The sequence below is a fragment of the Anabas testudineus genome, chromosome 24, assembly GCF_900324465.2.
Source record: "Anabas testudineus chromosome 24, fAnaTes1.2, whole genome shotgun sequence".
In the NCBI taxonomy this organism is placed as follows: domain Eukaryota; kingdom Metazoa; phylum Chordata; class Actinopteri; order Anabantiformes; family Anabantidae; genus Anabas; species Anabas testudineus.
The window spans coordinates 17,995,602-18,116,624 of NC_046632.1; the positions used below are offsets into that span (position 1 = coordinate 17,995,602).

Consider the following 121,023-nt stretch of genomic DNA (forward strand, 5'->3'; position numbering starts at 1 on the left):
ACCAACAGATTGTCTTCTACAACCAGAACTAAATAACATGTTAAAAAAACATTAAACACATCTTAAGAAATGAAAAATCATAAAAACAAAAAATGAATAATAATAATAATAAAAAACAAAAAACAAGCAGAACCAAACTGCATTGAGAAATCGGTACATTTAAGATGTTCAGGTTTAAAGCCGTCGTTTGTTTTGAGGATTAACTGAAGTGTTTACACAGCAGCTGATGAGAACTTCATTATTTATTTAGTCTTTTTCGTGTGTGTGTGTGTGTGTGTGTGTGTGTGTGTGATCCTCATAATCTGCGTACCACCATAATTCTTAATGTAGTTTATTTAACAGCAAACCAAACAGAACAACCTCAGGCCTTTTTTATTTAAGTTGATAATAGTTATATTTACATGATCACTGTCTTCTCATGTTCACAGAATCCAGATTCTGTTTCAGCTGCTAATTTATTCTGCTGTTTTAGTTTTCATGTAAAAATGATTTTAATATGCAGCCAGGTATTAAAAGTGAGTCTAATATTTAAAATACATGAAAACTGGAAACTATCTATAAAAATGTTGTTCTGACACAGTTCATCCAACATTTCTGACCAAAGCCTTAAATTAAAGCAGAGACTGTTTCTACTTCAGCGACATGTTGATTGTTTTCTGTCATGTTTGATGTTGCACAGAGTCAGAATGATGGAAACGGTGTCGCTCTCTGTGTGTGAGTCTTCATCCCTGAAGTTCACTGATGAACAGAAGCAGAAAACAACTATTTGTGCCTTTAGGTAGAGTTCATTTTAACACCCAGCAGCGTGTTCCATCTGCTTCTCTGCAGGTTGCAGGACACGTTCATCTGCAGCCCGGCGCATTAAACGGGGCCTGTTTCACTTTTTACTGGTGGTTTTAGTTTGTGGAACAACAACAGCGAACGTAACAAACCTCAAAGTGAAGAAAAGACTCCACGAAGCTGCACCAAATATTCCAGATGACCCCTCCGTAAACCTGCGAGCCCTTAAAAAACTGATGAGTGGAAACCAGTGCTGGACAGAACAGTACATAAAATACTACAACAGCAGTAAAATGGTGCCGTGCAGAGTATTAACCTGCAAACATCATGTACAACAGTACAACACTGACAGGGACAGCAGTACTTTTACTGTTGGTACTGGGCATTAATACCATTTTTCCTCTAATAAAGTATTCAGAGTATTTTTACTTCATAGTTTTGGCACTTTTACTTGTGCTGTGGGATCAAAAAATGACGTCTAATGATCAGTAAAGTACAAGAATGTCCCCATAAAACAGACTGAGGATTAAAACAAGTCCAGAAAAACACAGACAAAAAGTTTAGAAATAATTTATTCAAAGAAACAAAAACCTTAAAACAACAGAAACACGTTTTATTTTTAAATGAAGAACTTCCAAACCAGACTCCACTAGAATTTTTCTAGTTTTTCAGTAAGGATCCGTGTGTGTGTGTGTGTGTGTGTGTGTGTGTGTGTGTGTGTGTGTGTTGGATCGTGCTGGGTGGTCGAACTCTGCAAACAAACACACGACGAGGCGGTGGCCACAAAGACGGCACAGCCTCCACATTTATCCCATTTATTCCCCCTGAACACTTCCTAATGGGCTGAGTGACACACACACACACTGCTGGGAAATATATCTGAGGCCGCTGGGAGTTGTCATGGTGTTCAATGGACTGGTTTCTATATTCATGACCACACACACACACACACACACACACACACACACACACACACACAGATGTTTAACCCCTTTCCACTGGTCGACACAAATTAAACAGAATAAGAAATGATTAAAAAACTAAAAGAAAACTTATATTAAACACAGCAATTAATTCAAATACAATAAAATAACACGATAAAGGAAATAATAACGTCTTAATACGTGTACAAAAATTAAATATACGAATGGAATTAGTTACATTTATAAAATAATTAAAACTAAAATGAGACAAAATAAATAAAAATGTTGATTTTAAAGAAAATTAATTAGAATAAAATAACAAATAAATAAAATCTAAAGTCAGTAGAAGTATACATTTCAAGTAATTGTACTTTATAATTCACTATATTTATCTGAAGGTTTTAGGTTCTTTACTTTTTAAGATGTTTAATTTATATATAAAATATGAAACTTTCCTATAAATTAAACTACTAATAGTTAAAACACCTGAACTGAATGAAGATGAATCAGAACATTCACTGAATATGAACAATAAACGTTTCCTGGTTTTCAGAAACCAGATTCTGAGGATTTGCTGCTTTTCTTTTTAATAATTTCTTCTTTTTTTATAGATTAAACAAATTAAACACTGTACAAGCGTCATCGTGGACTCTCCACTGACTTTAATCAAATTAAAAATTAAATTAATTAAATTAAAAATAAAAAGTAAAAAAGAGAAACTGATCTTTTCTATTCTTCTGTTCTTCAGTGTTGTTCAACATAACTTTTTATGCATAAGAGTAATCAGAAACAGTAGAACTGTACAATGTCTGCATTAAATACTTGATTTTCCTAGTTATACTGATTTACTTTTACTTTTATGATGCAGTGATACTAGTACTTCTACTTCTACTTCTACTGAAGTAAAGACTTTACTTCATCAGCTGCTAATATGAAGTCACCAAATCCCTGAAATGAGTCCAGATCTTAGTGACACTTCTCTCATTTCATTTGGATTTATTTCTTTTTACTGACACCTCAGCAGCTCAAGGTGAAGTGTGAACACACCTGAGCCTCAGCTCAAACCTGGGCTCACACTGCCCCCTGCTGCCAGGACGTGGAACTGCAGCTTCAGCTCTCGTCTCAACATAAAGTAGGAAATGTACAGAGTGGTTAACCCAAAGCCAGATACACCTGAAGGGAAGGTAAAGGACACACCTGAGCCAAAGCAAAGGCTCTGAATACTTTCTGAACATTTTTATAACGTTTACATTGATAAAATTTTATTCTATCAAGTTTCTACTTTACTCAAAAAAATAAATTAAGGAAGATAAACTGATGGAACAAACACATTATTCTTTATTTATCTCATTTTATTACTGAATGAGCTGCAGCCTAAAACACTGGATGAGACTTTTTAATGAAGTAAAGTTAATTAGTGAATGTTTTCCACAATAGAACTGTGTTTAATTTGGTTTTAATTTTCTATAATCAATCATTTTAAGTTTCAAGAAAACATTTAATTATTATAGCAAAGGTCATTTCCAGTTAGAATGAACTGTGTTGCTGCTTTTAGATCCCTGGGTCTTGGTTGTGTTAGTTTAGTTGTTAATTCTGTTTCCAATAATTAAGAATTTACACATAAAATAAAATAAATAACACTCTGAGCCATTATTGATCATCTGCAGAAGAAAGAACAGTGATGCAGGGAATCGTCCAGAAGGAGGCACCACTGCATAAAAAATAACCTGACATGTCTGAGAAGTGGTGTTTCAGTGCAACGTGCTGCCGTTGTGAGGTGAACTGTCCCTTTAAAGCTTCTTCACCTCGATTTGTCTCCACAGGACTGAAGTGTGAACGTGCTGCTGCAGGAACGAGACACGTCATGATGAAGTGGTTCTGATGCTGGGTCGTTTCCAACCTGACACAGAAGAACCAGTTGGCATGGAACCAAGGTGGTGCTGTGAAGAGAGAAACTGAACCCAAACTGAAGACAAGGAGACGTAAAACAACAACAACAACAACAACAACCACAACAACAACCACAACAACAGCAGCAGCAACAACAACAGCAGCAGTAACAACAACCACAACAACAACAACAACAACAACAACAACAACAACAACAACAACAACAACAACAACAACAACAACAACAACAACAACAACCACAACAACAACAACCACAACAACAACAACAACAACAACAACAACAACCACAACAACCACAACAACCACAACAACCACAACAACAACAACAACAACAAGAACAACAACAACAACAACAACAACAACAACAACAACAACAACAACAACCACAACAGCGACAACAACAACAAAATGATCCAAACTGAAGACAAGGAGACGTAAAACAACAACAACAACAACAACAACCAAAACAACAACAACAACAACAACAAAATGATCCAAACTGATGCAGAACCACAGAGACCGAACGTCAGTCCAGGACTCGGTGAGTGTGTTTTCATAACTGAACCAGTCTCAGCTCAGAAATCTTCTCATCAACACTCTGTATTGTTTCTATTCTGTTTCTATTGTTTCTATTCTGTTTCTATTGGAACTCTTCAAACTGCTCTTCTGTAACTTTAGCTACAAACATTCAAGAGACGTTCAGGAACCGTCGTTCTTCTGGGCGCTGACGCCACATGATCCTCCTGCTCTGCAGACAGGAAGTGCTGATGGGACCCGGAGGAGGTGGAGGAGGTTGGTCGGAGCTTCAGGCTGCAGTCGGTGTTGGATGGTGGAGCGGAGAGACGTGCTGGACGTGCTGGACGGCAGCTGATGGCTCAGACGACAGCAAACAGACTTTTACAGCAAACAGCCGAACGTGACACAGTGAGAGTGAATTCATGTCAGGTTAGAAAGAGTTCATCTTCATGTTTTCATACGTGTGTTTTGGTTTTAACACTGATTCTTTAACACTGAACCCTCGTGAACCTGGACGTACTCGTTAGGAAACACGTTGATTAGATGTTAATTTAGAGCATCTGGAAAAACCTCCTCAAGAAAAAGTACATTTCAAATAAATAATGGAATAAAAAGAAAAATGTCCGTGCAGCTGTATCTGAAGTGTTTTTATGTAATAACACAAAATGATTTAAAAATAACTCTAATGATGCTAATTAAAAAATCCGCTGTTCATTTATTATTATTTACTTCACTACAGTAGATCATAAGAACATGAAATGGTTACTGGATCATAAAATAACAAATAATAAAATGGACTTTTCAGATACTTAAAATACTTTTAGATAAAAATCAAACACTAACAATAAAAATGTAAATACATACACACAAATGTCAAACTAATGATTTCACTTTATCAACAGAGTAAAAACTGTTTTATAGTATTTAATGTTTAAATGTTCTAGTTGTTAAAACTGTTGCAGCCAGTTTTTAAAAAACTGAAAATCTGATTTATTCTGTTGAAGTTTTTATAAAAGTTTAAAATAAAAAAATGAAAAACATATAGATACAAATCAGTAGGCTGATAAATAAACCTGTGACTAATGAAATGAATTAAACTGATTCTAATTAGAGTTAAACCATAAACATATACAACATAATATTTTAATATGTAATAAATGTTGAAAAAAATTAAATTCGTTTTTTAAAAAGAAAATAGTAAAAATCAAACACTTATTAAAATATTATTATTATTATTATTATTATTATTATTATTATTATTATTATTATTATTATTATTATTCACAGCTCGATTCTTCTAAAACCTGAATCTCACTGTTGTGACCTGAGTTCTGTTGAACTCGAATCCAGAGACTCGGGACTCGAACTGCAGCTGTTTCCACATCTGTTCAGATCCGGGTCTCGTCTCTTTCTGCTCCTAAATATTTAAAAACCATGAAACCCGTTCCCAGTCACGGGGTTTAGTTCTTTAGAGGGTCTCTGTTCTGGTCCTGATCACTGGTATTAAGTACCCGGACTGGTTCCGGTTTCTCGCCCTGTGTGCAGAGCAGAGCTACGGGGAGGTGAACCAGCTCGGCGGGGTGTTCGTTAACGGACGCCCGCTGCCCAACTCGGTGCGGCTCCGGATCGTGGAGCTGGCCCAGCTCGGGATGCGGCCCTGCGACATCAGCCGCCAGCTGCGGGTCTCCCACGGCTGCGTGTCCAAGATCCTGGCCCGCTACAACGAGACCGGGTCCATCCTGCCCGGGGCCATCGGCGGCAGCAAGCCCCGGGTCACGACCCCCTCTGTGGTCCAGAGCATTCGGGACTACAAGCAAGAGGACCCGGGAATATTCGCCTGGGAGATCCGGGACCGGCTGCTCTCGGACGGGGTTTGTGACAAGTACAACGTCCCGTCTGTGAGCTCCATCAGCCGGATCCTCAGGAACAAGATAGCCCCTCTTTCACAGCCGAGTCCGCCTGAGAGCCACAGACCGACTCCGGGGCAGATCCAGTACGGACACGTCTACCCCTATTCCCCCTACACCGGGCCCGCAGAGACCCCTACCGGGACCAGGACCGGCAGCGGCCCCGCCAGCCACTCCGGCCTTCAGCGGAACTGGAACCACATCCTGGGAATCCGAGGTTTCATGGAGCCGACAGGTAAAGAAGAACCATCCTGAACATATCAGAACCAGTAGTACTACTTAAAAAACTGACTGTATGCAGTAATATCTGGAAAATACTTCTTATACTTTAATAAACTTCTTATTATGAAAAGATTAAAATATTTTTACATTTTACAGTTTAATTAAATTAAATTACATCAACAAGTTTTTCGATTTTAATTCAATTTAATGAAGCAAAAAATGATGAAATTCATCTTTAACGGAAAAAACTACAGAGTAGAAATACTACAGAGTAGAAATACTACAGAGTAAAAATACTACAGAGTAGAAATACTACAGAGTAGAAATACTACAGTAGAAATACTACAGAGTAAAAATACTACAGTAGAAATACTACAGTAGAAATACTACAGAGTAAAAATACTACAGTAGAAATACTACAGAGTAAAAATACTACAGAGTAAAAATACTACAGTAGAAATACTACAGAGTAAAAATACTACAGAGTAGAAATACTACAGAGTAGAAATACTACAGAGTAAAAATACTACAGTAGAAATACTACAGAGTAAAAATACTACAGAGTAGAAATACTACAGAGTAGAAATACTACAGTAGAAGTACTACAGAGTAAAAATACTACAGAGTAGAAATAGTACAGTAGAAATACTACAGAGTAGAAATAGTACAGAGTAGAAATACTACAGTACAAATACTACAGTAGAAATACTACAGAGTAAAAATACTACAGTAGAAATACTGTAAAGTAAAAGTAAAAGTTCAGATTTATCAGAATCATTTATTTACACTTTGAATTCAAGGATTTGAATTGAAGTGCAGCTGATGATGAAATAAAAATTATAGAACTGAATGTTAAATATTTGTTAATTGTTAAGAAGCTGAAAATAAAAATCAAAACTGTTTTTAATCCTTTGATTAACTCGTTGGATCTTTAATAGTTATTTAACTGGTTTGTATTAAATATGAACTGAGACGATCGTCTTCACGTATTCATAGACTAAACTTTAACTTTACAAACATCTGTTCAAACTCAGAAACAAGTCACTGTTCTTATTTCAGCTTTCACTGCTTTCGACGGACACTCGGCCAAAGTGGACGACTGGACCAGTGTGACCAGTACGACCAGTACGAGCAGCAGGTCGTTTCCCTGTGGAATAAACCGAGCTGAGAAACCGAACAGCGAGTCAGAACTCAAACACCATCAACAGGTAACGGACGCCTGGTTTAATTTATTTCTATTCAGAGTTTTAACTGAAACAGGAAGTGACGACTTCGTCCAGAAGAACGTGACTTTAACAAACTCCGGATTCATCTTCTGTTTTCTGTGAGCTCGAGTTTCTCCGAGCTCGGAGTCACACGTGGATCTTCTTCCAGCTCCTGACCCTGAGAGGAGGTTTAGCAGGTCCCCCTTTAACATAGAGACACGAGACGTGATCACAGACCAAAAGAATCAAAAGGAAAAGATACTAAAAGAAGCAGAACAACGAGCAACAGGTTCATCAGCAGAGGTTCATCTTCAACAAACATCTGGTTCCATCCAAAGTAAAACAACTAAAAACCAACGACCCGAGAGAAGAAAAGACAAAACCTGAAGACGACAACAACAGAGACACAGTTTTATAAAGTGTTCTTCAAATTAAACAAAGAAGACGGATGGTGAAAAGTAAAAGGACGTGTGGAGACGAGGACGTGTCTGAACTGGACTCTCTGTCACTCACTGGTACTTTATTTAATATTAGAGACTAAATGTGGACAAAGAGACGTTTGTGGAATCATCAAGAATCATTTTGGAAAATGAGGACGTGAAAAAGCAACACGTGGAGCTTCTGGGATTTAAGTTTGGAAACTTTTTGTTTGTTTGTTTTTTGGTGAAGAAGGGACGTTTTTTAAAATGGGGACATTTTTATTTGTGGGGACGTCCACCCAGAGATCTTATTCTTATTCTTATTCTTATTCTTATTCTTATTCTTATTTTTTCTTATTCTTATTCTTATTCTTATTTTTTCTTATTCTTATTCTTATTTATTCTTATTCTTATTTTTTCTTATTCTTATTTTTATTTTTATTTTTATTCTTATTCTTATTCTTATTTTTATTCTTATTCTTATTTTTATTCTTATTCTTATTTTTATTCTTATTCTTATTCTTATTCTTATTCTTATTCTTATTCTTTTCTTTCTCGTCCTCAGGCCTCTTCCAGTTTTGCTAGTTATGTCCCAGCTTGTTCGTATCCTGCACCAAACCAGTACGGGATGTACAGCGGTCCAGCAGTCAGCTACATGAGCCCTGGACACCACTGGCAGCCTCGGCCCTCTGGTCTAACTCCCAGTTTGAGTCCCGGCGTCGCTCATCCCGGCTCTGCAGCACTGGCAGCTGCAGACTTTCACACTATGACACCTTTCAAACTTGCAGCAGCAGAAGGTGAGACGGACTCAGACACTGTTTGAAACCTGTTCTCTACATATATACGTTTCACCCCGACGCCCCTCGTCTGTCTTCCAGCCCACTGGTTGTATTTTTGTCTTCTGGGTTTGACGCTGAAGGGGAAGTTCACGTTTTATGACCTGGCTGAAACTCCTTCTGTGTTTGAAGCCATAAAAACACATGTGAGCAGCTTTATTTCTGCTAAATGCAGCATTTCTCTGCTCAGCAACCACGAAAGTGTGTGTTTCAAAGACAGTGTTGACATTAAAATGCTCCAAATGACACCGCTGGTTGTGAGAGAGGGAAAAAATAAAATTCAGTGTTTAGTTAGTGCTTCCACAAGTAGAACAGATGATGTGTTGTATTAAATCTGCAGCGTGTGGTCAGTAAATGATGATTAAAGACGAACAAAGTGGCTTCATCACATGGACAGAGGAAAGAAATAATATAATATAATATATAAATAAACTACATGTGATGCACAGAGGCCAGTTTTTATTACTGCAGAGTGTGGTTCAGTTTTCTGTTGCTGAAATAAACAAGAAAAAGATCAATGACATCAACTGACTCGTTGCAAATTTACGTCATTAGTTGAAAGCCACTGAAGAGTTCAGAATAAATCCAACTTCCAACCAGCAGCTTCAAGCCTCATTGAAACACAGCAGACAGAGAAAGTTAAGAGCCTTAAATAAGAACCTGAGTGCTGCATGTTCACATTTAAATGGTGAAAAAATCTCTTAGTGAAACACTGAATTAAACAAGTGATTATTATTATTATTGATTATTCAATTAGCAGCGAGGGGGGGGAGGGGGGGGGGGCAGTTTGTCGAAGTTTAAAAAATATATGTTAACTCTGATATGAACACTGATACTGAGATGATTTTTCATGTCTTCTTCTTTTTTCCTCTGCAGAAGACAGAAAACCTCAGAGTCCCCTGAACAAACATCAAACCGCTCACAGATTATCTTCAGCCTCGTGACAACTCAACATACGATGAGACTCTGAAAGATTTTAGGTGAATCATCTCCAACAAATCCAAACTGAGAGGTGCAGACATGTTCTTCACTGATCTGTCCGTCCTCCAGTCTACACAGTTGAACTCCATCAACAGATGATTGTATCATCTTGTAAAATAAATCTGCCACAGATGTAATTTTTCTATATAATGTGCTTAATAAAGATGTGAGAGGAAAGTACAGCGGATGATACGTATTTGTATAGACAGGTAGTTCACACTGTAGCAACAACCAGAGTTAAATGGACTTTCTGGACAAAAAGTGGCACTTGAACGCACCACAGAGTCGACAGCCAACAGCTGGCTAATCCGTACAGATAATAATACAGATGTTGACGTCACAGTACAATAGATAGTTTACAGAGGGCGAGCTCTCTGGGAGCTGCCGGCTCTCGTCTGCGTCTTTATTCCAGTTAAAAACAACCAAACCCGTAAAACGAAGTCATTAGCTGAAGAAACTTCCTGCAGGTTTAAAAAAGGTGTAAGATGATCCATCAGCAAACAGAAGCCGTCCATTAGAACGTGAACAACCTGAGAGCTGCTGAGACCCAGACTGACAGAGCAAACATCAGGTCATTGTTTAAAGGAGTCTCTTTAGAAAGCTATCCACGCATCCATTAGCTTAAAGTGTAGAGGGACTCTCGGCACTGGGAGGTGGGGCTGCAGCAGTCGAGTGATTTAGGAAGTGAGTGAAGTCCTATTCTCTCTTCTATTATCTGCTTTGTGTTGCTCAGTGATTCAGCAGCTTTTCTCCACCTGGAGTCACTTCAAACGCTCGGAGACGAGCATTAAAGGATCATTCACAGTCTAATGTTTCGTCTTTTCCATCAATCATTCATTTCAAAATAAAATTCCCTGCGGGACACAGTGGCCTTCTGTCCTCTACACTCTCATACGACCCACAGGAGCCTCAACAAACCTTCATTATCATTAACACACAGAAACAATCACAGTTTGATTACACAGAACATATCATGCTTTGGGTTAAATAAGTAGTTTACAGGATACACTCAGCAGTCTAATACTTTAAACATATTTTAAACTAGACATGAAATAAAGCGACACAACAGCCACAGTCAGTCAGTGATTTACTCTTTTACAGCAGACACTGATGTGTCGGCTGAGTTCTGTAAGATCTGTGAACAAACAGACAAATACTCAGAGCAGCTAAAACCTTTAGAAGATCCACTCGTATCAAACGTGGATTATTACACTGTTAACTCCACAAATCATCGTGTTTAAAACCGTTAAGATGAAGCTCTACGGTGGGACCTGGTGTTACTCCCACAGACCTACAAGGCTGAACGTCTGTTTCCCAACATCAACAAGACCAAGGTGGCGCCACAGACACTGACGGAGCGAGAAACCACAGCGAGCGGGCAAAAGGGCACCTAAGAAGGATTTAAAATGTATTTACAGTCTCTGTTCTCCATGAACACAATTACAAACTGTCAAACCAAGAAGACGTTTGATTCTCAAAGAAGATTTCCTGCACAACAACCAACCTGGAATATCAGGTATAAATTATCGCAGCTTGTCAGAAAGAAAAGTTTATTTGAATCTGTCCGTCCTGGAGGAGGGATGTAAGGGGAAAAAAGAAATGATGAAATTTCTCTGGCTTTTGATAAAAACTTATTTCAGAACTTTATAGTGTTCCAAGATAAAGTAAGTTTCAGTTTCCTGAACTTCACCAAAGTCAAACAAAGGTCAACAGACTAGATTTCTACACTGATGAAACACAAACAGCTCTCATGTCCTTATTCAACCCACTCAATAAACAAACAGAGTGATGGTAAAAGTAAGTGAACCAGTGTTTTAATAAGTGGATGAACCACCTATGGCAGCATAACTTCACAGAAGCGTCCAAGGTTACAGTAACTTAACTTACAGTAAAATAAAGATTCACCAGTGTTTGAACACAGAATTAAATTATAACCAGCACAATATATTCAGACGGTGCGCTGCCCTTTTTGTCTGCAACACCAGCTGCAGGTTTATTCTTTCTATTCAGTTGTTTGAGCAGTTTACTTATGTTTCCTTATTTTTACACACAGATAATGTCAAGTGATTGAAGTAGCAGCATGTCGGTCAGTTGTGCAGCTGAGGTGCTTTGGACCTCACTGAGGTTCATACACTGTTGTGAGTTCACTCTAAGTTTAGTATCTTTGATTGTAGGTGTTTTTTAAATGAACAGTGAACATCTTTGTTGTGGCTGCTGAACAAGAACAGAAACTATTATGACTTTAATTGTATTCTTGTCCATGTGAAGCCACAGAATACAAAGCATTCCAGCAGATCTGTGAAAACACTCTGTACCAGTAACAGTCTGCTAACAGTAACACGGTCACACCTTGCTTCCATTACAGATAGTTCACTAAAGATCTCACCTCGGTATCTTCCACCTAAAAAAACTGATAGCATCTCTAACAGAATGCTGTTTACACTGCCGGGTGCTGACGGACAGACGTACCAAGGCTGTCATCGAGGAGCAAACAGGTTCATCAGGAATGAGCTGCCACACAGCCCGCCGCTGTACCATCCGTACCCTCAAACACCGTCCACCACACAACTTTCCTCCGTCAGCTCGTCTTTGTGTTGCTGCTGATGGCGGCTGGTGATAACGCTGCAATGGTGCAGATGGTGAATCAGGCTTTTTGTTTTTAAATGTAAACTAGAAACTACAATTTATTTCTCAGTGATTTACAATAAATTTGTGAATCGCTGCTGTGCTGCCATCAAAAAGCTGCAGGATGATACAGAACATGTTTAACAGACACGTCAATCAGGTGTAAACAGGACTGATATCAGAGAAATCAGGTGTGTTGAGTGCTTAAATAGCAATCTGGTATATATTATATAATCTGTATATATATTATATAATCTGTATATATATTATATAATCTGTATATATATTATATGATCTGTATATATAATATATAATCTGTATATATATTATATAATCTGTATATATATTATATGATATGTATATATATTATATAATCTGTATATATATTGCATGATCTGTATATATATTACATAATCTGTATATATATTACATAATCTGTATATATATTATATAATCTGTATATATAATATATATACAGATTATATATTATATAATCTGTATATATATTATATCATCTGTACTAAATAGCCAACACTGTTCGGTCAGAGCTGCGACTCTGTTGAACAGAATGTCTAAAATGAAAAATGTAGGAAACAGGACGAGATACAAATTAGACTTTGTTCAGTTTGTCCTGGTTTGTATGGTCAGTCTATGGTCAGTCTATGGTCAGTCTATGGTCAGTCTATGGAGCAGTCTATGGAGCAGTCTATGGAGCAGTCTATGGTCAGTCTATGGAGCAGTCTATGGAGCAGTCTATGGAGCAGTCTATGGTCAGTCTATGGTCAGTCTATGGTCAGTTTATGATCAGTCTATGGTCAGTTTATGGTCAGTCTATGGTCAGTCTATGGAGCAGTCTATGGATCAGTCTATGGAGCAGTCTATGGTCAGTCTATGGAGCAGTCTATGGAGCAGTCTATGGAGCAGTCTATGGAGCAGTCTATGGAGCAGTCTATGGAGCAGTCTATGGAGCAGTCTATGGAGCAGTCTATGGAGCAGTCTATGGTCAGTCTATGGTCAGTCTATGATCAGTCTATGGTCAGTTTATGGTCAGTCTATGGAGCAGTCTATGGAGCAGTCTATGGATCAGTCTATGGTCAGTCTATGGTCAGTCTATGGTCAGTCTATGGTCAGTCTATGGAGCAGTCTATGGTCAGTCTATGGAGCAGTCTATGGATCAGTCTATGGTCAGTCTATGGTCAGTCTATGGAGCAGTCTATGATCAGTCTATGGTCAGTCTATGGTCAGTCTATGGTCAGTCTATGGTCAGTCTATGGTCAGTCTATGGAGCAGTCTATGGATCAGTCTATGGTCAGTCTATGGAGCAGTCTATGGAGCAGTCTATGGAGCAGTCTATGGTCAGTCTATGGTCAGTCTATGGAGCAGTCTATGGATCAGTCTATGGTCAGTCTATGGTCAGTCTATGGAGCAGTCTATGGTCAGTCTATGGAGCAGTCGGTCAGCACAGAGGCTCACACAGCATCACGTGAGGCCGATTGTTTCCATACTTCACAGTTTGAACACAGTTTCTCTAGATTTTAAAGTAAAATGAGCCACGAAGAGCACAAACTGTGTAAGTAGAGCAGGTAATGATAAGATGATAATAAGAAGAACAAAAATAACAAATTCTGTGAACCAGACACAAACAAACATATTTATATATAAACAATAGCAATCCCACCAATGAGAGACGTTCATAGACGTTGGCAAAATATGTTCATGACCAATGTGACGTGTATGAGGAACCTTCACTGTGTGAAATCTGCATGAGAACAGAACTCGATGATTTGTAAATCTCATGAACCCGTATTTTATTCACAATGGAACAAAGAAAACATCAAATGTTTAAAGTGAGGACATTTTGAAAGTGATGGCAGCAACAAGCCTCAAAAAAGGCTGGAAAAGTAGGTAAGGAGCCAACAAGGAGGAGCTGAACCAACGTCCAGCAGCTAACGAGGTTAATTGGCAACAGGTCGGTAACATGAGTGGAAATAAAAAGAGCAAGTTAGAGAGTCGAAAGTCTCAATGTTAAATTACAAACTACGACTAAATCACCGTCCATAATAATAATTATATTAAAAGGTTCAGAGAGTCTGCAGGGACAAGGCTGCATTATAATACTGGATGTTGGTAATCTTAGATAAGAAAAGGGAGGGGCAGCTATGTTTTCTATGTCCTGTTGTGAATAAAATAGAGTTTTATGACGTTTGCAAATCACTGCGTTCTGTTTTTATGTAGATTTTACTCGTTTTTTAATTGGATTTGTAACTGGTTTATGTTCCACTGACTTTTAAATGTTTATCACCTCATATTTTGTGCTAAAATCCCCTTTGACTACATATTCAACTCCAGCAACAGCTGTGAAAAGCTGTAAAAATTAAATAATGACTGATCACGTGTCCGTCAGTGGATCTTTAACCTGAGCTGAGCTGTTAATCTAATCCTGTTCTCAGATCTAACAGGAAGATCTGGGCTTAGACATATCAGCAGAAACTCACAATATTTGACCTGAGGATTAACATCGAGAGGCTTTTAAAATAGCTGAGCACAAGTTTTTCCAGCTAAAACAACCTTCTCATCTTTCACAGTGGCAACGAACCTTTTTCCTGTGGTACCTGAAGGCACCATGCGCTGACATGTTCCAAACTGTGGTCTATGAGCTTTGGACGTGTTTCCAGTGTGGTCTGACTTATCACTGATGTGTGGATACTGAAAGACAGTGTGTTGTTTTGTCTCCAATCTCAGATTTGACTGTTTCAACATGATAAAACTTCTTCGACTGCACAGGTTTTCTCTTTAAAGGCCAGTGAAGCGTGCTCAGCCGCCGTTGTGCTCTACTTCTCACCAGGCATGCTGCAGCTGCTCAGCACACATGAACAGTTAAAGTAAATTATTACATATAGTATACAGTGCACTTCTTTCTGTAACTCAGCTGCTGCGTGTGTTTGTGTCTTGATTAAAATTGTTTATTTCTTTCTCACCTCAGTTCATCACCACATGGCTGCGACCTGTCACTGTGAGCAGCGGGAAAACAGTTGTTTTACTGAGTGGGTTTGTGAGAGGTGAACCTGCAGCTGAATAAAGAAAAGCACAAGGACAAAGAAACAAAAGGTAAAAAGAAAAACAGTGAACTGAGGACGTGATAGATTGATTCAGGTGACTGCACCTGAGCTGGAATGTACGTACAAACCAGCTTTTACACAATTATCACACATACAATAAAAACCCAGTGTCCTTCTGTTCATGTGAGTCACACACAAACCAAAAAATTCCCAAATCTCTTCCTGTAAAACTTCTGTGAACTGTTTTAGTGTCAGATGATGATGACACAGCTGGATCAGAGCTGCATCAGTGGCCTGTCTGCAGGTTAACAGCTTTGTTTGAGGGACTTTGTATTTGCACGGATAACGAGACCTGAGCTCCAAACATCTGATGTTTCATCATCTGCACCTTTGTTAAAGGTTCATTCACTCATTCAGGTATAATGTTAAATGTGATTTATTTTATTTCTGTTTCCTACACTGCTCCAAACGAGGCTAGAAAATCAGGAACACAGAGAAAGTATCAGTTTAAACCTGAAAGATGATCTGCTACCACAACTAGATAGAAATATATAGATATATTTTATTGATTTGTTAAACCACCATCAGCCTAAAACCTTCTGAAACCTGGCCTTCACATTAACTTACACAATCCTCGCAGCTCTCAGGCAGCTTCTCTGACCTTTGCTGGTGCCCGTGACCCTGCCATGACTTCCCAGGGGTCACCGGGGGAAGGAAGCTGACTGTCTTTATGTGTTTCTTCGTGTTCCAGGTCCCTCAGCTCCTCTTAAACATCAGCTGTTTGTTTTCAGAAGCTGTTGAGTCCAGACGTTGGGTGAGAACGTAACATCAGCACGGTGCTGTCGGCGTGAGAACTCGTGTGTTTGTGTTAAAATATTAATCTTATATAAAAGTGTTTTATTTCTTTATGCGTCAGTTTGTTATGGATGAAGTTCAGTTTGCATTAGTTGATGCACTGGTTTGATTGTTTTGGAAAAACTAGCTGCTATTTTGTTGTCTGGCTCTTCGACACACACCTGGTGCCTCAACAACTGCTTCAGTGGATTTAAGAGGAACAAACAGTCTATGTGGTCGTTCAGGTCTGAGGACGTGTTGGTTAAAGTCCCCGCTCTAAAAAACGGGTAGTACGTATCTTTAATCCAACAGCTGCTGAGGTAAATTCCAGTTTAACCAGTCAGAGTAAACGGCTCCTTTCTTTCTTTGGCCTTTAACATGTCACTAACCTGATCTAAAGTCTGGAAAAATAATAAAAATTCCTCACCTGCAGTGAAGCAGCCCAGCGACAGTCATTAGCAGCAATCAAACAGATTCACTGTGCGTTGAACTCTCTGAAAGTCTTTCTTCTTCACTGCAGTAACATCATGTCATGGGGTGTTTTTCTTAAATTACACATGAATATATTCCATAAAAGTGATTTTATACAAAGAACTTCAATTAGTTAATTGTACATTTCAGTCATTTTTCTTAATGAGACTTTGTCTCTATGTGACCATTTGTTCTTTTTACAGTCAGCATCCAGCTGAACTTGACTCCTCCAGCAGTAAAAACCAGCAGCCTGACATTAAAAGAAGTGACTGATCAACAGCAGCCGAGGTCGTGACGCTCTGATCTGACGCATCATGTCATTACTTTTAAAAAGGTGAGTGAAGTCCACTAATACGACGCCGCTGGTCTTATAAATCAGCAGGAAAGTAACTGAACACGGGAACTGATGTCTAATGTGCTGAAGGCTGCTGTCAAAGCAACCTGTGCTTTAATAACACCACCACTGATACTGGTACAGACATTTAGGTGACAGTCATGTGTTGAAGGTTGATGGACGAGGTGAAGAGCGTTTCCTGTTGTTAAGTCTGTAAGTCTGTTGTGTAAGTTTGGTTTAGAGACAGTTTGTTGAAGCTCAGAGTCTGTGTTTGGATCAGAACAGTGTTTTGTCCTTCAGTGAATTCTTCTTGTAGAACAACAAACCTCGTAGTTCACTGGTCGTCAGCCTCCTGAGACGGATTCATCTGCAGAAGTGTTCATTTGCCAAACACGTTGCAGTTGTTGCAAAGAGACGTGTAATGGAGACATGTGGAGGGACCACCCGTCCTGCCGGTGCTGAAACAGGCTCCACGGGGAGCCGTTCATTTCCACAGCTCGTGAAACTTGTTAAATTCAACCTGGAAGAGGAACGAGAGGAACTGGAGCAACTCAACAAGAACAGCTTGTGGCAAAGAAGATAAAAATAAAAGCATGAATCAAGCTGCACGATGTTTGAAATGACTGATGTTACAGCAGGAAGTCGTAAACGTCCTCTGACGTGACAGCAGCTCGAGGACGCTCGGGTATTTAGGACGTTTACTAATCAGCATGAACACGTGAAAGATCATCTGTCAACAACATGATATGAAATGACTTCAGATTTAGGACAAATGTTCACTTGGACTCAGGGTTGAACTGATTTTGAAGGTTAAAGGTCAAAGTTCACTGTACACAGGGTGGATGGTCACCTGGCTGCACGTCAAACACTGAACATGCTTCACATCACTCAGTAAAATCTGATGTTTCTGCTCTTCACTGTTTTTGCAGCAGAGAAGTAAAAACATTACTCATTGTTCCTCGGTGATGTCATCAGGTCGGTTCTGTTCCTTTCTCATTATTTGTGTCTCTTGTGTGTAGAGACGCTGACCAGTCAACGTCGGCCATGTTTGATGTCAATTGCACAACACACCACAGCCCCAGAGACATTTAACCGCACCCCTGCCCTCCGACGTCAAACCCTGCGTCCAGACCTCTGTGAGAGGTCACGGAGAACATCGCAGACAAAACAGACAGGAGACAAATGCCGGTCCCTCGTCCAGCTCTGACTCTGCAACAAACACAAAGAAAAGTCTGGCCACCATGTTGTGTTCTCAGCCTCCTCATCTACTGCTACATCAGCTGTTAACGTCAGAGCAGCGTGTTGACAACACAACAGTGATGCTTCATGTACAGGAGCAGGTTTACAGCATCAAAATCAAAGTGTCTGCTGGGTTAGAGGAGGTCAGTGTGTCTCATCAGAGCAGCAGTTAGAGTGTTACAGGACACAGAAGATGAATGTTAACTGCTTTTCATGGGAGCTGCGCAGTTTAATTACACAAAACCTGAGGTTGATGTATTTGGTGAGTTTGGTTGATGCACATGAATCAGCTGATTGAGTTCAATGTCTTGTTTCACAGATACTCAGTATTTAAAGTGTAAAGACTGAGGCTACCTGAGTCTGTGCAGCACAGTGACGTGCAGAGCGTGGTGGCGACAGCCTGCAGAGCGTGGTGGCGACAGCCTGCAGAGCGTGGTGGCGACAGCCTGCAGAGCGTGGTGGCGACAGCCTGCAGAGCGTGGTGGCGACAGCCTGCAGAGTGCTGCCATCTAGAGTCAAAACCCCTAACAGGGAGGGATCTGACAGTGAAGAGCAGGAGGAAGAGGAAACTCTAACTTCCACTTTTCAGTGACTGTTTAAGTCTCATATTAAAGGTTTAAAACAAGCTCTGATAGGAGACATTCAACTCTGGTTTATGACCCTCACACTTTAACCAAATGTTGAAAATCACCTGCAGGAGAAGCCAACACACGTCACGAGAGAGCGTTGACGTTTCTTCACATTGAGCCAAAACGATCCAGTTGGGGACTCGAATGGAGGCTGTGAAAATACACACACACAAAAAAGCTTCTCCTGCGGCGGGATGTGCTCCTCAGGACCAGATCAACCACAGCTGAAAACACCGACTGTGTTTACGTTGAGTGGGAAAGTTTCACATCCATCATGTGTTGGAGACACTTGTCAGTGGACTGATGGAGCAGAGACAGACAGAGAGTCACCGAGGAAGCTTCTGATTTTATTTCACAACACAGACGTTGAACACGCACGGTCGCACAGTTCAGTGGTAAAACTTGAGCAGCATAAGAATTCACTTCTCTGAGTTAAAGTATTTTAAACATGAATGATGTGTTCCACATGTGTCTCATTAATCAGGGTTCAGTTTGATTCATAAACAAGGGAACATGTGTAACATGGCACTAAAACACTGCATCATCACTTTTGTTGCAATAAAATAAGAATTTGAGATAAAACCCAAAATATATTTTCATGCAACATAAACAGGAGATAAATTCTCTTTAATATTTCTTTGTGATGCTTCAGTTTCTCCGTTGTCATAAACACATGTTAACGTGACCTGGAAGAAAAATCCTGGACTTCTGTTCTTTCTGTTCTCGTCCAGAACCCGACGGCTCAGTCCGCTCATCTACACAAACATCCTCGCCTCAGACCCACGAGTCAGCGCCACCCACTGTATGTTTTCCTTGGCTGTTTCACCTACCGAGGGTGTAATACTGTCCACGTTCCCCGTGGTACTGTTTAGTGCATTGGCTCCAAAGCTCACAAACGCAGTCACCACAGGGAACAGACCAGACTGAATCTGGGCAGTCGGACAGACCCGTAGATCATCTCTGTGCTGACACTGACCTCAGCAGACCTCAGGGGGTTTCAGTTCCTGAACACTGTCTCTGTCCAGTTTGTGGTTTGTCAGCTGAGCGCTGAAGCAGAAATACGTTAAAAACAAAGACAAAAAGGAAACAGACAGGATTATTATTATTGATTTGTATTAAACAAACACTCGTCAGGATTATTAAGATAAGTTTCTATTATTCTCCAGTTGTATTTATTTGAATCTTCTTTTATTTCTGCTCTTGCTGTTTGTTTCTTCACTGTCTCAGACAACTTCAGGAAGCCCAGCGACCACCTCGTAGAAGCAAAAGGCCCGATCCCACTTCCTGTTTCCCCTCTGACGGATCCGTAGCTGCACCACAGACACTGCAGTGGAGGATGGGTACACGCTACTAAACATGTTGGAAACTGTGGACAGTAGCAACAACGAGAACAAGAGCTCCCCTGTTGTATTTAAATAAATAAAAGAGAATAATCATTTCATGAGAACTGTGTCAAGAATGTAGAAATCCACAGTTTCCAGCACATGTGCAGTTAGTGTCAGTTCATGCAGAAACAGATTGTTGGACCACACACAGGAGTCCAGGAGTCATGAACTGTAGAGGACACGGAGGATTCAAAACATGGTGCTGCACATATTTCTGATCATTTAGTTTCAGTATATATTAAATATACTGATGTAGATACATATGTAGTTACAAACTGTTTCTCTAATGTTAATCAGTAATCAACAGGATTTATTGAACTATTAATTAGACTGACACTCCAGGCACAGATTGGACCTCCTCTACCTGCGCTCGGGTCCTTCAGCCAAACCAGGAAGTGCTACAAGGTCAGAAGGTAGATGACAAACTGCAAAAACTGAGCTTCCTACAGCTTAAATGTTCAGATTCTCACCTGGCAGCAGGCCTCAGTCTTCTGATCGGCTTCATGCTGTTTTAATTTACCAAAGAACAAAGAACTGGGAACAGCTGTGTGTGGTGGTGTAGGTATCACCTGTGTGTTTGTGTCCAGACACAGTACAGGTGAAACCTTTGCTGACTCTTTCATGACTTTATTGAGAACAACCATCAAACCTACAGAGTGGTGGTGAAGTACAGTAAGTGAAACAGTGATTTAACTAGTGGTTGAACCTTCAGCAGCAGACATTTTTATTTCAGTCCACAGAGACAAACGAGACATCACAGCTGATGATCGTGCCCGTGCTGCTGATGCTGCTGCTGCTGATGCTGCTGCTGCCTCCGTTAAGCTGAGTTTGTGCTCTGCACATATGGTCACGGTGCTGCTTTACAGCAGCTTTACTCTCTCTGGCAGAAAACGACTCTCCAGCTTTTGAACATTAAGACTCAATTTGGAAGTCTGACACAGCAGCTGGTCGTCGTACGGAGCCGTCTCACCCACGATCACTCCTCAGAGTTACAGACTTAGGAGGATTTCTCTCCCAGATTCCCACTTGGAAGACAGACAGAGGCGTCACGCTGCTGAATGCAGAATGAGACAAGAGGACATCAGATGATTCCTCGTAACCTTCCCTACTCTGTGCTTCGTTTCCTCGTTACCTTTCCTCAACAGCTTTTAGACCTCCTCAGCTTCTCACCTGTGGTTCTGCAGGTAACAGGTTAGAAAATAACCAGAGCAGCATTTTACTGAAAAAACCTGGGACCATGTTCAACCAAAGACAAAAACCTCCACTGATATTTTAGGTTCAGTCAGTTGTGAAATAATAGAAATATTGATAATAACTGTCCTGAAATAAAGGAGTTTATTCTGTGATGTCATGAACCTGTGTTTCTGTATCATGTCCTGCAGGTGGAGCCACTCGTCTGCTCCTCAGCTATGGAAAAAGTACTCGGTGTACTACATACTAAAAAAGTAAGTACAAGTACCCCAGATCTGTACTTCACTACTGAGTAAATGTACTTCTTTCCACTGCTGGGAAAGTTCATCGTGTTTCTGTTAAAAGATAATTTCCCTCCATTGTTTGGTTTCTTTGTCGTATTTATTGTCTTTTTCCTGGTGGTTTTGTCTTTATAGCAGTTTTTTACGTCTCTGAGTTTTGTGTCTTTCTGTATCTTTGGTGGTTTTGTTTTTTTTTCTTTGTGCAGTTTTGGCGTCTTACTGTACAAAGCAGTAATGGAGGTAATCTGATAGACCTTAAGTCTAAACCTCAAAATTATTAAATAAAAGCAAAAAAAAAACAGCAAATCCTGACATGAAACTGGAAAAAAAATTAAAAATAAATGAAATGGAAAAAAACAAACTGCCATTAATTTACTATTATTTAACAAATTGATTAATCAGCTAATCATTGTGTCGGCGCTTTAATCTGTAACAAATCAAAGTGTGTGTGTGTGTGTGTGTGTTCTGTCTGTATTAGCAGATAAACTATTTGTAGATCAGTGACCCGACGTTCATCTGGCTCACTAGTATCTATACAATGTAATGATGATACTTTTACTTCAATCAAAGTTAATCATATTCAATCATCTTGAGTGTTTTGAATACCAGGAGTCAAAATTACAACCAGACTCCATTTAAAATATAGTTATTTTTCGTTTCTGTCAGTGAAAGCAGTACATTTATACGTAATAGGTTAACATTTACAGCCCTACTCTAAGAAACTATTTATCTGCTACAAATCCTATAGTATCTATAGTACCTGTAGTATAAATATTGGGTTTTAGTTTCCTGCTGTGATTAAATATCTGAAATACAATATATGTCAGCTGTCTTGTAAATGTGGGATTTGGTAGAAAGTTAATTGTAACGATGGATTTCTTTAATATTTACCTGTGAGATTCTTTGTTGGGGACTTTTGATCGCCTGCTCAGTGTTTGCAGGCTCGTTAACAAAGAGCCTCTAATCTGCTGATAGCGTACCGCACAGATGGGTTTATCACTGCACTGTGTGCTTTACGTTGAATGATCCTGCTTGTGGATGTTAAGTGGAGGTCACAAACATGGCAGACATGGGCCTTTTACTTTGAGGTAGTTCTAATGACAAGGCCTTTGTGTGCAGAACAAACTCTTTATCATCACTTTGTCGAGGTGATGGATGAGTAGAGATGAAAAATGTAGTGCAGTCTGTGCAGGAACCGACAGCACCGACATTTTATTACCCAGTGGTTCAGCATCAAGTCTGGAAGTCAGATGCTCTTAATTCTGTGTCTCTAACATATTGGTGGTAAAAGTGTTTCATAATTTGATGAGGAGAAAAAATTCATATTGTCCAGACTTCTGTCTAATTTGAGCCTTTTTACTGACAAATTATTTAATACTTCTAACACGTTGACCAATCAGACCACTAAAGATATTGTTGGTCCACTGGTTCAAATGAAACTGTCTTTGTTGTCATTTGCAGGAACCACGTGGTTCTAGTTAGAAACTGATAACTAAGAAACTGCATCAACTACGATAACAACTAACAGAGGATTCACTGATTTTGATCTTTGTTTATTTGGTTTTGTTGGTCACAATATTCCAGCCTAGAATCTGTTCTTTGTTCTGGAACCAGATTTCCTGCCCAGGAGCCAGTTGTTCAGCTGCTTGAATGCAGAGAACTGGTTGGAAATAAAGATACAGGCTTGATGGAGAGAGGGGATCTGTGAGGTTTGTTTGTTCTCTTCATCATAATTCATTTATGTGAACGTCACAAATCTGTCGTTGTTCATAAGGAAATTCCCATTTGATCAGTAGAATCAGTGCTTTTAAAATGTCCATACAGGAGTCTTGTTCTGCTGCATTTGTGAGAAAGTTGAAGTATTACATTTTCTTGCTGTTAGTTATGAGTTGTAGTAAGTGGACTCTAACATGTTGAGACAACTTCCCGTTCCTGTGGAAACACATAACTAATATGATCTTTTAGATATAATCTGTAAAAACTGTTCATGAAAAACGAGCTAAACATCCTCCCAAATGGTCTTTGACGTGATTCCAAACCGTAAATAAAGGCTGAAAACCGAGTTGGACGCGTTCTGTCGCCCAGTATTTGTACACCTTGTGTAGCGGGAAAGCTTTAATAATCTCCAATAAAACATTTCGGGGAGCGTTTGGTGATGGGTGGCCCGCCCCTTTGGCTTAAAGCAATTAATTCAGCTTTCTGACATCAAACTGTCGGCTCAGCTCGACAGCTTGGAGCTCAAATAAAAAATAATAAAAGGCAAGTTCTCCTGGGAACAGAGTAAAGATGGCAGGCTCCTTTCTCCACTGTTTGCTCAGTGGCTCTGAGAGCAATCTTCTCCCCCCAGCCTCAATGAAATGCGAGGGCACAAACAATGTGCTGGAGGAGAGAAAGGGCCGGCGGGGAATTAACAGTTTGGAGTATTTGCTCAGTGGAGGAGCTGCCACAAAGGCAGAAGTGTTCCCATGAATCCAGGCGCCGTCTCAGGCGCCTTTTTGTTGTGGTGGGTCTGCGTCACCAGCTATTAGACAGACAGCACTACATATAACTGGTTTCATGCCATTTAAAGCCTTTTCTCTGTCAAACTGTACCATCAGGTGACCTGCTCCGACTTGTTTTATTTGGCTGCTTGGCTGAGTTCAGTGCTGCACGTGGCTCTGAAACAGCTCAATATTCAGCCTGATATTCATCGCTCAGTGAGTCTTTCCACACGCCAAATGTGGGAGAGTGAAGAAGACGTTTAGGCCAATAATTCTGCCATTTAGGCGGAGTTGACTGTTGCCCCGCCAATTTTTATCCCCCAGACCCAGATCTCTCTGGGTGGCCGGGACGGAGGTCTGAAAGGCACCCAGATTGACGCTTAAGCTCTTTTGGCCTTAAGAAAGCATCATTGTACATCTCCATGAATGGCAAAGTGCTGTTTATCTAAGATGGACTCATTTTTTAAGAAGTATTACTGGTTCAAAGACACCCCACCGCCGTGAGACCTCAGATTCACGGTTTGTTCTCACAGCTCCAACGTTAGAGCAGAAAACTATTCTTACCCTGATGAGAAATGCTGCTTTAAAGTTTTAATATTTATCTGAACGTGTGGCTACAGAAGATCTGAGATTAGTGTGTCCAACAAAAAGTGAAAGATATTTTTAATCACACTAGTAGTAAAACACTTGACCATCAGACACAGAAGGAATAAACTCTGTCACGTAAATGTCTGTTTGTCTGATGAGGGTTTGACCCTGTTCCTCTAATATTACTGAACCAACTCTCTTCTAAAAACGTATCTATGCAGCTAAACTACAAACATCGTTATGTTTTTGTAGCAGCCATGATCACATTTTGATAATGTAAAAAAAGTGTTTGTTAGTATTTTGACTGGTTTATTTCTTCACAGCAGCTTCTGTTTTATTTCTACATCTAACTGCTCTAACATCATCGCCTGTAGGTGGAATATTCTCATCTTCATCCATCTCCTCACAAACTGTTCTGTTCAGGGTTCACTTTGCTTTGGAGACATTTTTTATTTTGTGTCCAAAAGAGAAATTCCACACGAGATTACAACGATGTTCTCGTATGAGGTTTGTTGTCTTTACATGTGCGTTTTGCTGTCCTCGTTAGAAGTTCCGTTTTTTCCATTACCAACACAGTTCAAAGCAACTGAGGGCCAGATATCAAGGAAGGTGAGCATGTTATTCTGTTTCTGTTTCTGATGACTCAGTTGTTTTACTTTTATCTCTTTGTGCTTAAATTAAACTAATAAAAACAGTTCTAAGTTCTGTTTTTCCCTTTTCTGCTAAATTTGTTCTGGAAACCATTCGAGGGTCCGATAAAGCCGAACGCAAATATAAAGAAGATATGGAGATTTACTCAGTGTACACACGGTCTGTCAGCAGCATGAGAGGAGAGGCCAGAGATCTGAGGAGGAACATGGAGGCGACGAGACAAACGAATGAACACAGTCCTGAAAAATGACAAATACATGTAAAGTTAAATTTCCAGGTTTTGTTTTGCACCAATACTGTGTCTCAAAGCCTTAAATGTCCTCCCAGCTCCCAGTTAATCAAACCTTTAGCAGTTACAGATTGATGCCCAGCTCCTGCTTGGCTCTGATGCAGGTTCAGCAGTTTCTAAAACCTTCTCCACCTCTGGTTCCACCACCTATGGACTGAAACATTTAGCACGTAAGCTTGTTAGCATGCTAATGGCTGCATGTTCAGCAGGAGTCGTGTTGTACAGCAGAACTGGAGCTTGTTAACATGAACAAAGATTACAGAGCATTCTGACATTTAACACAGAGCGTTGTGATGTTTGGATGGATTATGAGACACGGAAGATAAAAAGCTTTCATCAGTGTCTTTCTGGTCGTGATACTGTTAATGTGACATATTTCTTGATTATTTATCTAATTTATTAGCTATTATGGATCCCTTTTAGGTTGATATGAGCCTTTTATCTCAGCTTTGTGGCTTCATTTAAGTAGCTACTGGCATATTAGTAAGATTTGGCAGCACAATGCATGAATTTTTTGGAGGATTGTAATAATGGTGCTTACATGTGTACTCTTACCCTGCCTTTGCCTTGTACCTCGTACATCATGTGTAAGTCCCTTTGATAAAAGCGTCTGTCAAATGACTAAATGTAAATGCTTCTTGTCCAAACACAGCGTCGTCGGCTGAGCTCTGACCTTGAGCTGCTCGACATGCAGCCTTCCCATTAATCTTTGTCAGAAAAAGGTCATTATTATTCACACTGTGCTGATTGCTTTTCTTAAGCAAACTGAGACACACACAGCATGAATTCCTCAGAAGCCACTGCTCACACCTCAGCCCTGTTTTATGGTAAATTACCAGCTTCAAGACTGAAATGAAAAGACTCCACCAATCAGATGCTGAGATGCAGACTCTGAGGAGATGAGGAGAAAGATTCAGTGGTCTGATGACACAACTGAACACCAGGCACTGCTCATCACCTTCTGACACTCGCTCTGCCCTCGTGGTGGTGGCAGCGTAATGCTATGGGGCCTTCTCTACAGCAGGGACATAGAGAGTTCATGAGACCTGAGAGCTGAAATAACGGGTTCACCTTGGAGTACGACAGTAACCTGAAGCAAACAGCAAAGATGAGGCTGGAGTGGCTTCAGGACAAGTCTGACTGTCGCTAATCGGTCTGAACAAAGTCCAGAGTTAAACTCCAGAGAACATCTGAGGAAAGACCAGCGAGATGGAGGCTGAGAGGATCTGTCAAGAAGACTGCGATAAACTGCTCGAATCCAAAAAACTAGTTCAGATCTAATCTAGAATAAATGTAGAAACAAGGTTTCACCATTTTACAATGTGCAAAAACTGACGTGGTCTGAGCTGCGTTAAACATGTTCTGAGCATGTGAGCGTGCCGATGTTAGCATTTAGCTCGAAGCATCACTGACGGTATCTCCACAGAACTAAATACGAGTCCACAAAGTCTAAAAGTCTTTGCGAAACGTTTTGAAACCAAATCTTCTCGTTGTTTTACTTCTTGACAGTGACTGACTGACCTGTGAAGACTGACCTGCTGCTGAACTTCACTTCTGCCAGATGTTAGTGTGATTTCATCTTCTCCTTGTCTGTTGTTCCTGTTGCCTGCCGACACTTTTATTTGCTTCCTTCAGCAGCTGATAATGAAACTACTGATGTTATTTTACAGAAACATTACAAACTAATGGGTTTTTACTTATCACCACTGCCCCATCAGTGCTTCTGTAGTTGCACCGTGGCATCCAGTGCTTTACTTACTAACACACATTACTAATATCACCTCACTTTGAAAATACTCTTTCAAAAGTAAAAGTCCTGCAGTTTAATCGACACCAACCAAGGCGCCCAAATGGCGGCTCCTGTCTCATACAATAGCACCAAAATGGCAGCTCATCTAACGCTTATCTTTGCCCTAAACAGCCAAACACGTTGGAAACAACTGTGCAAACAAGTGATTTGTTTGGGATTAGGAACTAAATAAACATGGTTAGGTTTAGAAAAAATGCAGAATTTTTTACTTTTGTATGTTGATTGTTACAATCTAGATTATAAAGTCATATTTTACAGGAAGATGGTGTCGATTTAGAGTCAATAGAAGCCTCTCAGACAAAATATGATGCATTATTCTCCTGCTAATTTTACTCCACGGTGCTAATAGAACTAGTTAAACAGTGGCTAACAGGGAGTAACCGTTTTTGTACATATGGCTCTGCAGACAGAAATGTTAGGGCTGCATTAAGACGCTCGTGGACTGGGCAGGTGAAGATTCAGTGAGTTACAGCTACAACGTGGTACATACAGGTGTCAGCTTTTAAAAAATATTCATTATTAAAAGGAAAAGCAGCAAATTCACAAATTTGAGGGCAAATAAATATTTGGTGCCACTTGAACAGTGATCGTTGCCATTTATTGTTTTGTACAGATGATTTTACTAATTATTTCAGCTCTTTATACGATTTACAGGCAAAAATGTTCATTTGTAAATGAAACAAACGTTCTCAGAACAACAGTGGAGAGAAAAGTACAACTGCAATCAGCTGTAGTGTAGAGGTAGTAAGAATATTTGAGGAAAGTACAGTACTTGAAAATACTCAGTTACAATCTACCAGTGTTTTTTTTTATGTTCTTTTCTTGTATTTATTTAACACTATTTAATTAGTTAAGATGAAATAAAACAAATAAAAAAGTCAGTTTCCATTAAATGATTTGTATCTGTTGCACAAACAAATGTGGACAAAACACTTTTCAGGACTTTTACTGTCAGACAGACAGATCTCTTCATGTCGAGTTCATGATGGGTCTGCTGTACATGCCGTGGTAGTAGCTGCTGTCGGTGTGATGAGCGGGATCCAGGCCGGTTTTGGCCGCCACCACCGGGCAGCCGTAGCCGCCGTACGGCACCATCGGCTCCAGTTTGTGGTGCTGCGGCTCGGACATGAGGTTGTTGATGGAGAACGGGTGGCTGAAGGACGGGTGGGGGTGGTAGGGGTCTGCTTTCAGGTGCGCGGCCTCCTGCAGCAGCAGCGGGTGATGAGGATGATGGGGAAACAGGTGTTGGGTGTGCGCGAGCGGGGAGGGCGCGCGCACAGGGATCGGGGGCAAAAGTTCCGCCCGGTGCGCTTTGAGGTCCACTCCGGTTCCCTTTGAGGACTGCGGGGACGAGGAGCAGGACTGTGGGGAGTCGGAACCCGAACCGGCCTCTGAGCCGGACTTACCCACCGCCTCCTTCTCTCCGGTACCGGGCTTCCTCCCGCTCTTGAAGCGCTTCTGCCGCCGCAGGTAGCAGCCGTTCTCAAACATGTTCCCCGAGTCTGGGTGCAGGGCCCAGAAGGAGCCTTTCCCCGGTTTGTCCGGTGAGCGGGGCACCTTAACGAAGCAGTCGTTAAAGGAGAGCGAGTGTCGGATGGAGTTCTGCCACCGCTGCTGGTTCTGCCGGTAAAACGGGAACAGGTCCGTGATCCACTGGTAGATCTCGTTCAGCGTCAGCATCTTGCTGCGCGACTGCTGGATGGCCATGGTGATCAGGGAGATGTACGAGTACGGCGGCTTGGCGTGCGTGTAGCTCCGCCGGTACGGTTTGGGCTCCCTGGATCTGATGCTGCAGGCCTGCCCGTACACCGGGCTCATCACCGGCACGCTCCCGTACGGCGGCGGGCTGATGGGGCTCATGTTCGGCGGGAGCGCAGCGCCCAGGCCCGGTGCCATCCCGGCCCCCGAGTGCGCCACGGCCCCGGGGCTCTGAGGAATTCCTACTGGCACCGACGAGTGGCTGACCCCCACCGGGTTCATGTAATGCGCGTTCATGTGGCCGGTGCCGGACATGCCAGGCGCGCTCATGTAGCTGCTCATGGTGTAGCACTGAAACACAGAGAAGTGGTTTTTACTGAAAAGAAAATCAGAATATTCAGGTGAAGTTGGACATTTGGGCCTAAATATGAAGTGTTTAATGTTAAATTATAATAGAATTAATAACAATCAATCACATGATCATTAATTTGTATCGAATTTATTATACAGGCTACGTAAAGTCAGGAAAAAGCTTCTTGTATATTATATAAATTATTTATTATTATTTATATATTATTATTTATATGTGCATGGGACAAAGAAGATATTAATTATTTCTCAAAACCCAAGTTAATGTTTACAGGTTGTGTCTGACCAGAACTCAGATTAATTTTCTATTCATGTTCTAAGATTTAGTGAATTATAGAACAGTTCAATTATATAATAAAGAAAAGTAAAGAATCACAGCAGTGTTCATATTTCAATATTTCAGAGTTGTTAATAATGTAAATATGATATAAAAATATAAAAAGCAGCAACTCATCACATTGTTTAGTTTCGTTTGTCATCATGAATCCATTCATTCATAGAAGTTAACAAATCTATTTCATATATGTTTTTTATTTTCTGTTTCTATTTAAAAACTTGTGGGTCAAAATTAATTTACAATAAACATATTTATAGTCTAAATCGAAATAAACAGGTACAGTTGCAGGATTTAGACTAAGCCCAAAACAATAATTTTCATTTTGTTTTGTAGTTCAGTTGTTGCACATTTAATTTCTTAATAAAACAATTAAACATTAATTAAATTCAAATGTCAGAAACTAGATTTCACTGACCAGGAAATTTTATTTAACCATTTAATTTGTAAAAAAAAAAAAACGATTATTATTATTATTATTATTATTATTATTATTATTATTATTATTATTAATTCTGATAACAAAATAAAACATGGTTGTGGTAGATGTCTCTAATATTTAATAATGTTTTACATATCACAGTTTTACATATTATTTTCAATGAATAGTTTACATTTAATTGAAAACAGAATAATTTTTCTTATGTTAATTTATTGTCTGACTTGCTGCTACACTGAAGATTTGCTTTTTTATTCTGCAAATTTAAATGAACGTTTTCATGGATGAACATAGGTTTGGTATTTAAATTGATAAAAGGATTTCACTTAATTAATGCATCTAACACTTTATAAACTATATAAGAATTAACAGTAAATCTGATTTAATGCTAGAACAATATTAGTCACTGCATCGACAAGATGCAAAGATTACATCAAGTACACAAGATGCTTATAAATCTGATGTACTTGAACGAACAGTAGGCCTCATGCAGTACAGCAGGTACTTTAACTACTTTATTCACTTGGATTTAAAATCGAAATTAAAAGTCTTGTGTAAATTAATAAGATTTAAATTAATAACTAATTAGTCATGAAGACTGAAATACTTAAAACATTTCCTGTTCTGCAATAAGAATGAGATCATTCTACTTTAGTTCTGGTACTTTATGAAGTACTAGGACCTCGTGTACTTTACCCTAAAATAAAGTTTTTAGAAAAACAGAAATTAAACTGTCTCAAGTTTAAGTTAAAAGTTCACTTGTGTTGTTTCTCTGGTTCTCCAGGTTCCTAATCAGCGGACTAAAGCTCTGATCTATCCCGCTGTTAGGTGCACGGACCTCGGCCTCTCCGTAGTAGCTGCCTCCGCTCCACTCCGGATGTTCGTGTCCCTCCATTTTAACGGCGCTCAGCATCCTCAACGCTCCAGCTCCGGTTCATCCGAACCGCTGCTCACCCCGCCGGTCTCCGCTGGCAGCCGGTTCCGGTACCGCTGGATCGTGGCCTGGCTCATCCCGGAGCAGCGCTCGTGACCAGAGGACCGCTTCTTCCCACTGACGGAGTCCGCACCTGCGCTCGCGCTGCTGAGGAGCAAGCGTCCAATCAGCTGTGTCCTCGAGCTCCCAGCGTGCTCCACACCTCCACAGGAGTCCCGCCCCCGCGGGCACAATAACACCACTATAAGTATAAGTACACCACTACAAGTACAAGTACAACACTACAAGTATAAGTACACCACTACAAGTACAAGTACAACACTACAAGTATAAGTACACCACTACAAGTACAAGTACACCACTATAAGTACAAGTACACCACTACAAGTACAAGTACAACACTACAAGTACAAGTACAACACTACAAGTATAAGTACACCACTACAAGTACAAGTACAACACTACAAGTATAAGTACACCACTACAAGTACAAGTACACCACTATAAGTACAAGTACACCACTACAAGTACAAGTACACCACTATAAGTACAAGTACACCACTACAAGTACAAGTACAACACTACAAGTATAAGTACACCACTACAAGTACAAGTACAACACTACAAGTATAAGTACACCACTACAAGTACAAGTACACCACTATAAGTACAAGTACACCACTACAAGTACAAGTACAACACTACAAGTACAAGTACAACACTACAAGTACAAGTACACCACTACAAGTACAAGTACACCACTATAAGTATAAGTACACCACTACAAGTACAAGTACACCACTATAAGTACAAGTACACCACTACAAGTACAAGTACAACACTACAAGTATAAGTACACCACTACAAGTACAAGTACACCACTATAAGTACAAGTACACCACTACAAGTACAAGTACAACACTACAAGTATAAGTACACCACTACAAGTACAAGTACAACACTACAAGTATAAGTACACCACTACAAGTACAAGTACACCACTATAAGTACAAGTACACCACTACAAGTACAAGTACAACACTACAAGTACAAGTACAACACTACAAGTACAAGTACACCACTACAAGTACAAGTACACCACTATAAGTACAAGTACACCACTACAAGTACAAGTACACCACTACAAGTACAAGTACACCACTACAAGTACAAGTACACCACTATAAGTACAAGTACAACACTATAAGTACAAGTACACCACTACAAGTACAATAACACCACTACACGTACAAGTACACCACTACAAGTACAAGTACACCACTACAAGTACAAGTACACCACTATAAGTACAAGTACACCACTACAAGTACAATAACACCACTACAAGTACAAGTACACCACTACAAGTACAAGTACACCACTACAAGTACAAGTACACCACTACAAGTACAAGTACACCACTACAAGTACAAGTACACCACTATAAGTACAAGTACAACACTACAAGTACAAGTAGACCACTACATGTACAAGTACACCACTACAAGTACAAGTACAACACTACAAGTATAAGTACACCACTACATGTACAAGTACACCACTATAAGTACAAGTACAACACTACAAGTATAAGTACATCACTACAAGTACAAGTACACCACTATAAGTACAAGTACACCACTACAAGTACAAGTACACCACTACAAGTACAAGTACACCACTACAAGTACAAGTACACCACTATAAGTACAAGTACACCACTACAAGTACAAGTACACCACTATAAGTACAAGTACACCACTACAAGTACAAGTACACCACTACATGTACAAGTACACCACTACATGTACAAGTACACCACTACAAGTACAAGTACACCACTACATGTACAAGTACACCACTACATGTACAAGTACACCACTACAAGTACAAGTACACCACTATAAGTACAAGTACACCACTACAAGTACAAGTACACCACTACAAGTACAAGTACACCACTACAAGTACAAGTACACCACTACAAGTACAAGTACACCACTACATGTACAAGTACACCACTACATGTACAAGTACACCACTACATGTACAAGTACACCACTACAAGTACAAGTACACCACTATAAGTACAAGTACACCACTATAAGTACAAGTACACCACTATAAGTACAAGTACACCACTATAAGTACAAGTACAACACTACAAGTACAAGTACACCACTATAAGTACAAGTACACCACTACAACTACAAGTACCTCCTCAAAAGACTCAGGATGAAGACTGGACCTACTTCCAACGAGCAGCTGTGGACTCTGGTCCTTCAACACCTCCCTCATGAACTGGACCTGCAGCAGGTGAAGGTGAAGCTGCTGCATCTAAAACACCTCCACAGAACTAAAGCTCCAACTTTTACTTTGTTATTGTCACAAACTGAAGGTTCGAGAAATGAAATCAGGTGTTTGAACTAGTTTTAACAACGTTTCAGAGACGTTGGTGTTTTACTCACTCAGCTGATGCACAGAGACTCACTTCTGGTACTTTAGTTAGACTGGGGTACTTTTTCTAACAGGTACTTTGAGTACTGAGTTATAGGATGTACCTACAGGACTGGTCAGAAGTACACGTTGTAGTTTTTATATGACACATTTCAAAGTTGTGCATGATGATAGAGAGACAGGTTAAAGTAAACACCTGTAAACACAGGACAGCAGCCTGTACTGTTAAAGACTAATGAAGGAGAAGATTTGTCCTACGTGTCCTGGAAACAGGAAACAGTCTCAACTCCACATGGTCCATGTAGTAGCTGAAACTGAGTTTCTGATTAATAAATAAATGATATGTAATATATATAATACAAACACAGTCCCCTTCTGTTTTAGATGAGGTGTTAAACTCTTTCTGGTGAAGCTCCTCTCACTCCACCTGTCATTTCTGCAGTTAGACGTCACATCATGATATAAAACCCAGAATGTTTTACTGCATCAATGCATTTTAGTTTATTTCATGTGTCTAATTAAACTTAAAGTGAGAAATTGCCAGTGTGGGTGATTTTACTATTGTGATGCTGTAAATCTTTGCAGTAACTCTTCCTCCTTCTCCTCCTCCTCCTGTCGGCTGCAGGGTTTACTGTTTGTGCTTTGACAGTGTGTATTTACCTGGTGGTGAATGTGAAAGGACGACAGGTCACACGGTACAAACAGCTAAAGTGAGGGAACAAGAGGCTGGACCACCATGCTCTCTGCACACACACGCTCCATCCTCCTTTTGTTGGCGTCAAACTAAATATTTTTCCTTTTTGTGAAACCACTGTAGCTCTGTGGGTTTCTGAGGCTACAAAGACTCGCGCAGGAGAAAGAGGGACGTAACATTTATTAAACCTACTGCACAGGAGTCGTGCGAGGGGACAGTCGGGGGAATCGGTGTAAACGTGAAGGCTGATAAATGCTGAGTGCTGCACACTGAACCTGAGCAAGTTGGAAAAAGGTAAAAGTTAAATTTTACAGAAACAAACATGTTCTAGTGAAGTATTTTATCTATGTGGTTATGTTACTACCTTCAAACCAAGACACCTTTAAACAAAAATAAAGACTAATAAGTTATTTTTAATTGAACTGTAAAAATATTATTCTGGATGGTACAAAACACACATTAAACTGCATTACTGTAACACAGCGGCGAGGACTAATGCTAAAACAGAGTTTCATGTCAAACATGTTTTAAATAAGACAGTGGTGGTGAAAATGTAATTGTAATTTGTTAGTAGAAGCTGGAGACTGTAAAACTGTACATTATTAATACTAAGAGATGCTAGATATGAAACTTCAACCTGAATTTAATTTAATAGGTTCTCATGATTTCTTTATTATTTTTAATGATAATGTTTTATTTCAGGCTCTACCATCAGTTCTAATGATGATTGTTCCACATTTATTTTTAATCATAAGGAAAGGTTTCTACCTATGAGTGTTTCTGCAGGGGGCTGTTCCACCTCGTCTCTTCTCTTGTGCCACGTGAGTGTTGTTGAATTCACTTCTCTTTGAATCAGATGACTGCTTCTTCCTCCATCCTTCACCCAGCAGCTGTAAACTGATGTGTTTGACTCAGGTGAACAAATATTGTCTCTCAGCTTAGGCGTGCACAGCTGCCGCTCTGCAGAGACCCACAGCTGCACACGGAGAGTCAAACCTGCAGCAGGTGCTCACTCACCTGGGAGATGCACGTGGGTCAACAGGGAGGATTTTCTGCCTAGATTACATTTCCAAAAACGTTCAAATTAAAAAGGGAGCGAGGCGTCTGTGCAGACAAATAAACCTGTAATCTTTTTTTAATGTCTTTAGATCTTTTATTAATTAATTGTATGATTTGACTTGACTTTTTTATTATAACTAAAGAGCATTTTCTCACAGACGATCCTGTGTTATTCTATTATTATTATTATTAAACAATAATAATATAAATAAATAGGTTATTAATTAAAGTTTTTTTATCTTTTTGATCTGATATTAATGATCTTATCTGGAGCCTTACACACGTGTTTTCTCACCTTGTAACTACAACAGGTGAGAAGTGAAAACCACCTTAAATTTGAGATCTGATCATTTGTTCAGACTGAATCTGCTAATTTTTTATAAAATGAGGAACCAAATAACAGTTGTGGGAAAGGCACTGTTTTTGCATATTCTAGCTGGTATTAGTATTAGTAGTAGTACCAGTATTAGTAGTATTAGTATTAGTAGTAGTATTAGTAGTAGAACATGTGTGTCCTGTATTTAACGCATGTGACATGAAAAAGTCGATTCGTTCCTGGACCGTTTGTACCAACCGAGCCTCCGTAATAAGGAAGTAGCAGTAAATCAGTTAGCTAGCTAGCTGTTAGCTGCGTTCGCTTTGATTGTACAACACAAGGACACTTGTTAGCAGGCGTCTGTTTTTAATGTTTAAAGTGACTTTTTAAGAGCTGTTTGGTTATTAACTCTACCTCGAACCTAAAGGTAAGTTTATTTGACATTAAAGGAAGAAGCCAAACGGTAAGGTGTTGTTAGAATGATAGTGTTGGTTGTTGGTTTGTTCACCAAAGCTAAAGGTGTCTGCTAACTAGTCTTAAATGATTTAATCCAGTCTGGAATAAACTATCAAACTCTGTTTTTGGTACATATCAACCTTCACTGTCCACTCCACCTGAACATGTGTACAAAGTTGGAGGGTTTTTAAGAGCTTCTCCTGGTTTAGAGACTCGAGACAGAAACAGAAGCGTTTACATTTATATGCTAAATAAAATAAATGTTAAAGTTATAACATGGTGAGAAAGTCCACAGGTTAAATCTGAACACCTTCACTACAGTTATTATAGAAAGGAAACACAAATGATTAATAAGTGTAAGTGCCTAAATTAGTTTCTTCTTTTTTAAACTGTGTGAACTGACTCTTGAAGCTAAAACATCCAAAAACTGGTAGTTTTACACTTTTTTCAGCAGGAATAGAAACTTGCATGAGACATTATCCATCCATGTATAATATAAATAAATGGTGTGTAATATGTGGCCTGTTGGTCACTAAATATAATATTTACTGCACATTCAGGGTGCTTCTCCTTATTTTTAATGTCTGTGTTTTATAATAAGTGTCAGTTTTAGAAATATTATTTGTAGCTTCTCTATTATCTAGTAAAATACGACTGGTTTATCTTTACAGATATTACAGATATGTTTAAAAGAGATAAGACAGACTTTTATTAATCCAACAGTGGGAAAATTACTGTGTTTACAGCAGCAGAGGAACAGAAACACAAACATGAATGAAAACAAAACCCAGACTTAAATGTAAGCTGTATCATATCTGTTATGTTTTATTCACTGTGTACTGACATTATTTGTCATCTCTGTTAGTTAGTAAAGTTGTGTTTGTGCTGATCTCTCTCCAGATGCCTCCCAAACCTCTGGAGCCTCTGGCCAAGAAACTCATGAAGGGGGTGATTGCTCTTGAGCTGCTCGGCGTCGTAGGGGCGTACAGTCTCTTTCACATGATGAACAACAGTCAAGGTATCACTTTAATAACTCTGAAGGAATCATCACAGGGTATCTGCAGATCTCCAAAGTAGTTTACATTTTTAATTAGAAGGAGATGAGACAGTACTAAATGATTGTGAGGAAAGTGAGATGAGTACGACGGTGATACCCAAGGTCAAAACTCAAAAGTGAAAGTACAACAAACACTTTCAGCAAATTTAAGCATCACTTGCTACAAAATTTACTTTAGGTTGAAATATACCAGTACTCCACTAAAAATAACAAGAACCGTAACATTTAAAAATGTAAATAATTCACATAATATATTTTAAATAACCCAGAGATCTAGAGAACTGGTTAATAATGAATACTTTATGGATCCTCCAAGGGGATTAATAAAGCCATGAAAGAGAAAAACACAGAAGACGCAGTTTGTAATTGTTTTACAATGACATTAATTAATATTACAATTACAATTGATATTAATATTTATTGATATCTAGTCACAAAGTGTTTTAAAATATCTGTCAGGCCTGCTACTGCCTATTTGGACCCAATTCAATTAGTATGTAATTAATTACCCTACCTTCTTGCCTTAAGACAGCAGCATCCCCATGACTCTAGTATAACTGTATTTCCTGTGACTGTAACCTGTTGCTATAAAAAGTGTTAAAATCTTAAAATTCGCGTGTGTGTGTGTGTGTGTGTGTGTATATGTGTGTAAACTAAACTTCCTGTTGTTTCTGCAGATTTCAGGAACACCATGAACAGAAGATTTCCATCGATCCTAGAAGGTGAGCAGATGATTTGTCCTTTATTTTCTAATTGTGAGGTCACAACTAGCTACAAATAAAATTTTCATGAGCACTGAAAACAAACGGGTGATTTCACGTCAGCGTTTTAATTTATTTACCAACTGGTTTACAGAGTTTCAACAAGAATAGTTTGTCATTTTGGAAAAAAAACGTTTTGCTTTTTGCTTTTTTATTAGATGGGAAGATTCCATTCACATGTATTTTTATCATATTTGTGCTAAATGAGTTTCTCAACTGTCATACACACAGTTGCCAGTTTATTAGGAACACCTACTGTAGCTAATTGCGTATAGACAAAAATCCGGTGATACCTTAAGTATCACGATACAGTGTTTACGATTTATTATGAAGTGATGTGCTGCCATCTAGTGTTTTGGTGTTTGAACATACAAAATGAACCAGTATCTGCCTCAAATCTTGGAAAAAAAAAAATATATATATTCTCAAGGGTAATATTTTTCACACCTAATGTATAAAACATTGGACATTATCATCTTCATAAAAGGAGGATTTATCGCAGAGTTTGAACTTGGTGTTCCTAGTAAACTGGTATCAGAGTTTATGTAAACTCATCTGCAGTTAGTTATTATAACAGCTGTATAATCTATGGAAATGTTACTTTTGTCTTAAACAGTAAGAAATTAGGAAATATATACTAGAACAGGGAAAAAAATTAAAATGCACTTGTTTTTGCTCATTTACTGTAACAATTATATAAATTACATTTTTATTTTTAAAGTGTGTCCAAGAGACTGTATTTAACCTGCCAGCTGATTCTTTCAGATACTTTCAGATGTAAAAAATAGTTGTTTTTTTTTTATGCACATTAAAACTGTAAATAACCTTTAGCATTTTAGAAAGGAAATATTTTTCAGTGTGAATTATTAGATACAAGAAATCTGTTGGATTTTTATTAAAAGCAGACAGATACATAGCGATGAACGTATGAACAGTTCAGCAGCTTTCATCAGCTGACAGACTGGATCTGAACTTCAGTTTCTGCTTTTCTGTCTGTTTCCTCCCAGTTTACTACAAGTCCAACGAGTGGGCGGGGGTCTATGGCATCCGGGAGAGAGACCATGAAGCCTGGTCGACCAGACGAGACTGAAGATGTCAGACGGTTTTTAAAAAGTCCAGCACAGCGGCAAATGCCTACTTCCTCTTCTTCTTGTTCCCGAACGTCCCGCTTCCCATCTTGGCTCGGCCGAACATCTTCTTCTTGTTAAACGTGGTCTTCTTCCGGCGCAGCGTCTTGGCGTCGCGGCCGTGGATCCAGTCGTCTCGCTGAGCCTCCCACTTCAGCTGCTTCAGACCTGCAGGGGTCATATTAATGTTGCATTTTATATCATTAAGTAACTCAGAGTGCACATGGACAGATCAAAGCGCCTGTAGAATATTTTGGGAAGTGCTTTGTTTAGAGTTAGATGACAAGATTGAACCCTGCCGTCATGTCTGTAGCTTAGCATCAAGACTGGAAACAGCCTGGATCTGCCCACCAGCATCTCCAGACTACTAATCAACACATTACAGCTTGTTTTCTATAATTTGCATATAAACGTTTTGTCAGACAGCTCACAACCCTCAAAACCACACTCTTAAATCACAAGTAGTTTTCCCTGTTTCAGTGTGTGTGCTAAGCTAACCAGTATCTGACTGCAGCTTCTTATTTATCCCACCTCACTCATCCTTTAAGACTGGTGAGTCAAATCAGGCTGTGGGTTCAGAGATGTAACAGTGGTTTGAGTCTCTCTACACAGAAACTAATAAATCAGGATCATTTTTATTTATTTATGTGACGACTGGATCTGAGGATTTTCTCTCTGTGGAGAAGTGATTAAACTGTGCTGGTATCCAGCCAAGTCAATAAAAAACTTTACTTCTGGCCTCGTTTCGTCTTTTTATTCAAACACGATTCTTATCCTGACCAGCAGAGGACCCTACAGTGTTTAAATCCAGCTAGTTTCAACATTTAAAACCTCATCACTCAGGTGTCTCACCTGCTTTGTCGGTGTTGGCCATGGCGTTCAGACCGATGTTATCAAACTTGGAGCCGGTGTTCTCGTCCAGCAGGGAGCCAAACTGAAGAGGAAAAAAAAGTTAACTCCAGCGTAGCAAAGAAACATTCATCCAACATCAATACTGAGCTTTTTCACAGTTTTTAATATAAATAAAATAACTATATACATATAATCCCGACTGTGGCCGACTAAACTAGACTAACATCAAAACAACTGGTAGCTCAGCCGAAGTACAAGTGCTGTAACATTGTACCTCACACTGGATTGATGGTGGTGCTAAATTAATGTGTTTCCATCAAGACAGTAGGTTATTATTAGTCTTATAAAACAGCTGTTTGCTTTACAGTATGTATTTACCAATGTGAAAGAACGACAGGTCACATAACAGGTTAAACATTTTACTTCTGTTGTTAACTCACCTCGTCAGCTGAAGCAAACAAGGCTCCGTCTTTCTTCCCTTTCTTCTTCTTCTTTCCAAGTTTTGAACCTGTAAGAAATGATCAATGCAGTTTTAGAATAACAGACTAACACACATCTCTAAGATCACTGACAGGAAGTGTTAATTTCAGTATGAACCTAAAGATCCAGAGAAGTCGAGCTCCTCTGAGGATTTCCTCTTCCCCTTCTTGGTGCGAGCAGCGACTTCTGGACTCTGTGTCTCATCGTCTGAATCTGCAGAGAGCAACAGATTTCATTTTATTACACGATGGAGAAATAAAATCTAACTACAGTTTCAAGATAAATCATGATGGCGTTGTTTGCACAGGTAAACTTACCCTCGAACGCAGCATCGTCGTCGTCCAGCTCTGGGACTGAAAAAAAGACAAAACAAGCAAAGACATAAAGCAGGTTGGAGATTTAACTTAGAATCCAGGTCAGAGAACAGATAGAGTTCATGTCCAGAAACAACCTCAATCACCTGAGACGACACACTGAAGCTGTTCCTTTTCTTACCTTCATCGTCGTCATCTCCGTCCCCGTCAAGATCCATGAACGCCCCTCCTTCCTCCTCCAGCTCATCTCCGAAGTCTTCCTCGTCCATACTGCCCAGAGACACCTCCTCGTCATCCAGGTCGTCCACGTCCGAGTCGTCCATGTCTGAGTCGGAGTCCTCTGCAGTTTTCTTTCCTTTTTTACTTTTCACATTACTGATGAGCATCGAGTGAAGGAAGAGAAGAGGATTTAATCAACACGTTGTTGAATTTATTTTATACAGTTAAAGACTCACAGCTGCTGAAACAAAAAGGGTTTATTCTACCGATTTAAAAACCTTTAAACCATGATATCACCAGATATGTTCATTATGCTCTGTGATGTTCGTGAACTCTTTCTGTGCTGCAGCTGGTTGGATTTTAAACTGTCGTGTCGTGACTTGTTTTCCATCACTCTCTGCAGAGATCGCGTTTGTTTACAACAATGCTACTGACTTATCACTGGTGAGTTTGTATCATCAGTCTTCTCTTCTTTGATGATGTCTGCTGAAGAGGTTTACTCACCCTGCAAAGTCTAGATCATCCTCTGCCAGCTCCGTGAAGTACGAGTCTCCTTCACAGGAATCTAGTTCAAAACAAACGTCACAGTGTTTAAATGCAGTCAGGTTACCAGGTTACTCATGTCACCAAGGACCAGGTTGACCTGCACTGTAACTACCTGGTTAATGTAACCTACATGTAGATCACAGACCTGAAGTGTGACTGACTTTATTCTTTTCACAGCTTTTGCACATTAACCATCATCAGCCTGTTGATAGTCAGTTCCTTTTTGTCGTCTGAGGTGAGGTATTAATTATTAATTTCTTTCCATTAACTATGAACTGTCGCGACTCACCGAGTAATTTCTCAAACTCGTCATCGTCCACGTCCTCCACGCTCTCTTCGTCACCGTCTCGTCGTGGGCGACGAACCTGCTTCTCCTGCTGCCGCTTTTTGAAGAAGCTGCCGACAGTTGAGTGAATAAAGAGACAGAGTTAAAAAAAACATCACAAACTGAGTCAACATCACTTCAGTCCTGAGAAACTCCAGGCGGCGTTTCTGACTCACCGGTAGAAGAAGATTTCATCCACAGGAATCTGGCTCTCGTCTTTGGCCAGAAACTCCTCACAGTTCACTAGTAAAACACAGAAAGTTCACTTCACTGATACAAAAACTGAATCCACAACATAAAAAAATAAAATACAATAAACTGCAAACAGCAGAAATCCTTCAAACCTGGTAAAGACTTGACTGGCAGCTTGTGTTTGGGCTTCAGTGCAGCAGCATCTGTGTTTTCTGAGAAATAAAAACTGTCAGAACATCTGGAATCCACCACAAATACTTTACTACTAATCAACAATGAAATAAAGTGGTTATTACGTTTCCCCTTCAGCTGTTTGGGGTTTCTGAAGACAAACCGATCCAAGAACCGCATGAGGGTGAAGTCCTGCAGAGGGTCACCGGAGTACTGGATGAATCCTCCCTATGGAAACAATAAAACACCAAAAGGTTCGATGCACATTTCTTCAGGAAAAAACAACGATACAGCACGAAGAGAGAACGGCTCAGTGTCAGAGGGGGAAATTTTACCTGCAGGATTGTTTTTGCGAACAGCGACACGGAGGGATGGAAGTGCACAGCAAGCTGCAGAGAAACACACGATACAATTCATCAATGATTCGAAAGTTTCCCCAAATAAACTACTTGATATTTCAGAAAAACTAGTTTTAATTCTACTTCCATTTAGCGAACGTACAAAGTCCTGTTAATATCGACTTATTCAGATGTGTACCGGCCACTAGTTTCAGTTTCACTGTGCAGATTTTGTTCTTGTTCATCTCTTCTAAATTTCTAAAATACCACGATCACTTTGAATGTATTCCACGGGTCCAGATCCCAGCTACATAAAGATTTCTTTGATGAATCAACACCTTTGTGTTTGTTATTTCTCACCTTCTGCAGTTCCCATAAAGTCGTGTGATCAGCGCCGCAGAATAACGGGTTTCTGTGCAGCGGGTCGTAGCTGTGCATGCTCTTCCCTCCTGGAGGTAAACAGGAAGGAAAAGGAAAAGACTGAATTAAACCAGAAAGACGCCAACGTGGAACAAACACTGGGCATATTTTATTTTTTTTTCTTTGATATGACCATGTGGTATGAAAAGTTGGATGTTAAGAACAGACTGAAATTCAGGAAACATAATGAACAAAGCTTCTCACATTATAGGGCTCCTTTCTTTACATTCACAGTTGAAACTCTTTATATCATTATCAGTATAATTCTTATTATGAAAGCAGTCTCACAGAGTGGAGCGTCTTCCCTCATACACAATCTTTGGCTGAGTACGGACACTGGCTACAGAGACACTTCAACCAACAAGTTCCTTGTTCATTAGTGAAGCTGAAGAAGTGTTTGGACTTGAGATGCAGGTGAGCTCTGGTTACGTAAGAGAAGATGCTGCTGACTGTTCTGTACACTGCTGTTTTCTGCTTTCACAGACCTTCCAGGTTCTGGTGATGTACCCACGATGCCGTGGGTTTGTCCTCCTTTGCCTCGACACTCGCTCCTTCCTCCAGCTTGTCAGCATCCACAAAGTGCTCTTCCTCATCATCTTCATCTTCATTCTCTTCTGCTAGATCTTTGAACTCCTCCTCCTCTCCGTCCTGAGTAGAGATTTAAAAATCAATTAACAACTAAATATTTATAATAATATTTTATAAGTAATAAAAATATTGGGATTTGAATTTCATTAGAAATTACAAAAAGAAAACTGCAGTATCGTTTTTTCTCTTCTAGGAAAAACATGCTCATATGTGTGACCATCTTACCCCCTCCTCCTGCAGCAGTATCTTGAGGCCCGGTTTGGCCTTCATGACCTCCGACACCAGAAACAACGCTCCGCAGGCAAAGGTGGGATTCTGCTCAGCGCTGACCTGCAGCAGTCGCTTCACAAAGGCTTTGACCCGGCGCAGCACGATGTCGGCCTTCAGAGACTTGTACAGGAGGTTGAGGAACATGCTCTGTCTGGAAGACGACGACAAACCGGGGTCCAGCAACTTCCTGCAGAGAAGAACATGAGTCAACGTGAAACCCAGTTTTCATTTCATTTAAACTGGTTTAACAGCTCATTCCTTCTGTTTCCTCGAAGCTAAATTTAATTAGATTAGGTTAAGGTTAAGGTAACTTAAGTGCATGTTAATATACATTCAAAATAAAACATTGTTCAATGTTTTAATTTATTTATTTTTCTTTTTTACATATTTTCATAAATATTTTATTTATTTTTGTTGAAATCTCCTGATCTCATTTTAAATTTATATCACATCCTGGTTTGTGCTTTTCTCCGTTTTGAAATATTTCTGCAGTGATATATAAATTAAACTTTAATGGCAGTCTGTTTTTAGCCTGTTCAGATAATTCTGTTCTTCATAACTTCCACTAGAAACAGGACTTGATTTTTCTTTTTGCGTAAAATAAAAATCAATAAAATAAATAAATAAAAACTGTAATAATATTTTATTAAGTTCTTTAATCCCACAATAAAGTTCTGAAAGGACTGACTGAAAGAGTCCAGATATTAAACCATTTTCTACAAAACTTTTCCAGTTCGTAACATAATATTCCAGGAATTTTCTTACTTACTAAACCTTGACATGAATTTAGTGAAATAGAGATAACACCGACAGGTGAGGGAGGTCTTACCTGTACAGAGCGACGAAGTATCGGTCAGAGATGCTCTGCTGGGAGTCCATCACCTGGAACAGAAGCATGAGCGCCTGCACGGCTGTGTTGAACTTCACCAGGTGAACCACTTTGAACAGAGTGTCCAGCTGCTCCTTCACCTTCTCGTCTCCGGAGCTGGCGTAGGGATATGCCCTGTTCACACCTGACAGCAGTGCGCTCAGCATCTTTGACTCGATGTCCTTCTTCTTGATGCAGGCGCGAAAGAACGAGAAGTAGATGGTAATGAGTTTGGAGGCGAGCTCGGCCTCGTCGTGGCTCAACATCACCTGGCTGAGGAAGCAGACGGCATAGTACTGGGCCTTCGGGCTGATGTTGGGCCGGAACATAAGCCGCTCCACCTCGCAGCACACCACCACCTTCATGTTGGGGTGTTTGTGCAGCAGTGTCTCCAGCAGGTACGAAGCTTTAGCTGCAGTTTTGTACTCCGGGTCTCCCAGCTTGTTGACCACCTGGATGAGCAGCGCCCTCTCCTGCTCCGGACGGTTGCACAGCAACTCGTGGGCGGTTGCCAGCGCCTTTGCTTTAGTGGCCGCCACCGTGTCATGAGCCACCAAGTCCAGAGCCACAACGAATTCTGCCACATGGTGCTTCAGCAGGTGCTCGAAGTACCAGAGGATGAGACGGCGGTCGCGGGAGTCACGGTTGCCGCTCGCCTTCTCCTCCAGCTCATCGAACGGATGCTGAGGGAAGGAGCGGAGCTTCCTGTGCTCCGGCAGCAGGTTGGACAGCAGCAGCTCTCGCAGCGTGTCCAGAGCCATCAGACCCATCCGCCTGCTGCCCTTCTTCTTCACCATGCTCACCAGGTTCTCTATGTGCTCCAGTGTGTGCACCGGAGCATCCTGGATCAGAACGGTCATGGCCGCCATCCTGTCAGCCAGCACGCCGGTAGAGACGACACTCTTCATCCAGGTGGAGTTAGCACCTTTCTGCAGATTCTTCTTACTCTTGTAGAGTTCCACCTCAGCCTCAAACAGACGCTGGGCGAGCGTCTTGTACTGAGAGACCAGCTGGGGATCTTGCTGTGACTCTGAGCCCTCGGCTGTGTATTCCAGGTCGAACCATTTCCCTCCAGGTTTAATCAGCAGAACCTGCCTCTGCTGAAACTCAAACACATTCACGTTCTGTTTTGCCTTTTTCCCAGTTCCCTGAATGTCTTTTGTCTTCTTCACCTTCGGTTTATCCTCCACTCCCTGGTCTTTCTGAACTTTCTTCTGAGCACTGGATACTTGTTCCTCTGGCAAATCTTTCTTGGTTTTGGCCTTTTTACTTTCCTTCTTGCCAGACTCTCCACTGTCGTCACCTTCAGGCTCGTCTGTGATTATTTGCTGCTCAGAAAACGCCCGAATTCCCAGTTTGTTGATGAATTTTTCCAGCTCACCCTCCTCCAGATCATCTATGGCTCCTTTCTTCCCTCCATCAACAAGCTCATTGGAGTCATCCAGGCCGGCGAGGAGGACATAGTCGGCCTGCACACAGAGGAGAGAAGCAGAAGAAGAGATTAGATGGGTTTAGTTGACATTTCTCCTATTTAACTGCATTAATGCAACGCATGTTGTTAATATTTTGGACTGCTGACTGCTGGTTGGACAAAAACGTGAAGACATCTTCTTCATGTCAGAGATTGATCACAGATTACTGAAATTTAAAATTAATAGCAATGTGCAAATTATATTCCATTAGAAACAGTTAGTTAACTGTGGGAATTTGGGTTATACTTCATAATAACACATCTCGTGTTTAGAATTACGTCAGGAACATCAGCCTTAAAAACACTAATTAACTACAGCTAAGTAATTAAAATAAGTATAAGTGGTTGAACGTGTGTAAAGTTAATTAAACCTTGTGTAGTTCTGAATAGAGTGAGTTTCTGTATCACCTGTGTCCCTCCGAGCCGTAAAACCTCCTCCAGACTGAACTCATCTTCATCTTCTTTCGCTCTGTATTCACCCTGATCAGGTGCTGAATCTTCATCCTCCTCTCCGCTGCCGTTTTCAGCCTCCATGTCGTTTTCTTCTGCCTGTAAATTCAACGTTTTCGGTGCTTTTAGCTTTTTGCGATGCTTGTTTTTCGCAGCCATGCTTGCTACAACATGAGGAGCGTGACCCGGAAGAGGAAACGTCCGCGTTTCCGAAATCTTTTAGCCACATTTTTTTACATATTGATTTTTTATATAATAGTGGACAAAAAGTTCCATAGATCATTATCTACATTTTGTTTATTTTTTAAAAATGAATTAAAAAATAAAAAATAAAAAAAGCCTTTGCTAGCCAATCAAATTTCATCCTTAAATACGTCACTGAAGCTCATCCAATCAGAGAGTTTGTTGCCACTGCACATTGCATACAGGAAACATGGGTATTGTGGGTTTCAAAATAATAAAGACAAAAACCATAACATTATTTATTTGTAACGGCTTTATTTACGTAATTTTTATTTCCCCATTATATAATTTTGTCGTATATCAAATCTAATGAACACAAGACAACACAACTGGAGGAGGTGTATCTTTGAAACAACATTTAGACGGCAATGTGGAAAATAACATACATGAGACACCGTCACTGTAAAAAAATAAATAAAACAATTTTATTGTGAAAGGTTTGCCGGATGTTTCTTTCATTGCGGCTAATTAACATGTTAGCTTTAGCGTTTGACTTTATCACAAGGACTTTGTAGCTTTTATCTACCACAGACAAACACAAATTAACACATTAATAGTTTTATCTATAACAGCAGAAGCTCTGACTTTTTTCCAGTCTGTGTTTGTCTTTGACTGATAACGTGTTTGTCGCTAATCAGCTAGCAGCTAACGTTAGCAGGCAGCAGAGGAGAGAGTCCATGTGGTTGAAGTTAAAGTTAACATGTGTTTATAGCAGCCTCGTCAAATGAGGCCACTAAAGCCAAATACTGTAAGAATTTCTTAGTTGTTTTAAGAAAACACAGAACGCAATGAGAGTTTTTCTCGGTGTGAAAACACAGAAGTTGATCAGCAGAGTCTTCGTTCACCCAGTGAATCAATCAGCAGCAGGTGAGCATCATTAAAATGTAACGTAATGAGTTCAATCATAGATATATAATATATATATTTTAAATAATAAATGTATTCAGAATAACATGACACCCTGTCAAAGGTAACAGTTTAGTAAAACCACAGCAGCATGTGTCATTGTTGTTCTTCACCTGTCTGCTGACAGTGCGATGGGGACCTCCTCAGACCAGACTGTCCTGCAGCTCCTCACCTGACCTGGAGAAGCCTCCACACTCAATGCTGCGACACCTGACCTCCAAAATAAAATCCACAGGTCCGATTTCAGTGGCAGAGTACATGAGAGAGGTTCTCACTAATCCTGTGACAGTAAGTGATGATCACTCACCATGTTAGTCAGTGATATGTATATATATAAATATGTTTTGGAGAATCTGTCATCTTCAGACTTGTCTCTTGACTCTTTGAGGGTTATTATGTGAGGAACAACATGCTGGGACCAGATGGAGATTTCATCACTTCACCAGAAATTAGTCAGATTTTTGGAGAGGTGAGGCTGTTAAATCTAACCTTAAAGTCAGACTCTAAGTCTCGTTCTCCACCTTTGTCTGCTTTTATTGAAAATGTGTTAGTGCCCTTTCAAAAGACCCTGTTTTACATTGTTTTTAGTTGTGTACAGTATAAATTGATAAAATAATTAGTTTTGTTCGATTCATTCTTCGTTTTGTACAAACGTCACACTCCAGGTTAATTTCCTGCCGATCGTGTAATTGCATCTTATTTGTCCTCCAGCTGCTCGGTGTGTGGATCATCAGCGAGTGGATGGGAGCAGGTCGACCCAAACAGCTGCAGCTGGTCGAGCTGGGACCTGGAAAGGGATCGCTGGCCAGCGACATCCTGAGAGTATGAAACTTGATCCATCTTATTTGTTATAGCAGCAGGACGTCACACTGATGAAGGAACATGGTTAAACATGTTGGTTAATACAGGGGGAAATTTTACTCTTAGGTTCATTTATCACATTAGAAACTTGAACAGTGTCCTTGTATTTTGTCATCTATAGAAATACCCCCAGCCTAGCAGAGTTTACAAAGCGTATCACATAACAGCACATATTATTTTAAATGCTACAGCCACAAATTATGCAGCAACACATAGTATTGATGAGAAACTTAAAAAATATTATCTAAAAGAGGGAAGTATAAACCCTCCATATTTTTTTTCTGAGCTTTTGGGACAAATTAAAGTGACTTCGATTTTTCAGATGTAGTACTTTCAATGCAGGGTAAGCGCAAGGAGGTCGTGCCTAAGGACCCATAATGGAGGTAGCTGGAATTTGAACCTCCGCACAGAGGGCGTCTATTTTACCACTACACTATCCAGTCGCCCACTATCCACCAAAATACAACTGAAACCAACATTTAAATATAACGACAGAGACCAACTACAAGTCTTAAACATCTTGTTGGTTACCCCCTGAATAGTGTTTTTTTCTTTCTCCAGGTGTTCAGTCAGTTGCAGTCGGTGCTGGGTGAAGCCTCTGTGTCGCTCCACCTGGTCGAGGTGAGTCCGACTCTCAGTCAGCTTCAGGCCCAGAATCTGACGGGGAACACCAGCCAGGAGGCAGACTCAGAGGATGAGCCGGTTTACCGTCGGGGGAAAACCACAGCTGGCCTGCCGGTGTGCTGGTACCGCCGCTTAGACGACGTCCCAACAGGTAAACAACACCTAGATACAGGTCTAGATTAAAACAGCTGGAAATTTGTATTTTGAGGCAACAACGTTAACGATTGGCGTCAGATTATAAACATTTAATGAGGTATTTCAGGGGGTAGAACAGAGTTAATAATCACACTGATGCTTCTCTGCATTTTATTGTGAGAATATGAGACTGAAAACTGTTGCTGTAAGGTTTTTTAAGCCACCACATGCTGTTATACTTCATATGTTTGAAAGCCTAAAGCTTCCTAAGGCTCCATCTACACATCACCGCACGCTCTTCGTTAATTATCTCACTCTCAGGTTTTTATGTTTTTCTTTCTCCAGGATTCAGCGTCTTTGTTGCTCATGAGTTCTTTGACGCTCTGCCCATCCACAAATTCCAGGTACAGTTAAAAGCCACTACATGTAGTAGTTGTACATGATAACACTTTGTTTATTAGTATCTCCATGTAGAAAAACTAATTGGGCCCGTTGAGTCGTAGCAGTACAGATGTTTACCACCAGGTGGCACCAAAAGTCTTCAGACAGTGAGGTGATAAAAAAAACTGAAAATCACCTCCAGTAATCAGCTGAAGCTTCACAGACGTGACTTTTTCTGTGTAAAGACAGAGTCCTTCGCAGCCTGTCTGAACTTCTGTTTATTTTTGGGTAGCGGACGGAAAAAGGCTGGAGGGAGGTGATGGTGGACATCGACCCAGAGAAGCCAGATCATCTGAGGTTCGTCGTGACGCCGTCTCCCACTCTGGCCTCGTCCACACTGGTGCAGGTTGGTGTCTGATCTGGACACATTTCACTTTGTTCCAGGTCACAGTTGAGCAAAGATTTAATCATAATAGAATCAACTAAAACACAACTGAACAACCGCTGAGCTCCTGGCTCCACACTGCAACACGCACTGATGCTGGAACTAGAGAATATTTGACATTTTTTAAGATAAACGGATAAAATGTCATTTTCTGCCTCCTGATTAATTTTTTTTACAGAAACATTTATTCTGCACATTTTTATAAGTAAAAAGATGAAAGTGAAAAATGTTTCCAACTATGTTGATGAAAATAATTTCACTGAAAGCAACAAATGTCCTTAAAAACAGAAGCTTCACAAGTAAAAATAAAGTGATAAAAAACCAAACATCAGGACTTCTAAAGCTCTGGAGGTTTAAGAGTTAGATTATTTCCACTTTAAAGCACAGAAAGAAGAACTTATAAAATCTTTCTCACATATCCACTCATAGAGGTTGGTTTTATAGCCTCCATCTGTTTTTTTATTGCCCACTTTTATACCATCCATACATTCACAGCCTGTTTGATTCGGCCTCTCTGGCTCAGTTTAGTCACTTTGAACATCCTGCTAGAGGCCTGACATCATCACCATCATCATTATCAGCAGCAGCCCGGCTCTTTTTTCCAGTTTCATCAAACCAGGCACAAAGCGTGAAACTGTACAAAGTCGTTTCTAACAAAAGGAGGGTTAAGAGGTCATCGAGGGCGACCGTGTGTTCAGAATTCAAACAGTTGCCTGTTTTAGGTGGTCTCAGGATCCAAAGCAAATATAAATATGTGATGTGGTGACTGTAAAGGAGAGAGAGTCCCATGCCAGAAACCCAGATGTTGCTAATGCCAAACTTTTCTGCTTCTGTTTTATTTTGTAGATGAACCGTGCAGCAGGTCTAGATTTTTCTAGCACCTCCAGAAGCTGTATTCTAGTGTCAGCAAGTTCAGTCCTTAAAAAACACAAATTAGGTTTTTTATCAAAGGAAAAATGGGGAAAAGGAGCTCATTACTGTAATATCACAGAGGAAAAACATGAGTGACCAAACCAGCAGTTCACAGACATGGAAGAAGTTTTCCTGGAAAAACTTAATTTGATTTGTTCGAGCTCTTCACAGCTGTAAAAACCATCATGTTCTTTTCTGAAGTGAGTGCATGAATTCACTCGTACTGAGGCAATTCTGGAAAATGTAGTAAATCACTAACAGGGAACTCTTTTTCTAGAATCCAAAACAAACTGTGTGATGTGTTAATTTACTTTAACTGGCAAACCTATGAAGAAAAGCTCCTGTCTGATTCTCTTCTTCATAATGTTCCATATTTTTTCAAAAAGAGACAGATCTGAGCTGCAGGCAGGTCAAACACACACCGTGTCTACGAAGTCACGCTGTTGGAGCAGCAGAGTGAGGAATTGTCCCGCTGAAATATCCTCTTCCTACTTCATACCTTCAGCTGTGACCAGTTAACCTGCTAATTTTGGAAGATTTTTTTTATTTGCCTCCATCCAAACTTTTTTGTGTTTTGCAGCATTAAACACGAAACAAACACGACATTTGATTTGCTTATATTGAAAAATTCCATTAAGTTGATCAGTGAAAACACTGAAACTCTCAGTACTTTTAGCAGATAAGTAAAGTTTAGGTAAATATACACATTTTTATTGCATTTTAGACGGATGATTGTACTTAATACTAAACATTACATGAGTTTTTAAACAGAAAGTGACGAATCCTCACTTTAACCAATCTGGTTTCACTAATAGGTTTTAAATCATCAATTACGACTAAATGATCAATTTTTAGTTTCTTCTCTTCCAACATCTAAAGATTCACTTTACACTGACAAAGCAACAAGTATTCACATTTAGAATAATTAGATATAGAATATTTATCAAAATGAATAAAATCTGTTTCTAAACGTCTGGATTGATGAAATGTTTCAGCACAACTGTTGGAATCTGATCTGGCTCCAGCACTTAGGTGATTTATTAATAATTTAGTCAGTGTGTGTGTGTGTTAGGCAGATGAACGGAGGGATCATGTGGAGGTGTGTGCAGAGGGCGGGGTCATCATCCAGCAGCTGGTGCGGCGAATCACAGAAGACGGCGGCGCAGCTCTGATCGCCGACTACGGCCACGATGGAACAAAGACAGACACGTTCAGAGTACGACTTAAATCATTTTTTGAGATGTTCAAATGTTTAAGTGTTACATACTTTATACGTAGAACAGAATCTGCCTCAGTCATCTTTGTCTGGACCATTTTGAGATTTACACCTTGAAGTTCTTCAGTCTGTAGCTGAAGGAAACAGATGTAGGAAGCAGTGAAGCTCGGCTGCTGCAGGCGGAGGGGAAACCGGGGTCGATGAGTTCACCACTCCTCTTCCTCAACCTCTCTGACATTTCACAAGGAAATTAGTTATTGTCTCGACTTCATCCTTTGAACATACACGTATGTATATATGTGCAGTCAGGCGACACCACCGCACTGTAGCAGTTTTATTATAACATGAGCAGAACATAAAAGTCAAAATAGATGAAGTTTGGTATTTACAAAGTGAGTAAAATGTGTGTTATTATATTTAACTAAACATATATTAGTGGTTTGATGATGACAAAGAAGAATCATCCTTCAATTATATTAACAGTTTGAAGCAACACTTGTTTCAGTGTTTTAGTGACTCGATCGAGTGTTCGGTGTTTTTTCCTTCATCTTTGACCACCAGAGAGCTCTCTGAAGGATTCTTGATGCTACATAAACGAACTCTGAGAATATGTAATGACCATAAAACCCTCTGCACTGATGTGATGGAGCTTCAATAACAAACCCTCATGTTTCTTGTTCAGGCTTTTAAAGGTCATCAGCTTCATGATGTCCTGGCCTCACCCGGCACGGCCGACCTCACTGCCGACGTGGATTTTAGCTACCTCCGGAGGATGGCTGGAGGGGGCGTGGCCTGTATGGGACCTGTCACTCAGAGGACATTCCTGAAGAACATGGGCATCGACACCCGACTACAGGTGAGTTCAACACACTTTTCTGAACCACAACATTTATTTTCCAAAATACTGGAACCTGTGGTTCTCTGCAGGTTCTGCTGAGGAACTGCACTGACCCAAACACCAGGAAGCAGCTGATCAGCAGCTACGACATGCTGACGAACCGCGCAAAGATGGGTGAGCGTTTCCTCTTCTTCAGCGTGCTGCACCAAAGCCGCCTCGCTAAACCCAAGAAACAAGATGGACTGAGCCTGGAGAAGAAGAAGATCCCAGCACAGCTGCCGGTGGCCGGATTCACCGAACTCAGCTTCTCCTGAACAAGACAATTTCTAATTGTCCTGAAACTTTGATCAGGTCATAAAGGTCTGAAAACTATTGAAGATGTTCTGGAGTAAAATGTGCTGATTTGAAGAATCATGATGATGCAGCCGTGCTGTATTTACCATCAAGGAGACTCAACAGTGTTCCCATCACTAATTTATAGAAAAGACAAAAATACGTTCTTCATGTTGATGTGAAGTAAATATAGAATTTAAGTTTAGTTGAATTGTGAAGTATATTAATTATTTGCATGTATTCAGTTTTCATTTTGGCCTTTAAAACATCAAAACATGATGAAGTTTATCTGAAGTTAATAAAAGGCTTCAGAATTTTAATTTCCACAAATTAAGTGACCATATTTGAACGTTTAGCTCCAAATTCGTTTTAGTTTTAATCCTTTATCTGCTTCAGAGCCAAACTTTATTACACATGTTGTCTAGAAACTTATAATAAAAGTTCATTAATGGTTGAATAACTACATCAACTATTGTTTTAAGACTGACCTAAAGTAAATGTGGTCCAGTGTAGTGACACCTGATATTATGGGACTTAAATTACTAAAAGCTTCTTTCACACACTGGCTCGGGGCCCTCAGCGTTCAGGGGGGCCCCGAGCCAGAACCTCGGTATGAGCAGAGTCTTAACATTTGTTGTTTTAAAGTCACGGATCGAAAATCGACACAAACCTGAATCAACCTCATTTGTGTGTCATCAGTCTGAGAGTCCAGTTTGTGTCTGTGGAGCCATTTTCTAATAATCCGTCTGTGGTCAGAGGTCGTCCTGCTGCAGGAGGCCCCCCCGCCCCTCCCTTTTCCCGGCCGGCTGCCTTCGTCCACATCTTGAAGCAGTTAGCTGAGCTCACAGTTGTGCTGCAGCCATTCACAACGAGCCTGTCTCTCCTCCAGTAGCAATTAAAAGATTGAGTTACACGTGTGACGCCTTGCTGCTGCCAGAACAAGCAGCCGTCCTTCAGACGAGCGGCAGAGCGAGGCGACCGAGCTCGAGATTGGTGATTAAATGATCGTTTCCAAACATCCTGCTGGGGATCGTTATCAGCTTTTCCTCTGATTCAGGAAGCTCTGACCGGGTTCATTTGATGAGTCTGATTCGCACATTTGGAAATAATCCCAGGATTTTATTAAACCTCTTGAACTGAAGATGTTTAAAAAGTATCACCAGTAATATCAGACATAGTGAAACCTTCTAGTTTGTGTTGAAGCTTTAATTCAGTTTAGTTTGAGGACTCTTTGCCTCAGTTTACAATTTACTGACTGATCCCACAGCAGATATACAGTTTATTAAATTAGTTTTACATCCCTATTTTATCTCGCCCTAATTTCCTCCTCAGTAATACAAGTCACCCTATTTGAAATGACTTGTCACATCTGTAAGAACTATAAGCTCATCCTGTATGTATTAATTCTACTGTTATATAAAAGAGAGTGACTTCAATCACTGAGTTTCCAAAACTTGATTTAATATTTTCTCAAATATTTTCACATAACACAAAGTTTCTAGCAAAAATACAAAATGTGAAATTAATTCTCAGGCTGGAGTCAGAGCAGATCAACGGCAACACATCAGGTTCCACAGAAAGAGAATAGCAGCTTGGTTCTCAGCTCGTCATCACCCAAAGTCAGAGGGAATCTGAAAACACTATTTGTTTTTCTACAAAAGTATAATATTAGGAGAAATCTTCAAAAAAAAAAAAAATTCTGAAAGCTGAAGGAATTTTAGACAAAAGGTTTATATCTGGTACAAAGACTTCCTCACAGGGAACGACCAGTAACAGTTCCATACAGTAACTAAGTGTATAAAATAGCTCCTATATCTCCTCTTCTGAACAGGTTTGGGATCTAAAATGCAACAACAACGGAATTAAAATAAACTATTTCAGCTGTAAAGTATATGTAATATCTCTGGACTGGTTTTTAGCTTTTACCCCTTGTGCAGCACAAGTTGCAGTGGATTTTGAATCATAGGAGGACAAAGAATCAACTCTGGACTTTGACTCATGTGGTTCGTTTGTTGTCGTTTGTAGAAAAAAAAGTTCAAATGTGTTAAAAATATCTTTGGACCTGATTTGTCTCCACAGTGTCCTCACACCACGTGTCCTCACTATCCACAGTATCCACATTATGGGGACAGCTCACGGTCTCCATTGGCTCCAGAGCATCTACTGCGACCACTGAGAGGCCCCCGGGGGTCTCCCATTCCCTTTCAGGAAATGCTGACCTTCGTGGCCGCTAGGGGTCCTCCTCCATGTCGTCCAGATTGGGTGACATGATGAAGTGTTTGGGGTAGTGCAGGCCTCTCTCGTCGGCGTACTCCTCCCAGCGAGCATCATCACTCTCGTGAGTGATGTAGCGCTCACCTCGACGGGTCTCGAACTCCCTGAGGTCCAGCCAGGTCTGGTAGTCCTGCAAATGATGACATGTCATTCATATTGTCAGAGATAAGCCCAAAGATGGGAACATCACTATCACATCACTATTACATATTGGGCGAGTCTCATTTAATACCTTTAAACCGTTTTAGTATTTAGAGTCAACAAAGAAACACTATCTTTAATTTAACTGATTACATGCGATGGAGGGCAGTAATTATTTTTACTACAGAGTTACATCTGAATATCTTTAATGATTGTAAAACTAAAAGGTTCAGTTACCTGCAGCCAGGGGTGACTCAGCGATTTGTCCACGCTGTAGCGCTTCCTCATCTTCACCTGCAGCAGGTTGTTAATCAGGTCTATGGCTGTGAGGAAAACAAACAGTCTCAGAACTGTTAAATCCCCATTTCACTGTATGTTTACGTCTTAATTACATGTTAACACAAAAGAATTGAGAATGCAGTCCAGGAAGAACCCAAACTGTCCCTTACCCTCCTCTGAGATCTCCTTCCAGGGGTTGGGTGGGTACATAAAGGCAGCGTTCTGGATCTGGTCGTTGATGTCCTCATCTTCATTGAAGGGAAACGTCCCGCTCAGACTGACGTAGATGATGACGCCGACTGACCACATGTCCAAAGATCGGTTGTAGCCTTTGCTTCGAAGCACCTCAGGCGCCAAATAAGCCGGCGTACCGACCACGGATCGACGGAAAGACTTCTCCCCGATGATCCGAGCGAAGCCAAAGTCACACAGCTTCACCTGGAGGTGAAGGTTTTGTTTAGAGTTCAGAGAGTTTGATTAAATGTTTGAAGTAAAAACTGAAACCTTTTTCTAATTAGAGTTCTAGTTCTAGTTCTGACCTGAGGGAAGGGTTCTGCTGAGGCCAGGAGGACGTTCTCCGGCTTCAGGTCACAGTGGACGATGTTCTTGAAGTGAAGATGTCTGAGGGCCACCAGGATCTTTGGACAAAGGGATTTAACACATTTGCAACAATAAATCAATGGAGTTTCTACTACTCTGATCAACATCAGTCACATCGCAGTGGTTCAAACTGTTGTGATCCACGGTCCGTTTGTCTGGTGATAAGAACAATAAAACCATCAGTTCTTGGTCGTCACTGACCTGTATAACCAGGAACTTGGTGAGGCGTTCGGGGAGTCGACTCTTCTCGTTGGATAAAATCATTTCTAACATGTCTCCGTGAAGCTTCTCCATGACGACGAACACCTGCTCCGGCGTCTCAAACATGCACTCCAGGTTAACGATGCCGGGGTGATGGAGGTTCTGACAGAAACAAGGCGGGAACGTTAAAAACTGGACACGTCCTGAAAGACGACCTGCAGCTTTAGCACTTTTTCCTTCATCTCCTCTTCGTCACATTGCTGGTAACAAACTAAACTTCAACCTAAATCTAAACCTTGTTGTAGGTTCAGTGTGTGAGCATGATAATTGTGGATAAACCAACATGGTGACGTGGCTGCAACAAACATCAGCGACTCCTGTGGCATCTGTGTGCATATCTTATCCAAATGTCTTCCAGCTGCTGTTGTGTGGTACCTGGAGAATGGCCACCTCGTTCCTCAGCTGGCTCTCCTGCTTGGTGGGAAACCTCATTTTGTCGATGATTTTAATCGCCACGTCTCTGCCCGTCTTTCTGTGTTTACCTACATGAGATCATTAGAAAGAGGTGAAATTTAAATTTGTCTTTCCTCATGTTTTACTAACTTGTTCCTCTGATTTTCAGCGTTATTATTTTCCAACATTTCATGACTGAACATCCAACTCTGTTTCTCCTACAACAATATAATATTGAGGCCTGATGTCTGATAAATCAAGACGTTCATGTGACCATATCAGCTCCTTTCTGACAGATTGTCTCACCTCCGTAGACGACCCCAAACTGTCCAGAGCCAAGAACCTCGTCTGCAAAGATCTGATAAACTGAGCTGATATCCTGAGCAAAAACAAGATAAGACTGGTTTCATATGTTCAAAATAATTCAACAATATATTCCACAGTTTGTTTGTTATGCTTCCTTTTCTAGTTTCTTTCGAATGATTCTGGTTTTAACATTTAAACATCAGCAGAGTCAGAGTCATGGAGCTCTGCATCATTTAATGCAGTAAGATGACTTACCACATTTTCTTGAATCTGGGAGTTGGACACTGATATGCTGATAGAAAGTTCCTCTGTGAAGAGACAAAAGCAAAAAATACAGAACATAAATGCACAAAGCACAGATTCAGTTACCACAGAGCAGCGACAGGTGAGGTTTTATTTTTTTAACCTTTAAATCATTAAAATCTCATTTCCTACGTTTCCTTCTTTGTTAGCAGAAGAGACAACGGGAGATTTCCAGCTGAGATCAAACCATCACGTTTGTTCAAACATGATGAAAGAACTAAAATTCTTTTCCAGCTGTCACAAAAATAAAAGCCTCGACTTCCTGTCTTCTCTTTATGTGTTTTACTGTGTTTAGTCACACAGCATCACAAACCCTGGCATGCTGCGTCGGTTCAGCCTGACATGAAAAGGGCACATCACATCATACGTAGAGGAAACCTGCCGCTGCAAGTGAGTTTCCACTGACGAGGTCATAATGATTTCAGATCGCTGGCTGGAGTTTGATTGGTTCATTCCTCAGGGATCGAAACCTGCAGTCTGCTGCATGTAGAACTATTTAGGTCATCGTTCAGAGAGTTTATGTAAGTGTATGGACAGAAACAGTAAGATGCCTGTGTTAACGCAGAATCATCTGCAGTAGGTGTTGAGTCTGTGTGTTAAACTGGAGTTAGCCTAGCTGAGCATAAATACTGGAAACAGTGTGGTCCAACGATGCACCTCCCAAGCAGCAGCTCTCATTAAGATTATTAATTCATTCATTTTATCACGTCTGCACTGACGAAAAGATAATAACTAAAATAATCCGTTCAGTCGTTCAGAGGAGATCTGTGTGTGTGTCAGAGTTTCAGTCTACTTGATGATGTAGGTAATAATATAGATAATTGAACCTGAGCTGAGTTTGTTTCTTATTGACTTCTGTTTCTCTCTGTTGTGTTACATCATCTGTCCATTAACATACTGCAGAACAAAGCATCCATTATAGGAAACAGAGTGAAGCTCGACATTAGTGGAGAACACAACTACATCCTCTAAAGTACGACTGTATTATAACTTCTTCCATCAAGTTCATCGACTTTTATTTATTTATTTATTACCTTTTAGTCATTTCAGTGTGGAGATCTAATTTTGACATGAAAGTTAAAAGACACTTAAACCTGAGATTAATCAGGAGCCAGATGAAGCTGAAAATCCTCCAAAATCCTTTCAGTCATATTAAAATATCAGCAGTTGGTCAGTCTGAGTGTGTGCGTTGTGTAACAGTTGTCTCCCGAAACAATATTTGGAATCTACACACGTCCATTAAAGCAGCAGAGTCTAGTCTGATGTAAGAAATGACTCCATTACTGTGTCAAAGGGTGAAGACAAGTTTTAAAATAGACAAAACCTAAATAAAACCTTCTTTTATTAGATAGATCAAGCAGACTCAGTGGACAACAGCAGCAACGTCTCGTCTATGTAGTAAGTGACATAGAAAATCATTTATGTGCTTCAAATTAAAGTTTCCAGCTCCTGCACCAACAGCACCTGAGACCTAAGATCTAAGACCGGCTGTAGACCTGTCCTACACAACTTGGATTACCAGGTCCTGGCCTCAAAATGTCACACCTTTCCCCCATTTTGCCATCACCACCCAGTACTGAGTACAGAATATTAATACACTTGCCCTTCCTAGCTTGGGTGGTAAGTATGAGCGTTAATGGCCGACCCGTCTACTCAGCAGAGTACAGGTGCAGTGTAAAGATGTTTGATGTGTGTTACATATGAATCCACCTCTTAACACTGATTTACTTTAAGTTCTAAATTGTCTGTGAGACGTTGTTATGACGTGGAAACGTGTTTTCTGTCCAAACGCTGCTCGTACATCCGTGATGTAAACAGGAAACTTGTCATTGTGAAAGGTCTAAACACAGATGATGCTCAGGTGAATCCTTCTGAAGCTCATACCCTAACTCACCTGTCCTGTTTAACTCTGTCTGAGAGACGACATCAGTTCAAGCGTTTAGTTTTTCTTATTCTGGTTGGTACTTACTGTGGTCTTTCCCCTGCCCTGGCCCGGTGCAGACGCTGCTCTTGGGTGTAACAGGCATCATCGCCTGTCGAATGGCCTTCTCCCAGCTCTGGCCCACGTCCCGCCCCACACCAGATGCTGCCAGCACGGGGTTGTGATACAGGCTGCCATTGTCCTCCCCGACGTAGTACACCATGTTGGCTGTGATCACCTCGAAGCAGTGCGGGTTGCTGCCTTGAGGCAAGCTGCTGAAGTCCTGTGCAGGCTCCACCTGCAGGATCTCGGACAAAGGGATTTCCTGCAGTTTGTTAAGACAGATAGTGTCACAGGTCGCATGCAAGATTCAAAGTGACCTGACTTCACTTCAGAAACTTGAATCTCTGCACTTTTAAAACATCTCTCCTCTTGAAACTCCTGCAAACGTCACTCGTGACCATTTTCAAAGTAATTTCAGTCAATGAGAAGAATCCACATGGTCTTCACTATCATGCTGTTTCAGCCTGTTGCTGCTCTCTCCATCCTCTTCTCTCTGCACAACTGTGAGATGCTCTTTGAATTTCACAGTTTAAAACTTCCCTTCCTTCCTTCTCTGGCTGAGTGCATCCCCCTCCTCCCCCCAGAAAAACCCTAAACCCTGCCAGATCAAACATATAAAGAAGAACGGCTCACTGGTGTCTTAATGTCCCTCTGTGTCATCTACTCGTCTTGTGTTTTGCCAAGTTCGCCCCCTTCTTCCCTCCTCACCACCAACCACGCCCTCCCATTAGCATCTACTTGTCCTCTGATTAAAAGGCAGGACGTGCCCCGGTCGTTTTGGGCACGAGGCAGCGAGGCAGCAAGCCAGAGAGAGCCGGCAGGGAAGCGACCCGAAGCCCTGAAACCACCACAAACCTCCCCTCCCTGCCTGCACCCCGCTCTCGCTTTCTCTTCAAAGGAGGCTCTCTGCAGCGCTTTGTGGTAAAGGTCAGCAGGTCGCTGGCAGACAGAAGATGAAAGGACGTGGAGTATGACGGAGAAAAATGATGGAGCATGAAAAGAGCTGCAGCTGTACTGAGATACGTCTGATTCAGAACTAGATCAAGACCCTTTAAAAGTCAAAGAGTTTAGGAGTTAAACCTTCAACCCTCAGTTTAATTAAGTTGGCTGTTAGAACAGTTTAACCAGTGTCGGGGGCTGATTGTGATTTAGTCACATTTCAGTCACTATTTATATCTTCTGAGCATTTTGAGAAGCAGCAGTTTCCATCTTTGCTGTGCTGTGGTTCATTTGTCCCACTGCTCCACTTCAGAAGCCGGATTAACTCACATTTGAACTAAATGTTGTTCACTGGGATCAGCTTCAAGGGCTGGTTTAGGTTTTCTTAAGCATATTATAAGTACAATGTTCCATTCCTGGTTGGCTTCGCTCTCCAAGAGCTGTTGCTACTAGGTCACAACTGCACATGCACACAGGGATGAACCTAACAGTGACAGCTCAGAGGGCGACAGCCATACTCATAAAGCTGGAGTTACAATACAAAGCCAAGGTTCCAGTGCGCCTGTCAAAGTGCAGTGGAACCACTACAGAGGAATTCACATTAACAGTGTTACAGCCTCTTTCAGGTTCTGACTGTGTGATCATCATAGTTAAAACAGGTTAAAGAACAGAAGCAGCAGCTCTATGAGTGTAGAGGTAGTAGCATTAGAAGCTAAATTGATTCATTGAACTTTGTTTACTTGATATTTTTGTAAAATACTTTGATCTCATGCTTTCTGTGGAACTTTGTGTCTTTGTGTTACATTATTATATTATTATTATTATATTATTATTATTATTATATTCAGACACTGATTAGTTGCTTGCTCGACTCTTTTAAAAACTTGTGTGATAACTTGAATTAAACGTTTCTTTCATTTGAACTCTGTTACATTTTCAGGTTCGATATTAGTGAAAGCTTTACATCGTACCATCAACATCCCGACCTGATAAGAATAATTACTGTAAACTATCTGGTTGATGGATGGACGGATGTCTAATGAGCTCCATGGAGCTAAATGTTACAGTATGAACTTGACTCCTTTCACTTAACGTCATCGCTTTTGTTTGACTGAGCGGCTGAAACCAGATCTGGTTAGACTGGGTTTCTTACCTTGTAATACTTGGCTCCACTTTCATTCTGATAGAGAGTCAGGCTCTTGCAGTCCAGCCTCCAGTAATGTCTCTTCCTCTGTGAAGATAAAACAGCTCATTAGGGACGGCCTGAGAAACCAACACATGATCTAGACAGGTTGGACATGTTAACATACTGTATTTACTGTATTTATAAGTTCAATTAGAGCAACACACTAATTAATAAATGCAAAAACAAGTGTTTAATCAGGTGTTAGGTTTGTTGGGGTATATTTTTGTATTCACTGGGTTTTGCTTCTCGATCTGATGTATTTGCAGGTTTATCAGTAGAAGGAGGATGTGAGATAACACAGAACCTGATTAATTCACATTTTACCACATACGTAATATTAAGTAGTTCTATTCACATAAAATAGAAGAATGGAGGAGAGCTCTCATCTCAGTTCCTCTTTCTGTTCTCACCAGGTTGTCGCGGCTGGTGTAGTGCACCATCCAGCCCTCTTTAACAACTGTGGAGCTTTTCCTCTTGGTGTGTTTGATGGACTGAACCACGCGCATGAGAGGGATGTTGCTGCTGGTAGACGGGCTGCATGAAAACAAATAAAAAGCACTGTGGTTTTAGCAAATGCATCAATACACATGATTAAAAATGCAATTATCTTTCTGAATTATGGACAATTAGTAAAGTTTATGTTTCCTGTATCCAAGCACGGCCTAATGTTACATTTGAAATCCACACTGCGTTCAAAGTTAAATCTAAATCCTTATGAACCTGACTGGTGATCATATGAAAGTCTAAGCTATCTGCTTCTGAACCAGCGTCACCTGATGGCTCTGAGCGTCTCATCATCTTTCTCGCCGTCTGTGCAGGAACCCTCAAAGAAGAGCTTGTCTTCTGGAGTCGACAGCTCGTCCTGCTCGTCCATACTGTGACCTCCGTCACTGTTGACGTCACAGTTGTCCACCTCCATCGTCGCCTCGGAGTCCAGATTGGGACTGGCCGGTTCTGCAGAAACGTACAGGATATAACCATCAGATGAACGTTCAACCAACATGTTCAACCAACTGCAACAGAACACATGAAACCAACTCACCTCCGTTAAAGTCGACTTCGCCAAGACAGTCTCTGGGAACTTTGGCTGCACATCTCTTATGGCAGTTAAATTTACAATCTACCATAAAAAAATAAATCAAACAATTATTAAATATAATATAAATTATTCATCTTACCTGCTTTGTACTACATCTGGTTCTGGTCATTTTCAAGTTTGTAGTATTTTTTTATCATATCTCTAGGTGTTAATCTAAGCTGTTGCCAGAAATGATAATTTAATGATGTAAGAAGAATTAATTTAAGAGATAAACTGAGATCAATATTCGTTGAATGTGGGTTCCGTTGTGTCATCACCTTTGCACTGCATGCCCTGGCGGAAGAGCCCCTTCAGCAGCCGTTTGCAGAACTGGCACATGGTAGGACGAGTGTAGGTGTGGACGGAGAAGGTGTGAGGGACTTTGACCCGACCCAAGACCATCTTCTCCATCCAGATGGGTCGACCACTCAGCAGAGAGTTACGCTTCCCAGCACCCAAGAGGGGGCGCTGCTGATGGAGGAGGAAGAGTAAAAAGGTTCAACAGAGAAATCCTAACTTTTACTGAGAACAAATAAACCAACAAATGTGCAGAAGTTAAAATGGAAAATGTCCTTTAACACAAACAGCATTGATACGATAGTTACTGTAAAGGTTTTCAACACACACACACACACACACACACACACACACACACTGACCTGACAGCTACAGGATCGAGCTCAAGACAAGGAAAAAGAAAAATAAATAAATAAATCTATGTTCCTTTTGTCTTATTGACCTCCAGTAATTCTGATGTACATCTCTCATCATTAGGCTGCTGATGTTGTTAATCACAGCCTCACAGAACACTTTCCTTAATCAGCTACTACATTATGATCATGTTGAGTTACTGATATGATGAATCACGTTTTACTGGATGAGGAGTTTGATTCAGCTGACAAACGTCCTCGTGAATCACTTTAACCACCATCTGAAGAAAACTGTGTTTGGTTTAAACAGCTTTGCTTTGTGTGATAATGGTGCAGCCAGGTTACTAGATGGGACACTGTAAAACAAAGGCCTGTAGAAAAACAGAATGCACCAACTAATGTGAAACACACAGTGTACCGGATTGAAAATAGTACAAAGACACAGAAGCTGAAACTGAGAAATTTGATGTATTTTTTATTGCATTAATTTTTTTTTTAAACATCGTCACTGGAATCATATTACTATGACTATTTTAATCCCAGAGCATGAAAACTGAGGGAATAATTGGGGTTCATTAGGTTCAGATGAAACATTTTGATAACTGGTCCCTCGTCATCAAAGTAGCACACAAATTAAATCTTTTCCATCCAGCACAACGATGAACAACGTGCAGCTCACACACCTCAGTGCAGCTCACACACCTCAGTGCAGCTCACACACCTCAGTGCAGCTCACACACCTCAGTGCAGCTCACACACCTCAGTGCAGCTCACACACCTCAGCGCAGACAGGAGCAGGAAACATGTGACACAATAAACCTGAATCAGTGGAACAGTTTGATAATCCACCTCCACCTTCTCCGTATCACAGACTGCTACAAAGAAGCGACACATCTCTCACATCTAATCAAAGTCTAATTAGGGATCGTATTGTATCACAGAGCAGATTAACTAAACATGATAAGACCTCCCTGAGAGCCAGTGAAATGCCAAAGGTGACAATGAAATTTAACCACGAACTGTTGTCTGAACGCGCCGACACGCAGCTCCTCTGACATTTACTCTTTAACTTGACAAAGACATTATTATTATCACCCTCAACAGCTCGTCGTCCTTCTTTCGGTTTATTTATTCTTCACTTTATTTATAATAATTTTCTTTTATTTAAAAAAATATCATGAGAAGAACCTTTAACCTATCTTTATCATATCTAAAAGCAGAACTGTTTTTCTTTAGTAGATAAAAACAGCAGCTCACTTTAATATTAAACTAAATTCAGTGAATTACTCATTAGGAATTATTAACTGGCCAGTTGAAGACTTTTTATGACCTTTTTATGCTGATATGCATCGATATCTGTCTTTTAGCTCTGTTTTTGGTCTGCACCAGCTCCTGAAGGAAATACCTGCTCTTTATCTGCTCAGTGTTGATAGAGGTGTAATGAACGGCAAACACAAACCTGATGTTGTAATAACTTTCTAACTGTGTCTGTTCATCAGTACCAGAGAATAATTCACATCACATTGATGTTTTACAGCTGAAAATGAGGAACCACATGTTCCATCCACACAGACTGTGACCTCCTTTTAGGATACCGACAAAATGCTTATTGCAAACTTTAACTGGAGTTTGGACGTTTCACATGTTCAGTGTCCATTAAATGTACTAAATGATTTCTCACACATAATAAATAATATGAATGAAGTAGTCCAGTAGTAGTCCCTCTCTTTATATCTCACATACACACACACACACACACACACACACACACACACTAATTCATTATGCATTCTCTAGCCCTCTTCACCACAACCGAAGTCTTACCCCTCAAACAGTCCTTTAACGGTTTGTCTGAAAGAATGTCCTGATATAAAACTCCTAACGATCCTCTCAAAGATAACCAAACAACCACACACACACACACACACACACACACACACACACACACACACACACACACACACACACACACACACACACACACACACACTCATGGCTGCAGGCGAACCACTGGATTTTCCATCCAGTAAACAGAGACTCACAGAGCTTCACACCGAGCGACTCAAATACACTTTGATCTGCATCACATAATAAAATACAACAACCAGGTTTTGTTGATTGGACAAAAGCTGGACTGTTTTTAAACATACTGATTTATCTTCCAAGTATTTCTGATGTTTAAAAACTCCATGAACAAACCATGAAATTCCTGCTTCATGAGACAGATTTCAGGTGATGGTAGTAAACCCACCTCATCCTGTGGCGTCGGGGTGAACTCAGTGGACGGTGGACGAGCGACGGACAGAATGGCGCCTGGCAGGGAGACGTTGGACAGCCGCCTCTTCCTTACCCCACTGCAGTTGTTGGGGATCTTGAATGCACATCGTTTGTGGTAGTTCAGTCCACATCCTGCAGAGAAGAACATGATCACAGCACTTTAACGTCCTTTCATTTTGAGTCATTTGCCGTAACTTCTAACCATCAGGTGAGTCGGTGCAAATTAACGCTATAAACGCATCAGCTGTGTTTCTGTGGTACAGAACTGTTTTAATCCACCTAGCTGTGTACACAGCCTGCATGTCACATGACCTGCAACATATTCTTACACTTCAGGTCTATTAATTTGAGTCAACGAGCATGAAACACTTCACAGAAAGCACCAAACCAAATAATATAGAGAGAAATTACAGAAATAGAAAAGTAGAATCAGCGCTGTCAAACAGTGTTTACACATAATTCAGAGCTGGGGTCATAATAACTACCCAATGTTGTGCTTGTTCATGTGTTCACGCTCAAACTGATAAAAAAACAAAGATTCCCACTGTTGTTTTGTCTGACTGACTGTCTGGTGTTTTATCTGATGTGTTCCTGTAGGCTCCTCCCTGCACTCTTAGGTAAGACATTATGTTCAGGTCAGTACGTGCTGATTCGGCTACGCTTCTGGTGCAGACACCTCATCACGCTATGGAGATAAACCTTGTTTAAAGTCAAAGAACTTAAGTTTAACTAGTCTCAAAACCAATGATAACAAAAGATCCAAATACCAGAGTCTAAATTGAGGGTGAAGCGGGTGGATGGTGGGTGTACAAAGCGCCCGAGTGTAACACCACAGACCCAGGTTTCACACAAGTCCACAGAAGCTGTTTAGGTGACGTTGTGGTTTTGTTTAAACACAACTAAACTAAACCTTCTGTCTGATGTGACTTAAGCTTCTCTCTCTCCGCTAACTCCCACTGTTGACACGGTGTGGTGAGCGTTCAAGGCCGCGTGCTTCCTCCAATCGAGCCGCCAATGCAGAACCTCTGTGGGAAGACTAGACTAGACTAATCCTCTAGATCCCCACTTCCCTTTGTGTAGGTGACGCATTGTTATGGGATTTGCTCTTTTGAATCCAGGCTTTTCATAAGATAACATCACACGTGTGTGTCCAAAATCAACAGTCCTATTCATAGTAGAACTGCTCACAGACGCACAGACTCTCTGTTGGTGTGTTTCAAAATGCAGGTATGTGGATTTTAAAGAGCTCAGGATGTGGTTCAGGAGTTGCTAATGACAAAAGCTTCCTTCTTTATTTATCACAGCTGTGTTTCTTGTCCTTCAGTCCCATCAGTCGACGTGAACAGGCAGATTCACTGGTTGTTTTAACCGGTTGTATAAGAGGAAGCCATTTCTGCACTGACAGCTGCTCTGCTGCTCGGAGCCTCGAGCGTCTCTTTCCTCAGCTTGGCATCACTACAGTTAAGATGCACTCTGACGCTTCTGAGTGCTGAGATCAAAAACTTAAAAGACGAGGATCTTTGAAAAACAGTTGCAGGAAGTCTCCGAGTCAATGAAGACATCCTGCTGTACCGTCAGTGGCGCTTTGATTCAGGCCTGAAAACCAGTGTGTGAAACTGTGTTTGTTGGACGTGTGCCTGGGCGTCGACTTCACTCGATCGGTGTGGACGTGGCAGAAATCAAAGCAGAGGTTAAACCCTGAGAAGTAACCTCACACAACCTCCGTGAAAATAAAACCTGGTTCAAAACAAACATGAGATCACAGCAAATGAATCAGCTCCACTTTCGACTTCTCTACACTCCAAATCAATTTTCTGTTATTCGTCATTAGACACTTTCGATTGGTCTCTGTTACGCTCATTAAAATTAGATTTCTCTTACATCACCACAGAAACATTGGCAGCAACATCACATCCGCTCGTAAAGTTGAAATGACAGGAAGTCTGTCTGAATAGTTTAACACAGAGACATCCTGACTATCCACTTCAGTATCTAATCTATCTCACACCTGATGTTGGGTTTATACTCCAACATGTTTCGGTTCCTGAGGTTCAGGTGATGGAAGTTAGTGATGTACAACCAGAAAAGACTTCTCTAAAGTTCAAACTAAAAATACAAACTCTGAAGTAAATAGAAGCAAATTTAGAGTTTGATGCTGCAAAAACAAAACAGAGATAAAAAACATTGAAAAGTTTCTAAATTATTATTATTATTAGATTATTCTAAAATACCTGGTGACAGCTGATGGGATCATGATCGGCTATAACAGGAGCAGCCAAAGGCTCAGTGTTTACAATGAGTCACAGCTCATTACTACGTTTCTACATTTCATCATGTTGTGAGAAGATTCAGGGACTCGACTCTTAAAAGCCAAAGGTCCAGAGCAATGTTGACTGTGAATATAACCACATGAGCTGTGGAGTATTTTGAACAACTGCTGTCACTCAACACAGTCTGCTGCAGAAATGCAACCTGCTTAAGTAGAGTAGAGCAGTTTCAACGTGTCACACAGTGATTTGATCCAGATTTACTGTGGGTATCTGCAGATAGTCAGTATTAAAGTACTCACTCTCCACTCTTACCTTCACATTTGAGACCCTGTCTGACAAGCCCCCACAACATCTCCCCACAGTCATCGCAGAAGGCCGGGGCCTTGTACGAGTGAACGTACAGCGTGTGTGGTCGGATCTGGAAGTCCTCGGTTGTAGCAAGAGCTGAAATGAACAGATACACGATAAATAACACGATGTGTTAGAGTTGATAACTGGAGAAGGACGAGAGCTCGGCCGGTGTTTTATCAACCAGTTCAGCTTCAGGTAGCAGTCAGAGCATTTACTGAACTGAGAGTCACTGTGTTGTTTCTACACGTGGACCTTCAGCACAGTGTTAATGACTGGATTCATTGATTGGACCTAAAATCAAATTAAAACTAATTAAATTACCTATTTTGTTATTAACAAGATTAGAAAAACTCGATTCTTCGGCATTAAGTTCTAACTACATAGCGTTTAAATAAGTTCCTGTTCATTTTACACTTACTACTAATAACACATTTGATGAGAGCTGGTTTTCTCACTCTGGCCACATCGTTCTTTCGATGCGTCTGTTATTAGTAACAGTCGTACGTTTCCTCCAGAGCAGCAGAAGCTGCACTGACAGCAACAGTGTTAAACTAATAAACCAGCAGGGAGCTGCAGGCCTTTGCAGCAGCAGCAGCAGGAGGAGGAGGAAGTTGTTGTGGCATAGAGCCTGATGCGGTTCAGGCTGCGACTGTTTTCTTCCTCCGGTGTAATTTAAACCTGCCGCGGTTCTGCGTTCTGGGTGTTCAGCTGTTAAGGTGTCAGTTTTAGTTTTTACAGCCCAACCTGTCGACACAACTCAGGAAATGACAAGTCTGTACACAGTATTATGGTTACAGGGTGCAGGGTGATCCGCGGCAGCGCTGCAGTGGAGGAAATGAGATCGGAGGGCTACCTCACCTCTGTCGCCTCAGGGGTTAATTAACAAGAGAGGAAACAGAAACAAACCAACACAAAATAAATGTATGAAGTCATGTAATGGATGGAGAAACTGTCCGGTTCGAGCTCCTACTGTAAAAGATTCATTTAATAAAACATGGGTAATATTACTATTAATAAATGAATGCAGGTATGGTTAATTGTAATAGTTCAATACAGCTGCATGTATGTAAAAACATATTAGAATCATATTAATTATGACATTAATTTAATTAGGCAACTGTAATTTATGTTTTATTTCTTCACTAGCAATATCTGGGAGCACTAAAATCTGTCACGTCTCAGCTGCTACCAGACTACATAAAGATTTAAGGATGATTTACAAATAAATAAATAACAAATCAAGTGTTTTATGCTGGAATCAGGTCAGGACTCCGTTACTTATTAAGCATCTCAGAGCAGGAAATCACTCCTCCAATGTGGTCCCACTTTAAAACTAGATCTTAGCAGCATCCTTAACTTAGAGATGTCCTAACCGGTTATCAGCGGGAGGAGTTCACAGAGACAGAGGCAGATTCTGCAGAGGAGGACGTTTCAAACGTGGAGCTCTTTAAAATGATTAGATGAGTTTGATTAGGTTCTGTATCAACGGACGTTTCAGCCACGACACCACAAACTTACAGATGAGGCTCAGATTCACTCACTTCCCTACGGTGCCGCATGAAATCACTGAAAAACAAACTGCATTTATGCAAATCGCTGGTTTCCCTGTGGCTGTGTGAGTCGTTAATGATTCACATTAAAATCAACAGCTAAAGCACCTACAATGATGTTTATGCTAAAAAATGTATCACAGCATTAAATGAAAGTGGATTAAACCTCTGGTCATGTTGATAATGGAAGAATGTGACTGTATCAATGTGATGAGGATCATTTCATGCAGTGAAGTATTTTATCAGTGGACTCAGAACTTCAATTATCCACTAAAACCAGAATCCATCCATAGATCTAGAATTTGTGCTTCGCTGCTCTGAGTGTTTTATAAACGGGGGGTCACACACAGAGGTAATCCAGAAATACTTTCCAGCTACAAATTACATCAGTGACTCTGAGATGCTTGATAAATACAGGTCCCAGACCTGGATACAGGAACCTAAGGTCTGATAAAAAGAATGGATGATTACTGGCCACGGGGGAACTGATGCTTACCAGAGAGCACCACCTCGACCAGGTCGCCCTCCTGGATCTCCTCCACCGAGGTCAGACGCTGCAGGATGTTGTCTGAGTTTAGGTCGTGACGGAACAGCAGGATCTTGTCATACATCCCGAAAAATCCACATTCAGGGAACTGAGGGGAAGCAAGAGGAGGAAAAGGAGATCAAGGACATGTGGAGAGAGAAGTTCAGAGAAGTGCAGCTGATAAATATACTCACAGAACGTTTATATGACAGAACGTGTTCAAATCACAGAACGTGTTCAAATCACAGAACGTGTTCAAATCACAGAACGTGTTCAAATCACAGAACGTGTTTGTATCACAGAACGTGTTCAAATCACAGAACGTGTTCAAATCACAGAACGTGTTCAAATCACAGAACGTGTTCATATCACAGAACGTGTTCAAATCACAGAACGTGTTCAAATCACAGAACGTGTTTGTATCACAGAACGTGTTCAAATCACAGAACGTTTATATCACAGAACGTGTTCAAATCACAGAACGTTTATATCACAGAACGTGTTCGTATCACAGAACGTTTATATCACAGAACGTTTATATCACAGAACGTGTTCGTATCACAGAACGTTTATATCACAGAACGTGTTCGTATCACAGAACGTGTTCAAATCACAGAACGTGTTCGTATCACAGAACGTGTTCAAATCACAGAACGTGTTCAAATCACAGAACGTGTTCAAATCACAGAACGTGTTCGTATCACAGAACGTGTTCCTATCACAGAACGTGTTCAAATCACAGAACGTGTTCAAATCACAGAACGTGTTCATATCACAGAACGTGTTCGTATCACAGAACGTGTTCAAATCACAGAACGTGTTCAAATCACAGAACGTGTTCATATCACAGAACGTTCATATCACAGAACGTGTTCGTATCACAGAACGTTTATATGACAGAACGTGTTCAAATCACAGAACGTGTTCGTATCACAGAACATGTTCATATCACAGAACGTGTTCAAATCACAGATCGTGTTCATATCACAGAACGTTCATATCACAGAACGTGTTCGTATCACAGAACGTGTTCATATCACAGAACGTGTTCGTATCACAGAACGTGTTCATATCACAGAACGTGTTCAAATCACAGAACGTGTTCAAATCACAGAACGTGTTCAAATCACAGAACGTGTTCATATCACAGAACGTTCATATCACAGAACGTGTTCATATCACAGATCGTGTTCATATCACAGAACGTTCATATCACAGAACGTGTTCAAATCACAGAACGTGTTCATATCACAGAACATTCATATCACAGAACGTTCATATCACAGAACGTGTTCGTATCACAGAACGTTCATATCACAGAACGTGTTCATATCACAGAATGTGTTCGTCATCGATTATTAAATCAACAGAATAAACAACCAGTGAGTTTGTTTTTGGTTTATTAACCAAATTAAATACCTGAAAAACTGAGATACTGATTTTTAAAAGTATTATGATACTAATATTACAATATTACTTGTCGTTAACGTTCTTCACGAGTCTTGTTAAAGTTCTCGATTAATACAACTTGTTCGTTTTACTGCTCAGCCTGCAGGTGGTGATAGAGAAATGATGAATGACTCAAAGTCATAAAGAAAGTGAAGCTGAAGCAGCAGGAAGACCTTGTTGAACTGGTGCAGTAGATCTGTACTTTTTAACTCTTGACCCTAAAGTAGAAAATCTTAAACAGAATGAGTCGCTTTGTCAACATAACAACTTTTCTACTGACAGCCAAGTTTTCATTCCCGTGACTTCATCCCTCGTCAGCCTGTTCCTGAAGTTAACCATTGCCTAACCTTTTCACACGAGGAACACATGACATAACCAGTTCAGAGAAAAACCACACTGTGAAACTGTGCTACTGGAATATTGTGAGTGCTGAATCCGAATCAGACAAAAAAACACGGTTCACAGCCTGAAAATCACATTTCCTGGTTAAAAGCAGCAGCAGCTGTGAAGGATTTCAAAAGGTTTCTCTTAAAACCTTAAAAACCATCTGATGGTAGCTTTAAGTCTAGGTCACTTCTGTTTGGGGGACATGTGTCTAACAGTCTGTCCACATTTGGTGAGCGAAGTGAAGCTCTGTCCTCTGTTGCCCCTGAAGGGTTTTAAATGACTTTAGTTCAAATGCTACTGAACTGACTGTGACACGTCAGGATCTTGTTTTTATTAGTTTAAACTTGTATTTGTGGATGATGTGTTCACTGATAATGGTTTTTGGAAAACGTATCTTCTTATTGTGCAATCAAATATTTCTCTAAAGCTTTTTCTACCGTCTGCCGTCAGAAATGCACTAAAGCACAGAACATATTCAGACTTTCCCCGAGCGAGCTGCACATCAGAACACAAATGTCTGAGTCCGGCAGCCTAAAGGTTTCCTATACTTTATCCTGCGAGCCCCCAAGACACATCCTGATCAATGCTGGAATGTGGTCCTCCCCCACACGCTGCACTCTACATCCCCACTCTTCATGAAATTAAGCAGTTTTTCCCCATGTGAGAACAGTCTGACTAAAACAACGCTCTGACCCATATTGACATATTTTAAAACTACCTGGAGGATTTGGATCAACTGTCAACTGGCCACTGCAGAGAGCGTTAAACAGGAACATCTCAAATCTCAAACTCATGCTCTATATTGCAGTTTGCATAGTGTTGCACAAGCAGTTTCTTGCACACTGATCCAACATGCAGCTCTGTGTTCTATGAATCATTCAACCTCCCTGAATATGTCATAAACCTCAAGAGAGGTTGAATGATGTGGTGCAACTTTTTCAGAATTAAAGTTTCCACTAAAACCATCTGAGGTTTGTTGAGAGGTTAGTAAAGAGAATATTATACAGATAAGATGCTAAAATGTGTGAAAATGTTTCTAAATTAATTCATTAAATGGAGTCAGAAGACTAAAAACCCAACATGAGCACTGGTGTCATGGTGTGGTGACTGTTGTGTGATGTTCTGCACTGGATTTGGGGTTCAGCAGCCTCTGCAGCACGCAGACACGCAGGTGGAGCAGCTTCCTGCCCCGAGTTAGCAGGATGTTAGCAGTGTGCAGGTAGCACGCAGCATGGATCCTGCAGCACCCAGTGACAGCAGGAAACCCAGCCGACAGGTGACGAGGCAGAAGCTGCTCGGATCACATTCACGTGTACCGTGCACGCTGAACGTCAATCATCAATTATTGCTGCGGTTTTGTCACCGACACCCAGAAGTCGTCAGCCGCAGCTCAACACAGTCTGAGTGTTATTGTAGCAGAACACAGGGACGGGATGTTCGGATGCACCCAGTTACTTCTATACTGGAAGAGTTCTCAGAGCAGCTGAGGATGAGCTCACAGCGTCCGACTTGTGATGGACAATCAAACAATGAGCCACTCGGCACAGACGTGTCCCAAAAACCTACAGAGTCACTTCATCAGTTTCAGTGTTTTTGTGTCTCCAGTCGTTATCTGACCCTTTGTGGTCATTGCTGTGGTTGTTGTACATCCCCCTTTAGTCACTCTTTGTCTCTTTGTGGTCGTGTCTTGTCTCTTTGCAGCTGTTTTGTGTATTTTCTATACCTGTCGTTATCTGACTCCCTCTCTGCTCTCTTATTGTCAAACTAGTTGTGGGAGTTGTGCTTCTCTTTCTAGTTGTTTGTTTGTTGTTAGTTGTTGTTTTCTGTCTGTAGTAGAGAAGTGCGTCTTCGTGGTTTTGTGTGTCTGTAGTTGAAGTCTGACTCTTCTGTAGCTGTCTGTCCTGCTCCCTCTGTCTTGTGTTCTACTCTGATCTGTGGTCATTTGCATCAATGTGTGGTGGTGACGAACACACACACTCATCAGATGTGATGAGGACACAGTCATGTTTGAGCCGTCGTCAGCTGCTGCCTTTTCTGAGGTGAGCAGGGAAACACACTAAGAGTTCGGTTAATGGAGTAAAGAGTGTGTGTTTAATACACACTGATCCCCTCTTTATGGCTAATCCTCCATTAACCAGGTTTAACCTCCACACACAAACACACAGTCCTTGTCGCATTCTCTAACGCCCCCAACAAACTCATACCAGATTTGTTGGAAGTCCACAACCTCGTTGTGGTCATCAGGGTCACTGAGGCCAAAACCTGCAGGGCCTGCTGTGACCCCTGCCGCAGGAGCCGGGGGAGACGTCTCCGCCTTGAATGTTGTTTTTAACTGAGCCAGAGCGAACGCACGCCGCCGCTTAATCTGTGCAGCCCTCGAGCTATTATTAGAGAGACTAAGTGTTCATGGAGCCCAATAATCCAGGTTCCAAAAAGGAGGACGACACACTTGATATTCAGTTCACACACACACACACACACACACACACACACACACACACACACACACACACACACTGTCACTTCTTCGTTTATTAGTTCGTATTCTAGGAAAATCGCGTCCAGTAAGAATAGAGCTCTGTTTGGTCTGGATGGTGATTTTAACCACATCCACTGCACATGTGTGGCTAATTTTTAACCCCCGCCTCTGTAATCATTACATTCATAATTACCTACTTCTTGTTTTTTCAGTTCCTGGTAAATTTGATTTCTTTTCAGCTGTTTCTCCTCATCTGGAAACATGTCAGCACCGACATACAGAGAACCGATTCAATCACAGAGAAAGTTAAAGCTATCAGGGAGCAGGACCATTAAAAGCACATGAAATGTGCTGCTGGCTACAGGTGGGACCTAGTTCCTCTACTATATGTTTAGATTTCTGCTGAGTCAACAAACACGACGATTAGATGAGAATTAGACTGGATGAGACACGAACAGATGATTTTCACCAACCTGAACATACGTTTAGTCTTTAATGGACAAGAAGGAAACAAAAGAAAAATTCATGTTTAAAGCAGCATTAATTCTAGTGACGGCTAACAAATACCAGTAGAAGACAAACAGAGTGTGTAGTAACACACACACACACAGTGAATGATGTTGGATACACTGGACAACCGGGTTCAGGCAGAACATGACGACTCAGTGAGATAAGACCAACTCTCCCGTGTTCTTGTAAAACAACTAATGTGGACAGGAAACAGCAGCTTGCACTTTTTTGTGCAGAGAAATTTGCCATGTCACAACATCCTCCTGTGTCCCCCCCCCCCACTCACCAGAGGCACATTTGCTTTCTGACACTTTCTGCTTTCACACATCTGACGGCAGCTGATAAAAACATTTGGAGCAGCAGTGATGTGAAGAGCACAAACAGATAAAACAGCCGTTATCTTCCACTGCAGGACGCTGAGAGCCTTTCAGCTCCAATAAAACACAACTCGTTCACGCTAAAATGGACCTGAGAGAAACATGACGGTAAACAGCCGGAGCTCCTGTTCTCCCTGCATCCGCTCGGTCCGTCACCTCATTCAGGGAAACAACAGGAAGCAGCGCAGAGTGGGTCAAGGTTGTCAGTGTGTGGGAGTTTCATTCACGCAGCTTATTAAAGGTTAAAATCAGTGCAAAAAATAAAGAAATAAAAATGTTCATTGTATTTTTCTGTCTGAGCTTAAATTCATCCGCTGAATCAGATCATTACACTACTGTAAATATCTATGTTATTATCAATGCTTTCTATGCTGTATATCATGTCTTTAGATACATCTTATACATCATATTTGAATAATGTTTTATTATTATTGATGCTACAAAGTGTAGAATTCCAACCTTTTGACATAATTATCATGTTTAGTAGTAATATCAAAAGTTATTATGATGAAATCCAACACTGGGAGTGGGTGTTAGGGCGTCTCCTCTCCCCATCCCACCCTGTTCTGGTTGGCCAACTTGTGGTCGTCCGTGAAGAGACGAGAACAATTAGAAACTCTGCATGAAGCCTGTTGGTGCCTGGAACTGTATCTATCATTGTTTTCATGGCAAAAACTTGTTTCAAAAACTTTTCTGGTTTCTAATAAAATCTGACTTTGTATTTTGTCTATTTATAATGGTTTTTAATGGTTTTTAATTGTTTTTAATGGTTTTTAATGGTTTTTAATAGTTTTTAATGGTAATCACTTGATGTCAATGTTTTGATTGTTGAAGTTTAACAAAGCCATTGTTTGGCTGCAGAAATGAACAAATGACTACTTGAAATCAAACCCACAATGAAAACGACTATTTAACTAAACTAAACTAGATTTACTAAAGATAAATCCAGCTGAAACAGCGCAGGCGACTGAATCGGAGGAGGTGAACTACAGTCACACGATGTAAACAAATCAGCATGAATACGAGTTGTGAGGTCGGACTCAACTGTTACTGTATGAAAAGAAGACATCCACTCGATAAGCCCTCAGAGATCACATGGTCGACCACAGGAAGACAGACGTTTCATCTACCAATCCTATCTCATACACACACACACACACACACACACTTTTCAAGAAAAGCTGCTACTTTCAGAAAACAAACATTCATTATTGTCATTAAACACTACAATGTGACGTAATCTCCCTTTAAAGTGCATCAGACAGAGCTGTTATCATGTCTACACGGTCTAACCCACCACACTGACTTCAGATGCAAATAACTATCAGATAACCTGCTTAGATCGGGCTCAGTAGATGTAACAAACTAAACATCAAACCCAAACCAGTTTCCTGTTTCTGATCCGATGACAATCGGTGAGACGGAAACAAACCCACTTCCTGGTTGTTATCGCAGCGACAGGTACCATCTTTGCAGCTGAAGAAGCGGGTTAGAGGTTGTTTCTATATTGATGTTCAACAGCTGCACGACAGCGGCTCAGTTAAGACTCGTTTCAAAGGGTAACGTTTGCCCTGCATTTCAGAATGATACGGACTATTAGTCCCTGGACTCCGACTTCCAGGCAGGCACCTGATCCAAGGTCACAACCTATCCCACAACAACCTCCGTCAGGCTGCAGGTGTTTCCCTGCATGTGCCACACAGAAGCACAGAGGAGCTGGGCTCAAGTCTCACATCAAGGGAAAATAATACTCTTAATAAAATAACTTCATTTTACTAAACACAGGACAGAGCTCAGTCAGGACATTAAGACGTGTAACCAGGATGAAACTGATCTGAGATCAGATGTTCTGAACGATTCGGGCTTTAATCTAAAGTCTAGATTAAAGGAACAATAACAGACACAGTAACTGGATTAAGAGGATTTTAGAACACGACTGAACCTCAGACAGCAGCTGTGTGTTTTATAACAAAGTAAAAGGAAGTTTTTAATTCAGAGTTTCAAGTTAAAATCTGTTGATGAAAACTCTTAATTCAAATTCTTCCTTACGTAACTTGTGTAACAGAAACTAGATAAGACCAGATTAAACTTGACTTAACATGAAATCATAATAAAACCTGGTAAACAGACAAATCCAGCACCTTCTGGACATACGACCTCCTTTTATTGATTTTGAGGAAGCTTAGTGCTTCGTGTCATTCATATAATCCGGTTTCATTATTTCTTTATTTCATCATCTTTAAAGTTTAAACTTTTTCTGATCATCTTTTTTTTACTTTGCACAGGAGATGATTTCAACTGTCCACACACACAGTAGCAACGAGTTTCTAGATAATGAATTATCTGAAATATAAATAATAATAATAATAAATGATCATTTTGACACTAGAATCCTGAAAATGTTCCAACACTACATTTAAAATGTTCGTACGCAGGTGGAGTGATTGTTAAACTGACATCTCCCTCTCTCTCCTACTTCTCCACCTGAACCACCACCTGGCCTTGGAAACCATGGAAACCAGCAGAATGGAGGATGGGGTCTCGCGCATCACCATGGCGACAGAGAGACGTGTTGTTGTTTTAAATGTTAGTTCAGGTGCTGGAATCACTTTCTTATTTACTTTTTCTTTTTCAATTGATTCTTAGCGTTTTCTAGCATGAGAAGCTGCTGCTAACCCAAGTTAGCTTGTTTTATTCTTCCTAACAAACGTCAACATCGCTTTCAATCGTCCAGCTCTAGTTTACAAAATGTAAAATCTACAAGCGCCATAAATCATTTGAGTTGCACTTTACTTTGTGGCCCAGCAGAAACACTTTGGCTGTTTAATGTCTGACGTGCAGCAGACTCGAGCTGCAACTAGTGATTACTGAATAGTTTTAATTCACTTTTCTGCTGATGCAAAAGATAAATAAAATTCTAATATGAATTTATTTCTATCAAAATATTAAACGAGCCATAAGCAAAGTGATTTTCACCAGTTTTCCCTTAAATAAACTTATTTTAGACTAAATGAACCGTCAAGTAAATCATTACTGTGTCAACAGGTACGAAAAATTATTTTTTCATATTGTTTATATCACAAACAAAGATAAATAAGTGTCGTTACACAATCCAGGACAGGTCCCTGCATCTGTGTGTACAGTGAGGTGGGGGTGGTCCGTGTGGTGACCCACAGAGGAGGGAACTTCCCTACTTCCCCACCACCTCCACCCCTTCCTCCCACACACACAGTACAGTACAGAGGCCGTGAATCAGACCTGGAGCCTCCATCCACCCGCTGCTCACAGCTCCACGATGTGGACACAAAAGAAGGAAAGAGGTCATTCCAGTAATGACATCATGCTGTAGGCTGACCAGTGACCTACGTCCAGCATTTAACCTAAAACTATGAATCGTCTGCTTTTTACTGAGAATCCAGTTGGTTTTTAATATGAAGCAGCACACACACAGTTTAGAGCTGCTTCTAATCCACAATATGTCTGAGAAGAAGCTGAAGTGTTTTAGTGTCTCCTTGGAGCAGACACTAGTGTTGAGTCCTGACGTTGACCAATTCATTTCACTTCGTGTACATTTGGACACGTTAGAGGACCCTGAACACACGTTTGGTTTCATCCTCCAGTGTGAACCAAGCTCTGAGAAACTGATGGACCACCCTGCTGCTCCTCCAGCTCACAGCTGTGAAACAGGAAATGAAGAGCGCTGACACAGCAACGCCAACAGGAAGTTATATTCCCCGTGAAAAGGCTTTTCCTCTGCTGTACACAACCACCGACAGGAGGTGACAAGTGAAAGTATGTGAGAGGAACACGAGGAAGGTGAAGCGTCCTCAGCTTCCTTCAGGAGTTCCTTCATGGAAAATCATTAACTTTAAAGCAGCACTCCAACATAACTCCTCACAAATGAAGGTCATTAGGAATTTAAAGAAACAAGAAACACAACGAGCGTTCAGAGACGAACTGGAAACACAGCTCCATGTCATTAAACAGTAGGAGGCTCCCAGTGATGTCACCGGGTTCTACATCAATCTGCAGAATAGTTTAATTAATAAAACTGAATTAATAATAGATTCATCACTAGTTAAAGAAATGCCAGAAATAATGAATCAGCTGTTGAAGGAGCTGCTGATGAATCATTTTAGAACTAATTATTATAACTTTAATGGAATAAATATTTTTCATTAGACGTCTCGTCTCTATTTTAAACTGCGTTTGTGTTTTTCTGTAGTAACATGAACGACTTTTAGTTCTTTACTGTTGCTGTGAGGACGTTTTGACTGGCGTACAAAGGTTGAGGCTTAATTTAGGTCAGGTGAGGGGGGGGGCTGTGAGTGTCCTCAGAACAATACAAAGACCACCGTGTGTTGTGGTGCAGCAGACGCAGGTGGTGCGTTCAGTGACGGTAAAACCAGAAGATGTTAGAGATAAAGTGGAGGTGAGAGCAGACGTGTGAAGTAAAAGAAGCGTCAGAACCGACTCTGACATTAGAAACGTTGGAGCCGCTTCACCTGAACCTGAACCTGAACCTGAACCTGAGTCCAACACAAAACCGGTTCAGCTCAGTTAAAGCTTAATGTGAGAGTTTGTACAGAACTGAATCTCAGTTCCTTTTATAATCCAGAGAGCTCCTCTGTAATGAACACTTTTCATTCTGAACACCTCTCTCAGAGAATCACCGCTCTGCAATTAAACGTTCTCTACAGAAACACAGTTCATTCACTAATTTAAAGAAACCTGTGGCTCCGTTGAATCAGTTTTTAAATCGACTTATTCCATTTGAATCACTGAACAAACGAGCAGTTCATAATCTCAACAACTGTTGATTCATCATTTTAAAACTCTTGTTTGTCTTCGAGAACAGTCAACGACGTCTTTTTGTTGGTGGAAACCAACAGTTTGAAAACATTATGAACTCAGATCACTGGACTCTGTGGTTCTGATCATCATGACGGCCTCTTTGAGTGACTCCTTTAATTAGAGACCACATGAGACACTAGATGATACAGTATGTTCACATGTATGAATAGAAGCACACCTGAGTCTGAGTCTGAGTCTGAGGACGAGGAGGAGGAGGAGGAGGAGAAAGGAGGAAGAGGAGGAGGAGGAGGAGGCCTTCACTTTGTAAACCACAACAGTTCTTTTCAGTTCTGGTGTCACTGAGCTTTGAGCCAAAGAAGAAAATCAGCTCTTAATTAAAAAACCTTTTACCTTCTGGTCCACGACGGAGCAGACGAGCTCCCTGACAGCAGACAGCGAGTGCTCCCCGGGGTCGAGGGTGACCGTCTCCCTGGTAAGTCCGATCTGGAGCAGGAAGGAGACTCCATGAATGGACCCCCGTGAGTTTGTGGGGCTGGGGGCCGTCTGGCTGCCGTTGGACAGCCGGCTGCAGAGGGTGGCAGGCGGGCTGGGGGACGGCGATGGTGTAGGAGGGACGGCGTGCTGAGGGAAAACTGGGAACGTCCGGGAGGGAGGCGGGCTGCTGTCGTCAGACATTGGCTGCTATCTGTGACGTCGTCCAGGCAGAGAAATTCCTCGTAGGTGAACCACATCCAAAAAATCAGTCTGAGCTTTGTTAGCAGAGCGTTTTCTGTCTCGAATCACATCTCTCGCTGTTAAAATCCTGCTCCTGCTCCACGCCGGGCGTCTCTGAGGTAGAAATGAACCAAAGAATCCATTTAACAAGGTTTAAAGAGTTTTACGACAGTTAAATCCTCAGGGCTCCTGTTTCTGTGGCGGGAAAACAACCAGGAAATGATGCAGATCTGTGAGTTGGCTGCTGTCTTCAGTGGAAGCATCTGCTGAGAACAATGAAAGAACATTAAAAACAAAAAAAACAAACTAACATTCATATTAGAGGAGCCACAACTGCTCAAAGTGAGAAACAGCTGCTTTAAAAATGAATAATGAACCAGGAAACTCAAAATGTTCATTTCAAACTGAGAGGAACTGAATCTCAGGCTCTGATGAGGTGAAACTACCTCCTAATTAATAGTATTATTTCAGAGTAGAGTCAAATAGCAGCTAGAACATTACGTCACTTCTCTGAAAATACATTTAAATTCAGACAAACACAGAAAACGTTCAGTTTCTTTAATAGTTAAACAGTCTGAGTCAACACTACTTTGGATTTCACGTACAAACATGAATATCTTCTTTCTACTTCATATTTTTAGCTGAACTGGTTGAAACTGATTAGATTTTGCATTCATGTATGTTGAGCATGAATTCGAGGTACTTGTACTTGTACTTGTACTTGTTCTTCACAGTTCTTCTCATTTATTCTGTGACATTTCACAGAAAACACTGATTTTTACTACATTTGTCTGACAGCTGTGGTTTTTACAGTTTTTCATATCCTTCCTGTTGTAACAGTACACAACACACAAAGTACTTCAAAGTACTTTTACAACAGGAGAATACTAATGTACAAACAGTATCAACATTAAAGCAACAGCGCAACACTTTGTCTAATAAAGACGTAGGTTTTATGTCTTTATTATACTTTAATGGAGTAGAGTACTTCTACACAGTTCTACTACTACTTTTTTGACTTAAGGTAATTAACTTGTACTTGTTTTACTTAAGGTAATTAACTTGTACTTGTTTTACTTAAGGTAATTAACTTGTACTTGTTTTACTTAAGGTAATTAACTTGTACTTGTTTTACTTAAGGTAATTAACTTGTAGTTACATGTAGTTCAACACTTTTATTGACTCTGGGTTGAGTAGATGAAAATTTAAAAGTAGTAGTTCAGTAGTTTATTAAGTAGTTTAAATATTTAGTTCAGTGACTAAATGAAAACTTCTGAACTCGTGAACATCAGTTTGATTTTTTGGATTTTAGGTTAATTAACATTTACTTTTTTCACTTTTTTCACTTTTTAATTAAGAGGATTTTTGGTGCGTTCACGTGTTGTTTTCAAATCTGGAGATTTCAACTTACTTCGTTAGTTTAAACTTGATCAGGTTGATTTTCGGGAAACAGAAGTTAAAGTCACTCTTACCTCTGAGGACGGAGCCTCAAACTCATCCAGCCGCTCGAACCGCTCCCATTTAATCCACTCAACAGACCCGGTCCCGGTTCGTCCGCCGCGCTCAGGTCCCGGTTCTGGTCGTGATGAAGCAGTTCGAGCTTTTTCTTCTGGAGAATTTTGTCTTTAAACTTCCACGAGAAGAAGAAAAAGCAGAAGAAGCAGAAGAAGCAGCGACCGAGCAGCTGCAGCTTCATGCGGATCTGATCATCAGCGACACACACACACACACACACACACACACACACACACACACACACACAGAGAGAGAGAGAGGACGAGAGGTCTCACTCTGATCACATTTCCAGGTACCGAAGTGAACTGATGTTTTTCATTTTGTGAACAAAAATGAAAATAACATGGTGGCATGAATAAAAACTAAGTTAGTAACAGTTTGGTCCCATTTGAGTGATTTTTATTCTTGCTAACTTCCTTCCTGATGATCTCTTCAGCAGAAACTGTGTCTTTCAGGTTGGATTCTGCAGGACTCGGACTGATTCGGTTGGTTTGAATGTTGGTTCTCACTCCTCTCTACTGTCTGCTGAACATTCAGCTTCTTACAGATCTTCTCTAATGTTCAGGTCAGGGAGACCTGTTGCAGGTCCCAGTTTCTATTCAGGTTCACTTCCTGCAAACTTCCCAGATGTCACCAAGTCCCAGTTAATGATTATTAAATCAGTGGGTGAACAAACCTACTACACAACAATTTGACTGTTTAATAATCATCTGTCTTTAAGTTCAGGAAATCAGTTGTCAACAATTTAATATTCTATAAGTGATAAAGTAAAGCAAGCTGGTGCTAAATATTTAGTTTAAGATGTATTTTTCTGGATTGTTAAACGCTGTGAGAACAACAAATCTAATCTCTGATGTCCCCGAGATCAGTCTACAGGTTACAGAGGTAAATCTCCAGCCTCCTCAAATGTTCAACTCTTTCAACGTCGCAGTGACTCATCTTCCAAATAGACAATCTTTTCCTGCTCCCTGCTTCTGCTCCGTCCTCTGAACGTCACCGATGAGCGTGTGGCGCCACCTCCCGGTGAGGAAGCTACGCTGCACGTTTCCCTGAGGGTTTGAACAGTGGAGGTTGTTGGAAGTTATTCTGGCTCATGTGGACTGAATGAGGAAACGAGGACACAGGTTTGTTACCACAGCAACTGATTCACAGTTGGAACCGAAAACCCAGAGTTTGAGTTTAGTTCGTCACCAGAACAGAACCACTTTCTCTCTTTTCTCACGCTTCTTAACGATGGCCGAGTTTTTCCAAACGGCTCAGACACAGATGAGTCAAATCAGCACCATCAAACTTTTACTTTGAATTGATTTTACATTAAAATGATTAAAGTTAATTTACAGTAAAGCTGCATATTTTGCAGCTGCGGCTTCTTCTGTATGTGAAGCAGGATGAGAAACAAACAAACTGGGGTGTTGGTCATGAGAGGCATTTTATTGTATTGATCCTCAGGTTATCAGACAGTACAAGAAATAAATATTGATCCCATGAACAAGAAACAATATCCTACTATATCATCGCCGGGATTCATGTTTCCCAACACAGTATTGTACAATAGAGAGCGGCCGGCCAGAAGCCGGTGTTCAGATGGAAGTAAACAGCTGAAGCAGAGTTAATCTTTCTTCTGAGGGAACGATGCCTTCACCAGCTCGTACACAACGTATCCAGCTCCTGAAAGGGAAACAAGTCCAGTTAGCAGGATGTGACATTCAAAAGCTGGTTGAATTTTCAGATTGAACAGCTGTCTCCCAGTAGAGGACTCATCAAAATGAAATAATTTCCTGCTCAGGTATCTATTTTTATACTTCAACTGAAGCGAACATCAATCACTGAGTAGGTTACTTCCTTGCATCGTCAAAATAAAAGCACTTCCTTTAGACCTTGAATAGAAATAGTGAAGCATCACTATTGTTGTTTAACACCACCTCCTCACACAGATCCACTGTGAATAACGGACACATTTAACATTTCACTCCATATCTAACATGAATTACATTATTTAATTAAAACCATCAGTCGGTGGTTAAATAAGCAGCCGTTTGTTACTTCAGTTAATGTTGATCACAGAAAGCTGAAAATTCACAAATTAAAAACTTAAAGCTCAGACTCTTTAGCAGTTTCACTTTAAACTTTAGTTCTTTCTTTTACTCATAACAGCTGCAAGCTGCAATTATATTTCTTCACTGCGTAGGGGTCCTGAAATATGTTTTCAGCCCAGACAGAGAAGCTAATTTAACAGCTGTGAAAAGCTGCGACCAGCTCTTCTACCACAGCTTCTGTTTTGACAGAAAGAGTCATGAACAGGAAGGATGTCGGTCACATCTCCTGACAGTGTCAGACTGAATAATGAAGTGAAAATAAAACAGCAGTTCAGTGTGATCGTTCTGCTGGGTTGAAGAGCTGAAAGTGTTTCCGTATATCAATAAAATCTCTCATGCTAAACACGACTCTCTTATCTGATCATGAATTAACGTGTTATGAAAATATAACAATATGTTGATGAGTTTGAAGCAGAAGAGAAAGAAGAACGATTTCTCTCACCCAAGGCTGTGAGCGCCATTGTTGCTCTGTAAAGCAGAGCATCACTGCTGCCTCCTTTTAAATGAACTGGGATCCCATTATCCTCCTGCAGGTAAGAAACACAGGGGAAGTGTTGGAAGAGCAATAAACAGGACGTAACTGATGCAACTAGAAAAACATCTAAAGCAGAAACGTCTGAACTCTCACAAACAACTTTGTCGTCATCATCAACAGTTCAAAAATACACAACAGTGACAGTGTACTTTGGCCTGAAATGGCAAGAGTTGTTTGAGCCACACTGAATATGTGATAAAACTATGACACATAAGGTTCACAGAGTTTGATGAGCATTTGTCAAATCTTTCCAGACTTTTTAAAGTTTGCTTGGAAGCAAATTTAAGAACTTAGAGCTGCTGTGTTCTGTTGAATTCCAGTCAGAGTGCTCCATCAGTCACTTCTGAGAGGATCAGTGTTTGTTCTGCATGTATGGAAAATGTTTAACGAATGTTACCTTTGTACTGAAACACAGACAGTGCTAGTAGTAAAGAGAGGACATGTGATTCGGCTCTCTAAACACACACACTCACACATTTATGAAATAACAGAATAACACCCAGTGACCTTTTTAATGAACCTTAATCAATTTACAAGAAAGTAGAAATAATGAACTACAACTACTTCACTAGCTTTTACTTTTAATGTGAGTTAACACTTTCTCACTGTGTCAAAAGGCAGTAGAGTGTACAGTTTACAACAGTAAAATGAGATCACAGTAAAGATTCACAGGTTTCACTGCTGCGTTGCCTCCAACATTCGCTTTTTCTTGTTGCTACTAACTAAAGGGTCGATTTATAGTTTAAAAAAATGTATATTAATGTACATTTTAATAATTTTTTAAGATTAAACTTAAACGCTGAACATTTGAGATTTGGAACTACACTTCCTATTCAACCTCAGTGAATTTCAAGAAATACTGTTTTAGGCAAATGCTTTAACTTTTAGACTCTGCTCAGTTTGTGTGAGAGATTTTATTTTTTCTGTAACCACACTGTGTCACACTGATATGTAGAATGATGATAACACTTAATGAACCACAGGCTACGATGAATATATAGAAATGAAACGTCTTCAGCTGTGAAATCTCGTGTCGTGTTGATCAGTGTGTGATTTAATGATGGTTGTTTAGTAGGAGGTCGTAGCAGCGCTCACACAGCGACAACAGCAGTTTTCTCTTTAAACCTCAGTTTCTGAGCCACGACCAAAGATTCCCTCAGGGACAGTCCAAAACAGAAGTTTATATTGGCTTAAGATGGCAAAGAGGATGTTAAAGTGCAGCTGCTTGTGTAGTTCTGTACATTTAGTCCGTTTTTTGTGGTCTCACCTGAAACAGCTTCTGCTTCTGCGGCACTTTGTTTCCCACCTGTCTGCGGGCGGAGCTGGAGATGGTCCGATGCGCCACCTGCTGGAGCGCCTGGAAACGAGCACAGTCAGCACACATAGAACGACACAGAGGCCGTGTAGAGCTAGATTTAACTAAATCTACATCAACTCCGTCTTTAAAACGTCGAGAATCACTCGACAAATGTGACAGAACAGAAGCAAACCTAGCGCGGAGGCTAAGCTAATGCTAATGCTAACTCTTCCACCTGGCTTTGACCCCTAGCTAACAGTTGGATAATAAACTATGCGCGCTTTTTATTTCCGTCACGTATTTACAAAACTGATATCACACTCCCGAGTTAAACAACACTTCCACAAAACACTGTAACAACAGTAGCAGAAAGTGTACTTACAAGCATATGTCTGTACATTTTAGTCGCTTCTCTCTCTGACACAAGGACACCGGAAAACTGCACTTCCGTTTCCAGCTTCTTCTTCTACGCTACAATTCTCGGCCCTATATTCAAGCTGCGCGCTCTGCTGCCCCCTTCAGAGACAAGCGCGAACTCACCTCCAAGAAGAAGTACTCTGATGATTACTCAAGTAAAAGTAACATTACCACAGTAAAGATAGTACAAAAGTAAAGCTCAAAGTACTGGAGCATGGATAATTTAATAATGAATATATTATTGGATTATAATTACAGATGCATTCATGTTTTTATGATCGTATGTTAATTATTAAAATCACATTCACAATAATTAAATGCTAATTTTAAATATAATTTAAAAAACTTTATCTACTGCTTAGCAGCTTTTGCATTTCACTCTGGGAATCAATAACACCTTATAGAAATATTACTAATCAGATTCTGAAAAGTAACGAGTAACTATAATTATCAAGTAAAAGTCGTGAAGGAGGAAGTAGCAGAAAATAGAAATACAAAATAAAGCAGAAATACCTCAAAGCTGTGTTTGAGAACTCAAGTAAATGTATCTAGTTACTAATTAAAATATCTGCAAACTTTAGTCAAGTCCCAAATTCAAAATGTTACTTAGGTATCAGTAGGAAGATGTAAGTATTTTTTAATTATGACTTTTCTGTCTGTAAAACAGTAGAGTGTCACTTGAATACGAGCTTCAGCTTTATACTGAAGTCAGTACTATACATTTACTTAAATTTAATTTTTCACCATGAAACAAATCAGAATGTACATTTTTTCTTCCTCATCTTATGTTTAAGATCATTAAGTTGAGAAAACAAGCGAGCAATCAAAACATCAGTCACAGACGCCTGTTTTAGCTCTTAAATGACAAATTTATTCTTTTTAAGCAACAACACAACACAGATGAAGTATCAAAACAAATGTTAAAACATCTCATAGCTGCAGGTGATGAAAATAACAGTTAAACTTGGTGCATGTTTTCATGCAACACCTACTCAACAAGCTTAGTAACGTTGGTTCAGCTGCAAGTGGCTGGAAGTGAGTGTAACACTACACGTGTGCATTAGAGGAAATGTCTGAGAAACATTTTATCACATGTACTGAATCATGCTGTGTTCGATAATCTGTTATTACTGCGTGTCAGTGGCCAGGCACATGCAGGGAGGGGGACTCTGGGGACTCAGACCCCTGATGTTTTCCCAAATCAATCAAAGGTGCCCCTGTCAGCAATAATTAACCCTTTGGAGTTTTCTCCATTTTCTCCTAATACTTATGCCTAGATTCTCCTGGTATAAACATTTCAATAAACTCAATACTGGAAGGTATAAGAAGTAATGAATACCAGTTCTTTAGCACAACAGTTTCTATTTAAATATGCTGCAATGATGTCACAATGTATATTTGTGTTATTAATACTGAAAAACAGTTTAAATAATCAAGCACTCTGAATGGTGTCCCTGTGAAACACAATGAATGAATGAAGCTCCGGCATCCTCAAAGCAAGACAGTAACCGTTAGACCCCTGAAGACTGGCTTTAAAATGCAAACCTCTGTTAAATATCTAAAATAAATACAAAATGCAAGAAGACAAACATGTCTTTAGTAAGCGTGTTCCCTCTGACGTGGAATTTTCTCTTTTTGAAAGTGCTACAACTCCATAAAAGCTTGATTGTATTTGTTTAAAAGCAGGACGACGTCACAGACGAAACGAGACACAAAGACGAGCCGTTACCCAGCATGCAACTCAGGGCTTGCAGTAGCAACACTCCAGTTCACATCAACAGCATCTTCAAGCCCTCACAGATCCTACACCAGCTTGGAAATCTCCACTAGAATCACACAATTCTGGCTTGGATTGGATTTCCTTTGGCTGGTAGCAACCAGGTTGTGTTCAAGTATTCATAGCAGAAAGAGCTGTAGGCAGAAATATTTACGTTCTCATTATAGCTGAATTAACACTGTTTATGCTAATCTGACATCCAGCTCTGTGGTTATTTATGTTACCAGGATGAAACATTTGTAAAAAGCTGTTAGACATTGACTGTGGCGTCTAATTTTTGGCTATTTTCCCATTAGCTTTGGCAAAGAATCAGCGATCATGAGGAGGTTGTCAACCCCAGAAGTGACACTTGGCTGCTGGAGAAGTTAATGTGGGTATTAACATTTTTAAACATGTGAACTGCACTGGTCACTAGATGACGATCTACCGGGACAGACTACTGTCCACCTCAGCTATGGTGTCTCAGTTAGAGATGTCGGCACTGTTGTTGCGGTTGCCGTATTTGTGGTGGATGATCAACAGGACGACGCCCAGGAAGAAGCAGACAGAGCCCACGGTGATGTATGCGATGCCCAGGAACGGGTTCTTGCCTCCCATCCAGGAGATGGTGCTAAGGATCATCCGCTTACGGCCCTCAAAGCTGAGAACGGGATAATCTGGGTTCAGCAGTTTAAGGTGGAAACAGTTAAGAGTGTTTACAGATCAAACTGACCTCAGGCATCCACAAACACATAACTCAGAGCTGGAGACAGTGTGTCAACACAATCAACAACAACGTCCTTCACTATTAACTGATCCGGACCTGGAACCTATTTTACTGCATTTTCCAATTTCACAGATAAAAGAAGCTGAAACAGAAATGTTGTGATTTCATAACAAGGATACTGTAGACGACCTCCAGAGTGTAGTTTCCTCGGGGCAGGGTTGGAACCATGTTGTTCTTTTTCTGGATGATGCGGTAGAGTTTGCGGAACGTCGGCAGGGCGGCTGTTCTCATCCACACGATGAAGTCCTCATTGATGAAGCCGTTGTTCTCTGGGTCAGGGTCCAGCTCGTAGACTGGCCTGTGCCAGTTCACCGGCTTCGTTGTCCCTGAATTAGAGGGAAACATCAGCGATGATAAAGCTGAGTCTGAATCATTATTGATCAGTAACTGAGACCTGAATGAATTTCCTGCCTGACCCTTGTCTGAGGCCGAGGTTTCACAGTAACAAGCTCATGAATGAGACTTACAGTCAGAAGTAATACGTCATATTCTTCACTTTCCTTTTTGTCAATATGTAAAATCTCCACACAAACAAACATCTTCATATTTTCCTCTGTGCTGGTTCCTGTGCACACTGAGCCTAAGTTTATGAACCAAACCAGCCTCACAAAGAGACCACATTTGAAATGCTGAAATACGTTTGTCAGGCATTCACAGACTTTTCTTCAGTTTTTCTGCAGGAGTGTAAAAAAAGTCACACCTTGAAAAACTGCTGTGAGATTTGGGTTGTTACTTCCTGGGTTCCTAAACTTCACATGCTTGTCGGTCCACCAGGCGATTCCTGTGCTCGTCAGTGGAATCGGAACCTTTGTGCCATTTGGGTCGTTGTAAAACAGCTCCAACGTGTCTGTGAGAAAGTAAAGATGGTTGATTAGAAGTAATTCTTCAATGAAATTTAAAATATCAACACAACAGGAAAAAGACTCACCGTTGAACATGCTGTTGGCGATGGCCCCACATGGGGCGATTGGCTTGTTTTCATGGTAAGCATATGGCTCACACTCCTTACTGGGTTTCTGTGAATGATAAAGGAAGACAGATGAAAGGCACCACATGCACAGATCTACTACCAATTACTGCACATTTTTAGTCTCAAGATGAAAAGCATCAAACTACTATACAGATTAACTGATGCACCTTCTTAGGCGTTCAAGCCTCTGCAGCTCTAGCAGTGTGAATGGCTCAGACACTGTGTTGAAGTCACTCATACCTTGAGGGATTCAGTGTCTCCGTTCAGCTGGCTGTCATCTCTTGACTTAACGTAGCGACGGTGATTTTGGTAGAAGTTGGAGAGGCCATAATACATAAAGACATTACTCTGTTGATAAAGAGATTTAAAAACCATGGTGAATTGTTGGGCTGTGTGAGAAGTATCCTGAAGATCTGCATATTTACACCCATGTTTCTTACTTCATATGGCTGATCCAGGTAGAAGGGTATTGTGCAGGTACAAGGCCTGGAGCTGTTCCAGCTGAAGTTATGGGAGCAGTTAAAACAGGGACTAGACATGTCAACTCCAGTGTAATCAATCTGCAAGCAAAGGAGCACACTTATGGATTCCCTGTCTTTATACAGCAAAAGATCGTGTCGCTACAAACCATGACAACATGTTTCATCAGGATACATTCGTACAACGTCACCTCGAACTCCTTGATGTTGTTGGACGTCACATACAGGCCGATGCCGATCGGGATGAAGATGAGTCCGATGATGAAGAAGGCAGGAAGGACGGTGCCCGCGGTGAGGATGGGCTGCCATGCGGGAAGTCTCTGCTGTTTAAACGCGGTGTTTTCGGGCTTCTTGCTCCGCAGTGTCCCGCCGCCAGGTCCCGTCACGGTGATGTGTCCGTCCTCGTCTTTGGCGCTGTAACTAGACGCCATCATGACTGTTAGTGTAACAGAGTTTTGCTAACTAGCTAACTAGCGTTAGCCGCTCGCTAACTTGTAAACACACCAGATTTAAGGCCCCGCCGCCGCGATGACTTATGACAACGAGTGACTTCAATTACAGAATTACGTAGCTGACGTAATGTGTAACGTGTCGTTTTAGATATTTGTTAATTTCATTAATTATTGATGATTAGAATCATCGTCCAAAGGCTGAAGCTGAGGTTTCTTCAGCGTTTACCAACAAGTGAACGCAGCGCGTGGTGACGTCATTATGACGACGTAGAGGAGCTTCTCTGATTGGCGCTTTAAAGTGCAGCACCGCCCCCTACAGGACGGGAGTTACTATAAAATAAATAATAAATAAATATGAATAAAATAAAATATTGAGGTTACTACTGCCAATTAACAAGCTGATATTCAGTTCTGATACGATTTAATAGGAAGAATCAGTGAAAGAGAACAGTCATTATAAGAACAGATCGCTCTTTATTCTTTTTGATCACAATAATGAGAAAGTGATCTTGTGTTTAGCATTGAAGAACACAAATAATTATGTAAAATCATTCATTCTCATGTTTACTGTGTTTAACAGTATATCTATGAACATATATCTATTACCTGTTATCTATTACCAGTTATTTTTGAAACCACCACCACCCCCCCTTTAATTACTGTAGGTGTGAATACAGTACAAACATAATTCTAACATCTGCAGGCTGCACTGTCTCAGTTGGATGGAAATCATTAACACAGGACTGTGTCTGTCTGTGTTTTCTGTAAATAAAGTAGCTCAGATGTTAAAGCAGTAAAGGAGGTTTGCTTTATCATCATAACTGCAGATCTTCAGGTTTTGGATCTTTCGCCACATTTAACACTATTTCAACATGTTTCTATGGACTGAGAAATAGTTTCAGTTTCAGCCTAACTCTGTTTTCAATACGTTATATTCACATACTGTTAACCACGTATCAACGAGTCCTGCTAAACACTGGGATTGTTATGAACCTAATCTGTGCAGACACCAGATGATTCAGCTGACTAAATGCTGCTGGACTGCAGCAGAAAAACTCTTGTCTTACATTTAGCTTCTAACAAGTTTCTCAGAGGACGAAGAAATTGAATGAACAGGCTCAGATGGGATTTTAATAATCCTGTTCAGCCTCTGATGTTGTTCCCAGCAAGAGCAGATGATCCGCCTAAATCTCTGTGCAGCCGTCTCCGAGGACTCGTGGCCAACATACTGCAGCTGAAATAAAACAGCTTCTTTAACGCTGTTAAGTATCAGCAGTGTTTGCAGCTCTCATCACCCTGAATGTTTAGATATTAGATGCTAATTAGAGCAGCTGAGCTTGTCAAGCACAAACCATTTATTTTGCTCCCCGGTCTCCTTTTGGAGCTAAACAGCCTGCAGATAATTGTGGTTTATTGGGCTGTGTTTAATCAGAGTTTTCAGCCTGATGCAGGATAATAATCCATAAACTTAAAGGTGTCTGAGTTTTAATTAGTTTCTTCTTTATATAAACTGACTTAAGTTATTCTGGATTTTATTACTTTACTACTACTGCTACTACTCATCTTTGTACTTGTACACGAGAGGGAGCGAGATGCTCGAATGTGATTCACATTTCTGCTCCACACTAATATCATTGAGTAATTTGGAGCTCACTAATTACATAATAATTATCCAGTTGTTCCACAATTTAAATTAAATAGCAAACAGTTATTGCAAAATAAGTTCAATATTAAAAATTGAGACATTTTGAAATAATTATCAGGAAATTTGGCCAAAAATATGATGAAATTGTTCAGTGTAAGGAATATTTCACCAAATTACTGTGAAAAACATCAGGAATTCTCCAGAGAAATAAACAAATTTCATAATAGTAAATAATAATATCATGATTTCATGAAGATCTATTATTAAGATACAGTGAAGTTGGATATTTATTTATTTGTAATTGGGTGAAATATAGTCTTAATAGAGCACAAATATATTATATTAACATTTCAAACTTATTTTGCATCATTCTGCTCCAGTTGTCTTTGTATTTGATCTGTTTTAGTTTTAAATGATACAGATAAGTGTGTTGTGTTTAGCAGCGCGGGTTAATAAGGAGGTTGATCCTCACACAAAGCTCACACACATGTATGAAGCTGCAGAGCAGTGTCAAACATGGTCCAGAGATAAACAGATTTTATTTTGGTGCCTGTCACAAATGATGACAATTCATAGTCCACAAAGAATTCACAGTGGAAAGCTCCATAAGCTGAGGTGAAATAAACACATGCTACAGGAAGTTATGGATGATAAGATGAAGTCTAAAAATGCTGCCACATATCAGCAAGATGGAGTTCATCAAAATGTAGATTCACACGCAAACAGAAAAATCAGCCCTTTCAGTTACTTGAATGTTTCCTGTAAAATGTAAAAACTGAAGTTCTGCGTGGACTCGAATGGGTTTTGGAAAGTTGTGTACGTATTCTGGTGAAGTCTGTGTCTCATGTTCACATCAGGTCACAGCCACAGCAGGTTCGGCCCTCAGCTCTTTGCTCCTGCTGCAGAGGCCGAGCTGCACGCTGTCGACTTCCTCAGCTCGATTTTCATCGACTGGCTCTCGGCCCGTGACTCAAACCTCGCCACCGTTGACACGCCCAGAACCGCCTTGCTGCTCGGTTTCATACCTTTTGAAACAGGGATCCGTGTGGCCGTGCTCCTGGTCGACTGCACATCAGAACTGGACTGAAAAATAAACACAGCACAGAGCAAAGGATTAAAATCACAAGCACGAAAACATCTGAGTTTATCTTCTGTTAACTTCTGTAGTCATCGCTGACATTTTGAAGAAAGAAGGATTTGGTTTTCCTCAGTTTGTTCCACAGTGGTAGCCATCCGTTTCTATTAAAACTCTTTATCTTTATATTTCTCTCTTCATATTTTAAATATTCAGTCTGCTGCACAATTTTTAATAAATTAACCACTTTTGCTGGGAGCATTTACACCAGTGTGTTGAGGGAAATGATCTTTTTCACATTTTGCATCTGTGCATTTGAAGTAGTTGCAAAAGTGCTGAAGTGAGACAAATAGTCTAAAGAGGGAATTAGTAATTTGGTGATGGGAAAGTTGTGTTGGTAAAAAAAGACCCTTAGACAGGCCTCTGGGATCTAATGCAGGTCAGGTCAATCCAGTGTTAGTTCACAGCAGTGAGGTTGTGTTGAGAAATGTCGACGTCTTCTATCTAACACTCACCACCTGATTTCATTCTGAAACATTTCAGAAGTAACTGCAATGTAGAAAATTAGACATCATTCAGACATTTTTGCTTTTCGGTGGAAAGGAAATAGAATCAGTGTCTCAGTTCTGAGTCTATAATAAAAGCAGGACATTAGACATCAGCATCTTGAAATCTCTCACCACTGACTGTGTCGGTCTGGAGGCTGCCGAGGTGATGGGAGTGATTGTTATGCTGCTCGTCATTTTGCTCGGAGTTGTCTTCCCCGTTAAAGGCTGGCGTGGAGAGCGGAGCACGGTACCTGTTGATGTTTCTTTGCCTTCCAGGCTCATACCGAGAGGTCTGAGGGTCACCATGGGACCACTGTGTCCCTCGGAAGGCCTTTTAAACTGTGGACCCAAGTGGATGTGGATCTTGTTATCCTCTGTTGTGATGATGTTGCTGTTAGTGTTGAATTTCCGCACAGATGCGAGACCAGGCTGCTTCTCTGGGGTCATCTTGATCACAGTGCGGCTGGCAGTAATTTCATGAGGCTCGGATGAAGCACACGCTTCAGCCACAGGAGTAGTGCTGACGGTGATGATCGACACAGGGGACTGAAGACCGCCAGAGCTGCCGCCATTGGTATTTTCTGGGCTCTTGGCCCTGGAGATAGTCGTTATTGTGACTGGAGACTTGGCTCGATCGAGACCTCCCTTCACGTCACAGGTTTTAGTCTTTGAGGTGACAGTTGTGGACTTGGGGACGATTGTGATGCGGGGTTTCTGAAGACCAAGAGTTGGGATGATAGTGGTGCTGGAGAAGAAATCCTCGGCTCGAGGGCTGGTGATCTCCAGGGTGGCAGTGCTGTTCTCGTGATCTGGGGTCACTCGAATGTGTAGTGGCTGACCTGGCTTTGGGGTCACGGTCATTTCAGGTGGATGGATCATGGATGCCGAGTTGATCTTCTCAGGAACCGTCTGAGTGAGCGTGACGGCCTCTTTCTTCTTCATCCAGGGCATCCAGGATTTTCTTGCCCCGAGGTCTGTAGTCGCTTGAGGGTATCGCTCTAGAACTGTTGGCTTCTTAAGGTCACGTTGTCGAAGATTGCTCATTAGGTGGTTTTCCTCGAGGACTGATTTTCGGATGAAGCCTGCTGCCGTCTCATCCTCGGCGGCCTCACTGGCTATCACGTCTGTCTGCACTGCTGTGGAGGTAACAGGCACATCGACCATCCTCCTGCCGTTCATACTAGGCCTCAAGGCGCGGCTGTAGCGCTTGCTGGCTTCTAGCTCCTTGGTAAGGTTGTCCACTTCTTGACTCATGCTCTTCTTCTTCTCTTCTTCCTCGATGAACCTCTGCTGCAGGACGGAATAATCTACCTGCAGCTGGGAGAGCTGGTCCTCCTTGTTCATCAGTTCGTGGATTTTCTCCTTCAGGGCCTGGACGTCCACCTGCAGCTCTCTGGTTTTAGCCTCCTCCATCTTGCAGCGGATTCTCAGCTCAGCCTCTGGACTTACGACCTCACCTTTCTCTATTGCTTTGTTTCTGGCGATCTGACTTTTCATTTCTTCCAGGAGCTTTGACAGTGCATTTGCTTTGTCCTGCTCTGTCCTGAATTTCTTCTCCAGTAGATCATACTCATCCTCGGTTTTCATTAAATCTCCTTCCACCACCTCGAGTTGTTTGAGCCTGCTCCTCAGTCTTTCAATTTCCAGCGTGAGTTCTTTCACTTTGTTGTCTTGATCTAGATTTCTGTTGTTATCTATGTTGGCCCACTTTCTCTGCATTTCCCTCTCGGTCTCTTCTAGTCCCTCCATTCTTATTTTCATTCCACTTAGCTTGTTATTTAGTTCTATAGATTTTTCCTCTTCACTCACTAGTTTAGTTTTGAGTTCCTCTTTCTCTTTAGTGAGAGTCGTTACTTTAAACTCCATCTCTGACTTTAGTTTGAGAAGTTTTTTGCTCTCCTCAATCAGCTTCTCTGTGACCTCCATAACTTTGCCTTGCTCTGCTTTGAACATCTTACTTAAATCATCACTTTTCTGTTCTTCCTGTTTGAGTCTCTCTGCCATGTTTTTTCTCTCATCGACAAGTATGACCGTAAAGGACTTCAACTTCATGAGATCGTCTTTGAGCACCATTTCTGCTTTCTCAAACTTCGACTCTGAAGATTCCAGGTCTTTCAGCCGGGTTTTCATCCTCTCCAGTTCACCGGCCAGATCTTTTACAGCACGTTTCTCTTTTTCCAGATTTGTATGGAGCTGAGAGCACTCTGCTTTGCTCCTGTTGAAGGCACCTTCCAGTTTCTCCAGTTCAACCATTCTCTTCTGCAGTTTATCCACCTCCAGCCTCAGCTCCTTACTGTGATTCTCCTCATCCTGCAGCTTTTTCCTCAGCTCCCTGCACTGAGTTTCTGTTTTGGTTATTTCCTCATCTTTGCCCTCCATCTCCAGCACTCTTTTGCGCAGATTCTCCAGCTCAGCCATAAGAGACGAATTTCCACATTCTCCTTTGCTGATCTTTTCTCGGAGCTCCTGCAGGTCCTCCTCTGATTTCTGCAGCACCTTGTTGCTCTCCTCCAGCTCTTCAATCTTGTGTGCCAGTCCTGCCAGCTTCAGCCTGAGCTGCTTGCTTTGGGATTCTTGGTTAGCAAGCTTGGCGGTCATCTCCTCGTGCTCCTGTGCAAACTTGGCTGCCTTGTGCTCCAGCTCGACCTCCAGCTTGAGGACCTTCTGGCTGTCCTCTTTGGCAGTGTCGGTAACAGCCGCCAATCGCTGCTCTTTTTCCTGCAGCTTCTGATTGAGGTCCTGAATTTTTTGGCTCTGCTGGTCGATCTGCTCGATGTGCAGCTGCCGCTCATCCACCAACATCAGGGCAAAGGACTTGAGCTTCACCAGTTCTGCTCTGACTTTCTCCAGCCTCCTGCTGTGGTCCTTGTCCTTACGAGCCTGGTAGGCCTTTTCCTGCTCCAACAGCCTTTTGAGTCTAAGAAACAAACAGATAAAACTGATGTTAGAGGGGAGATTGTTTCACCAATCTGGAATAAATTTTACATCACAATCTTGACAAATATTGTGCACTTTTAATTGTGATTGATTAAATGCGGAAGAAGAATAACTAGCTTTTATTAAACGTCCTTATATCCTCATGTGAGAAAGTTTTGTTTATGACAACTCCTCCCATGACATCTGGTGATCAAACTAACATAACTGAGTATAGTTTCCTGTGTTCCTTTATCAGATGGAGAAAGATTGAGAGCATGTCTACAAAATAAAAAATCCAGACCAGACTGAGCGAGGCAGTCAAGCAGAAAGAAAAGGCAAAAGGATAAGTGGGGGAACAAAGGAAATAAAAAAGAAGCAGATTAGAGCCTGAACGTCAGAGCTCAGCCTGTCCTGTCCAGAATTAAGAAAAGTGAAGGATTTCATAAACAAGTTTCACATTAAAGGAACTTTATTAACATGCAGGCTTCAGTTATTTATTATGTCTGGATTGTAACAGGTTCCATTTGATTCAGAAATTATCCGGATTGTCAAAAGTAAAATTATGGGACAAACATTCACATATAACCAGTGACTCACACTCAGCACAACAAAGAGCACATTTCTGATTCGCAGCTGTGACTTTGCACAGATGATAAACTATGGTTCAAAAGTCAGTTTCCATCTGTGTTAACACAATTAGAAAATATTTTTCTAATTAGGACTTTTCCTTTGAATGGATACATTTCCATTAGCAAACACAGTGTGCCATTAAAACTCAGAACTGATGTTTGCTGATGATGAACCTCTGTAAACATATGTTGACATTCCATTCAAATCTACATCTAAATCTGTCTCCAGTGTTTTTCTGATTCATTTGATCTTTTTTTTTTCACGGACCCAAACTTCTGAGCAGTAGAACACAACAACCTGTCCATTAACACTGCAGATAACAAATGCTGAAGCAACTCTGTAAAATGCAAACTTGAACAAAAATGACACTACAGGCGTATTAAAAACTGAGGTACACATGGCCACACGATAAGAAGAGTGAAAGACCACAAAGATAGTCATTACACTACAGACTTTCAGACTTTTGGGATGTTGTACTTCTTTGAACACATCTGGCCAGATGCTGGTGAGAATGTTGGAAAGTTGCAAATCTTGTGACTTCGTTCCAGGTGAGTTGAACAACTGCAGGTGAAGTGCAACTGCAAACGCTTAGTGGAGTTTAAGTTCCTCTTTGAAGTGAACACAAATGCAGCTGCAGGATTCAGTCCAATGTGCAGATTTGTGCAGATGTTAGCTGTAACATATGTCAACATACTGTACAGTGGTGTAGAGTTCCCTGTGTAACAGGTCAGACTCTATGTTTGTCATGTCTCTACAGGGTTATAAAGCACATTCATTAATTAAAATGTAAAACTTATTGATTTTCTACTCATGCAGATAAACATTTGGCTAAATTTGCATCACTCTGGGTGAATTAGAGTTTAGTCATGTCCACACACTTCACATCCCTCTATCACTGAAACACATCTCAGAACTGCACAATGAGAGGCGTGAGAGACATCGAACCAAATTCTACACAAAGCCCTATCGTCCTCCTCCTGCATCACAAACTTATATCCCCCTAAAAGTTGCCGCTGAACTCACCAACAAGCCGGGATGCAGGGCAGGTTGATCCATGCCTGAATGTGTTTGTAAAGCTGAGCAGGAGCCAAGCTGCCGCGACTCTCACGCTGTTAGAGAGGGAGGGAAGGCGGGGCCCCAAATCTGCTGGGAATTAGCCATCACATTCCAAATATGTCACCAGTGGACAATGAAAAAGTCGGATTTCAGCGCGGCTCCCCCGGCAGGTGATGTCATGCAGCCCTCCACAAATGGTGCACAGAGGCACTGCCCTTGTTTGGACGCTGAGGAGGAGGCATTCAAGTCGGGAGGAGGCTTTCTCTTCCCTCTAACTGATTTGTTTTTGTCTCTCTTGAGAGAGAGAGAGAGAGAGAGAGAGAGGTGGGACGCCTGGGTAACAGGTACGACACAACACACGAGGCCACTTTAAAGCCCATTCCTGAAATGTTGCTCCATCTTGACCCAATTCTCTCCTGTCCATTCTGCAGCCCAGCAGTGTTTCTATAGTAATAAAGGCCACAATGCAAGGCGGGAGTTTTTGTTTTGGAGAGGACAATGCCACACTTGCACAGCCTTTTCCATTCTAATCCCTCTGTATTGTGCAAAGGGACATGACAGGGATATAAATTCTCCATAGTGGCTAAATTGTATGTGTGTGAGATCATGGCTTCAGACGGCAGAGGAGGCCGGTGGTTTGCATAGCAAAGGCTCCTAAATGAGCCAAATGTGAGCAGTGCAAAGAGCTCACAGATGTAGATGCTTTCAATCACCGCCCCTCATTATTCCAAATATATGTTATAGAAATTAGAAAGACCACTGGGACAAAGAAGCACTTTGTACATTAATTGCCTGTGTTTTAGATAAACGCACTTTTATTGGCTGATGTATTTTTGGAGATGTGGGAGAAACAGCATCTCCTGTAATAATGTGCAGGGACAATGATTGTTGTTTCGAGGACACACCATCGTCGTGTCTCAGTTAGGAGATTTTTCCCACTAAGTAATATAATAACTCTTCCGATATTTAACTCATATCGCTCCTCCATCCTCTCAGAGTCAGTATCTAGTATTATAAACTTGCTGGGGGATGATGGCTCTGCAGAAAGCTGCTCTCTGTCTGGGTCTATTCATAGCCTCAGTGCTGACAGAGGCCCGAACTCTCATAAAACTGAGCAAACACATCAGATCATCAGATGCAGATCTGACCTTTCTTCAGTAATAACTCTGAAAAGGACAACGAGAACTCAGTGACACCGAGGAGGAACATTTGTTGTTGACTGTTTAGTGAATCTGAATTGTTCACCACTGTGAAATTACAGAGTCAAATCCACATTTTTGTGAAGACAAGCATCATTTGCTGGTTTATATCCTAACCTCTCAAACCACACGAGCCCCTGCCAGACTGGGATCTGAGGTCTCAGGGTGGCCCGGCAGTTAGACGTCACTGTCCAATAAGAACAAGCTCACAAATGTGAGTCGGTGATTCTGTTGTTTGTCCTGAGGCAGCCTGGAGTCGGCTACTGGAAGTTCAGTTCATCTAGTTGTAATTTGCAGCAGTTTGAAAGAAACACTTTGGTTAAAGTTAGAGAACGTTTGAGGTTTTGGTGAAAAGTTAACAATCACATTGTGTTTTTCTTAATTGAGCCTGATCCCAGTCTTTCCTGAACCATAAATAGTTCTGTGAGTCCCTACAACACATTTTTAAAAAGACTTGATGTTGTACTGCGAGACTGGATCATTTGGCACAAAAGAAAAACTGCATATCTTTGGACTGTGGGAGGAAGCCAGAGAACATGGAGGAAACCCAGAGACAGACACAGGGAGAAGTCCACACAGAAAGGCAGCCGGCCGACCCGGCACCAACCACCACACCACCACACCACCTTTCTCTGAACAACTTCACTGTATTTTGTAATTAAAAGCAAATTTACAGTTTAATGCTGAAACACGTTCAAAGAAAGTTTTAAAAAGTTCACCAGCGAAGCTGTTTACACTAGAATCTGTACGTGCTGTAGTGGAATTACACTAAAAAACTGGTGGTGCTTCACACAACACATCCTTTCTTCTCTAGATGCATCCATCCATGACTATTGTTATGCAAACACAGCCTCCGCAGGATCTCTGCTGGGAATGACATCACCCTCTCTGTGTTCAGACCCGATTCATTCATGATATCACCTGCAGTGAATCTGCTCGCTGACTGCAGTCAACAAGAGTCAACAGGAGTGTGTCATCAGACAGAGGTGAGAGCAGGAGGACTTTAAAGTGAGGACTAGAAATGTTAAAGTGTAAACCACAAACCAATGCACCAAAATAATCAGAAAACAGAATAGAACATGATGAGAGCAAGCCGAGTGCAGCTGAATCTGAGCAGACAAACACATCACATGCTCATCAGAGCTTCACTGAATAAACAGAGTTAAACGGGATCTGAACGACAGATAACGAGATCCAGTGAAGGAGGTTCAGTGAAGCGTTGTTCAACTTCGTTTTTTGAGGTTTATGGAGCGCGAGGAGCAGATGTGAGCGATTATTAGGTCATGTTTGTCACCTCCCTCATCTGTGCTTGGATTACAGTGAGGAGGGGTTCTGGAGAGTGACTGAAGGAATGAGACGAGTTTCTGGGCTCAGCCTTAGGGTAGGACGTTCTGACATCAGAGGAGAGCTCTGGGTCTAATTGATGTGATACCCCACTGTTTTAACTAATTGCTCCTAAGTCTAGTCTATCTTTCTTATTTTTACACAGGAAACTGATTATTAATTACAGAAAACATATAAAAAGTATGTTTTTCGACAGCATGCAATGTGAAGTCTGATTTCTACGCAAATAAAACAGATTAAACTAAAAGAAAATCATTTAAAAGACATGTCAGACAGAACAGGCTCGAGGTTGAACGTTGTGTTTGTGCGTCTTCGATGGTTTGATAAGACACCAACCATCACCCTTCATATCAGATCCATCGTCCAAAACCCTGCTGTGGGTTTTATCTGACACCAGCTGCTGGACAAATGAAAATGAATCTGAAAAACATGTTTTTAAAAGTGAGGAGGAGCTGAGGGATTAAAAGAGGTTCCGACTGACAGCATGCAGGACTGAGTGTTTCTATTACAACATCTAAGTTTGAGAAATCAAAAGGTTTCATGGATCAGGAGCAGAATATGGACGTGGACCCTCGACCATCTAACACTAACTTCAGGAGAAGTTAAGAAACCAGTCTAAACCGAACCAATCTGCTCTGTTTACACGATGATGGGTCACATGAGAGGGTCGGGACAAATGACCTGTGTGGGAGTTATAGTTGGAGAAGCAGCTGGTAAGTGTGATCATATCATGTAAAGTGTGATCATATAATTTACAGTGTGATCATATAATTTACAGTGTGATCATATAATTTACAGTGTGATCATATCATGTACAGTGTGATCATATCATGTACAGTGTGATCATATAATGTACAGTGTGATCATATCATGTTCAGTGTGATCATATAATTTACAGTGTGATCATATAATTTACAGTGTGATCATATCATGTACAGTGTGATCATATCATGTTCAGTGTGATCATATCATGTACAGTGTGATCATATAATTTACAGTGTGATCATATCATGTACAGTGTGATCATATCATGTACAGTGTGATCATATAATTTACAGTGTGATCATATCATGTACAGTGTGATCATATCATGTACAGTGTGATCATATAATTTACAGTGTGATCATATCATGTACAGTGTGATCATATCATGTTCAGTGTGATCATATCATGTACAGTGTGATCATATAATTTACAGTGTGATGATATCATGTTCAGTGTGATCATATAATTTACAGTGTGATCATATCATGTACAGTGTGATCATATAATTTACAGTGTGATCATATAATGTACAGTGTGATCATATCATGTACAGTGTGATCATATAATTTACAGTGTGATCATATAATTTACAGTGTGATCATATCATGTAAAGTGTGATCATATCATGTTCAGTGTGATCATATCATGTACAGTGTGATCATATCATGTACAGTGTGATCATATAATTTACAGTGTGATCATATCATGTACAGTGTGATCATATCATGTACAGTGTGATCATATAATTTACAGTGTGATCATATCATGTACAGTGTGATCATATCATGTACAGTGTGATCATATAATGTACAGTGTGATCATATCATGTTCAGTGTGATCATATCATGTACAGTGTGATCATATCATGTACAGTGTGATCATATAATTTACAGTGTGATCATATCATGTACAGTGTGATCATATCATGTTCAGTGTGATCATATAATTTACAGTGTGATCATATCATGTACAGTGTGATCATATAATTTACAGTGCGATCATATCATGTACAGTGCGATCATATCATGTAAAGTGTGATCATATAATTTACAGTGTGATCATATCATGTAAAGTGTGATCATATCATGTACAGTGTGATCATATAATTTACAGTGTGATCATATCATGTACAGTGTGATCATATAATTTACAGTGCGATCATATCATGTAAAGTGTGATCATATCATGTACAGTGTGATCATATAATTTACAGTGTGATCATATCATGTACAGTGTGATCATATAATTTACAGTGTGATCATATAATTTACAGTGTGATCATATAATTTACAGTGTGATCATATAATTTACAGTGCGATCATATCATGTACAGTGTGATCATATAATTTACAGTGTGATCATATCATGTTCAGTGTGATCATATAATTTACAGTGTGATCATATCATGTACAGTGTGATCATATAATTTACAGTGTGATCATATCATGTACAGTGTGATCATATAATTTACAGTGTGATCATATCATGTTCAGTGTGATCATATAATTTACAGTGTGATCATATCATGTACAGTGTGATCATATCATGTACAGTGTGATCATATAATTTACAGTGTGATCATATAATTTACAGTGTGATCATATCATGTACAGTGTGATCATATAATTTACAGTGTGATCATATCATGTACAGTGTGATCATATCATGTACAGTGTGATCATATAATTTACAGTGTGATCATATAATTTACAGTGTGATCATATCATGTACACGAACTCCTTCCACCAAAGCACGACGAGTTAAGTTTGAAGAACCAGCACATTTTAGATGATGTTAGCCGTGATCACCAACTGACAGGTGGAGTGTAGCCGAGCAAACTCTGTCAACAGCAATTTTAAAATAATGAAAAATGTAGGATTACTCCCATCTCATGACTCAATTCAACTCGACTGACACTAACTAGAGTACAAAGGTGTCAGGTTATGTGCCAGCTTAATCCTGAATGGGATCCAAACCAGAATAAGAACCAGAACAGCCCCCCTCACCTCTCCCTCTCCTGCTCCAGCAGGTTGGTGAAGTCGTCGCTCTTGTTCATGAAGTCGGTGTGTTTTCGTTTCTCGTTGTCCAGCTCCATGACGGTGCGGCGGTGACACTTCTCAGCCAGCAGCAGCTGCTCTAACATCCGTCTGTATGTCTCCTTCTGTTTGTCCTCCAGACGGTCCAACTGACGGGAAACACGTCAACACTCATTATTAACAACAACTCACCCCGGGGCAGCACATCTGCCGGAGCAGCATCCCAGAACATTAGTTATGGTCGTGGTGATTTGTGGGAGAACAATGAGCAGAGAGAGTCTGTCCATCCTCATGTTTCCACGCTCGCTGCACAGTTGTTCAGCTGTTTTACTGTATTACACCCTCAAGACTTGAACGAGCAAAGCAAATTACATTTTCCAGTTGAAACTGCTGCCATTCAGCAAACAGAAGAACATGGTTTAGGTTTTAATTCACTCTTCACTCGCATGAAGTCTGGAGTAAAAGCACCGCCAAAATAAAAGTCTGGACAGCTTTGGCTAAAAGTAATACACACAGCCTGATCCTGACTCCTCAGAACCGTCTCTCACCTCGGCCATGGGTTTCTCGTACACGTCCTCTGTGCTGCTGTTGCTGTGGCCGAGCAGGCCGTCTCTCTGCAGGGCCTGCAGGGGTTTGGTGGGGGCAGCTGAACCATAATGAGCCTCCAGGGTCTCCGGCCTGATTTTCTCTGACTTCAGCAGGCCGATGACGTCCTCTCTGGCCTGTAGACACATAAAGAGACTTTAAATGAAACTGCAACCAATTTGTGAAAAATCAATTTCAATTTTAATATTAATATTTTAAGCAATTACTGTAAAAAAGAATCAGACATTTTTTACTTTAACAATTCATTTCTAACTTATGTTGATACTATTAACTTTAAATCTTATTTTTTCTATACAACATGGTACTGAAGGGAAATTATAGCTAATTATTAGCAAATTAGCTTGTTTTTTCTTTTCCAAAGAACCTAAAATATATTAATAAAATATTGTATTAATTATTAAAGTATCAGGTGATCACTTCTGTTTTTTAACTTATTTTAATTAGATAAAAAGTCATTTAACGACTCTAAAGGGACTGTACAGTGTCTGTTTCTTGGCTTTGACACCATCACTCCAAACATGATGCTGCCAACTGGATTAAAGATGATCAGCACATTTGTGTTCTGCTTCCTCCAGAGGGAGCTGCACATTAACTGATTTGATACGAAGCTGTGACACAAAGATTCCTGCACAGAGGCAGAGAACTCTGACTTAGATGTTCAGCTTTAACCATTTAGGCTGAGAATCACATTAATTATTATTTAATTATAGTTCATACATAATATATATAATATTAAAAGTTCTTAATATCTGTTCAGGATTTTCCTGTAGCTACTTGTAAATAAATCAGTGCAGGAGGAGTTTGCTGCTGATACTTTTAATGTCTTTTATATAATTCCTGATTTCACACTCCACTCCTCCTTTCTTTATAACTCACAGTTATTGTTGCCTGTTTTGACCTGATTAATAATAATAATGTAAGTCTTATTCCTCTTGATACGGTGGCAGGAAAAAGTATATAAATTGGAATATCCTGGTTTTCTGCATTAACTTGTCATAAATGTGATCTGATCAAGAGGATTAACAAATATAATGTGCCTAAAATAATAACATCTGATCTTTCCTGTCATGACTATTGTCATCAGATCTTAAGACACTTTAGTTTTTATCAGATGTAACTGAAACTTTAGATGTTAAGTCATTTGTTGGGAACTGTTTTCATCAGCGATTTAACCCACATTTGTTTTCTAGTGGCAGCAGGTCAGTGTTTTTAGCATCACTCATATGTTTTCAATAGATTTTGCAGAACAGTACTTGATCAAATCTTTATTTCCTGTTAAACAGTATTTATATTCTCTTGCAGAAACCATTTTTAACATCCTAGATGCTAATTAAAATGACTTATTATGATGTTTTCAGTCGGTTTCTTTTTACATTTCAGTGATTTTGAAAGGCCTCATGTGAGTCAAAGCAGAACAATAGCAGCTCTTCCTGTGTGAAATGTGGCTCCGTGTTGGGTATTTTTCTGTCCCATCGCTAATGGAAAATATTCAACACGCCCAAACAGATGAGCAGGATGGAAACTGAGGGTGAGGCAGCAGCATCCTGCCTCTCTGGAGAGGACTTTATAAATGTGCCTCCATTAGAAAATCATTATCAGACTGGAACCCAGCAGCAGCCAGTGGGCTCTTTCCCCACCGGCAAAGGTTATTTTCAAAATGAAGCCCATCACATGGCGTGAAATATCAATAAGTCTCATCAGTACTGACAAACTCCTCTGTATTTATGGTTATATAAGCTGCTGGCCTTGTTTTAGGGGAATAAGAACTAGATGAGTTCTCCATCAATCAGGATTCACCTCCATCAGTAACAAGTCACTCAGCAGCAAACTGACACTGAGCCAGAGAAACTAAGAAGTTTAATGAGGTGTGCTTCACCAGCTTCTGAACGTCACTCCTGACGTCTTCTTCTCATTGGATAAATAGGACTTCACTTCCCTCCCTGTGAGTATTTAGGGATGGATAGGGATTAATATTTATGTAACTGTGCAAAACACGGATCAAAATAAATGTTAAATTGAAGAACTTGTCTCCAAAAGACTAATTTAAACGATAATTTTCCAGGTTGTTTTGACGTCTAGAAGAGTCTTTGATTCAGGAAACGATCTTCAGAATTAGGATGAATGTTGAAAAACTGTCGCCACACGCTGTTTTCCTCAGTTACTTCTGTGACCTCCGTAAAACACGAGAGGCAGATGCTGGAACTAATTCACACCTGAACTTCTCCTTCCATGATTCCCAGAAGGCGAAGCAGGTCCTTCCTGGACAGATCTAGCATCTCAGATTTCTGAGGCCTCTTCGTTGTCCCAGACACCCCCGTCCTCATGTCCTCTCTGTGGACTTTTGCCTTTCTCTTTGGCGGCTCTGGTGTGTTCTCCTCGTCCTGCTTGATGAAACCCTTACTGGGCTGGATGTGTCCGTCATCTGGACCCTGCATGGTGCAGTTCCTGGATCGCATGTTTCACCTGTGAGAGGAGACAGTAAATGGAAAACCAGATGTTTGTTATACATTTGTCAGGTTGTAGATTATTCCCCTCCTTTGATGGCAGACATTTGTTCTTGGCTTCAACACTGTTCAAGTCAACGTGCAGAGACCTAAACCTAACTTGACGTCAGTAATCCATCACAGTCAGTATTTAGTCACCTATTATGTTTGCGTTGTGTCAAATTACCGTTTAAATGAGGGTCCTTCTTCTTTTTGACACATCATCTTTTCCACAACATCCATGTGCGAAAATCTTTTTTGTGCCTGAATAACAAGCAGCACAGTTTATTAACGTGTCACGATAACATGACTGTGACAAGAAAATAAAGGTGATGACATTCTCCCCATGATGGATTACCTACAGTATCTTACATGTTGAATTTCAATTTAGGAAAGATCACACTTTTCATTGTAGAAGAAGATCAGCTGGTGCCAGAAGCTTCCTGGAAGGTAAATCTAACAAAATAATACTACGATATGGAAACTGTGATAATACGGCACCAGTACGATCTTTTAATGTTCTGCCATTCCAAACTAGCGGTTTGATGATGCAGAGACACAGGGCTCCATTTAAATATCCTGAAAACCAAATCAGCCACTCTGCTTGTGACTTTGAGTGATGGGCGCTGAACTCTAGTAAAATACAGTCAATATATGGTTTGAGCCAATTATTACAAATTATTACAACCAACAGCAACTAACAGTTTTGGTTTAGTGTCTGTGTCAAATGTATTTACACTGGGAACAGATGCCACATAGTTCTGTGTTTAGCAACATGCGATACTCAGCATCTGATGGTTGGTGTTGGTGTCTAACTTTGAGTCAGTGCAGTATCCAAGTGTAACTCCACTGACTAGTGCATCCTGAGCTGGACCAAGCGGATCAGTGTGGACCTAGGATGTTGGACTTTTATGCAGCACACTGAAGGTTGCATCCTGTTACTGTACGTACCTGCGTTTAACACAGTCTTCACCTTTATATTGTAGCTGCCATTTGCAGATACACAGAAAGAGAAAAGGCTGTGGGTTGAGCATCAGTCAAGTTATAGTTTACATGTGCGTCTGTCTAAACTAATTTTCTTACAACTTTATGCTTCAGTTCAGGTGCACACTTCATACATTTAAAAATGTTTATTACTATTACACAGTTATGTTGAGATTTGGTTTTTGTACAGCTTGGTTAGGTTTAGAATGTGAAGATGTATTTTATGTGCTGCTGATAATCCAGTTCTACAAAATGTCAAGTACGTTAAGGCCAAGTAAAACAAAAACCAAATGTCAGATGATCTATTTTAAGCCACATTGTTTGATCCAGAACTGACACTTAACAAATATAATAAAGCCGATCAGGTGGCTGCAGCTATTCACTAATTATAAACAATGATGAAATGAACGGCTGGGTGGGCTGACATCGAGTGGGAGTCCTGAGAAAAGACCAGGTTTACAGGCTACTGGCTCTGAACGAAGCCAAAGTTCCCCAAAGCTGCAGATCTGGATGAAAGCAGGCCGTGAGTCAGCCAGAGAAAATCCTGGCAGTGAAGTGGTAGCAACCACGTTACTGCTGCCTGTTATTAATAGTTATTTCAGGGGAGAGGCCAAACTCTCCCATAAGTAAAAACCACAGAGCCATCTTCATCATGATGGTCAGCTCTGTGAACTGAAGGAGGAAAGGTGGAGCGGAGGGGGGGGGGGGCATAATATATCTGAAGCAGTAGCTGATTTGGACTTGTTAACAGGCTCTAAACGAGAATCTGGAATCAGTCCACATCACAAACTGTGGGGTCCAGTCGGCTGCAGAGGTTCTTTTCTATCAATCTTCTGATGACTTGTGCAACCAATAAATTCTCTAATGTTCCATCTTAACCAGTGGGTGGGTGCAAACCTACAACCAAACAAAACTGACACTCAGATCAGATCAGATTAAAAACCAAGTAACAATAATAATGGACCTGCCAACACTATGATTTATTGATGGATTCCTTCATTCATTTTAATGTACATAAGGATCTAAACTTCTCTCAGTGTACGCAAACAATGTCTGCTGATGTCAAATGCTTTAGGTGGGTTTAATCAGCTGATTTGAGTGTTATCAAGTCATCGGACGGTCTGTATCATGCTCATAGTCATGGCCTGTAGGTGGTGGGTGGATATCACTGATACCTGTGACAATTTGGCAACACCTAGTGGTCGTAATAAAATGACATTGGCGTATCTTAAAAGCGACGGACAAAACACAAAACACAGGAAAGGAAACAAGCGGCACCGATTTGTTTCTTGTCTGAAACCACTAGTCAAACTACAATCTTTTCCCTAACCTGAACCAGGGCGTGATAACGACCTGCGACTGGGCTGTGTGCACTTTATGTTCTATGGTTTATTCACTATGTCATAAATCCCTCTTCACAGGTCTTTAATATTTTCTGCTTTGCAGTTGTTACAAGACGCTGACTATGTCCCAACAAATCATGACGCCAGAAGGAGAAAACAGTACAACATCCACTGTTACTGCACCGTATTGCAGAATGAAAACCTTTGGCTAAGTGATTCTCTCTCTGCTTAATGTCACATCTATACCAAGAACATCTGAAACCCAAAGGTTGTGTATTTCTTGTTGAACTACTGATACATAAAAAAATTAAGTCCTGTTGACATTTCTGAACTCATACTATTAACAATTAAAGATGACGTCATTCAACAACTCATCAGTGAGTAAACAGTTAGTAAACGATCTGTAAATAGAGAAGACTTGTTTACAGGTCGTCCACAGGTTTCATCACTGTTGCCAAGTGTTTCCTCGAGGGGTTTGCAGGTCTCACATGAAATGCCAGCACAGTGACATATCGAGCTCCAGATAACCGAACTGATCTGTGTAAACAGTTTACCTCGACCACAGAGGAATTCTGATTCATAGAGTCATTTCCCAGTGACCTTATCAGCATTACACCATGATGAGTGATGGTGGACTGTGAAGACCTGGGTCGACATGAATTTATGGGAAATACTCAGCAAAACCACCAGAACCTTCAATTTGTAGTTTTTTATTCCCCACCTTTGCCTCCATGTACAAAAAAAACATAATTCACTGATAGAGATCTGATACTAAAAGACAAGGATTGTCTTTTATGGCATTGCATATGTTTTTTCATTCTTTCTTGCAAGTTGGTGAAAAATAAACAACAACAACAATAACTGTTGCTGTACGGTGGCCCTGTTTAGTCATTGACATCACATGTCCACATTAAGTTAAGTCCTGAAGTAAAAATATTAAAGAAAAGTTACATCATGTAGCTTTAAACTGCAGTAGTTAGTGGAAATTTAACCCTACACCATAAAGTGTGTTTGACTTCAACCCATCCAGCACCTCTGTGATGTTGGATGGGTTGAATATAATCATATTGTCTAAACATTTAATATAACCAGAGGTATAAAGTAACTGAGTACAGTACATTTTGCAGATAATACTTCTATACTTTAGGTTATGTAAGGATTTAAAAGCAGTATATTTCCCTTTTACTCTAGTTTCTTCCACCATTGGTTATAACAGCTGTAAGTATTCAAATCCTGGTCTTACATGTATTTTGTGGCTTTAAAACCACTGTGGCGACGGAGCCTTCAAGTCACGATGGATTCAAAACAGCGGTTTTCATCGACATGTCAAACTCCTATGGAACAAATGTAAATAAACCAAAAATGTAAGTGTAGGCTGCATCTTTGGTCCTCCCTGGGGAGAGTTATTTATGGAGACGTGATGAGGCTAAACTGGACTCTCTGATTTACGGTTGAGCCCGGATAAAACCTCAGACAGCTATGGCCTGTGGTGGACACATGAGACCTGCGGTGGGCGAGTGGTGCTGGAGGTATGTTGGCAGCAGGATGTCCCGGTGGTTAGAAAGCTCATCTGATAATGAGAAGGTCACAGGTTTGACCCCAGAAACAACAAGTGTCTCCAAAACTGGGCCACGTGTTCAGCTTCTCTCTCTAACATACAACTTATATTATTTGTATTTAATAATCAGTGTGACCTTAAAAAACGTCATTAGGTCATGTTGTTATCCATGGTCTGAACTGACCAGAATCCGGATCATCTTTACCATCCCTGCTTTCAGTCAAACGCTACCAACATGTCCATAGTGTCAAATATAAACTTGTTAATACTGTTTTCACATTATAAATAACTGTTATAAACATACAGTAAACACTGCTAACGGCTCCTTCACTTCGCTTTGCTGGACCCAGCAGCAGCTGCTTGGTGAAAATGTAAGGGTGGGTATTTTTAGGGTCTCCCAACTTGTGTCCAACAAGGGGAAACTCCACTGCTATCACTTTGTAAACCATCAGCAACTGTGCGGATGCCTGAGCCTCCATTTTACTGTATTGCCAGCTGCACCTCTCCCGCTCCTCCACAACAACACTGGCTGTAAATAAACAACCGCTCAGGGTTTTTTAAAACTGTTGTTGTCGTAATCCCATCAACATGTCACGTGTCTTTTTATTTGTTTCATTTCCATTTAAATGATATTTGTGCATGTGTGTAGACATAAATTACAGCTTCTGTGGTGATTAGTTGTTTTCTTTTGACTACAGAAGTAACTCAAGCCAACACCAAACACAAACTCCATCTTTCCCTGTGAATAATCACACAGCTGTATAATAAATTATATACATTACAACGGCAACGGTAGCATCGGAACAGTAGTCCCAGTGATGCACTGACTGGTACCTGGATAAAGGTAAGTCCACAACATGGTTTCTGTCTGTATCACATGGTCACACGAGAGAAACACTGTCAGGGACTCTGTTCTTCTCACACAGAAAATGCTGAATTTTAGCTTTAGACTCTTCTTTAAAGCAGTTTTCACTATTTACATTCAGATCTACACGGCTGGTAAAAGGACCCCCGTAATCTTTTTACACAGCTGTGACTCTGCATCACATCAAAACCATAATGGCAGATGAACGGAGCAGTCGTTGCTAGTTTTGCACATTTAAAACACGATTCAGACCAGAACTACGGTCTTGTTATGTTAGGTTTCTACTTTGCTGCAGTTTCTTGAGATCTCAACAATGTTTGCTGAAGTCATTTTAATAGAGGGTAAATCTAGTACTCATTTATTAACAGCAGTAAATGTACCAATTAAAGCTGCAGTTGAGCTGTTTAGAAAGTGCTCCGACTGTTGCTCTGATGCTAATAATTTAAATGATGACGTTAATATGACCATGCTGGGCTCCCGGCTTTGCAAGCGATGGCAGCTGTTCTCATCCACCAGGCCAAACTTTCTTCAGACTTTGTGTTTTTCATTTGAAATATGATTTAGGCACGTAGATTCAGATTTGACTATATAAGGCTACGGGAACGATCAGCTTCGTGAGGAGGTTTAGGCCTGTCGTTGTAAATCACCAAAAGGGGGAAAGTAATGCAGTCGGTCATCTGTGCTGCAGAAGGGCTCTAGATCCTGAAACCTTGGAGGCAGGAGACAGATGAAGAATGATTTTACAGAGGCTAAACAAAGACACTCCTGTTATTAAACCCTATTTATACATTACAGTTAAATTTTGATCATGAATTATTAGATCAAGGTCATTAATTCTTACAGCCTCTTACTCAACGATTTACTGGTTCAAAGACCTTGATTCCTCTCAGACATCAGACCTGAGAAGAAGAAGACTCCTGACTGACTAACGTCACTTTATAAAAAAGCTCCTTTGAGCTCCTGCGTCTTTAGGGCTGACTCTGTTCTGATTGGCCAGCTCATAGAAGTCTTCCTGTGGGCTGAACTGTGCCCAGCTGGAGCAGCACCTCCCTTCAGCAACAACCTAGCTGAAGATCTGCTGCAGACGGGGGCAGGTCAAACATCAAGTCTGCTCTGTAACCGTAACCGTGTTTTTTATTGTTTTATCTTCGGGAAAAGTAAACAGAGTTCATTTTCCTTCAAAGCTGAGAAAACACGAGACACATATTAACCTCTGTATGAACACTTTAAAGAGCTCCAGCTGTGAGACTGGAGACATCAGGGCAGCAGATCTTAATCATTTCTTTCTTTGTCATGAAGAGGAACTGCTCACAAAATGACATAATTATATAGCTGTTCCAGCAAAATGTACTTTCCTGGTCCAAGTCATCTTGGCTGTGTCTGCTGGGATTTGGAAGTTCAATTCAGCCAAATGCTCTTCCATCACTGTGATTATTAGTGAAATGCGTGCTCTGTTCAGTCAGACTGAAGAGGACAGCTGCTTGATTGATGAGCCGTCAGGGTTCAAACACAGGTCAAAGAGTCACAGCAGAGAGATGAATTCATTATTGAAATTTGCAGTTTCTAAATCAACTCTGTTGTTTTTAAATGTCATTTTCTACATTTGAACACCTGCAGCTACTGTAAGTAAACGTTCTGTGTCGACGCAGAACACTGGAGAGACGCAAAGCTCCAGAACAAGTGGTGTCAGCTGAAGTATTAGATTCTGTGGAGATAAAACCAGTTAATGACACTTAGCTGCACAAGTATCTGCACACTGAATAATAAAAAAAAAAGAACTGGTTCTGTAAAATCAAAAACCATTAAAACCAGTTCCTTTGAAATCAGCGTTTCTGAATCTGGGGAAAACCACTTGAGGCTGACGTACACTGAGCAGTACTTGACTAATATCAGTCTATCAAGCTCCTGTGCTTGAAATAGTGACACTTACAGTCGGAGCTGAATGCCACCCCAGGCTCACATTACCATATTTAGCATATTTATCACAGCTATTTATTATAGCGATATCAGAAATAGAAGGGTCGGACCTCGTCAGCCAGCACATGGGCGCACAGCTTTAATTTACCTGCTTGACAAGTTTCAATCATTTGTTTTATTATAAGGGTTTCACCTTTAACTACTGTAATTGGTATTATGGTGTTACTGTGTCTGTCCTTTACAGTCCGTATGTGTTTTATACTGTTTGGCATTTTACAGCCTGGCTGACCCATTTCTGTCTGCATGTTTTGGACCTTCTGCATCTGATGCATCATTCAGCAGCGATGACTGGAGGCCTAATGTCTTCCTTCTGTCCACCTGCCTGTCGTCTGGTCTGTTCTACATTGGTTTAATTAAAACATCTCCACTGCTTCTACCTCCTGGTGTGTTTCCCCTTTTAATCATTTAAACATTATCATGTTGCAGGCGACTGCTGCCTTTTCACCAGCTCGTCTCCTCCATCATTACCTGCTGCCTTACATGGAGGTATTAAGGCATCGCAGATGAGTGAGCAGCAGGGCCATGAAGAGGCCTCTGCACAAATAGCAAATGGCAAATGCAGCCAGTTGAGCTCGGAAACCGTGTCAGAGGTTTGGACCTAAAACAGACAGGTTACTTTAGAGAGACGTGTGCTGCTGTAAAGCTCAGAGGAAAGTCTTTCTGAAGAGAAGACATTAATTATTCTATCATTTCACAGTGGAGAAATGTTTTGGGCGGATTGTTCTTAAGTAATGTTTGCTCATTTGTTTTTAAAAGAAAAACAATCATAATGAAAGGCGGCATCTGCATAAATCATTAATCAGATCTAATGTCTGATTTACTGTATGTTCTAAAATTCTTGTTCTTCACTGGAGAGACATGTTTTTGGAGCATGTTCACTGTATCACATTAAGTAGGGCGGCTTTTTAATCGTCCAAATTATAATGCATTCCCGTCATCGGGGGAAACTCGTGGGCTGAGACAAGGCAGGTTTTTAAACTCCCAGCGGTTTGTGCAAGAGCTCTAATCAGCGGTGACCAGTCAGAGAAGCTGACATCACTCCCAACATGCAGCCGACCAGCAGCCAAGTCTCACATGCCTTTCAGATGGAATGAGCATGAAGTCACTTCCCTCATAAATTCTGAGAGGAGACGGAGGGGCTGAGAGCGAAATGAGCAGAAGCGAGTGGGCAGGACATCACGAGGGTGAAACTGGGTTTGACCACTGCTCATTTTACGTTTTACAAGCCATTTAGCTCCCGAACAATGATGAATCTCCAGTGGTTGGTGGTCAGCCCAACAGCAATTTAGCATGTCACTGAGTCATGAGGGAGGAATAAACTCGGACTATCCCATTAGTGGCCTCAGAGAAGACTCCCATCATCTCTACAGACCTTTAGTAACCAGTAACTGAGCAGAAATAGACAGTCAATGATCTGAATCATTCTAGTTTGAGCGTTTGCACATTCCAGGTGTAGTTTTCAGCTGTTCATACTAAAAATGACACAGCAGACATGATAGTACAGTACAGTGGGTCGAGCTCAAATTACTTTTATTTTTCAGGAGAATTAAAAGTGCTTTTTAGACAGAGGCTGCAGCACATAATATGTTCACACATAACCCCTCACACCACCTGTCTCCATTTCTACAGACTGCACTCATTTCACCAAGTTTTCAGGAAGAACAAACTGTAAAACTACTGTAAATCTGCAACAGGTTGCTCAGGGATAAACGCTCAGCATGTCCTTTAATTTGAAAGAACTTTCACTTTTATCCAGTGAGGTAGAGCAGTGATTATATTTATATCTATATATATAGTCAGACCTGAGCCAACCTACAACAACAGGGAGTTCCAGCTCCAACATCCCGTCTTTCCCAGCATTATCCTTCCTGATATTATCATCTGTTTTCATGCCAGCTCAGAAACCTTCACCCAAACAAACACTGTGCTCCTCTCTGGTGCCTGTTATGCTGTCATGGGAACAGCAGTTGGTGTTGAAACCAAACAAGAAGGCAGACGCTGCTGAACGCCCCGCACAGATTACTGAGCTGAATTAGCAGAATGATCTCATGTTTCCTGTCTTATCAGTCGGCCTTGTACTGCCATGAGGAGACACAGGGACACTGTTACAAAGTGAAGCAGCTGAAAGAGGGAAAGATGCTCAACAAGTCAACAGTGAAAGAATCCATGGTATTTCAATAAAAGACTCACATTGTTTTCAGATTTCACCTCATCAGTCACCAAATCTCAAACATCTAAACACATTTACTCAAGTATCACTGCTTCAACCTCTGAAACCCACTTTGTACAATTTGTTACGTTAGAAACTGCACAAGAGAAAATAGGAGTAGGAACAATGTGTTGGTTTATCAATTAATCAATTAGGGCCTCGTTACCATTCTGACAATAGTTTGTTGTTCCTGCTTTTCATTTTAATTTACTGTATAAAATCATTTTGAGCCCTGGACTGTTGTGAACACACGGTGTAGAGAATGCTCTGCATAACTGAGGCAGCATTTTTCATTATATTCTGAATTTCTACAACCAAACAATAAATCTATAATAAACAGTAAAATACTGTAAGAGAAAAAAATTAATGACATGATGCAGGTGCAGTGAGATCTAGAGGGATCTTTTAACTGTGACCATGTTTTATTACGTGGAACATTAGCTTGATAGATCGTCCTAGCACGTGTGCAGGCAGAAGTGTCGTCTAACTCACAGCTAAAATCAACTAAAGAGCCTTTATTGAAATAAAAACCTTTCCATAGTATCAGCCCTCTGAATTCTGCTGCTCACACAGAAAAGAAAACAAGTTGGAATGAAAACAGTGGAAATGAGAAAAACTATTAATGGAGAGGAAGGTCCCAGGAGCCCGGGGCAGAGTATGCTGGTTAAAATAATATAGAGGAAGTCGCTCCGAAGAGTCCCTCTGGCCATTGTTTGATATTCACCTAGAACAGAGCATTAAATGTGTTTAAGTGCGTGTTTTACAGTTGTTAGTTAGTCAGTTTAAGACCTCAGCAGTGCTCAAAGCAGAGTTCAATGAATGCCACTAACAAACGAATTAAGTGTTACCGCCGTCCTTGTCAGTTCAACTACAGCGACTATCGGTGGTCGTGCTGAGTAATCTCACACTCTCAGTGCAAATTACAGCAGCCAATAGCAGCCACCTTATTGGTTAACGATGCAGGTATGTGTTCAGTTGATGTGCAGGTGTTTCTACTTCATATAGAAATACAGTGTAGTTCTTGTATTATAATAAAAATCATTCCACCTCTGTTTACTAAAGTGGGGAGTGTGTCTCCACATGTTCGCTCAGTTGTCATGAAGATGGATCTACTGACATGTGAGCACTTGTGTTGTCATCCATGGTCCTTGTGGTTAAGAGATCCATTTGTAAAAACACAGAGAAAGTGCCGTCTGCTGCAGCACTGTGGTCGAAAGCTGTGGACGTTACAACAAACCAAACAGTTGTTTGATATAATCCACACTAAGTGTTTTAGAGTTCTCGACTCTCAGTCTGAATTATTTTGTCTGAACGTTAAAGACTCCGTCAGATGTTCAGAACAAGTACTTCTCTCTGCCTCCATGTTCTACAGCTACATGTCAGTAAGAGGAGCTCATCTGCCTCCTGAGAGCGAAGCTTAAGTACTGTGGTAAAAGATCTATTAAATTAATGCTTTCTAATGCACTGCTTCCTGAAACAAGCATTTACTGGGCTGTGAATGAAGGCAGTCATAACTCACTGATTCACACATGCCCTCTTTATGAGTCAGGATGAACACACTCGACTGGGTTTAGTGGGTTTTGCTTCCAGTTATTCAGCATCACTGATGTCACTCAGAATACTTTTACATTTGTCTGTGATTACACTAAAACTGTTGTTAATATTATGTTTTACAGACTTAATAGAGTCTGTTTCTCAACTGTAATCCTGCTGCTTAATACTGTAAATTCATCTACTGCTTATCTTTTCTGTTACAAGAGGTTCTTGGTGGAGTTTTTCCTTATCTACATCAAGAGTCTTGGGAACGATGATATATTATGTTGTACAGCAGATCCCTTGTAAGCAAACGTTATTATGGGCAACACAAATAAACAAAAACTGAGCTAAATCTGAGCTTTTAGCAAAATGATTACACAGACAGCCAGGAATACACTGGAATTTAAAGAGGGAGCTGAGCTGCACATGTCCTGTAGATAGTAACTGGTCATCTGATAAACACTAACTTATTTATGTATCATGAAATTTCCATACATGATACTAACTGAGGTTGTTATCAGGTGACAGACCTGCCACACTGACAATAATAAATAATACACGAAGGGCAAACGAGGTTTAAGCACAAGACCTAGTTGATTAGGTTGAGGTTAAAATAACTTATTAGAAAATGACAGCTGGTGTGAAACAGGACACAAAACCAGACTCAGGTTTGAGTCTCAAGTGTCTCGAGTATTTTCTTCTTACGTCACCTGTCTCTGATAATTGCTACGGCTGCTAGAGGTCATCGATGATATGCACATGATGTCCACTGCTGGAAGCCTTTCTGAAGCATAATTACAGGCCGACTGAGGCTCAGTAGGCTGGTATCATGTGACACGAAGGTGTGGCACATGATACCAGCCTCATGGTTAAAATAATAAATGCAGAGGATGCACGATATGAGCGTGGAAAGTACTTCATTAGGTTTCCAGAAAGATCATGGTTGAGGCAAAAAGAACTGATCAGAAACAAACTGCCTCCCATTTTAAAAAGTTTATACGACGTCACCAAATGTCAGTGCTGCTGTCATAGTTACTACAGATACTATAACACCTAAAACACGTGTCAGTCAGGTCTAATGTTCATATTAACCTGAGTGATTCCAGAACTAAAAGAAAAGGTGAATCACCAAGCAACACATGGAAAGACATGCTGGACAGTTTTTGGCAGCGTAAATTATTTTCAAATCGTACAACATAACTAATTATTCACTGTACTTCTGCAATTCTGACATACAGTACTAGTACTATTTACTGCACAGAAATGTCACAGAGGCGTGGTGGGTAGAGCTGCTGCCTGACTGCTAGAAGGACCCGCGTCAATCTAAAGACAGTTAGGTTAATTGGTGACTCTGACAAAAACCTTTTTTCTTTAAAAAATCCTTAAAGAGCATCATTCAGAAGGCGTCCCAGTTATCCAGTCTGTGTGTTTTTACTCTGTAGTTTGGTAAGAAACAGTTTTAAAGTTCTGTTCATCAGCTCATCCAAAACATTTGCTGTTTGCAAAATCAACTCGACTTCTAACTATTGACTGTCATTTTATTGACATTTGACTTTTAATCACCAGACAAACTAGAAAGTCCAAACTTCTTAACTATTGTTTAAGTCAAACTTTAACAAAACCCGTCCGTGATGTCAAACCCATGTTTTCTTACCTGCTGTCTCAGCGCGTCGAAGGCGTGACAGCAGCTCAGTCCCAGAATGACTCCAGTCCTCTGATAAACTCACTCACACCGTTTATTTCCCAGATGTCTTTGTCTTCTTCAACCTCCACTTTTTTCCTCTGTCCTCTCCAAGTTTCTGTTCAGGACGGGAGAGTAAAAGATAAAGACAGGAAGAGTCAGAGCAGACTCTTTCTTTAAGCTTAAATAAAACCCGTTTTTTTGGTTCTGGTCAGGAGTGAGGTCTGCTCTAAATTTAACCTGTGCTCTCAGTCTGTGTTAGCAGCTGAACTGACAGACTGAGGTTTTTCCAAACCCCCAACAGCTGAACTATCAGCTGGACCAGCAGCCTGACCGCTCCTCCTCCTGCTCACAGCCAGGGGCTTGGCTTGGCTGAGCTTGGACTGGTTCCAGTTTGTTCTTGTTTGATGAGGTCTGCATTAGTTGTTGTAGGTCGAGTTTAACAGCTAGTTCTGTTTTCTGTCTTTAAATTCCAGCAGAGGTCACTTTACAAAGGTGA

The 121,023-nt window shown here is 40.7% G+C and overlaps 9 protein-coding genes across 11 annotated transcripts; 3 read left to right on the plus strand and 6 right to left on the minus strand.

Moving 5' to 3' along the window:
• Nucleotides 1-4,067: 4,067 nt before the first annotated feature.
• Nucleotides 4,068-9,868, plus strand: pax1b (paired box 1b). The gene is made up of 6 exons (XM_026340824.1): nucleotides 4,068-4,155; nucleotides 4,293-4,559; nucleotides 5,676-6,272; nucleotides 7,319-7,467; nucleotides 8,449-8,680; nucleotides 9,596-9,868. The coding sequence occupies exons 2-6, from the start codon at nucleotides 4,553-4,555 to the stop codon at nucleotides 9,661-9,663; spliced, it is 1,053 nt and encodes a 350-aa protein (XP_026196609.1). The 5' UTR covers nucleotides 4,068-4,155; nucleotides 4,293-4,552; the 3' UTR covers nucleotides 9,664-9,868.
• Nucleotides 9,869-28,535: 18,667 nt separating this feature from the next.
• On the minus strand, nucleotides 28,536-31,434 carry LOC113149499 (hepatocyte nuclear factor 3-beta-like). Its single transcript, XM_026341663.1, has 2 exons — nucleotides 31,245-31,434; nucleotides 28,536-29,615 (listed from the first exon to the last, which is right to left on the minus strand). Exons 1-2 carry the CDS (start codon nucleotides 31,317-31,319, stop codon nucleotides 28,536-28,538), a joined length of 1,155 nt encoding a protein of 384 aa, XP_026197448.1. The 5' UTR covers nucleotides 31,320-31,434.
• A 4,721-nt stretch (nucleotides 31,435-36,155) lies between these two features.
• Nucleotides 36,156-40,004, plus strand: LOC113149413 (protein CEBPZOS). Its single transcript, XM_026341526.1, has 4 exons — nucleotides 36,156-36,293; nucleotides 37,223-37,340; nucleotides 38,057-38,101; nucleotides 39,148-40,004. Exons 2-4 carry the CDS (start codon nucleotides 37,223-37,225, stop codon nucleotides 39,228-39,230), a joined length of 246 nt encoding a protein of 81 aa, XP_026197311.1. The 5' UTR covers nucleotides 36,156-36,293; the 3' UTR covers nucleotides 39,231-40,004.
• On the minus strand, nucleotides 38,190-46,948 carry cebpz (CCAAT enhancer binding protein zeta). The gene is made up of 17 exons (XM_026341524.1): nucleotides 46,730-46,948; nucleotides 44,812-46,319; nucleotides 43,938-44,169; nucleotides 43,610-43,772; nucleotides 43,065-43,153; nucleotides 42,702-42,755; nucleotides 42,492-42,594; nucleotides 42,348-42,407; nucleotides 42,180-42,246; nucleotides 41,968-42,074; nucleotides 41,637-41,697; nucleotides 41,095-41,288; nucleotides 40,917-40,952; nucleotides 40,717-40,812; nucleotides 40,560-40,627; nucleotides 40,120-40,201; nucleotides 38,190-39,435 (listed from the first exon to the last, which is right to left on the minus strand). The coding sequence occupies exons 1-17, from the start codon at nucleotides 46,928-46,930 to the stop codon at nucleotides 39,275-39,277; spliced, it is 3,282 nt and encodes a 1,093-aa protein (XP_026197309.1). The 5' UTR covers nucleotides 46,931-46,948; the 3' UTR covers nucleotides 38,190-39,274.
• A 520-nt stretch (nucleotides 46,949-47,468) lies between these two features.
• On the plus strand, nucleotides 47,469-53,985 carry ndufaf7 (NADH:ubiquinone oxidoreductase complex assembly factor 7). The gene is made up of 10 exons (XM_026341053.1): nucleotides 47,469-47,881; nucleotides 48,048-48,208; nucleotides 48,309-48,389; nucleotides 48,632-48,742; nucleotides 49,343-49,556; nucleotides 49,886-49,944; nucleotides 50,214-50,327; nucleotides 52,351-52,494; nucleotides 53,177-53,350; nucleotides 53,422-53,985. Exons 1-10 carry the CDS (start codon nucleotides 47,803-47,805, stop codon nucleotides 53,644-53,646), a joined length of 1,362 nt encoding a protein of 453 aa, XP_026196838.1. The 5' UTR covers nucleotides 47,469-47,802; the 3' UTR covers nucleotides 53,647-53,985.
• Nucleotides 53,986-55,895: 1,910 nt separating this feature from the next.
• On the minus strand, nucleotides 55,896-81,749 carry LOC113149156 (serine/threonine-protein kinase D3). Of its 2 annotated transcripts, none has more exons than XM_026341052.1 (18): nucleotides 81,441-81,749; nucleotides 71,004-71,142; nucleotides 68,919-69,050; nucleotides 66,311-66,468; nucleotides 63,688-63,880; nucleotides 63,374-63,451; nucleotides 63,105-63,285; nucleotides 62,742-62,865; nucleotides 62,299-62,376; nucleotides 60,192-60,468; nucleotides 58,175-58,227; nucleotides 57,920-57,992; nucleotides 57,596-57,702; nucleotides 57,161-57,322; nucleotides 56,899-56,997; nucleotides 56,530-56,797; nucleotides 56,318-56,403; nucleotides 55,896-56,069 (listed from the first exon to the last, which is right to left on the minus strand). In XM_026341052.1, exons 1-18 carry the CDS (start codon nucleotides 81,723-81,725, stop codon nucleotides 55,896-55,898), a joined length of 2,667 nt encoding a protein of 888 aa, XP_026196837.1. In that variant the 5' UTR covers nucleotides 81,726-81,749. The 2 variants fall into 2 exon arrangements, with proteins under 2 accessions (XP_026196837.1, XP_026196836.1); XM_026341051.1 differs by having other exon boundaries at nucleotides 63,688-63,877; nucleotides 81,441-81,725.
• A 2,940-nt stretch (nucleotides 81,750-84,689) lies between these two features.
• LOC113149871 (cytochrome c oxidase subunit 7A2, mitochondrial) lies at nucleotides 84,690-87,703 on the minus strand. Its single transcript, XM_026342217.1, has 4 exons — nucleotides 87,590-87,703; nucleotides 87,178-87,267; nucleotides 85,818-85,902; nucleotides 84,690-84,947 (listed from the first exon to the last, which is right to left on the minus strand). Exons 1-4 carry the CDS (start codon nucleotides 87,605-87,607, stop codon nucleotides 84,889-84,891), a joined length of 252 nt encoding a protein of 83 aa, XP_026198002.1. The 5' UTR covers nucleotides 87,608-87,703; the 3' UTR covers nucleotides 84,690-84,888.
• Nucleotides 87,704-88,481: 778 nt separating this feature from the next.
• LOC113149718 (cell cycle control protein 50A-like) lies at nucleotides 88,482-92,308 on the minus strand. The gene is made up of 7 exons (XM_026341962.1): nucleotides 91,808-92,308; nucleotides 91,578-91,697; nucleotides 91,378-91,485; nucleotides 91,096-91,183; nucleotides 90,868-91,014; nucleotides 90,287-90,493; nucleotides 88,482-90,057 (listed from the first exon to the last, which is right to left on the minus strand). Exons 1-7 carry the CDS (start codon nucleotides 92,048-92,050, stop codon nucleotides 89,864-89,866), a joined length of 1,107 nt encoding a protein of 368 aa, XP_026197747.1. The 5' UTR covers nucleotides 92,051-92,308; the 3' UTR covers nucleotides 88,482-89,863.
• Nucleotides 92,309-94,235: 1,927 nt separating this feature from the next.
• Nucleotides 94,236-120,776, minus strand: LOC113149786 (filamin-A-interacting protein 1). Of its 2 annotated transcripts, XM_026342067.1 has the most exons (6): nucleotides 120,498-120,776; nucleotides 108,102-108,351; nucleotides 105,831-106,004; nucleotides 105,253-105,431; nucleotides 95,469-98,253; nucleotides 94,236-94,796 (listed from the first exon to the last, which is right to left on the minus strand). In XM_026342067.1, exons 2-6 carry the CDS (start codon nucleotides 108,342-108,344, stop codon nucleotides 94,596-94,598), a joined length of 3,582 nt encoding a protein of 1,193 aa, XP_026197852.1. In that variant the 5' UTR covers nucleotides 108,345-108,351; nucleotides 120,498-120,776; the 3' UTR covers nucleotides 94,236-94,595. The 2 variants fall into 2 exon arrangements, with proteins under 2 accessions (XP_026197852.1, XP_026197853.1); XM_026342068.1 differs by lacking the exons at nucleotides 105,253-105,431; nucleotides 105,831-106,004; nucleotides 108,102-108,351; nucleotides 120,498-120,776 and adding an exon at nucleotides 99,906-100,158.
• Nucleotides 120,777-121,023: the final 247 nt, after the last annotated feature.

Bases quoted from the DNA above. Each gene is read 5' to 3' on its own strand.
- pax1b (XM_026340824.1), top strand. The intron at 7,468-8,448 runs GTAACGGACGCC...TCTCGTCCTCAG, and splicing joins AACTCAAACACCATCAACAG to GCCTCTTCCAGTTTTGCTAG. The intron at 8,681-9,595 runs GTGAGACGGACT...TTTCCTCTGCAG, and splicing joins CAAACTTGCAGCAGCAGAAG to AAGACAGAAAACCTCAGAGT.
- LOC113149499 (XM_026341663.1), bottom strand. From the start codon at position 31,319: ATGCTGAGCGCCGTTAAAATGGAGGGACACGAACATCCGGAGTGGAGC. The intron at 29,616-31,244 runs GTCCGTGCACCT...TCTGTGTTTCAG, and splicing joins GCTACTACGGAGAGGCCGAG to TGCTACACCATGAGCAGCTA.
- ndufaf7 (XM_026341053.1), top strand. From the start codon at position 47,803: ATGAGAGTTTTTCTCGGTGTGAAAACACAGAAGTTGATCAGCAGAGTC. The intron at 47,882-48,047 runs GTGAGCATCATT...GTCTGCTGACAG, and splicing joins AGTGAATCAATCAGCAGCAG to TGCGATGGGGACCTCCTCAG. The intron at 48,390-48,631 runs GTGAGGCTGTTA...TTTGTCCTCCAG, and splicing joins TTAGTCAGATTTTTGGAGAG to CTGCTCGGTGTGTGGATCAT.
- LOC113149718 (XM_026341962.1), bottom strand. From the start codon at position 92,050: ATGATGGCGTCTAGTTACAGCGCCAAAGACGAGGACGGACACATCACC. The intron at 91,184-91,377 runs GTATGAGTGACT...TATCATTCACAG, and splicing joins GAGACACTGAATCCCTCAAG to AAACCCAGTAAGGAGTGTGA. The intron at 90,494-90,867 runs GTGTGACTTTTT...CCTCTAATTCAG, and splicing joins TCTCACAGCAGTTTTTCAAG to GGACAACGAAGCCGGTGAAC.
- cebpz (XM_026341524.1), bottom strand. From the start codon at position 46,930: ATGGCTGCGAAAAACAAGCATCGCAAAAAGCTAAAAGCACCGAAAACG. The intron at 43,154-43,609 runs GTCTGTGAAAGC...GTTTACCTCCAG, and splicing joins ACATCACCAGAACCTGGAAG to GAGGGAAGAGCATGCACAGC. The intron at 41,698-41,967 runs GTGAGTCGCGAC...GTTTTGAACTAG, and splicing joins CGAGTTTGAGAAATTACTCG to ATTCCTGTGAAGGAGACTCG.
- LOC113149871 (XM_026342217.1), bottom strand. The intron at 85,903-87,177 runs GTGAGACCACAA...TCTTACCTGCAG, and splicing joins AGAAGCAGAAGCTGTTTCAG to GAGGATAATGGGATCCCAGT. The intron at 84,948-85,817 runs GTGAGAGAAATC...TTTCCCTTTCAG, and splicing joins AATGGCGCTCACAGCCTTGG to GAGCTGGATACGTTGTGTAC.
- LOC113149413 (XM_026341526.1), top strand. From the start codon at position 37,223: ATGCCTCCCAAACCTCTGGAGCCTCTGGCCAAGAAACTCATGAAGGGG. The intron at 37,341-38,056 runs GTATCACTTTAA...TTGTTTCTGCAG, and splicing joins CATGATGAACAACAGTCAAG to ATTTCAGGAACACCATGAAC. The intron at 38,102-39,147 runs GTGAGCAGATGA...GTTTCCTCCCAG, and splicing joins ATTTCCATCGATCCTAGAAG to TTTACTACAAGTCCAACGAG.
- LOC113149786 (XM_026342067.1), bottom strand. From the start codon at position 108,344: ATGCGATCCAGGAACTGCACCATGCAGGGTCCAGATGACGGACACATC. The intron at 98,254-105,252 runs GTGAGGGGGGCT...TTTGTTTCTTAG, and splicing joins CTGGAGCAGGAGAGGGAGAG to ACTCAAAAGGCTGTTGGAGC. The intron at 94,797-95,468 runs GTGAGAGATTTC...TTTATTTTTCAG, and splicing joins CCAGACCGACACAGTCAGTG to TCCAGTTCTGATGTGCAGTC.
- LOC113149156 (XM_026341052.1), bottom strand. From the start codon at position 81,725: ATGTCTGACGACAGCAGCCCGCCTCCCTCCCGGACGTTCCCAGTTTTC. The intron at 63,881-66,310 runs GTGGGTTTACTA...CTCCTCCATCAG, and splicing joins CCCCGACGCCACAGGATGAG to CAGCGCCCCCTCTTGGGTGC. The intron at 57,993-58,174 runs GTAAGTCATCTT...GTTTTTGCTCAG, and splicing joins CCCAGATTCAAGAAAATGTG to GATATCAGCTCAGTTTATCA.